Source organism: Arabidopsis lyrata, assembly GCF_000004255.2.
Source record: "Arabidopsis lyrata subsp. lyrata unplaced genomic scaffold ARALYscaffold_4, whole genome shotgun sequence".
Classification (NCBI taxonomy): domain Eukaryota; kingdom Viridiplantae; phylum Streptophyta; class Magnoliopsida; order Brassicales; family Brassicaceae; genus Arabidopsis; species Arabidopsis lyrata.
Genome location: NW_003302552.1, coordinates 12,334,508 through 12,475,051, shown reverse-complemented (window position 1 = coordinate 12,475,051; position 140,544 = coordinate 12,334,508). Strand labels below are relative to the sequence as shown.

Below are 140,544 nucleotides of genomic sequence, written 5' to 3'. Positions count from 1 at the left end.
TTCATAGAGGCACTCGAGCTTCAACATCGGAGGCTTATGTTGGAAAAGAGGAGACTTCGGAAGAGGATAACCGGATGCAACGCAGGCTTACTACGGTGTCAAGAAATCTTCATATCCTTGAATCTCACCCCGGAGAGTGGATTGAGCTTGGAATCTCTGACTTTGCTCGAATTCCAGACTGCATGATGCCAATCCTCGGTCTTGCTGGTCAAGGAGTTGAAGTGTTCTGCTCGTCAACAAGATTTTCATAGTCCGAAGTGTACGGTGAGGGACATTCCGTCTTTTGAATAAACGTTGTATTCCCAATTTCTTGTATGTTCGCTTAGCCGAACCTTCTATTTGCTTCACTTGTTCGCACAGTCGAACCTTTTTCCTTTAATAAAGAAATAAAACAAAAATTTTTATTAATAGCTGAACTCGTTTCCGAGCTGCCTACGTACCCATCTCGGGATCAAGCCACACCGTAGTTCATGTACAAAAACAATGCATATAACTTTAAACATAAAACTTCATTAAGTTGATCACATTCCAAGGTCGCTTGACTGGATTGTCTTCTAAGTCTTTCAGCCTATAAACACCGTTCCGAACCACTTCGGTAATAATGTAAGGTCCTTCCCAATTAATACCAAGTTTACCGGCACCTTCTTCTTTTTTGTTGTCAAAAACGCGCCTTAATACATAATCTCCCACGAAGAACGGCCTACTTTTAACCTTGGAATTGTAATACCGGGCTGCTGCTTGCTGGTAATTCTGGATCCGAATTAGAGCTTGATCACGCCTTTCATTTATGGTATCTAGTGAATCATTAAGCATTGCTGAATTTTCTTCCTCATTTAACGGTGCTTCTGTTCGGCGAAGTCCGGGCACATTGAGTTCAGCTGGTACTACCGCCTCCATGCCATAAACCAAAGAGAATGGAGTTTCTCCTGTAGGTCGCCTAGGGGTTGTACGATAGGCCCACATGACGGGTTGGAGTTCTTCATACCATCCTCCATTTAGATGACTTAAGCGTTTCTTGAGATTGCTTAATATTGTCTTGTTCGCGGCTTCAGCTTGACCGTTTCCTTGCGGATATCATGGAGTAGAATAGCTAACTTTGATTCCCCAGTCCGCACAAAAGGCATCAAACTCATGTGAAGTGAATTGTGGTCCATTATCAGTGACTATTTCGTATGGAACTCCATGTCGACATATAATGTTTTTCCAAATAAAGGTTTTCACCGCCGAATCCTTGATACCAACATATGCCTCAGCTTCAATCCATTTTGAAAAGTAGTCCGTAAGGACTAAAAGGTACTGTACACCTCGAATTGATTTGTGCAATGGTCCAATGATGTCCATTGACCACCTCATAAACGGGTATGGGGTGAAAATGGAGGAGAATAATTCCGACGGTTGATGGATCAATGGTGCATGGAGTTGACAGCGCTTGCATCTTTGGGCGAACTTAACACAATCTGTGATCACAGTGGGCCAAAAATACCCCATTCTTTTAACTTTAAATGCCATAGCTCTTCCTGATGAATGACTCCCACATAATCCTTCATGCACCTCGCTCATGACGATTTCGACTTCGGGCCCAAAAATGCATAATAGGTAATGTACACCTCGAGTTGATTTGTGCAATGGTCCAATGATGTCCATTGACCACCTCATAAACGGGTATGGGGCGGAAATGGAGGAGAATAATTCCGACGGTTGATGGATCAATGGTGCATGGAGTTGACAGCGCTTGCATCTTTAGGCGAACTTAACACAATCTGTGATCATAGTGGGCCAAAAATACCCCATTCTTTTAACTTTAAATGCCATAGCTCTTCCTGATGAATGACTCCCACATAATCCTTCATGCACCTCGCTCATGACGATTTTGACTTCGGGCCCAAAAATGCATAATAGGTAAGGGTCACTGACACCTCGTCTATATAACGCATCCTTTGACAGACAAAATTTCGCGCTAACGACTTTCATTTTCCTGGCCTGCCATTTATTCTTTGGGAGCTCACCTGTCATGATGTAGTGTTTTATTGGCTCCCTCCAGTCAGCCCCCCAGTCTTTAGCCGGAATTTGGTCAACCTTGTGAAATACTCGTGGCTCTGGCTCGGGATGTTCGTTTGGTTCAAGAACATCCTCCTCAATTAACGGTTCGGCTTCTAATATTGTTTCTGGAATTACATCTTCAGCTGAGGCAACGGGTTCCTTGTTAGATGTATTTGATCCCCTTGACTTCCTCCGTTTGTTGGGTGGCGGTTCGATCTCTGGTTCGCCACGGTCGCGTGCCGCTGCTCGAGACCTTGTAACGACGAGGGTTTCTTTGCTGTCTTGAATGCTTCGCTCCGAAATGCATTCCACTGGAATAACTCTTTTCAACTCAGGATCTGATGTTGATGCCAATGCTGCAAGTGCGTCCGCAGTTGTATTCTCTCCCCGAGGTACGCGGATTAGTTCAAATTTCAAGAAATTTTTAGATAAATCCTTCACCACTTCGAGGTATGCTTCCATTCTTGAGTCTTTGGCTTCATAGTCTCCATTAAATTGGTTAACTACTAATTGCGAATCGCAATAAGCCAATATTTCCTTAGCTCCAACTCCTTGTGCTAATCGAAGTCCGGCAATCAGGGCTTCGTATTCTGCCTCGTTGTTGGAGGCATTGAATAACAACCGGAATGATTGTTCTAGAATTTCTGACGTCGGAGACTCCAACTTGATTCCCACTCCGGATCCTTATTTTGTTGAAGACCCATCTACGTGTAACTTTCAAGTTTGGTTCTCCGGTTGTTCTATCGTTCCAGGTATTGGTAGTTCGGTCAGGAAATCTGCTAAGACCTGAGCCTTCATACTGATCCGGCTTTTGAACTCTATGTCGTACTCGCTTAATTCCACCGCCCATTTCGCCAATCGTCCGGACTGGCTTGGAATATGAAGTATTGTTCGGAGTGGTTGGTTGGTTAATACCTCAACCAGATGGGATTGAAAGTACGGGCGTAGCTTTCGAGCCGATATCACCACTGCGAGTGCGAGTTTTTCCATCATTGTGTATCTGGTTTCTGGATCCGTCATTGACTTGCTCACGTAGTAAATTGGTTTCTGCTCCCCACGGTCTTCCCGAACCAAGACTCCACTAACTGCGTGGTTTGAGACCGACACGTACAAATAAAGTTTTTCATCCACTTCTGGTTTGGACAATATAGGCGGAGTGGTTAAGTATGCTTTAAGCTGTCCAAAAGCTTCTTCACATTTCTCGTCCCAAAGGAATCCTTTGTTCCCTTTTAGAATTTGGTAGAAAGGCAACGACTTATCTGTTGATCTTGAGATAAAATGATTCAGAGCCGCAATCCGCCCAGTCAACCGTTGTACTTCTTTGAAGTTTCTTGGAGAGGGCATGTTCAGAAAGGCGTTGATTTGATTTGGATTGGCTTCGATTCCTCTTTCTGTCACGATATAACCAAGAAATTCTCCGGATGGGACTCCAAATGTGCACTTCGCCGGATTCAGCTTCATTTGATATTTATTGAGAATATCAAAACATTCCTCTAAATGCTTAACGTGATCCTCTTTCTTTAACGACTTAACTAACATATCATCTATGTAGACTTCCATTGTTTTCCCGAGATGATTATAGAACATCTTGTTAACCAACCGTTGGTAAGTTGCTCCTGCATTTTTTTAACCAAAAGGCATTACCTTGTCACAATAGATACCCCTATCAGTAATGAATGACGTCTTTTCTTGATCTTCGGGGTTCATCATTATTTGATTATAACCCGAGAAGGCGTCCATGAATGTTAACAACTCGTTCCCAGCGGTGGACTCTACAAGTCGATCTATATGTGGGAGCGGGAAACTATCTTTGGGACATGCTTTATTTAGGTCTGTGAAATCGATGCAAACCCTATCTTTCCCGTTTTTCTTTTTGACAACGACAGTGTTTGCTATCCATTCTGGGTATTGCACTTCTCTTATGGATCCTATCTTCAAAAGTTTATCTACTTCGTCATTTACTATCTTGGCTCGCTCCACTCCGAGCTTTCTTCTTTTCTATTTCACCGGCTTGAAGCTCGGATCTACGTTTAGCTCGTGACAAATTATACTTGGATCTATACCAGGCATGTCTGCTGCTGACAATGCAAACGATGTTTTGTTTCTCTTTAAAAGTTCGATCAAAGCTTCTTTTATTTGGCCAGTCAGAGTTGCTCCAATTCGAATTTTTCGGTCCGGCTTGTTTTCTTCCAACACCACTTCGATTACTACATCATCTTTCTTCTGCCCGCTAGGAAATTTTGTTCTTAGTCCCTCTTTTACGGGCTTCGTTAGTTGCTATTGAATCTTCATACGGTGGCTAGCTAGGTAACATGTCCGTGAAGCTTCTTGATCTCCCCGAATTGTTTCCACCCCATTTGATGTTGGAAATTTGATACATTGATGGTATGTAGAGGGGACTGCTTTCATTCGATAAATCCAGGGAGTCCCAAGGATGATGTTGTAAGCTGCGGGTTTATCGAAGACAACAAAGTCCACGATCTTCGATACCTTCTTGGCAAGGACCGGTAGCTTGATTATTCCGAGAGACATGGCTGACTCGCTTATGAACGCAACTAACGGAGATGGGGGTCCTACTATGTCTCCTCGGCTGATTCCCATTCTTTCTAGAGTACTTAAGAAGATCAAATCGACCAAACTGCCTGTATCTATAAGGATCCTTGATACTTCGAAGTTAGCCACGTCAAGGGTAATGACTAGAGCATCATCATGTGGCCTTTCGAGGTACCGCGTTTCTTCTTCATTAAATGATATTGATGTACCTTGAAAATCTACTTCCTCGCTTAAGCTTGCTTTGAGTAGGATGTTTCGTCTATGTTTCTTGATGGAACTTATCGAATCTCCGCAAAACTTAGAACCTCCTAGAATCACGTTGATCTTGCCCTTCGACTCCTTGGTTCTTCCTCGTTGGATAACCTTGGTCTTTTGGAATCTTGATCTTTGGAGTTTTCCTTCGCTTCGTGGTATTCCTTCACAATTGAATTTGGAAAGATCTCCACTGGCCCAAAGCTCTGCGAGGTGCTTTTCAAGAATGCTGCAATCCTTGGTTAAATGCCCGGTTACTTTATGAATATCGCAATATAGACTTTCATCACGGACCCAAGTGTTTGATCTTCCTTTCCCTTGGAATTGCTTTCCGACGGTACTGTTGAAGGGTTGCGACCCAAATTTCCTTGGTCCTTTGCTCTCCCTAGACTCGAACTTCTTGGTAGGGACGGTGATTGCCGGCTTTTCTTGTTTATTCCTTTTGGCAAAACTTTCTTTTTCGTCCTCTACCTCCATCCAGTTATTCGCGCGGAAGAGTGCATCCTGAATTGTGTCTGGTTTATGAAGTATCAAGTCTTCTTTAAACCTTGAATCATGTCGCAATCCTTTTCGTAGGGCAGATAAAGCTGATTGCTGCGAGATTCTTGGGAGCTTTGAAAGCACTCCTTTGAATTTGGTGATAAAAACTCGAAGTGACTCATTAGATCCTTGCGATAAGTTCCAAAGATCGGCATCCGAAACGCTTTTATCCATAAGGATGGAGTATTGCTTTAAGAATACGGCTGATAGTTCGTCGAAATTGCTGATCGAACCCGGCTCTAATTGGGTAAACCACATTAAAGCTTGGCCACATAGATTCTCCGAAAAAAGCTTGCAGTAGCCTGCGTCCTCATCAGCTTCATCCAACTCGACTCTTCCAGCAGCGATCAGAAAAGCTGCGAGATAGCTTTTTGGATCCTCCAATCCGCTGTAAGGGTCCAACTTGAGTTTCCGGGAATCTTTGATCCTCAAACTTGCAATTCGCGAGATGAATGGTGTTCGCCTAGCCTCTTCAATGACTCGATTGATGTCTGGCTCCGAACTTGTAGCTTGATGAAATTTTGATTTCATTTCTTTTAATTCCTGGCTAACCTTCCTCATGGTCTCAAACTGGTCGAGGTTCTCCTGCTCGTATTGAGCTGCAAGTTGTTCTTCATCTCCGAGCTGTGTCTCTTCTTCCAACGTCCGAGCCACGTTATTAGTAGCACCAGGAGTTGTTTGTCCGCTGGTTTCATTTCGTGCAGCGGAACTTGGCGAGTTGAATATCCCTCTTCGGATTCCCACAAGGTTTCCTGCACTTAAAGAGCGAACACGAGTTTGTATAGTATTGACGTTTTGACTAAGAGATACCTGGGATGTTTGCAACGTGTCGACGGCTTTTTCCACATCCGAGAACTTTTGTGATATGTCCGACATGGTTTGCTGCATAGCTTTGAGGGTTTCGGCCAATGATGTCTCAACGGTGTCTCCTCCGGACATTGTTGCTTATCTCGGAAGTGTGATAAAGGAAAAATCTGACCACTCAAGAATCCTAATCTTCCCCACAGATGGCACCAAAATGTGGATGTCGGATTCACACACTCAAGTATTTTGTTAAGTAGAAAAGATTATTCTCGAGGGACAAAAATGAATATGTAAAAGTTTCTAAATTGCTACGAAAATTGCTATAGTATTTCTTTCTTGAGAGGAAGATCCCCCGTTACATGGCCATTGGCCTTTATATTTATACTTAGAGAAATGACATTAAAATGAGTAATTAAGTACAATTATTCCTTCTTAAATGTGTCTGTTTTGATTCCTTGATTTTAATGCTCAACGTTTGAATTTGAGTTGACTCTGATCTTCGTGGGCCTCGCCTTTTCGGCCCAAGTGTCTTCGAACCATCTTACCCATGCCTTCTACATCGAACTCATATCACAATGCAATCACTTCGGATTCTCGAAGTGGTGACAACCACTTCGACCTTTCCTTCGGCTCATGGGTCCGATGGGCTTCATTCTTTATGGGCCGTTATCTTGACTACGTGGCAATCTTTGGTTGGTTTCGTACTTCTGGTGCGGGATCCGACACCAACAGAGACTCCAACTTGATTCCCACTCCGGATCCTTGTTTTGTTGAAGACCCATCTACGTGTAATTTCCAAGTTTGGTTCTCCGGTTGTTCTATCGTTCCAGGTATTGGTAGTTCGGTTAGGAAATCTGCTAAGACCTGAGCCTTCATACTGATCCGGCTTTTGAACTCTATGTCGTATTCGCTTAATTCTACAGCCCATTTTGCCAAACGTCCGGACTGATTTGGACTATGAAGTATTGTTCGGAGTGGTTAAATATACCTTAAGCTGCCCAAGAGCTTCTTCACACTTCTCATCCCAAAGGAATCCTTTGTTCCCTTTTAGAATTTGGTAGAAGGGCAACGACTTATCTGTTGATCTTGAGATAAAACTATTCAGAGCTGCAATCCGCCCAGTCAACCGTTGTATTTCTTTGAAATTTCTTGGAGAGGGCATGTTTAGAAAGGCGTTAATTTGATTTGGATTGGCTTCAATCCCTCTTTCTGTTACGATATAACCAAGAAATTCTCCGGACGGGACTCCAAATGTGCACTTCGCCGGGTTCAGCTTCATTTGATATTTGTTGAGAATATCAAAACATTCCTCTAAATGCTTAACGTGATCCTCTTTTTTTAATGACTTAACTAACATATCATCTATGTAGACTTCCATTGTTTTCCCGAGATGATTATGGAACATCTTGTTAACCAACCGTTGATAAGTTGCTCCTGCATTTTTCAAACCAAAAGGCATCACCTTATAACAATAGATACCTCTATCTGTGATAAATGACGTCTTTTCTTGATCTTCGGGGTTCATCATTATTTGATTATAACCCGAGAAGGCGTCCATGAATGTTAACAGCTCGTTCCCAGCGGTGGACTCTACAAGTCGATCTATATGTGGGAGCGGGAAACTATCTTTGGGATATGCTTTATTTAGGTCTGTGAAATCGATGCAAACCCTATCTTTCCCATTCTTCTTTTTGACAACGACAATGTTTGCTATCCATTCCGGGTATTGCACTTCTCTTACGGACCTTATCTTCAAAAGTTTATCTACTTCGTCATTTACTATTTTGGCTCGCTCCACTCCGAGCTTTCTTCTTTTCTGTTTCACCGGCTTGAAGCTCGGATCTACGTTTAGCTCGTGACAAATTATACTTGGATCTATACCAGGCATGTCTGCTGCTGACCATGCGAACGATGTTTTGTTTCTCTTTAAAAGTTCGATCAAAGCTTCTTTTATTTGGCCAGTCAGAGTTGCTCCAATTCGAATTTTCCGGTCCGGCTTGTCTTCTTCCAACACCACTTCGATTACTACATCATCTTTCTTCTGCCCGCTAGGAAATTTTGTTCTTAGTCCCTCTTTTACGGGCTTCGTTAGTTGCTATTGAATCTTCATACGGTGGCTAGCTAGGTAACACGTCCGTGAAGCTTCTTGATCTCCCCGAATTGTTTCCACCCCATTTGATGTTGGAAATTTGATACATTGATGGTATGTAGAGGGGACTGCTTTCATTCGATAAATCCAGGGAGTCCCGAGGATAATGTTGTAAGCTGCGGGCTTATCGAAGACAACGAAGTCCACGATCTTCGATACCTTCTTCGCAAGGACCGGTAGCTTGATTGTTCCGAGAGACATGGCTGACTCACTTGTGAACGCAACTAACGTAGATGGGGGTCCTACTATGTCTGTTCGGCTGATTCCCATTCTTTCTAGAGTACTTAAAAAGATCAAATCGACCGAACTGCCTGTATCTATAAGGATCCTTGATACTTCGAAGTTGGCAACGTCAAGGGTAATGACTAGAGCATCGTCATGCGGCCTTTCGAGGTACCGCGTTTCTTCTTCATTAAATGATATTGATGTACCTTGAAAATCGACTTCCTCGCTTAAGCTTGCTTTGAGTAGGATATTTTGTCTATGTTTCTTGATGGAACTTATCGAATCTCCGCAAAACTTGGAACCTCCTAGAATCACATTGATCTTACTCTTCGAACTCCTTGGTTCTTCCTCGTTGGATAACCTTGGTCTTTTTGAATCTTGATCTTTGGAGTTTTCCTTTGCTTCGTGGTATTCCTTCACAAAATCCTTTATATTGAATTTGGAAAGATCTCCAGTGGCCCAAAGCTCTGCGAGGTGCCTTTTAAGAACGCTGCAATCCTTGGTCAAATGTCCGGTTACTTTATGAATATCGCAATATAGACTTTCATCACGGACCCAAGTGTTCGATCTTCCTTTTCCTTGGAATTGCTTTCCGACGGTACTGTTGAAGGGTTGCGACCCAAATTTCCTTGGTCCTTTGCTCTCCCTAGATTCAAACTTCTTGGTAGGGACAGTGATTGCCGGCTTTTCTTGTTTATTCCTTTTGGCAAAACTTTCTTTTTCGTCCTCTACCTCCATCTAGTTATTCGCGCGGAAGAGTGCATCCTGAATTGTGTCTGGTTTATGAAGTATTAAGTCTTCTTTAAACCTTGAATCATGTCGCAATCCTTTTCGTAGGGCAGATAAAGCTGATTGCTGCGAGATTCTTGGGAGCTTTGACAGCACTCCTTTGAATTTGGTGATAAAAACTCGAAGCGACTCATTAGATCCTTGCGATAAGTTCCAAAGATCGGCATCCGAAATGCTTTTATCCATAAGGATAGAGTATTGCTTTAAGAATACGGCTGATAGTTCGTCGAAATTGCTGATCGAACCCGGCTCTAATTGGGTGAACCACATTAGAGCTTGGCCACATAGATTCTCCGAAAAAAGCTTGCAGTAACCTGCGTCCTCATCAGCTTCATCCAACTCGACTCTTCCAGCAGCGATCAGAAAAGCTGCGAGATAGCTTTTTGGATCCTCCAATCCGCTGTAAGGGTCCAACTTGAGTTTCCGGGAATCTTTGATCCTCAAACTTGCAATTCACGAGATGAAAGGTGTTCGCCTAGCCTCTTCAATGACTCGATTGATGTCTGGCTCCGAACTTGTAGCTTGATGAAATTTTGATTTCATTTCTTTTAATTCCTGGCTAACCTTCCTCATGGTCTCAAACTGGTCGAGGTTCTCCTGCTCGTATTGAGCTGCAAGTTGTTCTTCATCTCCGAGCTGTGTCTCTTCTTCCAACGTCTGAGCCACGTTATTAGTAGCACCAGGAGTTGTTTGTCCGCTGGTTTCATTTCGTGCAGCGGAACTTGGCGAGTTGAATATCCCTCTTCGGATTCCCACAAGGTTTCCTGCACTTAAAGAGCGAACACGAGTTTGTATAGTATTGACGTTTTGACTAAGAGATACCTGGGATGTTTGCAACGTATCGACGGCTTTTTCCACATCCGAGAACTTTTGTGATATGTCCGACATGGTTTGCTGCATAGCTTTGAGGGTTTCAGCCAATGATGTCTCAACGGTGTCTCCTCCGGACATTGTTGCTTATCTCGGAAGTGTGATAAAGGAAAAATCTGACCACTCAAGAATCCTAATCTTCCCCACAGACGGCGCCAAAATGTGGATGTCGGATTCACACACTCAAGTATTTTATTAAGTAGGAAAGATTATTCTTGAGGGACAAAAATGAATATGTAAAAAGCTTATGAATTGCTACGAAAATTGCTATATTATTTCTTTCTTGAGAGGAAGATCCCCTTTTTACATGGCCATTGGCCTTTATATTTATACATAGAGAAACGACATTTAAAGTGGCTAATTAAGTATAATTATTCTATCTTAAATGTGGCCGTTTTGATCTTCGGCTTTAATGCCTTAACGTTTGAATTTGAATTGACTCTGATATTCATGGGCTTCGCCTTTTGGCCCAAGTATCCTTGAACCGACTTACCCGTGTCTTCTACACCGAACTCATGTCGAAGAGCAGTCACTTCGAACTCTCGAAGTGGTGATAACCACTTCGACCGTTCCTTCGGCTCACAGATCCAATGGGTTTTGTCCTTTATGGACCATTATCTTGACTACGTGGCAATCTTTGGTTGGTCTCGGACTTCTGGTGCGGGATCCGACACCAACATTCGTTTGCTTAAATTCTTTTGTTGCTTGATTTGTTTGTTCTCGATACATTTTACATAAAGCAAACAAATCTATGCTAACAATGAGTTGATTTGATTGTCTTTCATCTCCCATGTTTTGTGATCTGTTTGACTTGTCTGGTTTATTTTACAGAACATTTTTTAATGAATCTCAAAACATCTAAAGATAAAAATTTAAGCGAAATGATATGTTTCTACAAAGAGAAAATGATGCATAAAAATGACAGATTTTTAACCAACAAAAACAAATAATCATAACATTGAAAGTGAGCAATTTACCTTTGCGATAATTCCATAAATTATCTATCTCTTATTCTCCTCCTTCATGTCTTCTAGTTACATTTTTTTTCTAAATAATAACAATCATTATATTTTTTTTTGATTTAAAACATAGTACTTTAAAATAGGAAAATTCTCAAAAATACTACTAAAATATTTTTGTTCCGAAAAGACCACAAAACTAAAACTAAACTTTAATAAATATAATTTTTTTAAATATAATTTTATGTAAATTTATACATTGGGTTTAAATAATTGTGTAGACTCCAATCAAAATATACAAAAACATTGGGATATATATAAAAAAAAGAACCTAAGAGAAAAAAAGAGGCAAAAAATAAAAATAAAAGGAAATAAGGTAAAATATCACAAAATAAAAAGGAAATGAAAGTATTTTTTAAAAAAGGAATAAAACTTCAACTCAAACTTAATCTTTTACCCTTAAAAATTATTTTTAATGTTTGTGGTATTTTTGGAGTAAAAAGTTTGTAGTTGTAGTTTTGAAAGAAAGAAAAACTAGTAATGGTAATTTTGGAATAAAAATTTATTTCAGGTGTTATTTTAGGATATTTATGTTTTTAATATTTATATTTATATCAGAAATAATTTGATTGCTAGTTGTTTTTTATATGTAATTAATTTATCAATTTAAACATAGAAAAAACGTTTAATCTAAAACTCTCATCTCCGAAATTGATTTGGGCCTCAAAGGCCCAGAAGCCACAGTTGTTATCCAGTTTTCTTATTCCTCCGCAGAAGCCATAGAGAGAGTGACACAAGGCCATGCCGATGTCCGTACATTCCGTCATCGCCACGAACCTAGCGACTACAGTATCATCCAATTGGTTAAACCGGCGTGTTTCTCGCCGTCGAATCTGCTCCAGCTCCGTGAAATGCTCGACGGAGACGACGGAAGCTGACCGGTGGGTGAAGCTGAAGAACGGGAACGATTCACTGGAGATATGCAGAGTTCTTAACGGAATGTGGCAAACGAGTGGAGGATGGGGGAAGATTGACCGAAACGACGCCGTAGATGCTATGCTCCGATACGCCGATGCTGGTCTCTCTACCTTCGATATGGCTGACATTTGTAAGTAGCTTGCCGTTCAATTTTTCTGTGAGGAAATTGCTCTGAGTAAGTAGCTTTTCATGTAGTTACTAAAATTAGCTTAGAACTTAAGAAATTGAAAAATAGACTACAGAGTTTTGATGAAATTAGCTTAGAAAATCAAGAAAGTGACCTCTAATGGAGATTAGTAAGATAATTGTGCTTAGTTTGTTTATCTGATGTTCAGATGGTCCTTCTGAAGATCTTTACGGCATTTTTGTCAATAGAGTTCGTCGAGAGCGTCCACCGGAGTACTTGGAGAAGATTAAAGGGTCAGTTATAATTCCGGTAACGGAGGTTTTTTCAATAATGTAGAGTTCAAATCTCTGTTCCAAGCCAATGGACTTTTGTATAAGAGATGGTAGGGTGGCTAAATGATTTGGCTATTTTTATGATGCAGTTTGACGAAATGGGTACCTCCTCCAGTGAAAATGACTCGTAGCTATGTTCGTGAGAACATCGAAAAATCGCGGAAGAGAATGGATGTGGCTTCTCTTGATATGCTTCAGTTTCACTGGTATTTCTCTCTTTACATAATTGATTTAAATTAAACTGAAAGGTTTAAGCAGTTTCCAAAGCTTCTGTTTTGACCATTTTCAATCTGCGTACTGTGTTATTTGCTGTAATCTGGAATAGGTGGGATTATGCAAATGACGGTTATCTTGATGCACTGAAACATCTCACTGACCTAAAAGAAGAAGGTAAGCGAGGGGCTATATATTTTATTCTCCTTTCTTGTGATTGTGTTTTTATTTATCGATTTGGTTGCTTAATCTGTAGTGTTGATTTGCTTGCAGGTAAAATCAAGACCGTTGCATTGACAAATTTTGATACAGAGAGACTTCAGAAAATCTTAGAGAATGGAATCCCTGTCGTTAGCAATCAGGTGAATGTTAGCCCGATGTCCGAATATCTTATACCTTTATCCATACTTACTTTTGTAAATCTCTTTCCAGGTGCAACACTCTATTGTAGACATGCGTCCTCAACAAAGAATGGCTCAGCTTTGTGAGCTTTCAGGCGTTAAACTTATAACGTAACATGTCTTCATATACTCTTTGGAAGATCTTGTTTTACATCTGACTTTAATGATATAATCACATTGTTGGTCTTTGGGTGTAGATACGGGACTGTAATGGGTGGTCTCCTGTCAGAGAAGTTTCTTGATGCTAATCTAACAATCCCTTTTGCTGGCCCTCGCTTGAATACTCCTTCTCTCCAAAAGTACAAAAGGGTAATTGTTCAAATCATTGACAGATTAATCCTCTCAATGGCAGTTCTCATTCTATAAGGCTATGGTTCATCATTATTGTATTACTGTTTTTAAGATTTTTGAGATTTACATTACAGATGGTTGATGCATGGGGAGGGTGGAATCTATTCCAAGGTTTACTTCGAACGATGAAGAGTATAGCCACAAAACATGGAGTCTCGATTCCAACAGTGGCTGTGAGATATGTACTAGATCAGGTATTTGTTCCTCCTAACATCACATGGAAAACGTATCTGACTCTTAAGACTAATCTATTTTGTTGATTTGTTTAAAAATTGTAATCTCATCTCAGCCTGGGGTTGCTGGATCAATGATTGGGGTGAGACTCGGGTTAGCGGAACACATACAAGACGCAAACGCTATATTCTCATTGGTATTGGATGAAGAAGATGTGAATAGCATACAAGAGGTTACCAAGAAAGGAAAAGATCTTCTCCAAGTGATTGGTGATTGTGGAGACGAATACCGAAGTATATGATGTGGTAGTATGTATACTCTATACTGTATACAGTATCAACTCATGTAATTCCACTTTTGTGAGTAGAAAATCATATTACATTAATAAGACTTCTCTGGTTTTATTTTTCCTGTCAACATGTTAATGCAGGTTTGATGAGACAGACAATTCTTGTATATTCCACAAAGTTACATGTAAGCTATATATGTCTTAGTCTACAACTTTTCTGGCTTTTGAAAACTAAAGTCATAATATTGAAACTTATTAGTGAACACTAAAAATCCATTTTAGAATCTAGAACTTATTCATTCATGATGTTTACTAGATCTTAACTCATTATGTTTAGCAATTTTCCTTAGAAAACTTACTATAAGACGTTTTTTGGATAAATTTTGTCAAATATGTTTCCTATGAGACTGATACGATAATGGAATGGTCGATGGAAAAAAAAAAAACAGTATATACTTTATATTCGAAGAAGCTCTTTAGTCTTTTTTAGTCTCATTCATGTCCATATTTCATTTGGGTTACTTGTGTTTTTTGTCTTTGCATTTGTTATGACAACTCTAAGAATCAAATCAGACCCGTGTCTTTGTTACTTGTGTTCCACTGCAAGTAGGCACCACATATTCGATGCTTGATATAGCAGTAGAACTTGAAGGATGATTAATTTTCTAGGCAGGTGTACAACTTTTAAGAGCTCTGCAAAGTATATACATGTTGTGTTGATAAAAAGGTAAACTTGGCAGAATACCACTTCTTATTGAAATACTAGCTTATTATTATTCAAAGGACATGATGACCAAGATAACTACGAAAACAAAAATTAAGAAAAGAAAGGTTTACATGTATCGTAATTCGTAACTATTCTTGTTGTTCTTAAGGTGAATCAAAAGTTCTGGACCGAAACCTATACGTCTTCCAAGTCGAAGAAATGGATACCCCTCCGAGAAAAGGTTGGAACGGGCGCCTAGCTCCCAGCACATCTTGTTTTGGAGGTTTCACCACCAGACTACTGGATTTGAGTCAAACTTGGAACATAATCAAACAAATTTGCCATAGATGATGTGATTCCAGAATACACCTTTTCAACTTTATTTTCCTCTCCAACAATGTATACCTCTTGTTTGATGGGGACTCCACTTTTCAAATTCAAATGACCAAACACGAGAAATTTCTTTTCCTCATCGACCAAGAACCTTACGAGACCGCAAATATCAAGCTCAGGTTTCAAATCCACTGTTAAGACCTTGCTCCACTTAACAACCTTGGTCTCATCAATCTTATTCGTCACCCATATCTCTGTTCTTGATGTATCTGCATGCTGTAATAACACAGAAAGTTTCTCTTCTCCAACAACAGATAGAGACAAGGTTTTGTAATAAATAGATTTACATGGAAGAAGCAGACGTTCAAATCTTTCTGTTGTGTAATCAAAACTGACTAAGAACATTCCAAGCTGTTCCTCATTTTCATCAGAAGCAAACCAGTAAGTCTTTCCCTTCAAAGACATACCACATTCATCATATTCCAATTCGCAGTCCAAAGTGACATCAAGAGTCCTCCAAGAACTAGAGTTTATCTCATAGATTTCGAATTCGTTGTTCTTGCCATCACACCAACACAAAATTTTGTAGCTATTATCGCCATATTTGTTGGCTTGGTAGGATCCAAGAGCATATGAACCTATCTTTCTTGGTTCGATCCACTTGGTTTGACCGGTACAGGGGTTCCAAACCACTATTCTATTGTATTCTCCGTTGTTGCATAACAATAAACCGTTGCAGTGAGAGACTGTAAAAATATCGAAATGATCTAAACTAGCTTGAGGGTCAACTAGACTAAGTTCAACTTTGAACTCTATAGATGGAATTCCATAAAGATTGACTCTCATCAAACAAACCATATAATGCTTCGAGATAAGAACTAGAAACTGCTTTGCGGCTTTGTCCAAATGCTTTCTTGTGAATCTCCTCTCGCTGAATAAACTGTTCCATCGTTTGCATGTATATTGTAATTGCTTTAGAGATATGTGATGCAGAGAAACTACTATTCAATCGAAAACTTGAAAATCAAACACAAATTGAATCAACGTTCATGAAACGCGGATCCAAATCTCATCTGCTGAGTTCATAAGAAACTCTAGCCAACAATGAGTCCACCATTGTCACACAATACAAGAAATTCTAAGAAAAAGATGCCAAAACAATTCTCTGATTTTAGCATAATGAAAACAGAGCACAAATGCGTGACTATAAAGAAGAAAAGATTCCTCTGCGTAACAAACTTCACACGAGCGTCACACGAGTCTTCAACCAGCTGCTACCACGTGTTATCACAAGTTGCACAACCTTCTCTCAATAATCTGCTTCCACGTGGCTTCCTTGATTTCCTATAACAAATCTCCCCTGTTTGAAAGACCTTGACCTCAAGGTCTAAAGCTCGGGAAACCTTACATAAAATCAAAGAAGAACTCCCATGTAGCTTCATCCACAAGATTATTAGTCACATAGACAAGCACCATTGTAGCAGCTCGAAGCATGTATGGTTTGAAGCAACTGTTGTAACAGGGAGATTTTGACAGCTTCCTCACCACTTGTTGTTCTTATCACCACACAGTTTCCATTTCTTATCCATCTCAGTTTTGTACTTAAAACATCAATCTCTCAATACTCCTTTCCTAACGAATGTAGAAACTTCCCATGTCTTGTGACTCGAGTTCGATCCCGGGTCAAAGGTTTGGCCCTGTATGACTTCAAGCTTTCGCTCTTCTTTGGCAAATTTCAGTTTAACAAGCTGATACACACTCAGATACATCTCAGCAAAAGTCTTGGCCTTACCTTTAAGCTTGTAAATAACCAATTTCCAAAACCAGCTTTCAAAACCAGATTGTAAACCCCTTGATGCTACTCTATGTTTGAACTTGGAAGACTTGATCTTTTTGTTTCTCATCACTTCATGGATGACCAAACTGTTATGTGACAACTGCTCCTTCACCATTATAATCCGGTCATACACATATTTTTCTCCATGACCTGTATCACCCATTGTTCTCCCACACTTTAACCCGAGCATACATCTCACACTAACAGTCATAGACACTTTGAGCATCTCATCATGTTCTCCTATCTCATATCTTTTGTTAATAGCACTCCTTTGTAGAAAAGCCAATAGAACATGCTGGACATCGTCTAGCATAACATCAAGTTATTTGAACTTGAACCACCAAGTCTTTGAAAGCCTTTGCTTTCTCAAATTTTGCAACAGTTTTGTTCTTAGTGGCATTGAATGAAACTCTTGGAGTACCATACTAGCAGCACATTCAAACTCAAATTGTGATCTCATAATTGCAGATAAATCTTCATGAACATCCAAAGATCCAATGGGAGTCCTATGGCTAAATTCCAAATGAGAGATTGATACCTGCTGTTTGAGAAGCAAACACCTATGTGGAACCAAGCTAGGTTGCAGAAGTGAGTCCGTAGAATGATTATTCGCTTGTTCATGAATCCAGCCTTTCACTTCCCCTTCCTTCTTTGTACACAACTCGCTACCATTTTGACTTGACGAATCTGTTTTACCGACTTCTGATTCGGATCTAAGTGCAAGTTGTGGTCGACTATCCTTTCCCTTCAATGGCAACAGCTCACAAGATGTCATAGCCTCACTTTTTACCCATTCTTTATCCTCCTCTGCTTTCATTTCACTTTCTCTCTTAAGTGGATGTGCTTGCTCATACAATCTTCCAACCAAAAAACATTGGTTCACTGTTTGTGGCTGAAATATTTGAACATTCTCTCTAGTATCAGTTCTCAACCCTGCCAAGTAAACACTAACCAAGTAATCTTCATCGATGTCCACTGTAGTGTTAATCAACCCAAAACGAGCATGATACTCCTCAATTCCTTCAGTCTCCTGCAATTGTTTCAGTTGTGCAATTGAATCATCCACATGTTTACTATATTTTCCCAGCAATAGCAGCTTGTAAGTCTCCCAATCGTGCATAATATGCTTCCACAGACCTGATTGAGCAATTGATTGGTGCCAAGCAGCAGCAATATCATCAAAATGGATAGATACTAAACCAATTTTCAACTCATCCGGTGTCTGATCTATCTCAAAGAATTGCTCGACTAGGATTAACCACTCCTGAACCTTATCACTGCTAAACCTAGGGAAATCTAACTTCTCAAGCCTTGTAACCCCAACATAAGTATCAAGAATACCTGATTGCTTCCCAACTTTCAGATCCAAAGAGGAAGTAGCCGATGCTTGTGAAGATCGGAATTGATTACAAACATCAGCGTGATTCGATGGACCAGACCTTGATAACATATGAATAGATTCAAATATCTCAGCGAAATGCTTCTCCATCTTCGAATTTTGTTTTGCAACTGAGATTTCCAACGCTTGAGTGCGAGAAATCAATTGATCCAACCTGGATCCAAGTGATTCTTCAGCATCGCTACGATCGTCATGTGTTTCTCCCAGATCAGGTTCGTTTTGAGAAGCTCGAACTCTTGTCGCCACCGCCATTGATTCCGAGGAAGAATGGCTCTGATACCAGTGATGCTGAGAAACTACTATTCAATCGAAAACTTGAAAATCAAACACAAATTGAATCAACGTTCATGAACCTCAATCTTTTTTTTTTAATATTTACTTACAAATAAATAGATTGAGAAGTCAATATTTTTTTTTAAATATGGATATATATATATATATATATATATATAACCCATAAAAATTGTATATGTAGTTTTTTGGTAAAAAATTAAATATTGTAGTAAATTAATATTTTAATGACTTAATTTTATAGGCAATTGACAAAAATAAACCAAAAAAATATTTTTCTACAATTTGCACAATATTTCTAAAATTTCCCAAATAACATCGTAAACTTTAACGAAACATTAAATTAACTAAAACAGAAAATAGAAAATAGCACACACTAACCTCATCTTCTTCGACGAAACCCAACCAACCCGATTCTCATTCTCGTTCTCGTCTCGCCGGAATCTCGTACTCGGCTGGCTGAAATCTCGTTCACACCATTCTCGTGACGGTTTCACATTTTTATCTCCTCGCTGTAATTACACTTTTATGTGTAGAGAATTATGTTTACATTAATAAAATGTTTCACATACTTATACATTTAAGAAACAATTTTAGCTTAAAGAGTTTTAGCCCCCAAGAAGAAACAAGAATTTGAGTTTAAAGAGTGATGATCTTGAGGAACAACTTTTTGATGATCTTGATATGCAGGTTTGTCTATCTTCTTATCATCGTAGCCTCGTAGGATTTTCTTGGATAATGAAAATTTGGATTAATATAAGCTCTGTTTGGTTCAATTATCCATTCTAGTTGTGTTGTTTTGAATCCTTGAAAATCTTCAGTGATCAAGTTATTGAGTTTATGTTTTTTTTTTGGCAGAAATAGTTTTCTAATGGTGGAGGCAAGCCCATTAGTACATGTGGCCGCTCAAATCAATACGTTAATAATGAAAATCAATACACTTTTATGTGTAGATGTCTCCCAAATTCTCTACTTTTTTTCTCTGTTCTAACGTGTTTCTCTATATCTCTCTCTCCGATCTTGTTTGAAGTGAATTTTCCTACTTTGGTTTTTTTTTTCGTTTTTGATGTGTGGTTCTGTGAGATTATTATATTAATACGGAGTTGATGACGGCTACTACGACGTAGGATGGAGGATTAAGCTTCACGGTGGCTTCGGTAATGGAGGATGTGTTGCAGCAACATGGAAATGGGCTGAGAAATCATGATCTAGACTAGAGTCTCGTCGAGCTGAAGAAGCTGGTATCCATTTTCTTTGTGCATTCTTCTTTTCTTGAATTGTGTAATGCTGATTGTTGAGCATCGATGATTTACCACATAATTTTTGATATGGTTACAATTGTTGTTCTGGGTTTGAAAATTTATGGTAAAAATTGAATAGCTTTCTTCTTCCTTAGTGTGACTACTAGCTTTAGCTTTTGACAGTTTGTTAAATTGTAGAGAAAGAGCTTATGGTTGTTTTTATTAATTTGAGTATCCACTATCTTTACATTAATGTGTTAATTATATAGTTCATGGCGGTTGTTGAGCATGATTGTGATCTTCTTCAAATGTATCGTGGAGCTGGTGGGATCGTGGCTGGATCGAATCATGAATAACGTGGTGGTAGTGCGAGTGAGTAAGCTAAAGTGAAAGAAGACTGTGTTTGAGATAAAACTGCAGTCTTTTGATGATTAAGCTAAGGAGTTGAGGAGTTTTACTGATTTGGGTTTGAAAGAAGTTAAAGCATTGGTGGAGAAGACTCATGCGATTTTGAAAGCTAGATTGTCTAAAGAAGAAGATGAGAAAATCGTTGAGAAGTTGAAAGCTCTTGGTGTTAAAGTTATTTTTGAATGAAATCATCAATTTGTTTGATTGATTATTGTGATATATACAAGTGATGTGTGATGCTTGTAGGGATGACTATTAGTTGTGACATGTTGTAATATGATGCTTGGTACATTATCTTGTTTGCGAATTTAACTTTTAGTATTGCAAAGTCTTTTTCTGTTTCTTTTGCTGATGGATTTTTTTTATTGCTTGTTCATAGTCTGGCCTTGGAAGGCAATATGGAGCGCAAGAAGATCCAAAAGTCTATCAACAGTTTACGAATGATTCAAAAGGAATCTTGTTTACATCGTTGGGTTTCCCCTGGAAATGATGAACATCATTAAGATTTGGTCATATTTTAAGATTGTAATCTATTTTTTTAAAATAATTTCATGTGTTAATAAAGTAGTCAAAATACTCCAAATATAAAATTATAGTCTAAATACTACTTATTTTGACATATTTTTAAAATTTTATTCTATTGATGCATAAATTGATTTTTGTTTTTCCTTTCAAATAGGGTTTTATGATGGTTTTGCAATATTCTTGTTTGTGACTGGTCGAGTGCAGTGACCGCACTTAAACTACAGCCAAAAATGGGTTTGAAATTTCTAATCACAGGACTTAGGGGATACCTTATGTGTCTGCATTTCTTACGATGAGTTTAAACTTTGCAGTCTCCATATTTGTTGATATCTTCCAGTGGATAGTGATGATGATGATGGTGGTGTATATGGAAGTAATACAGAGTAGAGAACTATGATCAATCGATAATATAACTAAGGAAGCAAAGTGTTGGCTCCATGAAGATGGTGGACAGAAGATATGCATTGAGAAATTAGAAATAGATGTAAAGAATTAAAGAATCATTTTCTAATGAAATAGATGTATTCGAAAATTATATAATAAAATAAAATCATTTTCTAATAAAAGATTGACATAGAGAAAGCTTGCAATACATGAGATAAGCTGTCACGTATTTATTGAGGTGAAAAATTATAATTAACTACATATCTGGAACCCATAACATAAAAAAGCATTGATAACTTTCTCTAAAATTACATTGATAACATTCTCTAAAATTATTATAAAAAAAAAAACAGAGACAATAGAATTTCACCCCTTTTTGAAATGCTTATGTTGGAATAATAATATACAACAGTTTTTTTAATTATTCTACAAATTTTATAGAAAGATCTTTAAGAATTTCCGATGCACATGAAAAAAAAGAAGATATTAAACTACAAAATTTTGATATTAAAATTATATTTCATTCTCTTTCATAAACAAAATTAATTTTAAAAAGTATCCCGCGGCATAGCGCGAGTTTTTTTTCCTAGTATCTCCTAAATTTTCTCCAAATCTAATTTTCATCAAATCTTCTAAAACTATTGATTAATCCAGTACACCCTAATTGTTATACTGAAACAATTTTACCATAAATGAATGTTACAAAAAATATATATATTGAGGTTTAATTCAAACCCAAACATTAAAGAGAAATACCCCATAATGCGCTAAAACAACATTAAATAAAATTTATAGTTGGTCAGTTAAAAATCAACATAAAATTGCAAGAATACTTACTAAATTTTCTTTAAAAGAATTATATATTCATCGATTGGTTTAGGAGGGATAGATTTGCAAATCACTGAAATCACCAAAACATTATACATATAAATTATCGATGAACAAATTGATGTACCAAAAATATTAAACTGCAATTTCGATATATGTATGATTGTTGAATTTGATATTTTTTTTTTCAAAAAAGGGTGCTTGCGCGTGGCCATCAGATGCTATCTCTTTTTCTCTCCCAAAAAATCACCGCAACAACTTCGAGTTTCTCTTGTGAGAGTCTAAGTCCCAAACTTATGAACACTTGATGATCAAGAGATCTCCAAGCTTGTCATGCAGAAGGTGGAATTCACGAGCTGGATCTGAAGCACTCTTTCATGAATCAAGGGGTGACTCAATGGATAGTGGGGGTGATTGACTCGCTCAATCAGTGGGATAATCGACTCACTCGATTAATGAACGAATGAAGGATGTTGAATCACTCAATAAACTTAATCCGCAGGTTTCTAAAGTAAGTAATTTACTCACAAAGAACTAAAAAACAAAATGATAAAGACGTACTCAAACTTTGACAAGAAGAAACGTTTCTATTACAAATCGTAAACATTTATGAAAATATGGTCATTGGACAATAATTGTAGAATCTATCCAAATAAGGCAAGTGAGGTGTCTCTTGTATCTTGTCAACTTGAGGAGAAATTTGTGACGTCTTCTTGGAAGCTTCTAGAGGGTCTCAAGAGTCTCACATGTACAAGCGCACAAACAAAGAAGGAAAGAGCGGTTGAGAGTTAATATCCTTCGGCTCCATATATGGCAAGTAGTAACTCTGTGGGTTCTTGTGTGGTAAGGTGTACCAAAGTTCGTGTGGTACATGTATTGTGTGGTCTAGATGTTCTCCTGGTTTCCATATGTAGCTTAGAGGTGCGGCCAAGTGTAGAATAAAGAAGATTTCACTGTTTGGCTTCATCTGGTCTAGTACATGAGCAGGTAGTTCAGCAAGTAGTTCCACGAGTAGTACATCGGGTAGATCAGCGAGTAGTTAAGCTTCTCTATCAGCAAGTACATCAGCTGATGTACTTGTAACATCTTCAAATCAATTTCTTAGTAAATGAATTCCTTGATGACTTGATGTTGCTTCATTAAAACCTTTCTAGGTAAATCCATTGGTACAAACCCTAGATAAGGGAAAAAGAGTGCAACGAACAATTTCCACAATATGTTGATTCGGCTCGTTGGTCTTTGATTCCTCATGAACCATCATTAGCCTTCTTAGTGTTAATTTGCTGGTGAATAATTAACTCTAGGCTTTGTGCTTGATTAGGACTCCATTTGACTAAGAATTCTCCCAAATGCTCTATATTAATCGGTTTGATATATTTACCGGCTGATTTGGTATGCTTCTGGTTTGGTTTGATTTGGATGTCTGTATCATCTGAGAAAGTTTTTAAAACAAGCTAGTCAATAGAAGAAAAATTAATATTATAATTTTATTTTTAGAAAACAAGAAATGTAATAAAATATGAAAATGTCATTAACTACAACAGATACGATGTCGTATTGATGTGTACCCATTTAGGTTAATTGTAGTTGTATATATAAGGTTCATGAACTGTAATTCGCCGTATCTCCTAAAAAAATATTTTAAGATTTGAGATCTGACATCCTTCAAAAAATAAGATATTGAACGTCAATAGTCTGGATCTTGCTAATGAAGTCATGAATCCGTTCAAGCTCAATCCATATCCATGTCTCTCAATTTTAAGGTATGATTATCCGCATCTAGATATGTTTTTTTTATATTGTTAGTCTTTTTGTGATTAGATCCATAAGAATTTTAATAATAAAAAAAAAGTTAATTGGATTTGGGTAAACTATATGGTAAAAAGGCGGTCAACAGCATGGATCTTGCTGATGAAGTCATGAATCCGTTCAAGCTTAATCCATATTTTATGTCTCTCGATTTTAAGGTATGATTATCCGCATCTAGATATGTTTTCTTATATTGTTATTCTTTTTGTGATTAGATCCATCAGAATTTTAATAATAATAATAATAAGTTAATTGGATTTGCGTAAACTATATGGTCAAATTGTTCATGACTTGAGATTTTGCGTGTTCGAAAAATAAGATATTGAAGGTGGTCAACGGTCTGGATCTACTTGATGAAATCATGAATCTGTTCAAAATCAATCCATATCTATGTTTCTCGATTTTAAGGTATGATTATCCGCATCTTGACATGTTTTCTTATTTGGTTCGACATTTGTAATTAGATCAATAAGGATTTAAATTTTTTTAAAAAAGAAGAAGAAAAAGAGCTAATCGTATTTTAGCAAACCAAATATGGTCAAATTGTTAAGGATTTGAGATATGAAGATTTAAGATATTGAAGGTGAACGGTCAAGATATAGCTAATCATATCATGATTCTGTCCAAACTAAATCGATATCTATGTTTGTCAATTTAAAAGTATGATCATCCGCATCTAGATATTTTTTTTTTTATTGATTAGTTATTTGTGATTAAATCAATGAAGATTTGAAAGAAAAAATAGTTAAACGGATTTGAGATAAACTAAATATGGTCATTTTATTCAGGATTTGGGATATTACATTCGAAAAATAAGATTTTGAAAGCCAAGATCCTGGATCTAGTTGATGTAATCATGAATCCATCCAAACTCCATCCACATCCATGTCTTTTAATTTTAAGGTATAATTATATGTGATAAATTTGTTATCAAATATTTATGAAAATTAATTTAAATTTCTATACTTCAAAAAATATTAATTTTAATTTAATTCTCGTTTTAAGTATGATTTTACGAATATAGGTTCGTAGAAAAATATTATTTGTATGAATATATATGTATATATAATATAAGGTGATTATATAAAAATTATTAGATAAGTTAAATATCATTTTGTTTGAAGTTAGTAAATAGTTTCTCTGGTAGCAGAGAACAAAAGAAGTAGATAGACCCTTTTATCCTTTTTGTTGGTGACTAATAAGGCTTTGTTAGTATATTTTAATACTACTAAAATTTTATAAATATATCATAGAGTGGAAGTTAAAGCCTAAGTATATAATTTTATATTTTTTTCAATTATATAGTGCATATATTTTTGAGTTCTTTCTTTTTTTTTAAAAAATAAATATTTATGTTTTGGAATATGAAATTATTATGCAACTACGAAAAATATTTTTATACATAATTATCAATAAATATGCGGGTACGGGTAAAAGGTCAGATATATAGCGGGTAAGGGTAAAATGTCAGATATATAGCGGGTCAGCGATTTTTACCGGGTACCCGTTATTAGATGATCGAGTAAGAGTAAATTTCTTTTACTACTTGTAAGGATCATGTCGAGTAAAGGATATCTCAAAATTTAAGGATACCCGTCCCGTGTCCAACCCTGGTGACTAATTAGTAACTACTTACGGCCTTACAAGTGACAATTGAGTAAGGTTGTGTTGGACCCTCCACTTGCTTTACAGTTTCCACCACACTCATATATCTTGAGAATCCGATGACGATTCCAAGATCCAAGCACTTGATCAACCATCAATGAACAAAATCGTCAAAGCAATCATCCATTCCCGAGCCATCAAATATTACAATATCACTTCTTTTAACACAAAATTTTGAGACTTAACTTCAAGTAAAACGATAACTTTGAGAGAAAGTAAAAACACAAACTTGAGATTAGGCAAGTATACGTCACCGAGATAAGGATACCAAGCTCTCACACTTATAAAGTGTTGGAGGTATCACCACTTCATCCAGCCCCCAAATTTTGTCCAAGTTATGAAAATATTGAACTTTCCGTTTAACAATAGTGTTGATCCACTGAGTGAAATGAGCATTATCAAACACATCATCTCATACCAGTTAACCGTTAAGTTAAACGTTTTTAAGTACGACTCACTGTTACAACTTAGAAATAAAAACCCAAATCGAATTGGAATCCGATAAATCATAAGACTCACTTGCCATGAAATCAACACATTTCAAGTCCAACCAGGTAAATATCTTCACCGGGATAATTGTTGGAGTATATTAGTTTTCTAATCAAGAAAAGTTGAAATTCAAGAAATGAAGATAATAAGCTTATTCCAACTGAGAATTTTCTTTTCTTGAGAATTTCCATTTTCTTGATTAGAAAAGAAATCTATTCCAACAATTATCCCGCCGACGGAGATATATGCCTGGGTTGGACTTAAATATGGTGATTTCATGGCGAGTGAGTATTATCCTCAGGTTCCAATTCTTTGTTAGGTTTTGTTTATAGGTTTTTAGGTTTTAACAATGAGTCGTGCTTACAAGAGTTTAAGTTAACGGTAGCTAGTATTCGTGTGTTGTGACTGATACTGCTCATTTCAGTCAGTGTGTTAACACTGTTGTTGAGAGGAAAGTTCAACATTTCCATGTCCTGGAAAAAACTTGAGGCATGGATGAAGTCGTGAGACCCCCAACAGTTTACATGTGTGAGAGTTAGTATCCATAAATCTCCATGACGTATTCTTGTCTAATCCCGATTTTGTGTCTTTACTATCTCTCAAAGTTTTTGTTCTAATGATCCTTTTGTTTCATTCATAGCCTGGATACCTTTAAACTTTTATAGATTATTTCTCTTGTCGGCCTTTTGATCCACCTCATGTACACTGAGCTTTGAATCAAAGTCTCACTTAAATCATATGCACACACCCTTGGATCACATATGCTTAATTTTTTCGAATATTAGTGGTAAATATGTTTTTAATCAAAGATTGTACTTATAGTGATTTGTTTGAACTTTGAACATCACTTTGCACCGCTTTTGTTATGAAGAGAACATGTTGCCTAACTTATTTTGAAATAAATTTATTTGCACAAATTAAACTTGATCAAACCCTTTTAAATCAGCAAAACGTTCACACTAACAAATTTGAAATACTTTAAGCTCTTTTGAACTTGTCTCACATCCACTATCATGTGATATTCCTGAGACTATGAAATGTACTCTCTCTTCTTTTATACCACTCAACAATACTTCTTGTTTGTAGTCTTATCTTGGCGCATACATCTTACACTGATAGGTTTTATATAGTAAAACTATGAACTACATTGTACAAGTATGAACGATGTACAACAAAAATAGTAAAACATCAACCACAACTTAGAGACATAATTCTCCAAAGCTTCTCGCTCTAAAATTTATCTCCCCTCATAATTTTGTAATGACTAATCTACACACATCATTAATTAAACATATCCTTCTCATACTTGTCACTACACATTTATAGGTGATTTTAATTGATCTTCGTTTGCACACTTTTCTCTGCTTCATTTGAATTCTTATATATTCTCCTGAAAAACACTCTATGCAACTTAACTTATCATAAACCCTTAGAGATCAATATGAATATTCCCCTTATATACTCATGACTCATGAGCTTCCTTTAGATGTACCTTCTTCTTATGATGCAAATAGGTGAGTCAGAACTTTACTAGTTCTTGTTTGTTAATGTAGTTTGTTCCCTCTGCGTTCGTCATTTCCCGGATGTTTTTTCAGTTGTTAATACTAAATCAACATGCTTTATGCTTAGCAGTTTACCCGTCTAGAAGTGAAGAAACTTGAGACAGTTCTTGCAAGACTTTGCACTCGTCTCTTACAATTCCTCCTTTTAAATATCGATTAAAAAGACTTCAATATATATACTTTCATCTTGAGCTTATACTTCAGCCTCCATGATCTTCTTAATCGTGCAACTGATATCCAAATTTCCTCAACACCGTCAAGCATTCAATAAACCTGAATTTTTTAACAAGAGTTGCCTGCTTTTCTTCAGCATTAATCTATTTGAAGTTTGATGAAATGCGTCTTGGATTGTTACGGGTCGGTTGACGGTCGGTTCCTCGCAGAAACATGACTCGTGCCAAAGCCCATTTTTTAGGGCAGACAATGTCGCTGAGTTTGATAGTTCTGGAATCTGGAACATGATTTTCTTTGAATGAAACGATGTACTTCCAAAGCGGCTCATTCGCAGCCTGAGAAGGATTCTATAGGTGGGCATTAGTGACTGTGTGCAGAATGAACATAGAGTACTACTTAATAAATATCGTTGATAACTAGATAAAGTTATCAATAGATCCCTCTTCTAGGTAAGTGAACTAGAGGAGAGCTGGTCTGGAAAGATTTTTGACAAACAATTTGCAGCACCCTGCATCTTCCTCGTGTAGTTTCATGCGTACGCGTCTCTCATCAATTTAGAATGGGACTTCGGATCCCCTTTCCCATCATAGCTCCGAAGCTTTATTCTCAAGTATCGCAAATTCGCAACATAGAAATGTGAGGTGTAAAAGAGATTCTCCTTGTATCCTCAATTACTATGTTCACTTCAATAGCAGAGCTGGTGGTCTGGTAAACTCTAGAGTTAATTGACTTGATCTCGTTCTGAATACTTTGAAGTTTTGGGCTGATCGGTGGAAAATTGCTTTGTAGTCTGGAGGATGGGTACGAGGGTCAGGCTCCTGATCCAAGGAGACTAGGAGTCCTTAGGAATCCTCCTAGTGTGGAAGCATTCACACCTCCAGAAAGAAAAGGTACGTGAAACACGAGCGAAGGTGTAGAGCTTCTACCAGTTTTACCCCTCAGTTGGGAGCTAATAGGAGTGTAAGACGGTGCTAGCATCTCTGAATTAGGAATGGTTTGAGATACTTGAGGATTCGGACGAATGGGGTCTAAGAAATTCAAGTGTCCCCTTGATTCCGAGGTTCTCAAGGCTCTTGTAGAAAGAGTGTCAACCCGATTGGCGTAGGCGTTGTGAGCTTTCCTGAGTTCGGAGAAACCTGTAGTGAGGACAACTAGTTGTGGATTGCACTGCTCCTCAACCGAGACAAACTTCTTTGAGAGATTGGTACTAGCGCTGTTGCTAGTCTGATTTGTCGGCCAAATCCTTCAACAATTTCTTGATCTCATCGAGCGTGGAGGCTTGATCTCCGTCAATTGCCATAGTGATTCAATAGGTACTCTAGGGTATTTAGACTGAAAGTTCCCAAAATGTGGATGTCGAAATTCGCACTTAAATATTCGTGAAAGGTTTGGGGTTCTCAACCTTGTGAGATAAGTAATATTGAATCGTAAAGCTAACAAAAAGCATAAAATGAGAATTGTATCGATCGTGTTTATCATTTATGTTACAAAAATCTTTCGTCATGTGGTAATATAATACCTATCCTTTTTATACTACCAGGGCTCGAATCTTCTGCCTTTACTCCCTACTTGATTAGCATTGACTACATATTAGCCGTTACTTTCGTGATCCTCCCGAGGTAACGGTTAAACCCACAATCAGCGCTTTTTCTTTTAGTTCGGAAGATTCGAACGTTACCCCGAATCTAACAGCTATCGTCTCGATTTGGGATTTGATGGGCCGTCCTTCTTGATTTCGACATAATGTAAAAAGCCCATCTTCAAACATCTGGTCCCGAGTTAATCAATCCGAATTCGTGGCCCTACGCAAGTTAGGCCCTAAGCAAGTTAGGTCCGAGATCCGACACCAGCAATCACTTATCAAAAAATGTAATTATTGAAGACTTTTTTTTGCGCATTAAAATTTTCTAGAAACACTTTTTGAAAACATATACTCACAATGACCTTAAGTTTCTAGAGAGGGCTTTTACACTAATACCGATACTATCTCGACATTTGCACCTTCCGAAAGACATTTACACTTATACTGATAACCACAATCTCATATTAGACCATTTATCCTTTCTTCATTTATGTTTTACGACATTTTTCAACATAAATTTTGATTCTCTCGTTAATCATGCATGCGGCCGCATTCTAAAGATACACTAACAATCTTATTATTCTACAAACCTTACCTTGCCAGAATTTGAAAAAAAAAAAACAAATTCGGTTCAAAGCTTTTAGTTGATGTCAACTTTTTTGGATCCTAATAAGAAACATATGATTATTGCCACTATAAGATCATCCGAAGATTAAATATAAATTCCTATAAATATCGATGGTGTTCCATATTTTAGCAAGAAATTTTTGTTTGACTCCAAAGAACATTCGAAGCTCTTTGAAAAATCTAGTATTCAAACTATATATGTATGCATAAACTGATCAAATAAATGATACATTATATCAGCGCATAAGATTTTAACTCCCATTTCGTCAGCAAGTTCACGAGCCTCTGTAGTCACTTTCACGTCTAAAGCCAAAATTGTAGCAAATTCCTTTTTCCTCTCGAGCATTACTCCCGCCTTCATTATATCCTTCTTTTGCACAGGCCCTATGCCAATACCACCAACAGGTAACTTCACAGCTGGGGACTTCAAGAATTCAAGCAATGCTTCCAAAGACCCTAATGTAGACGCTTGTACATAAACTCCTTCACCACTTGTGTCAATCCTGCTCAAAATTGACTCTATATCTTCCATAACCAACTCCTTAATTGCTTCGATGTCATCATCAGGTCCAACCACATGCAAGGTGGTACCAACAATTGCGTGTTCAAGGCCCTTTTAAACATAACCCAAAAATGGGAAATGATATTCAGAATGTGATCATTTAAAACTAAAGGTTATACTAAGATTATTGTAGCGTCAGTCTAGTCACCTGGGCAATAATATTGATACACTGTGCAGCTGTAATTACTTCGTGATGCACATGATTACCCTGAAATATCAGACCAAGAATAATTCTCATTGTGTATAGAAAAAGTACGTAAGATGGTATTTGCATGAACTATATAATATATTTAAGGAATAACAGTAATAAGTACATTCACATGTAACTCCTTGATTGGATGAGGAGTCAGTAATGCTCTAATCGTTGTGACAATAGGTCCCTGAAATATAAGAAAGAAATAAGATCACTTTTCTAAGTTCTATGTAACTTGTTTGAGTTTGGATATATCATAAGTTTTTACTTGCCTGTAGACCACAAACGACGATTTGATCACCTTCATGGAGTTCACCGTTTACCAACACAACATCAATCGTTGTACCATATCCTTCCATGACTTTGACCTCAAGGACAATACACTGTTCAACAGTTTCAAGAAAAGGATCAGAATCAAACATGCTGAAGTAATGCAGAAACAAGTGTTACCTAAAAGAGAAAGGAGAGAGACCTGCACTTTGTCAACATATGTAAGTTTTCCAACCACTGTTTTCTGAGACAATTGAACCAATAACAACAAGAGATCTGAGATGCCTTCTCCACTGAAATATCAAGAACCAAAGTTACGCAACTATTTAGGATAAATTACAAACAATAAACAAAGAGAGACTCATATACCTAATAGCACTAGTAGGAACAATACTAAAAGTTTCTCTCATTTCTTTATTCTTGTAATAAAGCTCAGTGTTGATTCCTTGATCCTTAAACTGGTCTATAATCTGGAACACCAATGAAACAACATAATTATTTGAAGAATTATGTACCAAAGTGATAGCTCAAAGTATAACCGAACCGAACCAAATTACCCAAATTAAACTAAAAAATGAATTTAGCCTTGGTAAACTTAAAACAAATTACAGAATCAAACCGAACCGAATTTATTTTCGCATGATTTTGACATCTCTCTCCAAAATAAATTGTTAACCGATAACCGAACTGAACCGACCCGAAGAACCGAAATCTTATGGCTACCTCTAACCATAGATAAGAAACTATATACGAATAACTTACCTCATTCAGCCTCATGTTAAATTCATTTCTAACATCGTTAGTTTGTTGCTTCATTGCCTTCATGATAGGAGCATTCTCACAAGTTTTCCATCCATATAGCCTATCCACCTATAAGTAGGTTGAAATTTTTATTTACCCTAAAAGTATTAATTTACACCACAGAACAAAAAATCACAAGCAGTACTTTTACCTTAGTCAATGCAATAATGAACTCTATATTCCTCTTTTTCAAAAGATTTAGACATTCTATAGTTTGTGGTTCAAACCCATGCATTATATCAACCACCAAAATTGCAAAGTCACACAAACTTAAACCTCTTGAACGAAGATTCATGAAGAACTCATAACCAGGTGTATCGATAAACAATAGACCTGGCACGTTGAGTTTTGCATCGGATTTCAGTTCCATGGTCTTCTCTAGGATGTTTCTCGCTGAGAGATATGTTGCACCAATCTTTTGAGTGGTACCTCCAGCCTCGCCTTCTTGTACATTTCTTCCTATGATGTAATCCAACATCTTTGTTTTACCAGTATCGATATGACCCATGATGCAACAAATGGGAGAGCGGACATTTTCTTCACCTCGAGCACTCGGCTTCTTCAGATCCATTGGTAAATTTGAGGGTCTTCTAACAATCGAAGAAACTTTAACTTATCTAGGAGATGACTTGATCGACAAGGTTGAGATGGAAAGTAGAAAACGAGAAGTAGCGAAGCTTTTTCTTTGTGAAACTTCCTACGGTGGAGCAAATACGTTGTGTAAGATAATATGTTCTAAGTCTGTAACGATGCTGCTTAAATAGTTTCTCGACCATGGTAGCATTAATTGTTTTTTTCTCTAATTAAGATTGAATAACATAAATAATTTAAAATGGAATGAAATCTACTATTTATGAAAAGGTAAGTATTTTTAATAAAAAATCTTAAGTTTATTATTATTCATATCCAATGCCATTAATTTTTATTTTAATGATTTTTATTACTTACTTAAAGAGTTAAAGTTAAAGGGTAAAAGATAAAGTTACAAATAAACATAAATTTTAATTATTGCATATCTTTAAAAATATTTTCACAAAAAGAATTTTTTAATTTTTTATTTATAAATTTAATTGGTTTCACTTTTATTGAGTGATAAATTTCTTTTTAAAATATACTTTATTAAATTCTGAAATACATTAGATAAACATTTATATTATCTATTCATCAATCAATACAATAAAAACACTAAGGTTTCTCTCCAGTGCTAACACATCAGCTTTTTGGAGTGTTTTGGGCATAACAAATCATTAAAATCATCATCTAGTGAAAACATTTGGATTAATACACAACAGATTTTTTTGGCCAATAATCATTCTTCTTGTTTTTTTTTATTGTTATCCAATTTGTTCTTGGGCTCTAACATATGGGCTTAATGTTTTAGAATATGGTTGTTGGACTTCAATTTACTTGTAAAGTTTACTCTTTGGATAAAACTGGATACAAATCGAATTAAATAAGAACTATTGCAATAAAATATTATCATATTTATTCAACGTTATCATGGATCTTAATGAATGACTAAAAATCATTTGAGTAACGTTCTACACTCCTATAATAAAACAAAATTTCAATTTTCAAATTCTAAAAAACAAACAAACAAAGATCTTAGCATTTTACGCCTCTTCAACACATGAATCAAGTATGCATATGGAACATTAAAATCAAAGATAATCATTCCATATAACATATTCTCAAGTATCTAAGTCATGAGTTCTATACAGTTATGGCATGTCCATATACATATAAGTCCAATCGAACCAAATATCATAACTTTTGTCAAAAAATGAAAGCTCAACGATTGCATCGACGATATATTCAAATCGGAGAAAACAAAACGGAAACTTGAGTAAAAAAAAAAAGAGATTTACTTGTGGGCACTGAATTCAAATTCCAATTCCATCAATCGCTGAGAAGAAGACGTAGGAGATTTAGAGTTCGATTGCGGAACACCGCCATAGCTCCGCCGCACTCCGGCGATAGAAACTCATTTAGACACACAGTGAAGCAGTCGTCTCTTATTGACTGTCATTAGTGAAGGTCTTTTAGATATGAAAGCAAAGGTCTTTTTTTTCCTCCGTTTAACTGTTTATCTAGTCCATCTCTCTCTTTTGTTCATCTGTTTATCCAGAAAAAATGATCGATTTCTGATTTTTTCGGGATACAAATTTTATCATAATAGTAAACTGATTTATGGTTTGGTCTCGGTTTAACATTCCAATTTGATTTGGTTCCTTTTTTGCCTTCAAATTATTTTAAATATTAAATATTTACTTAAAATCATTTCTCAAATTCTAAATATCTTCAATATTTGAAAAAAATCATTTAAAATATCTCGCGGCGGAGCGCGGGTTTCGACCTAGTATTCTTAATAATACTCCTTCCGTTTCAAAATGTATGACGTTTTGAGGTATTATTTTTGTTTCAAAATGTAGGACGTTTTCAAGTTTCTATGCAAATTATATATTAATTTAATATTTTATGATTATTTATTTTATGCAGTCTCATTCATGATTGGTTGAATTTTTAAAAGTGGATATTTCTTAATCTGCATGTTCTTTAGTAAAACGTCTTATATTTTGAAACAGATGAAGTATTGATTATTTCCACAGATAGGGCGGTGTGTTAATTGTTATCATCTAGTTATAATATTATTGCAAATGTGGTGTTTTTTTTTTTTGGTAGGCTATTATTTTTTTTTGGTAGGCGCAAATGTGGTGTTGATTCTAAGCCTTTTTCATTTATTAACCATTGGATTTTTGTAAACTTGAAAAATCTGGTCAGATTAGGCCATGAGATGAGACAACTTATATACAGTTAAACCTCTATAAATTAATAAATGTGGAAGTCGAAACTAACACAATCGAGATTTGTCTAGGGTTTTATTTTAGGGATACGATAATCGTGAATTCTCAAAGAACAACAGAAACGATTATAACCAAAGATGGTGTTCTTGATATTATTAATGAAAAGATGATTTTGATCGTACAAGAGTTTGATCGTAAAAGAAAAGATGTTTGTGCTGTGAGAGCTTTGCGTAGTGTAAATTCTAGAGCGATATTGCCTCCCCTTTGCTTGAGCCTTGAGTCTCTTTATATAGGGGTGATAAACCGCCTCTCCAGCGATATTCTCGGAAGATTTCCATTTATCTTGAAGTCGGCCAGAATATCGCGGATTAGGATAATTTCCTTATTCATCGGAGTCTTCCGGAAGATTTCTTGATTTGAGTTGATCCTTCGCGATTCTTCCTTACCATTTCCGAGTTTATCGGAAATGATCCTTCTTTTTCGGAAATGATAACTTGCTTGGAAATGATACCTTTAGAGAAGAATATTTACTAAGTCTTTGCCTCGGGGAGCTCGTGCAACCGGCTCGGGTACACGAGAAGGACTGGCTCGGGCATTCAAGGATGGCTTCTTCGGGTGTCCCCGAGGTGATGGGCTCAGAAACTCCCGAGGCGACCAGGCTCGGGTACTCCCGAGGCAAATGGGCTCGGGTGCTTTCGATGTCTTGTTCAGGATATCCCCGAGGCGACCAGGCTCGGGTACTCCCGACGCAATTGGGCTCGGGTGCTTTCGATGTCTTGTTCAGGATATCCCCGAGGCGATGGGCTCGGGTACCCCCGAGGCAATTGGGCTCGGGTGCTTTCGATGTCTTGTTCAGGATATCCCCGAGGCGATGGGCTCGGGTACCCCCGAGGCAATTGGGCTCGGGTATACTAAATCGATCAGACAGATATCCCGAGGTGAATGATGCGATGCCCCGAGATGATCTCTGAAAGACTCCTGAAGTGTTCTAAGTCTGGCTCGGCGCCAAGGGGTGGAACCCGACCCCAACAGTTAGCCCCCCAGCTCGTTAGTTTGGATAACCAAGCGTGATGAGCTTTATGACATCTAGGCCGAGCCGTTTACTCTGAACAGTTCGGTCCCTTTAAAGTTTTTGGCGATTCGAATTCTTCTGTTGTTTCATCTTCTCTTGGCGTGTGACGGTTGGGATTCCTTCTCGAGAAGTGGAAAGGTCCCTTCGCTGATTCCCGAGACTCGTGCGGATGCGAAGTATCCTACTTACTTCGTTTGTGCCCGACGCGCCTCAGACGCGGATTCGATGTGTTTTATTTGGCTCGTCCGTACCCGACGCGCCCTAAATCTCTATAAATGCTAAGCTTTCGACTCGTTTTTTCATTTCGCAATCGCAAAGGAAATTTTTCAAGGTTCGTTTTCTTCTCTCTGATCTTGATTTCTTGCATTTTCTACTTTTTCCGTTAATACTTCCGTCGTAGCGCCACCGTCATTAGGTCTAGGTTGATTTCTCCGATCTATCAAATTTCATTCCTCCGATCAACTTCTTCAATCTCCCGAGCCAGAAAATGTCCCTCTCTGATTCCAGTGACTCGCCCCGAGGTGACACTCTTCTCCCCGTCTACAAGAGAAAGATGGTCTGGAGTTCCTCGAGCGACCCCGAGGTGGATACCGCGGATAATCAGATCGTGTTGTACCGTGGTAGTGACGCAGAGTCGGCTTCTCGGGAAGAAGACCCGAGCTGTTTTGTCGTTCGGGAAGACGCGATTGCGAATGTGGCTCGGGATCAGGATTTGCCTGATGATCCCGAGGCGACTTTGAGTAGGAGGAGGATCCATCCTCCAGCAGCTGGCGAGGCTGGAGTATCGTGCTGGCGAAGTGCCCCCGAGGCACCTCTACTTCCTGTTAAGGCCGAGGAAGTTCACTACGATTCTGACGAGGCGGCTAGGTTGCTTCAAGCTAAAGTCCAAGCAGCCAAGGGTCAACAGAAGAGAAAACGAGCCAAGAAGGCCAGGAAACCTGATCCCCCGGGTTCTACTTTATGCACGGAGGATTCCCTTCGGGATCTCAAGGCTCGGTTTGGTTTTAGTGAGGGGGTTGAGCTGAGACTTCCGACTCCAAATGAGCAAGCCGATGATCCACCCGAGGGGTTTTTTACCCTTTACGAGGGGTTCTTCTATCATTGCTACCTTTGGCTTCCAATCCCGAGGCCGATTTTGGCGTTTCTGTGGTCGTACAAGATTGCTTTATCCCAGATAACGACCCGAGGCTTGCGGCATCTAGTGGGGATTTTAGTCCGAAGTATCGAGACGGTCAATCTGGTTGACCTAAGCCACTTGAGGAATCTCCTAGAGATCCGGCGCATACCGGGCCCTGTCGAGAGGTTTTACATATCTCCGAGGCCAAATAGGAGGGTTATCGGCGGTTTCCCGAGCAAGGATGAAAAATATACCGACCACTTCTTCTTCGTAGCCTTAACTGAGTATAGTGTCCACGAGGACTACTTAGGGAAAGTCGTTGGAAAGTGGAGACAAATCGGTACTACGCCCGAAGCCGTATTTGTTGTCTTGTTTCGCTTCAAACTTTTTACTAACCGTTTTTCCTGTTCATGCAGATCGGAACCCGTCGTTTCTCGAAGACATTCTCGAAGGTTTTCTAGATCTCCACGACGAACTAATTGCTCGGAAGTGCGACTGGACGAAGCACTTCTCCCAGGAGAGAATCGAGAGAGCCTTGCGTCTGTTGCACGGAGCTCCCTGCCAGTCTTCTTCAGAATCATCCGACCACCGTCTCGATCACCTTATTGAAATGCAAGGAGCTGCGCAATCTTTGAGGGCGAAGAAAGCTGCCGAAAGAAAGGCGGCCGAGGAGAAAAGGGTTTGCGAGGCGACTTTCGGTCCGTCAACTATGCCTGAAGTTAACATTGATCCGCAGGCTGCCGATGGTGCCGAGGCAACTGAGGAGATTCGGGTCACTGCAGACTTGTCCAGGCCCGAGGCCTCTGGTGATGTTCGGCCGGATGTGGAAGTTCCCGCCGCAGCAGGGGCTTCGGCGATTGTAGCTTTGGGTGCCGAGGCGAAGGCTAAGGCAAAAGGGAAAAGGCCCCGAGGCGATAGCTCGGGAGGACGCAGAAAAGAAAAGAGGAGCCGCGGTGAAGTTCCCATCTATAAGGATAAGATAGCTTCGGCTAATCTTATCGCTTCTTGTTCGGGTCCGCCGCTTCCTGCTCCCGAGGCCTTGCTGGAGGCACAAAACTATCGTGAGACTGCTGCTGGATTTCTGAAGGTATAGATTCGTTCCTTGCGTGTTTTTCTATTGTTTCCGTATGTGTTTGCTGACGATTCTCGTTCTATTGCAGGCCTTCAACTTGATGAATTCCATGGTCCGAGCCTACGATTCTGGAGCTCGGAAATCCGAGCTTGCTCGTGAAAAATCTGAGATCTCCCGGGCCGAAGTAGAGGCTAAGGTTTCCGAGGCGATGGCGGCTAAACAAGAGGCCGAGGCATCGGCCAAGGCCGAGAAGGTGGAGCGGTTGAAGGCTTCGGAGGATAGCCTGCAAACTCGGAGAAAGCTCGAGGCCGAGATTGCACGCCTTCATCGGTTATTTACCGAAGAGAAGGCTCTCCGGGAGAAGGAGGTTATCAGAGAGTGGAAGGCGGCCAAAAGGGAGTTTGCCGAGAAGATCAAGGCTATCGAGGCAAAGATGGACCAGTACGGGAAGGTGTCCACGCGCTATATGTACTTGGTGCAAACGCGGGCCAATGCTGAGCTGATAGCCGAGCTGGAGGAAGGGAAAAAGGTGGAGGATGAGAAAGCCGAGGTCCTTCAATGGACGACTGAGTATGGGGATGCTGAGGATGAGTACGTCCGTCTCGGGACCGAGCTGCGAGAAGACTTGAAGCTTCCTCCGGTTTCCCCGGATTCTGTCGACGAAAGCTTCGGAAATCGTTCGATAGAGGGTGCCGCGGCTGCGATAGGTGTTGCCGACCAGTCGGGTTCGAACCGAGGTACCGAGGTAGCTCAAGTTTCGCCGGTTAACCAAGATTCGATCTGATCTCGAGATGTCTTTTTATTCTCTTTTTGTAAGACACGCCTGGATGGCTTTATCCCTTGAATATTATGTCCAAGTATTTTTCTTAAAACATTTTTCCGAATCGAATCATGCACCGGTGTTAAGTTAACCGAATTTGAGAATTGGTCGTCAAGAAGTTAAATCCAAACGTCTTATCTTTCGAGCCGAACGCGAAATGAATCGTGCACCAGTGTTAGGATAACTGGGTTTTGATTAAGTAGGACTAATCTTTATCGGTTGCGACCCGAGCTGATATAGTCGAAGCCAGTGCTAAGAAGCGGACTGGGGTACCAGTGTTGAAGTCGACTGGGTTTTCTGAAGACTATTTCTCTATGGTAGGATATCTCCGACCGAATCGTCTCGACCGTTTATATAGCGCGCTGTAACCGAGGCGGTGAAAAGAGCTTTTTCTATCCGAGGACGTGGCCATCGTCCGAACGAACTTTTAGCTTTATAGATCGATAAGATGACCGTTAAAATCTCCGAGGTGGATAAGATTGATAATCCGAAGGGTAAAAACTTAGGGAATTTGAAAAAAAATTTAGTGGGAGTATATAAGTATACGGACCCACTCCCCCCTTTTTTAATTAGGGGGGGTAGCTGAACTCGTCCGAGGACGAGCTGCCTACGTACCCTTTTCAGGGATCAAGCCACCCCGTAGTTCGAGTACATGCGTACCTTAGGTTTTTAGTGGTAATATTTCCTTAGATGCATTGCGTTCCAGGATCTAGGTACCGCTTTACCGTTCATGTTGATGAGTTCGTAGACGCCGGGACGGATTACCTTTGCGATCGTGTAAGGTCCCTCCCAATTCGCGCCGAGTTTGCCTGCGTTCTGCTCGGCGGTAATCTGGAAAACTTTGCGCAGTACGAGATCTCCTTCGTGGAAACGGCGATGTTTAACGTGAGAGTTGTAATACCGAGCCGTTGCATTCTGATAGTTCTGCATTCGGACCAAAACCGAATCTCTTCTTTCGTCAATTAAGTCCAGCTCGTCTAGCATCATCTGAGTGTTAGAATTTTCCTGCTCGGGGAGAAAACGTCTTCTTAGTCCCGGGATCTCGGCTTCGGTGGGAATCACACACTCCGTGCCATAGACAAGGGCGAATGGTGTTTCTCCCGTGGCCCGCCGGGGCGTGGTTCTGTGTGACCAGAGTACTCCTTCTAATTCGTCGGCCCAGCGGCCTTTCTTTGCGTCGAGGCGCTTTTTTATTCCGTCGAGAATCGTCTTGTTTGCCGCTTCGGCCTATCCGTTCCCCTGGGGATACCGAGGCATAGATTTGCTGAGGCGAATTCCCCATTTCTCGCAGAATCCTTCGAACCGAGCCGAAATAAACTGCGATCCGTTGTCTGTAACGATCTCATAAGGTATCCCGTGGCGGCATATGATGTTCTTCCAGACGAAGTTTTCGACCTGCGCGTCTTTGATGCTGGCGTAGGAGTCTGCCTCGATCCATTTGGAGAAGTAGTCTGTTAGTACGAGGACGAGTTTCTTCTGTTTGGAGTTGTGTAGAGGTCCGATGATGTCCATGGACCATCGCATGAACGGATAAGGCGAAGTGATGGAAGAGAGGAGCTCGGCGGGTTGATGAATGGTTGGTGCGTGCCTCTGGCATTTATCACACCGTTGAGAAAATTTCTCGCAGTTTTTGACCATCGTCGGCCAGAAATATCCGTGGCGTTTGATCTTTATAGCAAGAGCTCTTCCGCCAGAATGGTTTCCACAAGATCCACCGTGAACTTCTTCCATGACTCTGCGAGCTTCGTTTCCTTCGACACAGATAAGGAGAGGACCAGAAAATCGCCATTTAAAGAGCTCTCCGTCGATCAGAGTATACCGAGCCGCTTTGGCCTTAAGCTTCCGAGCTGCCCACTTTTCAGTAGGAACTTCTCCATCGGCAATGTAGCTTCGGATGCCTCCGATCCATTTGGCGTCGCTCCCGTATTCGGGCTCGGTTGCGTCCGTAGTTTGCTGGTCTAGTTGTTCGATGTCCATTTCTTCTAGTTCCTCTGTCTCCCGAGCTGTTAGAACTTGATCCTTGCTATTATCTTCAATGCTCGGCTTTTCGATGAACTCAACCGGTATGATCCTCTTCAGATTTGGGTCGGAGGTTGAAGCTAGAGCTGCTAAGGCATCGGCCAATGTGTTCTCACCTCGTGGGATTCTGGTCAGCTCAAACTCTCCGAACTGTTTCGCCAAGTCTTGCGTGAGAGCAAGATACGCTTCCATTCGTTCGTCGCGAGCCGCGTATTCTCCATTGAGTTGATTAGCCACGAGTTGGGAGTCGCCAAAGGCTCGCAGCTTATTGATCTTAAGTCCCCGCGCCAGCTTAAGTCCTGCTATCAGCGCTTCATACTCAGCCACGTTGTTAGTCGCGTCGAAATTTAGCCGAAAGGATTGTTCAAGGATTTCACCCTCTGGTGATGCGAGGCGGATTCCGACGCCAGAACCTTGTTTTGAGGATGAGCCGTCGACGTGGAGGATCCAAACAGCGTTGGGTGACTCTTCTCGGACGTTCTCTGTTGGCAGCTCGATGATGAAATCGGCCAGGACTTGAGATTTCGCGCATGTTTTGTTTCTGTATTCGATGTCATACTCGCTGAGTTCTACTGCCCACTTGGCTAAGCGTCCCGATTGGCTTGGACTGTGCAAGATGGTTCGGAGCGATACGGGCGCCATGACGACAATCGAGTGAGACTGGAAATATGGCCGTAGCTTCCGCGCTGACATTACTACGGCGAGGGCGAGCTTTTCAGTTTGCGGATAGCGTGTTTCCGCGTCGGTGAAAGTTTGCGAGACGTAAAAAATCGGCTTCTGCTCCCCTCTGTCTTCCCTGACTATGACTCCGCTTATAGCCGTGTCAGAGACTGCGATGTATAGGAATAACGGCTCGCCCGGGACTGGTTTCGCTAACACCGGTGGATTAGCCAAATATTTCTTCAGTTCCTGGAAAGCTTCTTCGCAGCGATCGGTCCATTCGAATTTCTTGTTCCCGCGCAGAGTATCGTAGAAAGCTAGGCATTTGTCAGTGGATCGCGAGATGAATCGGTTCAAGGCTGCGACTCTCCCGGTGAGACGTTGGACTTCGCGCTTGTTCTGCGGTGAGGGAATGTTTAGTAGAGCATCGATCTGCTTCGGGTTTGCCTCGATGCCTCGGTGAGTTACGAGATATCCCAAAAATTCTCCAGACTTTACCGCGAAACGACATTTTGCCGGGTTAAGCTTCATGTTGTGTTTGTTGAGCTGACGGAAACAGTCGCGTAGATGGGCTATGTGATCGCTTTCCTCAAGGGATTTGACTAACATGTCGTCGATATAAACTTCCATCGTCTTCCCGAGCTGTTCGGAGAACATCCTGTTGATGAGTCGCTGATACGTCGCGCCGGCGTTCTTGAGTCCGAAGGGCATGACTTTGTAACAGTAGATACCTCGGTCTGTGATGAATGCTGTCTTCTCGCGATCGTCGGGGTGCATGAGAATCTGATTGTATCCTGCGAAAGCATCCATGAATGATAGCAACTTATTTCCCGCGGTTGCTTCCACTAAACGATCGATATGTGGGAGCGGAAAACTGTCTTTAGGGCAAGCTTTGTTCAGGTCGGTGAAATCGACGCAGACTCTCCACTTGCCGTTCTTCTTTTTAACCACGACAGGATTTGCTAACCAATCCGGATACCTTGCTTCAGAGATCGAGCCGATCTTCAGGAGCTTTTCAACTTCGGCGTTCACGGCATCTGCGCGATCCCGGCCCAATTTTCTTCGCTTCTGTTTGATGGGCTTGAAAGATGGATCAACATTCAGCTCGTGGCAGATTATGTCGATGCTCACTCCAGGTAGATCTTCAGCTGACCAGGCGAAGGTGTTGATGTTCTCTTTGAGGAATGAGATGAGCTCGGTCTTGATTTCCTCGCTCAAGTCGCTGCCAATTTCTACGCATCGTTCGGGCCGTTCATCGTCGAGGCTAATGGAGATTACAGGATCCGAGGTAGGCTTCTTCTCCTCGCGCGCCTCCTCGATCTGTAATTGCTATAACTGTTTAGATATAGCCTTCTCTTCACTCCGGCCAAGTTTTGATTTCTTGTGATTGGTTTCAGCCTTCGCTTCGGTGACGGGGTTTCGGAGTTTGTGTGCTGCCATGAAACACATCCGAGAATTTTTCTGACTGCCCCATATTGTTTTCACGCCATTAGGGGTCGGGAATTTGACACACAGATGATATGTTGACGCGACAGCTCGCATTAGATTTAACCACGGAGTCCCCATTATGACGTTGTAGATGGTAGGTCGGTCGGTGACTGAGAAGTTGACTATCTTTGTTACCCCGCCGACTCGGACTGGTAGTTGGATGGTTCCAAGCGTCATCAAAGTTTCTCCTGAAAATCAGAGGATAGGTCTCGGGGTCGGAACCACCTGTGACATGTCGATGTTCATTCGTTGGAGCGTTTCGCGAAAGATCACGTCAATGGTGCTGCCGGTGTCAATCAACACTCGATAAATATCGTGGTCTCCTATCGCTAATGTGACGACGATTGGATCGTTATGAGGCATGTCGAGCCCGTTTGTCTGGCTTTCTTCGAATGTGATCACGTCGTTAGGTCGATCGAAGCGTCTTGTCCAGTTGCTAGGCGTCTCGGCTCGGCGTTGATAAGCTTTGATTGCCGCTACGGTGTCAGGACAGTAAGGTGATCCACCCATTATGGTAAGAACCTTCTGCCGCGTACCATCTCGGTCTTCGTCTTCCGACCCCCGGGTTCTTTTCTGAGACTCCTGGTTCCTTGGTTCGGGGTCTCTCCCTGGATTGGTCTGCTCGGGCTCCGGTTCTGGCTCGAGGTCCTTGAGAGTAACGTTTGTCCCGAGCTCTCCAGCTAGGAATTTGGTTGCTAACTTGGCTCCGAGGCTTCGGCATCTCGAGGTATGATGGCCGAAAATTTTGTGGTGTTCGCAATATTCCTGATCATTGTTCGGTGGCTGATCCCTTGTCCAGGTGAAGGACTCTCTTCCTCGCCCACGGCCTCGGCCTCTGCCACGGCCACGGCCTCGGGGTGTGTCGATTTGGTAGCTATGGTATCCTGAGAAATTACGCCCTTCGTGATGCGTATACGTACTGCTCTCACGCGTCTTCTTCTGGACTGGAGGTGCCGCTTGGGCTTTCTCAGTTTTCTCGGCTCGGGACGACTGTTTCGTCGGCTCGTGCCTCTTTGCTAGTAGCGCCATTTCTTCTTCGTGGGCGACGAAATCCGAGGCTCGATGCAGCGCGTCACGAATTGTTGTCGGTTTAGACAGGTTCAACTCTTTCCTGAATTCTGACTTGTACTAGAGAGCTTTCTTCAAAGCTGAGAGAGCTGCTACGTCGGTAATTCCTTCGACCTTGGCTAGCGTCGATTTGAAGGTCTTGAGGAAATCTCTTAACGGCTCGGTGGGTTGTTGAGATAAAGACCACAGATCCGCGTCGGAAGTTCCGGGGTCGATGAGCACGGAGTATTGTTTAAGAAACAATGTCGACAGCTCGTCGAAACTATCGATCGAGTTTCGTTCCAATCTTGAAAACCACTCTAATGGAGGTCCTTTGAGGTGTTCCACGAACAGTAAGCATAGACCTGCATCCTTTTCGCCGGGCTTGAACCTGGCTCGGGCCACAGATATCACGAACGATTTAATGTGGCATTTCGGGTCGGTTGATCCGTTGTAAGAATCGATTTTGAACTTCCCCAGATTGGACATCGTCGTTTCGGAAATTCTTTTGGTGAAAGGCGTATTCCGGGATTCTTCCAAAATTCGGTCGATGTTCGGTGCGGAGGACGAGACGCTATGTATCTGGGTTTTGACGAGCTTCATATCGGCTTCCGCCTTGGCTAGGGAGGCTCGGATCTTGCTTAGCTCGTCTTCTCTTTCGGATTCTTCGGCCCACCTTATGTTTTCCTCAGTTTCTTCATCATCAGTGAGATCTGTTCGCTCGGCGGAGTTAGCTCCGGCTCGCGTACGTTCGTCTTGCAGATCATCTGGCTCGTCCGTCAAGTCCACTGCGTCCGGCTTGGTGGGATCATCCTGGTTCTCGCGCCTGACAGGGTCGGCTCGGGTTGCGACTCTGGTGTTGCCGGTCGGTGTCGCGAACGTGAGTCTCGTTGGGTTGATGCCAGGCAAGTCCCTCCGAGCTCGTGGTGGCCGAGTTTGGAAACGTGTGGTTTTTTGTTGCCCGCGTGTTGCGATTTCGTCGACTCGCTGCGCCAAGGTTTGGTTGGCTTTCTCTTGGTCGTCAACTTTCTTCTAGAATTTAACCATCAGATCTTTCAGTTCGGCTAGAGTCGCTAGGATCGTTGGATCGGCTTGAGGATTTTGAGGGTTCGGGATTCCTCCTCCAGCTGGTGGCGTCTGACGACCGTCTTCGTTCATCGTCCTTTTCAGTAATCGAGTTCTGCGTCTTAGGGTAAGACAATTCTAAAGTATCCCCACAGACGGCGCCAAACTGTGGAAGTCGAAACTAACACAATCGAGATTTGTCTAGGGTTTTATTTTAGGGATACGATAATCGTGAATTCTCAAAGAACAACAGAAACGATTATAACCAAAGATGGTGTTCTTGATATTATTAATGAAAAGATGATTTTGATCGTACAAGAGTTTTATCGTAAAAGAAAAGATGTTTGTGCTGTGAGAGCTTTGCGTAGTGTAAATTCTAGAGCGATATTGCCTCCCCTTTGCTTGAGCCTTGAGTCTCTTTATATAGGGGTGATAAACCGCCTCTCCAGCGATATTCTCGGAAGATTTCTATTTATCTTGAAGTCGGCCAGAATATCGCGGATTAGGATAATTTCCTTATTCATCGGAGTCTTCCGGAAGATTTCCTGATTTGAGTTGATCCTTCGCGATTCTTCCTTACCATTTCCGAGTTTATCGGAAATGATCCTTCTTTTTCGGAAATGATAACTTGCTTGGAAATGATACCTTTAGAGAAGAATATTTACTAAGTCTTTGCCTCGGGGAGCTCGTGCAACCGGCTCGGGTACACGAGAAGGACTGGCTCGGGCATTCAAGGATGGCTTCTTCGGGTGTCCCCGAGGTGATGGGCTCAGAAACTCCCGAGGCGACCAGGCTCGGGTACTCCCGAGGCAAATGGGCTCGGGTGCTTTCGATGTCTTGTTCAGGATATCCCCGAGGCGATGGGCTCGGGTACCCCCAAGGCAATTGGGCTCGGGTGCTTTCGATGTCTTGTTCAGGATATCCCCGAGGCGATGGGCTCGGGTACCCCCGAGGCAATTGGGCTCGGGTATACTAAAGCGATCAGACAGATATCCCGAGGTGAATGATGCGATGCCCCGAGATGATCTCTGAAAGACTCCTGAAGTGTTCTAAGTCTGGCTCGGCGCCAAGGGGTGGAACCCGACCCCAACAATAAATATGATAAAATAATAAATTTTGCCGGTCCCAAGTCGGGCTAGTGTAATTCACTATAAGAAAACATAGCATTTTCTTACAAAATTTCCTATCAAATTCCTACGCATTTGTTACGAAACGTATTTTTCGTAGGAAATTCGAAAGATATTTCCTACGCCGAAATCCGTGAGATTTTCGTAGGAAAATTCCTACGAAATTCATACGGGAAACCATTTCTTAGGAATATCGAATGAAACGGGAAGGAAAATATTGGTAGGAAATTCGAGGGAATATTTCCGACCCGTCTCTTACGAACAGACCTTCGTAGGAAAAATCGTAGGAAATGCGAAGAACATAATGGGAAAATAATTGGTAGGAAATTCAAAGGGACAGCGTAGAGTTTTTTATTAACATGTTTGTAGTTCAATAGGTGGTGTGTGTTGTAGGTAGGTGGTGTGTGTGAAATAACGTGTTGATTATTAAATTAATAAGATAATATTTTTTTGAATTCCTATGTAAAAATTTTGTATTAACAATATCATAAATTAATAATCATGTAAATTTACATATATATATATATATATATATATATATAAAGATAATACATTTTTAATAGTTTTTAAAATGAATTTCTATTCATAAAAAAGCTAAAATTTTCTGTAAGTTTTCAAAATTTAAATAAGTATAATTTTTATTTGAATAATCGTATAGGACATTCAAATACAATAGTTGATGTCATTATGTTACATAATTTTTTGTATATGTGAATTCATCTATAATCTTTGTTATTAGTGTTAAAAAATTGTTTTTCTAAATATTAAATGTTCAAGTATAAAATTTCCGAAGTTATAGCATCCAAAGTAATTCTTTTATTTAGATCAAATTATTTTCACTCATATGTTTTGAAGAATTTCTTAAAATTAAAACAAAACACTCTATAAATTAATAAATATTAATTTACACTATTAACTAATAATTATTAATTATAGATAAATTAATATCAAGTTGACAAAAAATAAATAAATTAATATCACTATAAATTAATAAATTATCATGGTCCCAACATTATTAATTTATAGAGGTTTTACTGTTAAAAGAAAGAAATAAACGTTTTTTTATGTTCTAACTGAAAAAATTAAATCTAATATTTCAAAACGTAAACACGTGAAAAAATTATATATCATTCAAGCTGGAAAAATTGTTAAAATTAACCCAAACATTTTGTAGAATACCCTTAGATAACTAAAGAATGATACCATGCATAACATTTTATAATATCTATTTAAACAGTAAATCTCTTTAGGCTCTGGTCTTTTGGTGCAATTCTGGTATAATTCTAAAAACAATAATCATTATTTCATTTTAATTTTTCAATATTAATAATTATTTGTGTTTCACTATAAAATTTATTTGTTTAATATTTGAATAATTATTTAGTAATTATTTATGGTTTTTGTTATTAATCATGTTTATGTTATAAATCATATGGATGGACTCCATAACCGGCCCAAGGCCCATTAGGTTTTATCTCCTTCTTGTGTTTCCGTGTAAACTCATATATATACTTTCTTATGTGTTAATAAGATTACACAGTTTTACAACACGTTATCAGTACGATAGCTTCTCACCCTAAAAGCTAAAAATCCCGAAACCCTAAATTTCTCTCACAAAAAACCAAAACCCTAGCCGTCTTTGTTCCTCAACGATATCGCTTATCTCTCCGTCTCGTTTCCTACCGAGCTAAGTGTTATTACTCATCATAATACTTAGACCTCATTAATACATTCATGCTTTAGTGCCAGGCCCGGCGGAGAGGGCAAGCCAGTGAAGCCACCGATTAGGGTCTCAAAATTTTGAGGGCCTTTTTACCTAAAAATTTGTTAAGTTTTCTTATATACAATAATTTTTGTAGGGCCTTTTAAAAATATTGTGGGTTTTTAGAGACAACTACAATATTTTTTTAAGGGTAAAAATCTAATTTTAAAAAAAAAAATTTATAGGCTTTAATTTTGCTTAAGGCACCCAAATTGATCGGGCCGGCACTGTTTAGTGCTTAGTCGTTTAATTATTAAGATCTATATAACTATATTATTCTATGATCGACACATGCTTTAGTGCTCTATTGTTTAATTATTGAGATCGATACTTTATTGTTTGTTTATCTCATGCATCGATTATTGCTCGTGTATTTAGTATCTGTTTGTATACTTTATTGATACATGGTTTTATATATCCATGACACAAACTTATTATGTATTCGTCATGCACATATAATAATCGTTTAGTTAATTCACAGAAACACATGTTTTATTATAGATTTTATTCATGAATCAACCGATTCATGTAGTCACGTTTGTCATGATGGTCAGTTTAATAAATCGATGGTGAGGTCCCAACCAGCTAAGAGACATAACTGTTTCCAATCTCTGTATCAGATCTCGGGTCTCTGTTTTAGTTCTCCAATTAAGGTTCCAATTGGTGACCACCTTTTAGGAAAGGAATGGGTAGGAACAACATGTTCCTTATTGTTCCTTTTTTTTTTTACCATTTAACAGTAATTTTTTGTCTAAGTTGTAACATGTGGACCCCACACTATTCCTAATCATTTCTTATTTTTTGAGGAACCGTAGAAGAAAATTATTCCTTCCCAAATTTCATAAGAAACAAACAGGAAAACAAATTAAACATTTATTAATTAAAAATTAAATTTATGGAAAATTAGGAAAAAAAACGTACGTGATAACGTGGCTATGAAGTTGTTTGAGTTCATGATAACAAGATGAAGTAGTCAAATCAGATTCAAACTTATCTTCGTCTATCTCATAATTATCTCAATATATAGTTGTTTAAATAAATAAATCTTCTCAAATACTATTATAAATAGTCTTTCTACCTTATTTTTTTTTCTAGAGAACATCAGAGAGAATCAGATATAATAAAGTTGCTTGCTAGTCTCTATTCGATAGTGTGGTTATCATTTACAGTAACATTTGAGATCAAATTGCCGAGCAAATGTGGTCTGCAAAGAGACGTGGTTGTCAACGTCTATAGCTGCTTATCTTTTATAATTACCATATTAGTTTCACGTAGTTGTAGTAGTTTCTTGATATTTTTTCTCAACGTCCATGTTCGTTTAATATTTAATTTAGAAAATAATTTATTTATTTTTTAATTTTTGTTACTATTTGTTCTATATTTTTGGTTATCATTTACAGTAACATTTGTTCTATTTTTCCTCTACATACATTCCTCTTCATTCCTATTTTATCATTTTTTCTTTTCCTGTTTGTTCTTTTTTAGTCATGTTTCTCTTCATTCCTTGTATTCCTTAATAGGTCACCAATCGGACCCTAAGATAAGTACTATTTATTTATTATGCTTTATATACATGATCCAATTAAAGTTTGATAAGATAAAAATTGGCACATGTGATTTGATTTATGATTTTTGTTTGATAGATTGAATGTTTTAATATAAACCCTAGGTTAAACCGAAAGTAAACCAAAACCCTAAATCCTAGGTTAAACCGGTTTAATAAACCCTAAGTCACGGTTTAAGATCAAGTTTCCCATAAATAGAAAGTTCCATACAAGAAAAGTTTCCAGAAATAAAAAGTTTCGTAAAATAGCAAGTTTCCCAAAATAAAAGGTTCCCTAAAATAGCAAGTTTCCCAAAATGGAAAGTTACCAAAATAGGAAACCCCTTCATAAGGAAATATTCCAAAACCCTAAAGTACACGTTTGTTTAGGATTTCTTTCTAGATGAGAAATAGGAAGTTTCCATAAATGGAAAGTTCCATATAAGGAAAGTTTCCATAAATAGAAAGTTCCATACATAAAACCGAAATCCTAGCAAAAACCCTAGTACTATAAATCGCGGATGCTAATACCCTAAAATTTAACCGCGAAATCCTAATATCCTAATCTAGTATGATCCGATTGTTTGGTTGTTTTTTTTGTTGCATACTAGATCAATCTTCTAGGGTTGATTTCATCCATATATATATATATATATATATATATATATATATATATATATATATATAACATGATTGTTTAGAAAACATTTGCTGAAGACAAGCATGACTCGGTCTTAAATACCGCATGACTTGGTCTAACCGATTACATGAGTTCTCATTTAACTCTATATATTGTAGATGTCAGAAATCAACTATTATGAATACACGACACTCAATGCCTCTGGTGACAATTATTTACAATGGACTTTGGACACTGATATTGTCCTAAAGGAAAAAGGGCTTGGTGAATCTATTGTGGAAGGAAACAATGTCACCAGAAGAGAAAGATATAAGGCGATTACTAACATACGCCATCACCTCAATGAGAGTCTCAAAATCAGTACCTCACTATTAAGAATCCTCTTGACCTTAGGGCAGAGTTGAAAAAAAAATCAATATAACCACCAAAGAACGGTGCTATTACCCAAAAGCCCGATTCAATCGAAAGGGTTTACTGAGAAATTCACTAATGGCATGACCGGCTTGGCCAGCCTGGTTCTAACATGATGCGTAAAGCTGATATTAAAATCAAAAGGGCACACCCCTTAAGGACCTCACGTGTGTAGCATGTACACAAGGGAAACTCATACTAAGGCCATCACCAGTCAAAGCAACTAGAAACTTGGTGTTTGCTAGATTGCTAGCCCAGACCATAAGTCTGTGAGCCCACATACTTAAGACTATATGTCTAGATAATGCTGATTAATTATGTCCCAAGCGTTTTATGGCTACAGCATGTCCATGAGGGAGAGAGTAGTATACCCCGTGGCACATGTCCATACTTGAACTCACAGTAGCTGCTTGGGAACCCGCAATATTACATGCAACAAGAGCTTATACACATAGTGAGCATAGATATTCACCATCCCAACTACTCACAGGTCAGGAGCCAGATATGTCCCATCTAAAGACATTTGGGTGTGTCACCTATTTACCCATAGCACCACCACAGAGAGCAAATGATGGGACCTCAAAAGGGGATGGGAATATACGTTAAAAATGATTCTCCCACCATCATTAAGTATCTCGAGCCAAAGGCCAGATACAAGGATTGTCATCTCAATGAATCCGTTTTCCCAACACTGGGTGGAGAGACTAACAAACTGGTCAAAGAACTTACATGGAATCAAACATCCTTCACATGGTAAGATCTTCGGACTCCATCAGAGATCTAAAAGACTATATATCTACATAAGCTAGCTAAAACAGTTGCCAAGATTCCTATATTGACCCAAATAGAGTAACAAAATCGTACATACCAGCTTGTAATGCACCAGTACGTATTGATGTTCACAAGGAACACAATCAAGTTGCTACAGAGGCTATAACACGTAAGAAACGTGGTAGACCCAAAAGGTTCCAAAGACAAGAACCCTCGGAAATCAAAGAAAGGTGCAAGGGAAACCGAGAAGATTCAAGAAACCATAGACATGGCCGGCTAATAGACATAACCCTAAGGTACCAATCAATGAGGTTTGGGACGCCAAACCTCAAGGTCCTGAAGGTGTAAAGAGATCTCTATAAACTATATCATGTCTAGAATACAATAAAACCGAAAAGATGTTGACATCAATGATAATATATTTGGGCACAAGGTAGCAACTGAAATGAATGAGGATCAGGAGCCCACGTCTATACTAGAGTGCACTCAAAGACCTGATTGATTAAAATGGTACAAGACCATAAAACGTGGAGCTAAGAATCATTAAGAAGAAGAATGTGTTTGGTCCAATACAAAGGACACCATTCAACGTAAAGCCAGTGGGATAAATGAGTCTTTGTGATTGTGTGAAATAAACATAGTGATATATCAGACACGGCTTATCGCACAAAGATTCACACAAAGACCAGAAATATAGGAGATATACTCTCCTGTGGTGGATGCTAAGACATTTAAATTTTTGCTAAGTCTGGCTATATAAAAGAGAAAGACTTGATTTGAGGCTAATGGATGTAATGCCTGCATATTTATATAAGTCCACTGGATAATATATGAGATTACCAGAGGGTATTGAGCTCAAAGATAAGAAAGATTCTCGAGAACAGCACTGCATAAGGCTGGACAAATCCTTTCATGGACATAGACTAAGTGGGCGTATGGAAGGTTATAAATGATCCCATCAGTCCATATATTTTCATAAAGAGGTTTGCAAACAAAGGATTTGTAATCATAGCAGTGTATATGAATGATTTAAACCTCTGGGTAATCGACCAAATAGTTGAGTATATCTAAAGAAAGAATCTGAAATGAAAGACCTAGGCAATAATTAAGTTCTGTTTGGGATTACAACTTGAGTACGTGAATAATGGAATCCTTGTGCATCAAGTGGCATACACTGAAAGAGTACTCAAGGAGATTTAATAAGGACCAGGCCCGCCCATTGACCAGACCCAATGGTGGTGAGAAGCCTCAGATTGGATAGTGATCCATTATGTCCGGAAATGGCATACCTTAGTGCCATAGGAGTTCTAATGAATTTGGCTAGACACACTAGACCAAACATTTGTTTTGCCGTGAGTCTCCTGTCTAAATTTAGTTCATGATCAACCCAAAGGCACTGAAAAGGTTTAAAGGAAGATTTTAAAGTCTATTCTTCCTCGTTGTTTACTTGGGTTTTATTCTATACTTATCTAACCAAAGAAGGTCCAGTTTGCTTTGGTTTAGTTTGATTTGCTGATGCAGGTTATTCATAAGATCAGATTATGGCATGGTCAATGAATATGAACTACGTGTGGCTTGATCCCTTCCAAGGGTACGTAGGCAGCCTTCCTTAAGGCGCAGCTACTACTACATCAAAGACCATCATATTTGAAGACAACGCAGCCTGTATTGCTCAACTCAAGGACGGCTACACTAAGAGAGACTGGACGAAGCACATTTTGCCAAAGCTCTTCTTCACACACGAGTTACAGAAAGCCGGTGAAGTACAAGTTCAACAGGTCCGGTCCAGCAACAACTCAGCCGATCTATTCACCAAGTCTTTGCCAACATCAACACTTAAGAAACTCATACATCATATTGGGATGCGAAGACTTAAGGAGCTTCAGTGATGTACAAATCAGGGGGAGTAATGTGTGTTGTACTCTTTTTCCTTCACCACGGTTTTGTCCCACTGGGTTTTCCTGGTAAGGTTTTAATGAGGCAGCATTCCCAAGCACATTACGAAGATCTCTGAACATCTACATGGTTATGTCATCCAAGGGAGAGTGTTATAAATCATATGGATGGACTCCATAACCGGCCCAAGGCCCATTAGGTTTTATCTCGTTCTTGTGTTCCCGTGTAAACTCATATATATACTCTCTTATGTGTTAATAAGATTACACAGTTTTACAACAGTTTAAAAGTTTTATACTTTTTCTTAAATATAGTTTTTGGTGTTTTTATACTTTTCTCAATTATATATTACATTAATCTTGGTAAATTTTGGTTTAACTGCTATTGAAACTGCTAATCAACTGTTGTAAATCTCCCGCAAACACATCTGTTTTTAACCACTAAACCAATCGATCAAAACGCTAATTAACGCTTGAAGCCGCAACCGACCGCTTCCGTAAACTCCCACAACTGCAACCGCTGCATAGGTTTTCACTCTTTTTACCTTCTTCGTAGGTTTTCTCTTTCGTAAGTCTTCCTTTTGTGATTTTAGTTTCCTAGGATTTTAATGTTTTCGCCGGCTTTATTTTTAGCATTTTTGTACACTTGTGATGTAATACATTTAATCTAATATAATCCAGATGAAAAAGAAATTTTTTTTTGACATAGGTATTATTCGTTTGTCAGTATTTGCGACTGCTACTGAAAATTGTTCGTTTGACAATCTTAAGATTTTGCGACTAATCGAGTGATCAGTCGCTGTGACTAGCAACTAAGTTTTTTGATTGCATGAAAATTAGCGATGCGATTTTTTTAAATGAGGATTAGTCGCAATGACTAGTCACAAAATTGCTAAACGAACAATATCCCGCGATTTCAAAATCGCAGTTACGAAACAAACATGGCCTTCACAATAGGCATGACCAAAAGCTAACCGTAACCGGACCATAACCGTATAAAACGGTTAATAACCGTAACCGTTAACCGTAAAAATAGATTAGTTACGGTTAAAAATATATTAACCATCACCGTTAATGTATCAAAACCGTTAGTTAACCATATGGTTAACCGCATAATTAACCGTATAGTTAAAACCTTAAATACATAATTATTTCACTAAACAAAGTCTTAGATGGTTCAATGCACCCACTACTAAATCTAATCCACTCCACTAGTCCACTACTCATTTTCCATAAATCAAATCATAAATAGTTTAGATAGTTATTACTTATTATTTATACTCTTGTAATCGTTTCTTAATTCTCACCACATCCTTTCTATAGTATTGTTTGGAATATGTGTTGTCAATATGACAATAACTCAATCATTATAATTATGACCATTGATTTAGTTATTCGTTGGTTTACTTAACTTAACAAAATAGCTAATTAACTACATATATTTGAAACACATAATCACATATATTAGATACTAGGATCGGACCCGCGGTCCATCACGGGAGAATATTGGTTTACATACGTTGCGTTTAATATTGTGTGTTTTTTAGTAGAACGAATCGTGTAGTATACTTATAAATATTCATAATAACGAATTGTAGAGAAAATGTAAAATTGTTTATAAATATACCCATCGTATTAATTATGATTTACAAAATAGAATTTTGTGTTTTAAAATTCTAAAATTAGACGATTCATGGGAATTAGAGCAGTCAAAATAGGTCAAAAACCGCGGGTCGAGCCCACATTATCTCACTATGGGGCAGATTTGGGAAAATATATTAAACCCGCAAATAAGCGGGCCACATGGATTAATTCGGAGTGGGTCATAGGTTTAATCGGTTTTCATCCGCGGGTTGGCGGATCAGCCCGCATATTAGTATTTATTGATAAAATTATAATTTATTCAACATGTGGTAATTTAAACAAACTTTTAATAGTATTTTGATTTATTAATTTATTTTAGTAGTATTTTAAATTTTGGTTACTTTAAAATTATTTAAACAAAATCCATGGACAATTCCGCAAATCCGCATACAGTCGCGGGACGGGTTTGTATTTCATATATGCTACCCGCGGGTCGTGCGGACCGACTAACTACAAGTCAAAGTATTTTTTGTCTATCGCAAAACGGACTTAACGGGACGAATCAACTCGCTTTGACAGTTCTAATGGGAATCCCTATTATTTAGTCATACAACAAAATGAAGTTTGGACATAGTAATAATAGAATATGTATCTTATTTGTTAGATGAGAGATTGAAAGATGAAGTATAATGATTAAAAATTAATTATTATTTTTCATGATTCACAAAATTTAATAAATACTTATCATCTTGTTGAATAATTCTAAAATCATATTCAAAAAATCTTTATAAATTGAAAATTAAACTTATTTGGTAAGCTATATGTATGAAAATATCATAATTTCGATTTAATCTAATTAAATTAAAATTAGTTACATGGATTTCATATCTATTTAATTTACACGACCAAAATAAAAATATCTATTTAATTTACACAACCAAAATAAAAATATCAATTTAATTTATAAAACAGATGGGTTATTTGTGATAAATTTTCTAGAAATCTTTAGAAGCAAGTAAAATATCTTTCAATTAATGATAATTGGCTAAAATGAGTGAAATTAATGACAAAAAACGTTGATTGTTATGGAATTAGTCCCAAAATATATATGAACAAATTTATTATACGTAATTAATGTATAATATTGTTTGGAATATGCTTTTATTATTAGTTACAATAAGTACAATCAGATTTTATTTGATTTCTATAAATATTTGATTTTATTTCGATTTTTCATTATTAATTCGAATTTATATTCTAAAAAAATTTCAAAGATCCGATTTCAAAATTTCGGGTCAATTTTCTGATTTTAACCGGACCCATTTTCATTTGTACTTCTCTTTTAATAGTATAGAGATTATAAAATAAATATTATTTGATATATCATTATTAATTTTTTTATACTAAAGGTTAAAAAATCTAAATTTTTGTCTTTAATATTAACCGTATTGTAATCATCAAATAACCGTAACCGTATTTGACCGTAACCGTAACCATATTTAACCGTAACCGTTTTAACCGTATATATAGTGGTTAAGGTTACGGTTAGAGAAAATTTATAACCGTAACCGGTGGTTAATAAATCGTAACCGCAATAACCGTAACCGTGGTCATGCCTACTTCACAATAATTTTAACAAATAAATTTTTATGATTTCACTTATGAATGTGTTAACAGTTATAAAGTTTGCGAAATAATTAAAATTTTATTGACTTGATTGGTGAAGAATTAAGCAATTTTCTCATCACCTTGATAATATTGGGCCTAGCGATGAACCGGGCCAACGCCCATTAAATTTATCCGGTTTAATTTAAAACCGGAGACTCTTTGGTAGAGAAAACCCTAATTGTATATAAACCGAAATACTTTCCTTATTTCTTCACTTCTTCATAGCCGTCTGCAAAAATCCTACGAGATCCATCAATTTCCACCGTAAACGACGATTCTTAACCATTTCAATTTCTCCATCTTCTTCTCCGATCGAAGTCTCCATTTATTTATCTGTTTATCATTTTTTCAGAAAATGAAGGTTGTTGCCGCGTTCTTGCTCGCTGTTTTGAGCGGAAAAGCTTCCCCAACCAGTGCCGATATCAAGACTATTCTCGGATCAGGTTCGTTTTGTAGAATCACAATCGATTTTACTACGTTATGTCTTAGATTCGTTGTTTGAGTCAATAATTTGAATCCTTATTAGATTGTTGAGAACTTGCTTAAGCTGAAACAATCTGTTTTCGTAGTCTCTGTATCAGCTTAAGCAGTGTTAATGATAGTGGAGATGCGTAAGTTGTGTAAGAGAAATGATTTAGTGAATAATGGGATCCACTGATTATTTATTGTGTGGATTTAATGAGTTATGCAATTAGTTTGGGACGAGGAAAAAATAATGCAATTAGTTTGGGATGATTGTTAATTGGGATGTGGCATTGTTATTTTGTTTGATATTGCAGTTGGTGCTGAGTCAGAGGATGCTCAGATTGAGCTGTTGTTGAAGTGAAAGGGAAAGATTTGGCGGAGGTTATTGCTTCTGGAAGGGAGAAGTTAGCTTCAGTGCCGTCTGGTGGTGGTGGTGTTGCGGTTGCTTCTCCTCCATCTGGTGGAGGAGGTGGTGGTGCTCCTGCTGCTGAGCCCAAGAAAGAAGAGAAGAAGGAAGAGAAGGAAGAATCCGATGATGTAAGTTTACTTTCTTTCTTACAAAAGTCTTGATTTTATGGATTGTTTGAAATTAAACCGAAAAATAGTGGCTTACTTATGTGTGTTTTTGTGTGAATTTGCAGGACATGGGTTTCAGTCTATTCGAGTAAGCTGGTAGCATATGAATTCTGGTTTTTGTTGTCATCTTTTTATATTGTAACCTTTTGAAATCTATATGTTGTTGTTGTTGTTGTTGTTTAGTTTGTATTCGATCATCTTTTTAGACATTGCTGAAATTTTCAAGAGATTTTGACCCAAACAACCTTTGCACTTTTTGTTGGCTTTTCTCTCGAGCTTATTTTGTTGCATCATTTCATCTGACTTCATTTTATGTACAACTAACAACAACAAAAGCCATGGTCCTAGACTCCTAGTCATGGTATGATGATGAGATTCCACCTCTAGACTTGGCTTTCGCTAGATGATTCCTTGTTCATTTGTAGCCTAGCTTCAGTTCGACAGTCGTTTGATTTCAAGGATAGATCAAAATGTTTTTCTTAAAAGTTCAAAAATTGAGAGCTCCCCAATTTGAAACCTTTTTTTTTTTTTTTGGACAAAACCCCAATTTGAAACCTTAACTTTGATATTTGGTAACAAAAGGGCAAAAATTCTCATCTCGTGTTGTATTGTAGCCCCTTCAATTCCGCGCCATATCATTAGTAACTCTTGCATAGTCATATCGCTCGTTAACTATATACCGGAAAATGCCATATGAAGGCGTTGTTTCGGACAACAGCGGTAGAGTAGAAGCTACTATTGATGTCATCGAGCAAGAAGGTGCTATAGCAGACGAGTTAGAGGTGAAATCACATCCATTAAACAAAATAACACGAGAGAAATATATCGTCGTTCCCTTAACATCAAAATACCCGTCAATCGAAATCTGGTGCCCATATAAATGTGGGCCTGAAAAACAATTGGGCCTAATTTAAAATCTTAGAGATAAAAAACCCTAAGTGTATGTATATAAATCAAATAATTTCCATTACTCCGTACTTCTTCTCCATCGCCGTCTAAAAACCCTAATCTCACTCCGCCTCCTGCGAGATCCATCAACACTCCGCAGTAATGGCCTCCATTTCCATTTCTCTCTCCTTATTCTCCTACGTAGTCGGAGTCTGTTTGATTTTTAATCTGTTTTTGATTTTTCCAGAAAATGAAGGTTGTCGCTGCGTTTTTGCTCGCCGTCTTGAGCGGGAAAGCTTCCCCAAGTAGTGGCGATATCAAAACTATTCTTGGATCAGGTTCGTTTCTTTAGAATTACTTTGAATTGAGCTTTCGATTTTTTTTTAACATTGTAAGAGTTAATGGAGACTATTCTAGTTAGTGAGAATTGGTTTTAACTTGAAATGTTATTTTGGAAATTGATTATTGGAACTAGCAATTGTAATTGTTTGTTGAACAGTGTGATCCAATAAGAGGCAATTGTAATTGTTTTGTAGAATCACAATCGATTTTACTACGTTATGTCTTAGATTCGTTGTTAGAGTCAATAATTTGAATCCTTATTAGATTGTTGAGAACTTGCTTAAGCTGAAATGTGATGTATATCATGGATTGTTAATGATAGTGGAGATGCGTAAGTTATGTAAAAGCAATGGTTTAGTGAACAATGGGATTCAATAATGAGTGTCTATTGTGTGGATTTATTAGTTTGTGATGATTGTTGTAATTGGGATGGAGGAATTGATGGAATGTGGCATTGTTGTTTTTGTTTGGTGTTGTAGTTGGTGCTGAGTCAGAGGATGCTCAGATTGAGCTGTTGTTGAAGGAAGTGAAAGGGAAAGATTTGGCGGAGGTTATTGCATCTGGAAGGGAGAAGTTAGCTTCAGTGCCGTCTGGTGGTGGTGGTGGTGTTGCGGTTGCTTCTGCTCCATCTGGTGGAGGTGGTGGTGGTGCTCCTGGTGCTGAGTCCAAGAAAGAAGAGAAGAAAGAAGAGAAGGAAGAATCCGATGATGTAAGTTTACTTTCTTTCTAACAAAATTCTTTGATTTCTTAAGCATTGTTTGAATTGAGATGATGGCTCACTTGTGTGCTTTTGTGTTAATTTGCAGGACATGGGTTTCAGTCTATTCGAGTAAGGTGGTAGCATATGAGTTCTGGTTTTGTTGTCATCGTTTTATATTGTGACCTTTTGAAATCTATATGTTGTTGTTGTTGTTGTTTAGTTTGTATTCGATCATCTTTTTAGACATTGCTGAAATTTTCAAGAGATTTTGACCCAAACATCCTTTGTACTTTTTGTTGGCTTTTGGCTTATCGCCTTTGAGACATTGCAATTGGTGTAACATTGTTGTCACTCTCGAGCTTATTTTGTTGCACCATTTCGTCTGACTATATTTCATTTACCTCTCACAACATCAAAAGCTATTGTCTCAGACTAGAGTCCTAGTCATGGTCTTGACTCGCACTATGATGATATTCCACCTCCAGCCTTGACTGATTACTTCTTGTTCTTTTTGGTGCATAGCTTCAGTTCGGCAGTCGTAAATTGAGAGCTCCCCAATTTTGAAACTTTTAACTTTGATATTTGGTAACAAAAGAGTAAAAATTCTCTTCTCGTCTTGTATTGTTTCCCCTTTAATGCCGTTCCATATTATTAGTAATTCTTGCATAGTCATATCGCTCTTTAATTACATACCGGAGAATGCCATATGAAGGCGGACAACAGCGGTAGAATAGAAGCTACTATTGATGTCCTTGAGCAAGAAGGTGCTATAGCAGACGAGTTAGAGGTGAAATCACATCCTTGACAGTTGAAACAAAATAACACTAGAGAAATATATATCGTCGTTCCGTTCTCAACATCAAAATACCCGTCAATCGAAATCTAGAGCCCATATAAAATTGGGCTTAAAAGTAACTGGGCCTAATAAATTTTAAAATCGGAGGAGAGGACATTGATAAAATAAAAACCCTAAGTGTATATAAATCATATAGTTTCCATTTTTCCGTACTTCTTCTCCATCGCCGTCTAAAAACCCTAATCTCTCACTCCGCCTCCTGCGAGATTCATCAACACTTCCGCAGTAAGCGCACCGTCTTATCCATTTATATTTCTGATTCTTCGTCTTTGTATTCGTAGTCTTCTTGATTTTGACTCTGTTGGTGTTCTTTTTTATTCCAGAAAATGAAGGTTGTCGCTGCGTTTTTGCTCGCCGTCTTGAGCGGGAAAGCTTCCCCAACTAGTGGCGATATCAAGACTATTCTTGGATCAGGTTCGTTTCTTTAGAATTACTTTGAATTGAGCTTTCGATTTTTTTTAACATTGTAAGTGTTAATGGAGACTATTCTAGTTAGTGAGAATTGGTTTAACTTGAAATGTTATTTTGGAAATTGATTATTGGAACTAGCAACATGATCCAATAAGAGGCATTTATTTTGTTGGTATTGGACTGTTGTGAGGTTTAGTGAGTTCATGTATGTGTTCAAGGGAACAAAGCATTTTAGTTAGGGATGATTGGGATGGAGGTATTGATGGAATGTGGCATTTGTTGTTGTGTTTGATTTTGCAGTTGGTGCTGAGACTGAGGATTCTCAGATTGAGCTTTTGTTGAAGGAAATGAAAGGGAAAGACTTGGCTGAGGTAATTGCTTCTGGAAGGGAGAAGTTAGCTTCAGTGCCGTCTGGTGGTGGTGGTGGTGTTGCGGTTGCTTCTGCTCCATCTGGTGGTGGTGGTGCTCCTGCTGCTGAGTCCAAGAAAGAAGAGAAGAAGGAAGAGAAGGAAGAGTCCGACGATGTAAGTTTACTTTCTTTCTAGCATAAGTCTTTTTTCTTGAATATTTCTTGAAATGAAATGATGGCTTACTTTTTTTTGTGAATTTGCAGGACATGGGTTTCAGTCTTTTCGAGTAATGCGGTATACTTGGCTTCCTGTTTTGCTGTACCCTTTTGAAATCTATATGTTGTTTTTTAGTTTGTTTCGATTATCTTTTTCGACTTTGCTGAAATTTTCAAGAGATTTGACTCAAACATCAGTCCACTTGTTACATCGTCAATGACATTTACTTACCAATAACCAGAGCTACTTAATGATGGATTGCATAATACGATCTAAGTATAGATTTGGTTCAGTATAAAACAGATTTTTTTCCTCTCAGTATGGTCCTTATTCTAATAATATAAGATATGTGAATCCAATAGTATCCAAGTTGTATGTTCTGATCTAAATATATTTGTTCTAACAATTTCAGTCTGGTTTGTGTCGGATTGGTTTGTCGGGATTAACATTTACCTAATTCTGATCAAGATTCAAAAGAGAGCGAAAAAAGTCTATGGAGTTAAGATTCCAAAACTAAATGTCAACAAACCGTAAAAGAAAACTGTTTCAAGATTTGGGTAACCGAAACCAAAAGTTTCTTGCAAGAGAGGAATTGGTAAGGCACTCCCTGTTTATTCATTCAATTGTGTCCATCAATCAATCACCTCCTTTACTCTTGGACCTCTGGCTGCTTCTTTCCACCTGCTTTCAGGTACCAACCAATCGAACCGAAAATAGCCACCACGCCTGCCACAACCGCATAGTTTCTGTTCTTGTCTTCTGACACCTTTGGGCCTGACTCGGCTGATGCAGATGCTGTTGCACCAGCAGCCTTGGCTTCGCTTGCTGTCCCTGCTGCTTGTTCTCCAGGACCCTAGTAAGTTCATAAGAAGTTTCAGAGCTCGAGTATTGGCCACACAAGACAAGACTCTAAATTTTCTCTTTTTTTTTCTTGATAGAACAAAGCTTCATCTAAACAAGCTATTCATAGGCTTTGAATGGGTAGTAGTTTTTAGCATGGTTTTTGGTTTTTGATTTCTAAAAACCAATAAATCATCCATTCAAGATTATGAGAAAAATGGTTTTCCTAAAAAATAGGAAATCTAGATTTTGATAGTTTTTACAATTTTCTTCACAAATCCCAAAAACCCATTTTTGTTAGTTTTTAAAATGTTTGCCGTGGATTCAAACTTTTTTTGTTTTCCATTTATTTATTTTTCTATTTTTTTCTCTTTTGCAAAATCCAAAAACCAAAAATCTAAATCTAAAATCTATAAACCAAAATCAATAATCTAAAAACCACTCAAAAACCCCAAAACATTCATGGCCATAGTTTCAATCAACAACTTGAGTTAAAAGAATCATTTACCTGTCGGGCTATCTTCTCAAGCTTCTCCTTCTCCATTTTCTGCAATGTAGAAAACACATAAGCAAGATATATAGAAGAACTGAAGATGAATGTATTATCTACCATGTTTCTAGTTCAAGCTGGATGTTACAAGGTTTATATAACAATACATTTAGCTTCTATAATCAGACACAATGTAAGTAAAAACAAAATATTATCTGTTCACAGCTCACAACAGAGACAGATAGAATCAAGCAAGAGCTTAATAATAAGTTTTCGTCACCATATAAGGAAAGTAAATATACTTTTAGCTTTGAGTATTCTTAGTCTACAATTACTGCTCGAAACTACGTATGATTGTATTCGATCCTCTTTTGTTACTCTATTAGCAGTTAAGGAAGCTCCTCTGTTAGCACTTCTTTCTTCTTTGAGTAATCTCCAACAGGGTTAATCAATGAAGATTTTTAGCTTTGAGTATTCTTAGTCTACAATTACTGTTCACATCGATAAGGAAAGCTTCTGATCTTTTACCTTAATGAAAACGTTCTCAGCAGCTTTCTCCTCTTCGCTAAAAATTTTGCCACTGGAGAACCTACGAGACACAATTCTCAAAGCATTTCTGGTTGCCATAGTAACGAAGAAGTATCCTGTACATAAAACATAAAACTCATTTTAACCAAGGCAAATAGTGACTGAAAGAGGTTCTAGGAACTAGCAAAATCATTTACTTTGAAAACCCTGAAATTGTTTCAGAACTCCATACAAACTGTAACAGAAGATCTATAAGGGAAAACACTGGTCTCTCACAATCCTTTTCGTCATCATCAATCATAAAATGGAGAAGCAAGCAACTATATGTTTGTATCTCTTAACAACAAAAAAGTATTTATATCAGCTACTATTTTAACCACTACATATTCCGCAGCACAATTAGTGATGATAGAAGTTCTTGGAGCTAACAAACTCGTTAACTTTGAAACACTAAAATTTTCTCAAGACTCCATACAAACAGTTACAGAAAATCTATGAAAGAGGAAACAACACTTGAGGATACTTTTCTCTCAAATCCTTTTCGTCATCATCATCATTCATACAGTAGCGAAGCAAGCAAAAAATTCTACTACTGTATCAAGTTTACTTTCAAATCAAAACAGACACTCATGGATCCTTGTGGTGGCTGTAAAATGTAAGTGTTTTTTACCACAGAGCACAGTGTAACAATCACAGTTTCTCATATAACAAACTGATCCAAACCTAGGTTTAAGAAAACGTATAGATGAAGCACAATAAGCTCAAAATCAATCCATTAGGTTACGTTAAATTCGAAAGCAACAAGAAGCGTAAACTAAAATAGATCATCCAGCGAAAATCCGATGATCGAAGACCGAAACAGGTCGCGAATAAACAACAAAGCACTGATTATAACAAATGTACGCGAAAAACGCGAAACCTAATCCTGATCCGAAAACCTAACTCCGACCTCGAAAATGTTGGTATCGCTAACGAAATATCGAGGTCAGGTGTTAGATCGACAGAGAAGAAAAGGTTAGGAAAATTTCTGAGAGAATCTAAAAACGACAAGGAAAGAAACGTAATCGGAGAAGATGATCGGAAGAAATGAGAACCTTGTACGAAGGTAGATCGTTAGAAAGTTTCGTCTGGCTGCTTGATGAAAACCGCTTAGAGAAGAAATGAATCAGTGAAGAAGAGGAAGGTGAGAGAGAGAGATATGGAAGGAGTTAAATGGGCTTAAAACTTAGCATTGGGCCCAAAATCATTGTTTAGCCCATCTATTGAATATTTGTAGTGAACATTAAAACTTTTTGTAATGGCCGCTTACATAGGAGTAGGACCCAAAAAAATGATTTTTGAAGTAGAAAACATTAAACTATTGATGATGAAATCTGATAAATCTTGATTTTTGAAAAAAAAAAAATCAGCATTACAAAGTTTTCGTTAATTGACGTTTTAAAAAATCGTTCCTTGATAATCATCGATTGAATAAGTTACAGTCTGATTTTTGGGATAAAAATTACATGAATTGGTGGAGAAAATGCGATATGAAAGTTTTGATAATGCATTTAAAATTGGAATAATATGTTATTGCTCTCGTATCTTCTTCAATATACATAAGACATATATTGATGTCAAATATATGTAGGACATATATGTATATTTTTAAGAATTCGTTCAATGATAAGTGCTAATTAATTTAAAAGAATTTGTATAAAAAATGACGATGATAATAGTCTTAAATAGTTAAATTAAATCTGACATATTCGTATATACGTAACCATGTTCTCTCAATATCTATGTGAGTATATATATAATCAAAAATTGCTTTTCCCGTAAGTTTCAGTCACAGTACAACTACAACCCCATATTTCACTGTCTCCTCCACATTACAAGAAGCCTTCAAATACAAGCACTCTTACATCTTTATTTGGCTTTTTCTTTTGTAAAGAAAAAGAATTATTTATCTATCTGTTATTCTCAGTTTTTGATCTTCATGAAAACTCAATTGAATATTGTATTTAACTTTTTTTTTTTTTTTTCTGTTTTGCCTTCAACTTCACACCTAACATTTTTTTCTAAATTTAATCCATACATTTGCCTACTTTATCTATACGTATCTTTGTCTTATTTATGGATTGAGAACCAAACAATGAGAATAACATTTAAGCTAACTATTTCAACTGATACCAACTCAAGAAAATTGTTATATTACCAATTCAATATAAACATGTTAACCTACTAGACCTTTTAGCCCCACTTGGTATTCTCTTTTTTTTACTATTTAGTTTTCCTCTCTATTAAGTATTAACCAACTAAATGTATTTCATACAAAACTAGTTTCAGATTTAAAATTTGACCTATTAAGTCTCTAAAATATATGTTTATATTCAGTGATTGTGTGTTCACTAAGAGGGCATTTTGGTCATTTGACATCGGTAACAAGTCTTGATAGGCTCTTAAGGCCAGTCTTGGGTTATATAACAAGTCATCTTCTGTCATTGAGGAAGAGAAAAAGGATCTGAGGAACAATGGCAACGACAAGACAGATCTTGGAACAGCCACAATCGCCATTTATTCAACGTATCAAGAGCTCAGGGAACATTAGCATTAACGGCAGTTCTATGATTGATGACAAAGAAGAGGAGCTTTCGCAGTCTGCTTTTGCTTTGTTTAAGGCAAAAGAAGATGAGATTGAGAGGAGGAAGATGGAGGTTAAAGATAGGGTCCAGACAAAGCTTGGACTCGCTGAGGAAGCTACTAGAAGATTAGCCGAGATTCGGGAAGTAAGTTTGGTTTGTAACATTTTCAAGAACTTGATGATCAAAGATGTTCATTTTGAGAGAGTTTGTGGTTTGTACATTTCCAGGAACTGGAAGCTCTTACTGATCCAATGAGAAAAGAGATATCCGCGATAAGGAAAAGAGTCGATGCTATTAACCGGGAACTTAAGCCTTTAGGACAGAGTTGTCAGAGAAAGGTAAGCTAATGTGTGTTTGGAAATGTTCATAACTCTTATCTTTAATTTCTTGTAGATTATTGAGACCATTGGTTGTTGTTGTTGTCACAGGAGAGAGAATTCAAAGAAGCGCTTGAAGCTTACAATGAAAAGAACAAAGAGAAAGCTATATTTGTTAGCAAGCTAGTTGAGGTGAAACATTCTGTTTCCATTTGTCATTTCTTTTCAAAATGATTGTTGTTTTCTGAAATCTTTTGGTATGAAAATGTGTTTTTCAGCTGGTTACCGAAAGCGAGAAACTGCGGATGACAAAGCTAGAGGAACTCAGCAAAAGCATTGAAATATCGCTACGCTAACACAAGATGAAGGCTATAAAAGCAGCCAACTTTAATTTCTTCTTTCTTCTTCGCTTTTTAATTGTTTGATTCGATATTTGCTTTTCTGTGTGATCAAATCTGTTTTCCTGATTCAGTAACCTTAGAAGAAATGTGTCAAAATATCACATTCTTATGTCTTCATTTCTGTGTGACAATGCTTCAGAAATATGCCTTTTACTTCTTGACCCTGCGAGTTTTGTAATCGGAAACTTTAACCTCTATCAAAATTTCTTACAAAAGCATTCCTAATTCAATGTATAGTGAAACAGAGAAACATACTCAAATATGTTACTATCACTAATATTCTCTGATCTCTTTTGCTGTTTCTCTACCCTAACCTTCTGTTGCACTTCAACTCTTTCCTTCCACTTCTCTGCATTCTTCTCGCGCCTATTCTTTTCCTTGCGAATTCTCTGCTTCAATCGCTTTGGATCATCACGAATCTTGATACCAGCAGCTCTGCTAATAGCCGCTTTCCACGAGTGCTTCTTTGCAACAAAATCTCCTTTCTTAGGATCTTTCTTCAAAGCCTCTAACTTCATCGCCATTTCAAGCTCTGTCGCCTTAGAAACTCTTTCCTTCTTTCTGTTTTTCCCGTATTCCTCGTCATCATCCCCAATCTTAACATAACCATAAGTAAGATCCTTCACAACCTCTTCAACAACATTCAAACCTGAGTCTCTATTCCTTTTATTCTTCTGAAGACGGCGTTCTCTCATCTTCTCAAATGTATCATCTTCTTGAAAACCAAGAAACATAGGCTTGATACCAAACTTTTCTTTTTCCTTTTCCAGCTTCTGTTTCTGCAAATCAAGAGTGGTCAAAACAGATTTTTCAGGGTCTAATCTATATCTCTTAGCCTTCTTTAAGTTTTCAATTGTTTCTCTCTTGGAATTAACTTTTTCTTCCTTTCTAAGACCTTGAAACCACTTCATTTCCTTATCATCGTCGGACAAGTAGATTCTCGCAGGGACGAGATTTATTAACTTGTCTGAGAAGTCAGCATGACGATGAATCTTATCGACAATGGTGTCCGATTCAAGATCAAGTTTCACCTTTTTATTTGTCATCTACAAATATAATGAAAAACAAATCACAATCAGAACAATGTCTTTTGCTTGTAGACAAGTGTAGAAGCTAAGAAGACACAGAGTTGCAGAAAAACCCTAAACCTAAAAGGCTAAAACAGAGGAAAGAGATTTATAGCGAATCACGCGTATTGGGCCCATAATTAATGGGCCTTCTAGTCAGAAAACCAAAACTAAATTGAATTGAAAACGGTTTAGGTAAACCGGATATATTTTTCTCGACAAATCGGAGCGGCGGAGAGTGAGAGAGAGAGAGAGACGAAGGAGATGATGTTGTTAAACCCTAGCAATGGCGGAATCGAGGAAGAGAAGAAGAAGAAGAAGAAGAAGGCGAAGGTGGTTGTGATAATGGGTCCAACAGGTTCTGGGAAATCAAAGCTTGCCGTCGATTTGTCGTCTCACTTTCCGGTGGAGATTATTAACGCCGACGCAATGCAGATTTACTCTGGTCTCGATGTTCTCACCAATAAAATCACCATCAATGAACAAAAAGGTTACTTTTTTTTATTTTGATTCGAAGTTCTGATTGTGAAAATTATCATAGTTAGAGATGACTTTGGTGTCAGTGTAGCTTTGTTTTGAAGTGATTTGTGAATTTGGGGGTTTGGTTTAGGAGTGCCTCATCATTTACTTGGGTCCGTGAGTCCAGATATGGAGTTCACAGCTAAGGATTTTCGAGACGTAACCATTCCTGTGAGTACAAATTTATACCTCCTTTGAATTTATGATATGATGTTGTTGTTGTATGTAAGAGTAGCAATTACATGTATACTCAATGATTTTTGTCCCCGGTCTTTCATGCTACTCTGTATCTGTATATCAGTGTCATCGTGGTTTTCGTATTAGAAACATCTAAGTGATGGTTTGATTGGTATGATATAGTTTTGATTACTTTGTTTCAGCTTATTGAGGAGATCGTTTCTCGCAATCACATTCCAGTTCTTGTTGGAGGAACACATTATTATATACAGGTAATAATCTTGTTGCTTAAGTCATGATGGTTTTGTGGCAAGATCACCGTATGATTTACCTTGTTTAATACTGTTATCTTATCTTAGTCATGTTCTTCATGTAGGCTGTTGTAAGTAAATTTCTTCTAGATGATTCCGCAGAAAATACTGAGGACTGCTGTTCAAATGTTGCTTCAGGTATCTAGGATCTCTATCAACATGACACCTTTTTGAAAAATCTTTTTAACAGGATAATGAGAAATTTTATGCGGACAGTGGTTAACGAAGACATGGATGTTGAGTCTGTCTCTGGGAGAGATGATTTGAGCCATGGCTATGACCTTCTTAAAGAGCTTGACCCTGTGGCGGCAAACAGAATTCACCCTAATAATCAAAGAAAGGTGAGATTTCTGATTCGCCATTTTCTTCTGTATAGATCCTGAATTTATGTGGCTTTCATGGTCTTTACACAGTTTCATGTGATTTCTGGTTTATTTACTATGGTTCAATGTTTTGTAGATTAATCTATACCTGAGCTTGCATGCTACTAGAGGAGTTCTTCCAAGCAAGCTATATCAGGGAAAGACTGCAGAGGTGGATTCCTTCTTCGTTACCCCGAGTTTAGTTTCATTTTTAAAATATGCAATCAGATGTGTCATGTGTGTATCTCTCTTACGTAAATCATTATCCCTTAAATTTAAAGAGTATTGATGACCCTTAAGCTTAACTGCTTTGAGAAGTTAATTAACTAATGTATTTCGGCAGGGCAGAACTGGGGCTGCATCGATGCATCTCGTTTTGATTACTGTTTGATATGCATGGACGCTGAAACCGCAGTACTGGACAGATATGTTGAACAAAGAGTTGATTCTATGGTAGATGCTGGACTACTTGATGAAGTATATGACATCTACAAACCAGGAGCCGACTATACTAGAGGCCTAAGGCAATCCATAGGTGTCAGAGAGTTTGAAGATTTCCTGAAATTAAATATCTTGGAGAGAGGTGGTGGTCAGTTAACAAGCTCAAGCAACAATGATAAGGTTATGAAGGAGAATCTGAGAAAGATTCTGAATTTTCCGAAAGATGATAAGTTGAAGATTATGTTAGAGGAAGCAATTGATAAGGTGAAGTTAAATACCAGAAGGCTTCTTCGTCGTCAAGTAAGTTCTCCTTGATGCACAACTCTCTAACTTTGGAGATTTATCTATCAGGTCTAAAACATTTCATTTGTTGTGTTTCAGAAAAGGAGAGTTAGTCGGCTAGAAACGGTCTTTCGCTGGAATATACATTACATTGATGCAACAGAGTACATATTAAGTATGCATCATGTGTTGCATCAATGTTTCAAGCAAATACCGTATAGCTACTTGGAGAACAAACTTTAAAAATTTCTCTTGTTGTTGTGTTTTTTGTTCTTAAAAGGCAAATCTGAAGAATCATGGGATGCGCAAGTGGTTAAACCCGCGTCAGAGATCCTCAAGCGTTTCCTGATGACAGAAACTGATACCGGTCATGATTTAACCTCCGGAAAGTCCATTGAAAGAGATTTATGGAGTCAATATGTTTGTGAGGTATGTCTCAGTTTCCCTTAAAACTCCAATGGAACCTCCCTAAATACTAAAACAATGTTTGTTGAAGCAGGCTTGTGGAAACAAGGTACTAAGAGGAAAACACGAATGGGAACAACACAAACAAGGCCGTACGCATCGTAAGAGAGCCAGTCGACTCAAAAAGGCCCAAACTTTTAAAAACAGAGAAGTGCAAGAAGCAGAACTAAAAGTGACTTAAATTATAAAAGTCTGTCGATTTTGCATTCGAATAGGTCATGAAAAGGTTAATGTCACAACAGTTTCTTGATTGAATCTAAAAGATCTAATTGTCCATTTGCTAATTATGTGTCAGAATCGACAAAATCATGAGTTTACCTTTGAAACAATTGAGAAATATATAGTTTGGTTGTTGCAAAAAGATAAAAGAGAGGAACAGTTGTCCAAAGAGATAGGGAGGAATGGTGCTGTAAAGTGAAAAAGAGGTCACGAGATAAATTAAAGGACAAGTAAATAAATAAGAGAGACTCATGAGTCTCTCTTAAATAAATAAATAAGGATCACTCCAAAAATGGTCCTTATTAATATATTTTATAATATACACGTGTCATTCGTTTACTTTTATTGTAACCATAAGGGCAAAATGTTCACCCTAATTATTGCAATTTTATTTGAAGTAAATCCACTTTTAAACTTTCATCTAATTCGTTTACTAAAAACTTTTCAACTTAAAATCTGTAATCTGTAAAAAGAAAAGTCATATCAATGTATTAGTTACTCTGTTTTTTTATTGAAAGCCCTTTAAAAACAAAAAAAATTGTGTAAACGAAATTAAATAATTAATCTTTCGTCTAAAAGTTGAGACTTTAAAAATACCGAGAAATTCAAAAAAAAAAAACTATTTAGCTTTGCTATAAGGGAATTTATACAAAGTAACCATGGATTCAAAAAGAATATACAAACTAACCATGAGCTACAGTAACTTGTTGGTAACATGTCGGAATGCATGTGTAATTACGTATATATCTTTTGTAACACGCTTTTTTTTTCGAATTACATGTGATAGCATAATATATCTCTTTTTATCATGTATTTTTTTCGTATTACACGTTATTTATAAACAACAAATGGTATTTCTTGGAAAAAACATTCTATTCAGTATAATACCTCTCTTAATCATGTTATTTTGTAATAATACACGTTTTTTTATTAAGATCACATGTGATTTCTTTTTAAAAAAGATGATTATTTTTTAGCAATACACAATTTTTATTAAGATTATATGTGATTTCCTTTTAAAAAAATTCTATTCATATTAAATTTTCTATAACAATGTTTTTTCTTAAAAAACACTACGTAACAATGTTTTTTCTTAAAAATTCACTATGTTTTTTTGAAAAATCATGTCTTTTAGTTAAATATAACATGTGAAATTTAAATGTTACATGCTATTTTGAAAAATCTCACGAAACTGTCTCGCATATCGTTGATCTTGCAACAAACAAAGGATAATTTTGGTATTTCACTTCATCTGACAACGTGAGTCCATAGCTATTTTGCTACAAAAAAACTTTTTCTCTACTATTTTTTTAATTTGAGTGTTTTATTTGGCTATCATATAATATTACCCTTGCTATAATCTCAAATCTCATAATTTGTATGTAATATTGGCGCGACTATACTACTTATGTATTCTCAAATGATTGACATTAAAAAATCATTATTGTAGATTTTATTTATTCTATAGCTAGTCATTTGAAAAATTCCTAAAAAATGACTCAAGTCATAAATAAACTTTGACAAAACGTACGGGAGCTCAATCATGTGCAACCAAATTACGTTAACACATTATTAGTATTAATATACTCTCGATATTTAAAGCTTTAAAATGACTCAACCATAAATAAATTTTACTCGAATTGACCATAAAATGATTATAATGTAAGAACACAACATCATGATTTTATACACTTCACTATGATCAATATATCTCGAGATATTTCGTATCCAAGTATCATATAGAATTATTTTGTCTCCAACCTGAGACCAGTCTCAAAATTGCAGTGTCTAGTCTATTGGTGACTATCAATGTGAGATATTATATAGGATTAAACAACTTCTTGTTTTCTGGTGGTTGAAGATTTATGATGTGGGTCTAGGTTAGACATTTTTCCATTATTGTGATTTAATTATGATTGATTACTGTTAGCCTTCAAATAGAAAAAAAAAAAAAAAAAAACTCGATTTTCCACAAATTTCATGGATTATTTTGGATAACGGTTTACATTTTTTTTGGTTATAAAGAAATCCATGAGATCGATGCATTAATATCTAGCATGAATAATATTTTCTTAAGACAGATTTAAATTTATATGTTCGTGTAATTTCAAATATTAGATTACTAGTTGTATTACTTTGCGTAAACTCGATATTTGGTTTATGACTTCAAGAGTTCTAGTAAAATTTGTGTTGGCCGACTGACTGAAAAATAAATGATGTCAAAGATTAATTTCAAAAGAGAACTGAGGGATATGTAGAGTAAATGTCACTTCTGAACAATAGTTACATTAATGTCACTTTGGCATTGTACCAATTAATATACTACTATTATAAATAATTGTATAGTCACATTAATGTTACTTTGGCATTGTACCAATTACTATAATTATAATTGTATATTTGTATTCGAGGAAAGTTCTCAATTCATTATAAAAAAAATTAAAAATTAAAGGATAAATATAAAAGACATGGTTGTGTGCCTATATATATGGGGTACATTAACATTTACAAAGGACACATGCAGGGCCATGTGAAGAGCCTAAGCAAATTTAATGCTACTCTTGTTCTGAGATACCGTTACTTATTCTTTCTTCATCTTTTTATCTTTTTCTATTTTTTTTATTTTTTTTCATATTAAAATTGTTAATAAACAATTTAATTTTAGTGGAAGTTGTTAATCTACGAGATTAAATTGTAAAATAATTACTTGGGTTATGACATGTCATTGTAAATGATATTGTCATTTTTGTAAGAGATCATTTGACTCATGAAGACAATTGAAGTTTGGAGTATATGGAGAAATAAATATTTGCAGAGCAAAAGAGTACTTGTTGGATGAGTATACAAGTACTAGTAGGGGAGAGGGCTGATAGATTTTGATTCGAAAATTAAATTGTAAGACAATAAGGGACCACTAATGAAGAGAGTGAAAGCAATACAGACACTGTGTGGCACATGTATCACCCTTCCCTTTTCAGTTTTTTTTTTTTTTTATTAGTTAAAATAAAGAAAGAAAATAGAATGTTTAATTAGGAAGATATTCTTAAGGAGATTATTAAGTGTGAGGTTTGGCTTTGTATGGAGAGACCTTTAGGTGAGAGGGAAGTTTTGGTTTCACAAAATGGAAGAGATAGCTAATGTTTTGGGTTGGAGGATTTGGATTCGATTAGAAGTAAATTCAGCTAAATACGAAAATATTAAAAATGAAATTATATAGCTCTAATCTCATTGTCTGAGGTTAGTTCAACAATTGTTATTATATAGCTTAAGCTCACGTTTTGAAAAATGAAATTAATACGGAAGTAACTTCTGATTTAAAAAGAAAAAAAATCAATGGTAATGTATAGCCTTAGTTTGAAGTCTTGAGATTTAAAGATGTTTTGGTGGAGCCAAATGAGTCTAAACTAAAAAAGATATCATATGGATCTAAGATTAAGCAAGAAGATGCAGCGGAGGTTTTGAATATGAATCTCTTAATACTCCGCCTTGGATATCTAAGTTCTAAAAAAGGTAATCGATTAACCAACTACTCTTGAAACTGGAAAACTTTTAAAAGTTCTACTTATCGAAATATTTACAGAATAAAATCTATTTTAAATAACATTTTTATAATTTTAAGAGGAATTGAGGAAAGTCAAATATATGAAAATTTGGATGTTTAGCTAAATAGTTACAAACTAAATGCATTTAATATTAAGATCTCTGAAGAAAGGACCAAGCCATTCACTTTCCAAACTCTCTACCAAAACAATATGATAAGATCAATGACACCTTAGAGTATGCTCGAGATGGCTTAACTTAAGTGACAATTGGAGTATACTCCAAAGTGGTTTAATTCACCAAAACAAATCTGGAAGAACAAGCTCTAGCAGCTTTTATGACAATATGAAGACTAGATAAGCAAGTTCAAAACATGATATCTTCTATACGAAAGCAAAGGGATAGAAGATACGAAGGTTGTATAGCGGTTTGTCTTGTATCAAGGTAAGAAAGAAGGTTGCTTCTAATTTTTTTTTTTTAAATTGTATGTTAAAAACGCTTAAACAAATGCTGCAATTGGCCAATTGTTGTTAAAAAGTTTTTTCCGAAGAAATTTTATATTTTGTTAAAAGAAAAAAAAATACCGCATTACAAAAAGAACTCATATGGTTCTCAAAGTAAAAATAATAACAAGGATAAAGACATCAAAACGAGTTTGTTGAATATGTCAATCCTTCGATCATTTTAAGATAGATTGTCCACATAACAAAACAAAATATCGAAATGATATAAATTCATGTTAAAAGAAGAACATGTTGGATTGGCAAGGGTTCAAGAATGAGAACCTAATAATTCCACAAGCTCAAGATTTTCGAAATAGAACTAGTATCACACTTAGATGTACACATCACATTGCTCCAATAAAGATTGGTTCATAAAGCTTGAATCATTCGAGGGTGTAAAAGCGATGATGAGTAAGAACATTTTCTCTTCAATCAAATGGATTTGTAAGGTGAAGTTTACTAATCACCACTGTTTGAAAATTATTGTCACAAATGTAAAGTATGTCCCTAATATAGGGAAAATCCAATATATGTGGAGATTTTGGAAATTCATGATGAATGAGTTTAAAAATTTTCATAATATCATTAAGAGTGTAAGAAACTACTAAATAGAATTGGCAGAATAATATATACATTCTTGAAGGAAATATAATATGAGACCTTGTAAATACTGTAAGTGTTACACATAAAGAAACAATGACGTGTCACAATAGATTAAAGCAAATGAGTAAGAAGAATGCAAGTATTATGATAAGGAATGTCACTCTAGATGACAAGCAAATCTCAAAATTTTCTTTATGTTGAATTGTGGTAAAAGAAATGAACATACAAGTACAACTTTTTAGAACTAGGAAATACAATTTAAAAAGGATAGTGTAATATGTTCATTATAATTTGGAACTTGTCTTTACTACTACTTAGGTGATACCTAAGTTATTAAAACTAGTCCTTACCTATTACTAATGAACACCATACATCCGCGTCCATCATCTGGACTCGGAGTTGGAACTTGGAACTTCAAACACAAGCCAAACACGTTCCATAGTGCACATATCACATTTTGTATGCTACATGATTTTTAAAAAAGTTTCGTTATGGTGTTGCGTGAAAATGTGCTATTGATATCTCTCTCTTGAGATTTGTTCATGGGCTTAATATAGTCAAATTTCTATTATATGTCAAAAATGGTAAATTTGTCAGGCACTGGAATTCTGAATTGGTTTTTAATGACTTCAAGCAGTATTTTAATTATATTGTAATGTTATGTTGACCGAATCGTTTATTTGTATACTATTGCATTAAAATATACTTATATTCTTAGAAATAATAAAATACAGAGTAACATAGACATAGTTAATCTTAATCATATAAGATTTACATGCAATAATCATTTTAATACTAAATTTCTGTAGTACTACATAATCAAATCTAATATATCAAAGCTCAAACTTATATGAAAACATAAGTTTGGACTGGCTATAATCAAAATCTAAAACTAAAGCTTGAACAATTTGCAGTCTACTCACCTAAAACTCTCCAAATCAACCAAACAAGAAAAAATCTTTGCTTGAATGGAATGTCACCACCTAAATCTCTCCTAACCGAAACAACTTAGCTAAAAATTAGCCATTACTTGACTTTTATTTTTACAACAATTTTAACAAAAAATGTAAAGAAATACTCTAATTTATAATGTGGTCATCTAAAACCAGAAGAAAATTGGTTGAATGAGATTTAATCACCTAATACTTTCCTAACCAAAATAACCTAACCAGAGTTGGAACTTGAAAACATAATAAACTATGCCTTTAACTTTCATATACTGATATTCTAAGTTTCTGAGCAAAGAAAACAAAAGCATTTTACTTCATTCATAAATTTTGTTAGATTAATAGGAAAAACAAATTAGCATGAGTAGATTCTAGACCTTTTAACTTTTGTACTTTAAAGAGGCTCCATGCATATCTTTATAGGCGTGCACATATGCCCCAATATTCTCATCTTATTTCACACTCTTCAATTCTTCTTCCTTAACCATAAATCATCAATTACTTCAACATTTATGAAAGAAAAAAACGTATAACTGTAGATGAGCCTACATAGTAATAAAGATCATAATGTTGCCAATAAAGAGAGTCATAGAGACAAATATTTTCCCAACAAATGACTTTCAATTTAAGATTCGACAATGTTCTTGAATCAATAAGAAAACTAAATTTAGAAACAACAACTCCTATGAAGAAATTCACATTTTTAGAATCTCTCAATACTAAATCACAACTCAAAAAAAAAGAAAAGAATGTAATAAGAAATCAAATCTATACTCCTCCCAAGAAGAAATTGTAAGTTCAAAAAAAATAAAAAAACACCCATAATTTTTTTTTTCTCAAATATTAAAAACAGAATCAATCAATCAATAACCTTTTCTTGTAAATCTCAAAACAAAAAAAAATTGAGTTTTTTCTTTTTTGTTTTTCAAGTCTTACAGGCGTAAATGAGGAGAGAGAAGTCAAGCTTGTCTTGTTGTTCATCTTTCTTAACCATCTTCTCTTCTAACCAAAGCCTGCTACTGTCTAAACCATTCCTTGTCCTAAACATGAACACAGCTCTTCCACAAGCTCCTTGATTACTAAAGAACCAATCATGAACATCCCACATTAGATCTACAAGCAATCCATCCAAGAAAATCGTCTGATTCCCTCTGAAATTCCATTGAAGCCTCTTCACTTTTATCACTGTCTTCTTATCAATACAAACAGAGAGAACAGGGTAATGAGTGCTCTGTTTTAAACCCTCTGTTTCTTTATTACATCTGATGACGATTTCATGTGAATCTCCTGTTTCAACGAATCTAGCTTTAGTTGAGTAAAAAGTGTTGTTCCCTGTGAAATGTTCTTGTCGAGAAACAAGAGAGAAATCGAAACCGATATCGCCGGAGAAACCCTTTTTACGGAGGGTTTCTTCAGATGAATCTCCTAGAAGAAGACCCAATTGAGCATCAACGAGAACGATAACGTAGAAGCCATTGATAGGTTCAGGACCAGACAAGTTTGAATCGTATTTAGCAGAAGAAAGATCCCAAAAAACCTCGATTTTACCGAGATCGGAGTCTACTGATTTGTTACCTTTCTTCTTACGGAAGAAACGAGAAGAAGTGTTGAGTTTGAGAGTTGTTGAAGGGTTTTGATCTGCGGAAGAAACAGAGATGCTTAAGCCATTGTTGTTGTGTGGATTGCACCATGTGACTTTGATGATGAGATGTTTCGATAAAGTGATTCTGTAGATGCTTGTAATGGAGGTTTGTGTTGATGGTAATAGAGATGGTGAGATACAAACATTGTTGGTACTGTATTTTGAACATGATGATGATGAAGATGATATTGATAATGGATGTGTCACGTTTATTGAGTTCTCGCTGAAACATGACACCAAATCTCTCATCTTTTTTGGGAAAATTGTAACAAAATAAAAAGAGAGATATTTTCTTGGGAAAGAAATGAGATTTTCCCAAGATGGGTTTTGTTTGTTTGATTCTTGAGACAACAAAGTGTGTTTTTTTTTTTTTAACTTTGAGAATCAAAAGATCAAATGTTGAGAAGAAGAAGAAGAATGAGAGAGTAACAAATCTGGGTTTTTGAAGGTTAAGGATTTAGGTTGCTTTCTTTTTATTTCTCCTCTTATTCTCTCTTTTTTTTTTTGCTTTATTGAGAGAGAGAGAGAGAGAGAGAGAGAGAGAGAGAGAGAGAGAGAGAGAGAGAGAGAGAGAGAGAGAGAGAGAGAGAGAGAGAGAGAGAGAGAGAGAGAGAGAGAGAGAGAGAGAGAGAAAAATGGATTAGAGTCTCTATGTGTGTGCTAAGAAGAGAGTGGAGGTGAAAAGGAGCCGAATTTAAGTAGTTTTGAGCTTTCATTGTCTAGGGGACACAAATTTGATTTTGATATATTTTTTTAATAGTAGTTGTATGCTAACTAATTTTAAAAGTTTTATGGTACAACTTATGAATTCTATGACTTTAATTTTTTAAAAAATACTAATATTTCAAAAAGGAATTGAAATTTGGTGTTAGTCAAATATGACTTTTAGATTAACTTTAATTGTTTAAAATAAATTTGTAAAGTTTCTATAGTTATAATGTAAGAGAATTATGACTGAAAAATGTTTGAATTTACAATTAGAGAAATTCTTTTATAATGATGGTCAAAACAACTCTCAGTTAATATAGACATAATATCGTCGTTATAATTATTGAGGATTTTTTATTGAACTATGCATAGCTTAAGAAACCGTCATAATTAAAAGGAAGGTTAAGTAAATGTTTGTATTACTAGTAATACGTTTTTATTTTATCTCTTCCAGGTCCAGATATCGGTCAAGGAGAGTTACAATTTATAACCGAAAAAAAAACTAAAAAGTTTCTGGCAGCTAAAATTACTACCAATAATCACTACAAGGTTTGTTGCGAACAATAAAAAATAAAGACTTATTACATATATGTAATTAAAAAATATCCTCGATATTTTAGGCGTCCAGAACCTACTAACAAAATTTTGGATCAGGATTACATATTTGATTTGTCAAGAATATTTAAAAAAAATTATAAGAAATTAGAGTTAATATCTTAGAAAACATAAGAACAAATTTAATTTTTTTATATTTATAATTTTTTGTTTTCTGTTTGATATTATATTATGAACAAGTTAATGTTTGTGATATGTTAAATCTGATCCAATTGACTCCAAAAAAATCAGATATCCAATCTATATGGAAGTACGTTTGAATTGGTTGGATCAAAGGTGCAATTATCTATATACGGTGCATTTTAAAAGCAAGATAATAGAGAAGTGACTGTGGTCTAGTGGCGTTCATAAGTCCATAAAAATACCGGCACCACTTCACCCGAGATTAAGTCTCTTCTCCTACAATAGAGTGCACTGGAATAATGGACCGACACGTTGTGCCCCAATAGATTTTAAAAAAGCAAAACAGTACTGAAAACAAAGCCGACAGATGTCAAGGAACTCGAGATATGGATCGATAGCTTTGACCGGTATGGATGAGCCACCATTGGTAGTAGTCTAGGAAGCTAAAAAAAAAGACTGATACTTTGGACTGGTACTGGCTTGCTGCGAGTGGTACCAATCTAAGAGAGGATGTGTGAGCCGGTTGTACAAGTGCTCTTAACCGCCAAATGTTGAAACTTCGTTTATTTTCTCGTGTTCGCCTAAATTTTCTCGAAGTTCCGATTTTCTTTTATTATCAATCCTTAAAATGATAAAGAAGAGTTTTCGCCTATATTTTCTCCAAGTTCAAGAAAAGTTTAATCCCCTACAAAAATATCACAATTTCCTAACTAGAGTCGACTCAATACACATCAAAACACAGAAAAAGACAAAAAGAAACACAAAAAATGTAACATTGGAAAAATAAAAGCTACAAGAACATATTAGGAATGTGGTCCAACTTATCCCAAAAGCTAGCTCAAGAGTTAAGGGTCGCCACATCTTTTATATATTACCCAAAGATCTTAATCACAAGCAATGTGAGACATTCTAATCGTACAAAACAAATGGTACATGAAATTGATCGATCAATCCAATCCTTTCCGAAGAGAGTCGCATTGATTTGATCTTCCATTCCCATCCCTAGCCATCAAAGTACCTAAAAACAAATAAACAAAGATAAAAATGTTAAATTCCCCACCATGAAATGCATGAGCATGAATCTCAAAGGTTGAGTTGCATGTATCTTCTAGTTATCAAGGTCAAACCCAAAATATTACTTTTCGTTTATCACCTACACATTAATAATAATAATAATAAGTAAAAAAAAAAAACTTTTTGATTGGTTACCAAATCTAGAGGGAACAAAATTTCAAAAGAAACACTAACAAATCTTAAATTAAAAACTAAACAGTATGCCTTAAAATTTGAAGGAACGAGAGATTAATGACAACAAAATTAACTTGGGGGCAAACCAAACTTAACAAAGTAAAAAAAAAAAAAAATCAAACCAATATATTTACCTTCTTAAGTTCTTGAAATACATTATGTCATCGAAAGTAAGCTCCATCTCTTCTAGTGATGTCCGAGATGAGATGATATTCAACTCGATTATAGTCATTAATTAGTGAAAATATTTAGAATCAAGTAGGGAGAATAGAGATGAACATGGTGAAGGTTAGAGAGAAAGATGATTTATTTTGATGAGATGAAAGTTACAAATGGTTTGCGGCAGCACATGGTTTATATAGGGAGCTCACTAGGTCTAGATGGGTATACACATAATCTTAAAAGCATCCTCATTTAGCCTAGTGAGTCACCGTGTGCTTTTGCCACTTTCCAGCTCATGACAACGGTCATAAGCTACACGACAAGGCCGTACACGCGCTTAGCACCATCCGGATAAGGATGGTCTCCTTCCCGCGTCCGTACAGTCCAAGATGACCGTTACCTCTCTTCCTCTTATTCAAAATAATTACTTGCGTAACAAGATACCCATTTCATTCTTAACTATCACTTAGTTAGAATAAAATGTCTTCTTGATCAATACTCCCCCTCAAGTTTATACTACAATAATCATTGTTATAAACTTGACACTTATGCGAGTGACCTCGTTAAAAACATAAGATTGGAAAACCACGTGGGACAAAACCAATCTTAGGGAAAAAGAGTATCACTGACATAAGTAGGGAAGTTCTCTCAAGGGTGTGTGAGGTCTACAAGTCCAAGTTTTCCATGAATAAATTTGCAAACTTGGGTACTTGCTGCCTTGGTAAAGATATCGGCCAATTGGTCCGAACTTTCAGTGTAGCAAGGTAAGATAGTACCATCTTCGATCTTCTCTCTAGTCTTGTGGCAGTCTATCTCCACATGCTTGGTTCTCTCGTGAAACACCGGGTTGTTGGCGATGTGAATAGCCGCTTGGTTATCGCAATGAAATGTGATGGGCGTCTTTTGCTCTATCCCAAAGTCTTTAAGAAGCGCCTTTAACCATGTCAACTCATTTGTAAGCTTCTTCATGGCTCTATATTCCGCTTCAGCACTTGAGCATGATACCACCTTTTGCTTCTTTGACTTCCAAGTCACTAGGTTTCCCCCAATGAAGGTGCAAAAGCCGGTTGTCGAGTGTCTATCATTACGATCTCCACCATAGTCCGCATCACAATACCCAACTATCTCCGTGCTTGAGTTCTTTCCCATCCAAATGCCTTGGCCGGGGCTCCCCTTGAGATACTTTAGAATCCTATCTACCATACTCCAATGGTACACCGTGGGCTCTTTCATGTGTTGACTCACTTGATTCACTGCAAAAGAGATATCAGGCCGAGTGTAAGTCAAATAGATTAGCTTACCCACAAGTCTTCTATATTGCTCCGGGCAATGATATCGTCTATCATCCTTCTCCCCCTTTCGATTGACCTTATATCCTGGCTCTAATGGTGTTGAAACCGGTTTGGCTCCAAGCTTTCCCGTAAGTTTTAGAAGATCGAGTGTGTATTTGCTTTGTGAGAGAAATAGACCCTCCGGTGATCTACACACTTCGATACCTAAAAAATATTTCAACACACCAAGATCTTTAATGTCAAAAGCATTGTGTAAAGAGGTTTTGATAGACTTGATACCTTCCTTGCTACTCCCCGAGATGATCAAGTCATCAACATAGATTAAGACAACTACAATGCCTTGATCATTTTGGAGAGTAAACAAGGTGTGATCGGATTCTGACTTCTTGAATCCATTAGCCTTTAACGTGGAGCTTAGCTTGTGGTACCAAGCTCTTGGGGATTGCTTTAGACCATATATAGCTTTGCGGAGTCTTAACACTTTTCCCGAAGCCACCAAGTTCTCTAAACCCGGAGGAGGAGTCATATAGACTTCTTCTTCTAACTCTCCTTGAAGAAATGCGTTCTTAACATCCATTTGCCATAATTCCCAATCCAAGTTGACCGCCAAAGAAAGAACCACTTTCACCGTATGTTGCTTGGCTACCGGAGCAAATGTCTCCCGATAATCATCACCATACGTTTGAGTAAACCCTCTTGCCACTAATCTTGCCTTGTATCTTTCTATATCTCCATTACTCTTGTACTTAATAGTAAACACCCATTTCGAACTCACACACTTCTTGCCTTGTGGTAGCTCTTCTTCGTCCCATGTATGATTCCTTAACATAGCTTGTACCTCATCATTAACCGCATTGTCCCATTCCTTGATTCCCTTAGCTTCCTCATATCTTTGTGGGACAAACTCCACATCTAGCTTGCTAATAAAGGCCTTATGTTCTTCGGGAAGAAGGTCAATCGAACATGTCGCTTGAATTGGATGAGCCACGGCTTGACAATTGTAGTACACTCTAGATTTATTCTCTCTCATGCTCCTTCTTGGATTCTCTCTAGTGTAGATAGGGTCTTGTGTTGCTTGTGGAGCTTGATATGTCTCATCATCACTTGAAGATTCAATAACCTCTCCTTCATTAGATGGATTCTCTTCTACCACTTCTTCACTAGACCTTTCTTCTCTATCAATCCCTTGTTGATTATCCGAAGCTACTTGTGATATGTTATTACCCTTTTCTTGAGCTATATCATTACCACTCTCTTGAGCTTCAATAGTACTATCATTTGGTATGGCTTCTCTTTCTTCTTGACGAGAGCATCCATTACTCAAATGTTCAAGAATATGCCTAAGACTTCTAGCTCTATCCGAAGTTGAATTTGGCAAGTCTTTCACACCTTCCCAACTCTTCTCTCCGAAATAGGCCTCATCTTCCATGAACTTTACATCCCTAGATACATAGTACCTATTCATGACCGGATCATAGCACTTATAGCCTCTTTGCGTTGTTGAGTATCCAATGAATACACACTTAGTGCTTATGGGCTCTAGCTTGTTCCTCAAGTCACCTGGGACAAAAACAAAACACACACTTCCGAATACCTTTAAGTGATCAATGTTAGGACTTTGGTTATTCAAAACTTGAAAAGGAGATTGATCATTAAGGATACGGGTTGGTATTCGGTTTATGAGATAACATGAAGTTAACACGGCATCTCCCCAAAACCGCTTTGGCATGTGTTTCTCAAACAACATAGCTCTTGCCACCTCCATTAGATGTCTATTCTTCCTTTCGGCAACACCATTTTGTTGAGGGTTGTATGGACAGCTTGTTTGGTGTAGAATTCCACATTTTTCCAAGTGTGTTTTGAGCTTAGTGCTTGTGTACTCTCCTCCATTGTCTGTTCTAAGGATCTTAATCTTGGCATCAAAGTGATTAGTCACATAATTTTGGAAGTTTATAAATGCATCATAAACTCTATCCTTAGATGGAAGCAAAGTTACCCAAGTATACTTTGATTTCTCATCTATAAAGGTGACAAAATATTTATGATTATCTCTAGATGCACAAGGTGAGGTCCAAACATCCGAATGAACAAGATCAAAGCATTTTTCATAAATAGTATTCGATTTAGGAAAAACTACTTTGCAATGTTTTCCTAAAATGCATGCTTCACATTTAGCACAATCATAAGAGAAACCCGGTAAAAGCAAATTCAAAGCTCTAGAATGAGGGTGACCAAGTCTATTGTGCCATAAAACAACTGAAGTTTTAACATTGTTCGCAATCATATAAGGAGCAACATTATTAGAGATAGGGTTAAGAGAAGTGTCTTCAAGCACGTAGAGATCATCTTTAGTACCCCCTTGACCGAACACATTACCACTCTTAATATCCTGCAATTTAACATCATTAGGACTGAAAATAGCAAGGCAATTTAAATCTCTAGTAGTCTTCTTAACTGAGAGTAAATTCGAAGTAAACTTAGGCATATAGAAAGCACTAGAACGTTTACTAAATAGGTTTATACTACCTATTCCTTCAATCGGCACATTATGTCCATTCGCAACTTTAACACTTCCTAAAGCCGGTTTAATGTTCTCTAACAACTTAGGATTACTTATCATATGGTGAGAAGCTCCTGAGTCTAATACTAATGACTTTGGATCATAAGAATTAGAAGTGAAGAGAGAGATACCGCCGGTACTGAATTTTGATGCGATTGAGTGAATGAGAGATTCGAGGTCCGCCTTGTTCATCACAATGGTTTCTTGATTTTGAGAAGATGATCCACAGCCCTTCTCTTGAATCGTGGCTTGCAACGCCTTCTCTTGTTGACCATACTGAACAATAGCCCTCTCTTCATTCTCTTGTCCACCGTCACTCGCATTGGCCACATTCGCCTTCGGCTTAAGATTCTTGAACTTCTCCGGCTTCAAATGGGGGTGTAGAATCCAGCAATCTTCTTTTGTATGACCCTTCTTGTTACAGTGATCACAAACCAAAGCCTTCTTGTCCTTATGTTTCACGAACCCCGCCTTGTTTGCCGTAGGTAGATTTTCGCCTTTAGCGCCGAATAACCCTTGTGACCCAAACTCCTTTTGTATCTTTGCACACACTTGCTCCAAGGTAGGAATCTTGTCATCCCTTAGAATGTGTTGAATCACATCTGTGTAAGTAGGGTTAAGCGTCATCAACAACCCGAAGACACGATCTTGCTCTCGGCGATCTTTAAGTGTTGTGGCTTCGGTGGTGAATGGCCTTAGCATCTCTAGTTCAGCAACTAGAGACCTATACTTCCCAAAATGAGTATTGAAATCATTGTCTTCTTGACTTAGACTTCCGAGAGTCTTCTTGAGCTCATATACCCTTGTCAAGTTTGACTCGTTGCCGAATACATTAGCAAGTGTATCCCATAGCTCTTTAGATGTCTCGCAATAAGAGTACCCTTCCAAGAGTGAAGCCTCAAGAGAGCAATGGAGAGCACTCAGAACCGTCAAGTCTTCTTGCGTCCAAGTCTCTTTGACCAAGCTTTCTTCCAAGGCTTTCGCTTCTTCATAGGTAGACTCAATGTATTTTGTGAGCCTTCTCCCACCCAATACATTCGTCGTTGTCCTCTTCCATAAGAGGTAGTTGTTTCCATTCAAAGCAACCGGAAATTTCAGATCTTTGTAAGCCTTGCTCACTTCTTGAACCACAAGAGCCATCTTGTAAGAGTAAAGATTCGATTTTGAACTGTTCAAAACTCAAATCCGAGATAAAGCTTCAACCTTTAGAGATAAAGCTTCAACCTTTAGAGATAAAGCTTCAACCTTTAGTTATGAACCCAACCCGAACTACTTAGAAAACCTTCGAACAGCTTCAAAGATACCCTAACTCTTGTCAATGGAATCCTCACCAAAGATTTTAAGAAACTCTACCCCAAGAAAACGCTAAGCAAAACCCGGATATAAGATGACACCCGATCTCGCACACCAAAGATTAGAACTTAAAGAAGAAAAATCGAAAAGCGAAGATTAAAAGAGAAAAGATTTAAGAACCGAATTCTCTGATACCATGAAAATATTTAGAATCAAGTAGGGAGAATAGAGATGAACATGGTGAAGGTTAGAGAGAAAGATGATTTATTTTGATGAGATGAAAGTTACAAATGGTTTGCGGCAGCACATGGTTTATATAGGGAGCTCACTAGGTCTAGATGGGTATACACATAACCTTAAAAGCATCCTCATTTAGCCTAGTGAGTCACCGTGTGCTTTTGCCACTTTCCAGCTCATGACAACGGTCATAAGCTACACGACAAGGCCGTACACGCGCTTAGCACCATCCGGATAAGGATGGTCTCCTTCCCGCGTACGTACAGTCCAAGATGACCGTTACCTCTCTTCCTCTTATTCAAAATAATTACTTGCGTAACAAGATACCCATTTCATTCTTAACTATCACTTAGTTAGAATAAAATGTCTTCTTGATCAATAATTAGGGCACTCATAGTGTCAACGTTAACTTAAAGATTGAAAAAAAAAAAAATATTAGCGTCTTCGAATATATTTAGTCTAAAATCCAAAAATGACGAGATTGATCCCCATAATTAGCACCAAAATTTGATATGATCTGGTTTTACACAATCTACAAAGCCGCAAGTGCATGATTATTGTGAATTTGTGACACGGTAGGATATGTGTGACCGAGTCCACAAAGACGAAGGTACACTTCATTTCTTCGAGAGTAGAAATAAGTTCAAAAGAATATGAAAATCTCATATTTCCCTTTCTTTCTATACATTTTGTGTGGTTCATTGCTACCTGAAGCCAAACTCCGGTAACCTTTTTGGAATTTGGTTTTGTTTCTCTTGACAATGTTATAACACTTAATTTATGATGTAGGTTGAAATATAGGATGTGAAAAGAGATAGGGTCTCAAATCCTCTTTATAATTTTGCCAATCTACCTAAAGGTTAATGCCGAGGAGTTGTGTGTTATAGATATGATGAGTTGTTAAAGAGACTTGAAGGTCTATATGATTATCTAAACAAAACGTAATAAGTGTGTGAATGTTTTTAATGAATGATGAACCTTTATTAATTATGTGATTAACATTTTTAACATGTCATATTTTTTTTGAGTGCCAGGGTGATGTAAAAACTCATTGAAAAAAGCTCACTGCTAGAAGTACAGCGGCCGCATGTATTTGCTATTTAGCTAGAGCTCGAGGAGGAACTTGAAGACATGTAGTACGTAGTTTATCATGTCCTCACAAATATATAGGTTTAGTTTTCAGTTGGATTGGAGCTAAACTAAAGTAGTTTTGGTACCATGTTTGAAAACTTATATTTTAGCCATTTTAATGGTACTTCACATAGTTTGGGCAACACTAATTAGGTTTGTGAGAGTATCCGAGTTCAAAATTACGATATTTTAGGAAGACTTTGGTTAGGGCTGAGCCGCTGAGGGCTGACGAATCTGTTTCTTAGTGTCTTGATTAGTAATATGCAAGCCTCCAGCAGAGCATATAGGGTTCTGTATCCGATCCGATTTTTGATAGCGTAGAAGTTTTAATATGGATCAGAAATACACCCTCCGTTCCGTTATAAATTATGTTTTAGGAGGATACAAATAGATTAAGAAATCATTTAATTTTTGTTTATTTCTAAACAAAAACGTCATTTATTATCTAATCAACCAATTGAAAACTAATATGCATAATATAAATCACCAAAACCAATAAAAAAAAACTAATTAATATTGCATTGAAAACTGAAAACATCATCTATTTAAGAACAAAATTTTAAGCCTAAAACATCATTTATAAAAGAACAGAGTGAGTTATATTTTATGTAATTTCTCCGTATCTACTTTCTCTTGTTCTCGCTTTCTCTTATTTCTCGTTTATGTAATGTTCAAGCCGACTGTTTAGCCTGTTCTTCTAGACTTTTATTTTCTGAAATTTCTTTTGTAAACTCTTATCCTCCTAATTGGGCAACCAATCAAGGAGTTATTTATTAATTAATGTGTGGTTGACAAAAAAAAATTGTAGTACATTAATTTTCTTTTAAATACAAATATTAAAAATTGGTCTCTCTAATTTGTGAAACTATTAAATACAAATATTAATCTAATTTAATATGTCCATTCGTCAAAATTGGCTTACCAAAGTCAATTTGGCTTCTCAATATAATAAAAGGATGAAATTCTTAATCGTAACCAATAAATAAATTATGCGAACACCAGCAAAATCCAACTCGTATTAACACGTTAGAACTATTTTATAATCATATATGATACCTATAAAAGAAACAAAGTAAGCCCATAAAAAATAGAAAGGAACACGGTTGCTTTGTTTGTCGTGACATTTGGGTGTGGACTGTGGACATTTTTAAATCCATCCAACCTAGAAAAATTATGTTATCACAAGATGTCTCTTGTCGAGCATAAATTACATTATAAAAAATTATAAAAGGTGCCTAATATGTTTATATAGCCTGATTTTTGGAATTACCAAGTTCGCAAAATATTTTGTATCCATTTAGAAAAATAGTTAAAACCACTTGATGAAACCGCGAAAATGTATTGCGAATTTTTTTACATTTATTCGTTCGATCAACATTTGCATGTTCTTTTTTTCTTTTTCTCTTTTAATACCGTATTGTTTACACTGATATCAACCTACTACCGTATAAACTTCCAAAATGATTATATGCATTCAGTTGGAATCAATTTTTGATCCCAAACATTATGATGAAACTAATCATTGACAACCATTTTGTGAATTTAGTAATTATATCCTGAACATTTTGATGGAAACATGAGGGTTCTTTAATAATTAAGAATGATGACCATTTCTATCAATTACTAATTTAATAAAACTAATCAAAACATTTTATATGTGTTATTATAAAATAATAAAGTAAAAGTTTATAAAGACAGCCTAACATATGGAGATTCCGATGATAGGTATCTTGCTTTTGGAGCTTTCTAAATCAAATGTTTCCAACTTATGTTCGATCTGAATTTTATAATAAACTAAGATTCTAATTTGGGCAATAATAAGGTATTTCTTTTTGTTTTGAAATTGGCCACATATAGGAAAAAGTTCTTGAGTGTAATCATATTGCTGACAGCAAACTATTAATATTCACATATAGTGATATATAAAGCAAATCAAGGCCAATTGACCTCGAAAATCTATGCAAAAAAATGATAGACTAATTAACATAAAATGTGTCAATTTAATTTCTTTTTCATCTCAATTCAGTCAAACATAACTACATAAGAAATTAGAATTGTAAACTTATTATTATATACTATTGTTTTGGTGGTATATATACAATTCACAACACATTTTTGGATTTAAAGTTTTTAAACTCATATTATTACAAAACAGCATCAGTATTAATGTATTATTACAAACTATAGGGATACAAGTCTCTGACAAATACATGTACTCTTGTCTTTTTATTTTTTATCAAAAAAGAAAACGTTTTCCCATACTTATTATTAAATCAATATGTCATCTCTTGTTCAAACGTCGTCGTGTTCGTAGGGACTTAGAGTAGTTCATTGCCGGGAAAGTTCTTAATTACGTGATTATGTGCCCAAGTCAAGTTATTCTACAAGCCGTTGACCTAGTTAAGAGAAGGATGATTTGGTATTTATATATTTGACATTATAAAATCATAATGAACTTAGTGAATATACATACAAAGTGTATTCAATTGGTATAGATGCAGTGAAGAGAAATTACATTAAATTGAGAGGTCAATGCTATTGGGTTCATAAAACTTGAGAAACAAAATAGAAATGTCATGTGGCTGCATGTGATAAGAAGGTACGTCGAAATCAATTCGATCCCATGAGTCTATTCTCCTACTTGCTTTTTTTGTTTTTGTAGCATTGGAGTGGTTTAAGACTTTTTTACAAACTTAAATATTATTAATTTAGACATATATATGGCCCCCATTTATAATTTAATAAGAAGAAGATAAAATTGGCCTGATTAAGAATTCGATAAACCGAAAAGGGAGAAGAAGCTTTGGGGTAAAAGGATGATGAACAAAGCTTGCCTTTGTAATGATAACAACAGCATTACATATGATTTCTTTTAACAATACCAAATGTCAGCATCAATTACCAATATCCAGTAAGATGAATGGGGGTATATTTTCACAAGTTGAAACAAAAAGTTTAGTGACTATATATGTAACCTAATAGTTTGTGTTAGTGTCGTTGTTGCGTCACTACTTATATTCAAACTCACATGTTGTTGATTAAAAAAAAAAGAAGGCAAATTGAAAATTGCATGGCGCTTGGGCTGGCTGAAAACAGATAAAAGGTTATGTTGATGATCTCAATCGACTTCGGTTTGTGATTTCGGTTTAGTCTAGGTGATTTGAATTTCTTAGAAAGTCGACATGAAAGAGTTAATATCTTGGGCAAATGGGTATGAACATTAAGGCTGCTAAAACAAGACTCAAATGGATAGGAACATTAAAGACAATTGTGAAATGAATTGGGAACATCGACAGCAAACCCTACAATGTACAAACATTTTTATTGAAAGGTCCCCTATCCACTTGTGAGGGTTTTGAGTAGTGTCCCACAAAGGAACCATCATTTAATTCAGAACTACACAAGCATTCTCATTCTATCACATTGCAACTCTTGAGTAAGTTACTAATTACATCATAAAATAGTTGTAGTCACAGATTAATTCATATTAGAAAAAGTAAGCACCTGTTATCGGGTAAGATTAGTAACTTAATTTTCGTTAGACACATATAAGCTCAATGTTCCTTATGTATAATTTTAAATGATATCTTAAAAGTAACTATGAGATCAAAACTCAAAACATCTAGAAAACAATTTCTACACGAACCTTTGAATTAAACAATTATTTTGAAGAGTAGATTTTCTTATGTATAATATTGAATACATGCATTCGCAGAATAAAATATATACTTTTATGAAAATATGTATAAAAATGGAAAATTAATTTGAGAAAGAAAAATATCAAAAAGAGAAGATCAAATATGAACACTCGTGCAAAGAGTTGTTATCAAAAATGTGTATGGTAGATTAGCTTGAAAAAGAAGTGTGTTTGATATGCATTATCGATCCGAATCGTTATTGCACTGGCGTGATTTAATAATTGCTTTGAACATACTTTGCAAAAAGTGAAGGAACTGAGAGAGGACTTCACTTTTCTATCTTAGAGCTAGAGTAAATCCAAAAAAAGTGAGGAAATTGGTAAAAACATTACATAACAACAAAGTCTACTAAATTTTTCATAGGTGAAAACAAAACATATGAGTTTGTATAACTTCAAAGCAATCAATGCCCAGAGAAGTGGAATCATAAAAGGGTTATTTATAAAACACTACAAAAACGAAAGCAAAACCGGTGTAAGAACTTACTAAGCTGAAGTTTTGCTTGGTAATAAACGAAAGAACTTCAACTTATTATCAAGCGGCTTATGAGATTATGAGAGGAATGATTTCAAGTGTTCGAAACTCTTGAAATCGTTAGAGTCATGGATAGCTGAAGTTTTGACTAAGTGTTAGATATTGAATTTGTTTACTAAATGTTAAACCGGCTTAACTGTTACTCGGATGAAATATTGATCCGTTAAGGCGGATTCAGAGAATGGTTTAGGCTCAGTCCATTCAAAGAAGGACGAAAACTGCTAGTCGGGATTCGAAAAATGAAAAGGGTTAGATGAAGAAGTGGAGAAGATCTAAGAGTGGATAATAGTTCGTGTGTGTGTGTGTTATATCATTGTGTATTGCATAGTAAAATGGTAACATAGTCAAATCTTAATTTTGATATGAAAAGTGTAATTTATCCCCCAAAAAAAGGATGCCTCGTAATCTTTTTTATATATTTTTCTATGTATCTTATGTCCGTATCATATTGAAATTTATATGTTCTTCATACTTTAAATCATTTCTACATGTGACAAAAACAAAAATCATTTCTACATAAAAAATATCAAATATATCTTCTTCACCTAACCATCTAGAGTATGATAAATTTGTAATATGATCATATAAATAAAAATACTAACAACTCAAATATTAAATTTATGGGTCGGTCTGTATGATTGCAAACTTAATTTAGTAGAATCATTTTTTTCTCTTTCAAAGTAAATATCCCAATCCATCATATATTGTATAAACGGTTTGGACACAATCCACAAACTTTAATACCCACAAATACTATACTAAAATGAATAAAACATTAAAGATCATTCAAGAGATCCGAATTCTAATTCTAGAATTTAAGTCAGAAAAAATACGACATAATTAAACTAAGTTGGGTCAGGTTATAAATCTTTTTTCTTATTTTCCAAAAAAACAAAGAGCTACTACGTGAAGGATCAGAGAACCATATGGCCTTGATCAACGGCGTCGTTTAGGGATAATGTCAAAAGCAAAACTTTGTTTAACATTACTTAAGCTGAATTTGAGGTACCAAAATATGAGGATTTTGATTTATTATAAGCTGCTTTGTTGTCATTAGTCTTATATGTACAACTACCTCTCAGATTCAGAGATTAGGAGCAATTAACAATAATAACCAGAATTTGCCTTTTTAATCACTACAAAAATGAAAAGCACTAGTGTCTTAGTATGATTTAAGAAAAATATTAAATTGATGATTTGTCATTTGTCAGACATGTGTACATATATATGAGAAAATAGATTTGTAGGGTTTGTTGAAAGTTTGTTAGCTAATCACTTTCTCATGAGACAAAGTTGACATTTCGAAAATTAATATTACAAAGTGATTTTGTCAAAATCTTTTTTATATATTTAGGTCGGAAACACGAAGTTTGGTGGGAGCACTTAACAGACACACCCACATGAAAATTACACTATTCAGATTTTGGTATTTTTCTACAAATTAAACAACTGTTTATTTCTCCATTACTTTATAAAGTTTATCATAATCTCTATTTTAATTTTCTAAATTGGTATAACCCAAAAAAATAACTTTCTCAATGATGTCTTGCACATTTTTATTCATATTACATCATCGAACGTAAAAAGTTACTAACATCAAAAAGAAAAACAATTTCTCGTTAATATCAACGGAAATAACAATATCTACAATTATAAAATCCATCATATGTTATTAAAGAACTGCAATGACTAAGAGTGTGATTGGTAGTTTTAGAGTTTTTGTACAGCTTTTACATAGTTAAAACATTACTTTTGTTACCATACAAGCTTAAGATTGGTCCACTCAAAATTCATAACCTCTACAATCATTTTTTTCTTTTTTTTTTGATAAACCTTATCGGCTGATCCGGTCAGCCCCAGTAGAAACTCTCTGAAGGACCACCACACTGTCTGTCCCGAATTTGGAATGGTTTCCGACTAATGTCAGGAGGTAGCCAGATCGCCTGTTACTGGACTGCCAAATAAACTGCTTGAACATTTTGGTCTACTATCAAATTTTCTTTGTTTGTTCATATTTCGTTTTCATTTTAAGTCTATAAATGTTGTAGGTTTTTTTACCATAGCAAACCAAATTTGAAGCTACGGATAAAATTCTACAGACTAATTTCTACATTTAGCATCCAAATCAATCAGAATCTAAATCTCCAACATATTAGAGCATCTAAGAAAAACAGAAAATAGAAAATCAGATTTGGTTTAGACGATTCTCTAAGTTTTTGGCCAAAGTGCAAAAATAGAAAAACAGAAGAAGAGAAGCTGTTTCTTTGGCTTAGTATGTAGAAAATGGCAAAAGAAAAGGAAAACGAACTGAAGTGCTTTATTCAATAATCATAACAAAGACTCTTCTTCTTGTTTTTGGTATCAAATTGGGTCCCCAAAGAAACTTCCATATTAATTTTGTGGAAGACTCATACCAAAACTAGAGCCTGCAAATATCATCATCATTGTGTATCTAGTTTTGTAACTTTCTGCAACAACCCATACGAATATACCTACTTTCACGTCTTAAAAACGTTTTGTGTGGTAATAAGTCTCTCTCAACAAATCATTTGGAAAATCTCTCTACTCATGCCTACTTGAAGAGAGATGAAGCCAATAACATATCAATGTCTTCTCATGGATGGACAGACCAAATAAACGATACACGCAAGGACAATATATACGCAATGACACGATAAACGCAATCACAAGAGTCATTAGAAAAAATAAACATAAGTTTTGTCAATATGGTGTTCCTTTAAGAAGTACCACTACTCACAGTTTCCTAACTATGTTCATGCCTTGGAAACTAACAGCAAAGTGGAGCTATTTTGAGAACAGAACTTATAAAGCCAAGCACACATATTTCCATGATATATGAATTCTACTAGGAGCCTTCTATAGATTGTTCTTTATTACGAATCTCTATGAAACTACTTAACATAGATGCGCAGAAGCTTTAACAATTCCATTATTTGAATCAAAAACAAGGTCAAGGAACATAATGAAATAGATAAGAAACGAAAAGGTCTCGTCCCGCGCAAACAATCTTATTCTCTAATTCAAAAGAGTAGATGAATCCGAGAGAACTTATCTTACATTCTGACAATAACTATGGTTGAATCATCATTTGATTAATAAGATACAAACCCAAGTAAAACTAAATGGAAGTAGTAACATCTGCCAAAAAATGTAATCTAAACTGAGTCTGAGAGATTGCAAATACGGTTGACAGATTGAACTTAAGAACCTGAATTTCCTTGAAAACATCAAACTTAGCGCAAAACAATCCCCGGGATGTTAAGTCACCCCATCTACTTCAAGTGCTGGTACTAGATGGGACTGAGATAGTTTGCAAATCTACCTGTTGTCAATGTCATCAAAGATAGAAAGTTGTTAGCATGAATCTAAAGGAGCAATGTGTAAAGCATGAATCTTTCCACAACCAAGGTTCAGGAGATGCTAAAATAAGGATATTGGGTATCTTTCAATGAACTAAACCACATCCTAAAGAAAATCAAAACACCCCACACATCCACATATGAATCTTTTGCAGGAACTCAATAACTAAAGAGTAGCTAACCCAAACCCAACGAACACAATAAACTAATCCAAAGCAAGTTTTGGCATTTACTTACCTTCATAAGAAGTGACATCAGAAGGAAGTTTCGAAACAAGGCAAGCTGCAGCAACGAGGCTGTGAAATGGTTGTTGTGTGCTTAATTCTCTCCGTAGAAACCTTTCAGATTCCAAATCAAAAATCAAAAATTTCAATCAAGGGCATCACAAACATCAAACAACTAACACAAATCAAGCAGATTTACATCGAAAGAGGATGAAGGAAGTTTTACCTGGGAACAGAGCCTTCGATGCGAGAAGAAGTGTTGAAGCGCGGGGAAGTGAAATTAGGGTTTGGGACGGAGGGTTTAGATCTGGATGAGATCAAATTTCGTGTAGCAGCGGTTCTATGGATGGATCTCATGAATGTAGTAGACCTAGAAGCGATCCCAATTGCAGCCATTTTCTCCGATTCTTTCTTCTACTGCTTTCTGCAATTCCACCAAAACCTCCGTAAACCCTCTCTATGAACTGGATATGCCGGTTCGAGTGAACCGTATAAATTAAACCGAATAAATTATTCGGTTTGGGTTCAATTGGGGACAAATTCGATAAATAGAGAAAGCTTATCTTTGGTTTGGACTAGGCCTGCCAGTTCGGTTTTTCGGTCCGGTTCGGTGCGGATTTTTTGGTTTTTCGGTTTGTTCTGTTATTGTAAATCTTGTCGAAACTAACCGAAATTAATTACAGTTCGGATCGGTTCGGTATTCGGTTTTTTCCGGTTTTGAAATCTTATCGTAACTAACCGATTAATTCGGTTATTTCCGATTAATTCTGGTTACTACATGTATTTTCTGAGTTTATATTAATCAAAATACACAAAAACATCATCTGATCAATTCAAATTAAGATTAACAAGAAGAGGTTAAACTCTGAATATCAAACAAAAGAGATGAAGTAATGTCCCTACTTAGGGGTTCTTCGTTTGCTCATTTGGGATATGCATCCAAATGATCTATCTGGCTAATCCATCTGAATAATGTGTGTTTCCATTTTTGGTGGTTCATCTGGATGATCCATCTAACTGCTTTTGGTTAAAACTTTGTTTGTTTGGTTGAGAACCAACATTATTACAAAACATAAACTCCAAAAATCATAATAACAATACACAATATCATGGATATAAGTTTTGTAAGAAATCAGTCTAAATTTACAGAAAAAAATTCATTAATCTATTTATATATTTTCTTAGCAGTATTAAAATTAATCTATTGTGGCTCCATCCGTACCAAGCAGCATACATATCCAAAAATAAACAAAACACAAGTAATTACAAGCTCTACTAAAAACAAACTAACCTAAGTTTATTGATTCATAAACAAAAATGATCCACACAAATTCTCAGTGTTATAAGTTTCAAGCAAACATCACTAGAATAAGATTTGAACAAAATACAAATGATTGAACACTATCACAAAATCTTAAGCAAAAGCAATTAACAAAACTAGTTTTTAGTCAGTCTTAAGCAAAAGCAATTCAAAACCATGTAAGTGGAAGAGTGAAAGAGATACTTGCGAAAAGCCAAAGAAAGAAATAGAGACAACTTTTCAAAACCATTCAAAAGCTGGAAAAACAAATCAATAACACAAAACTAATTCTACTTTATATTTGTTTTGTTAGTATTGTTTGTATTGTTTAGTATTTAAGATTGTATAATTGCAAATGATAATTATCTATAAGACAAGGGCACATTAGATAGTACATTTGGACTTCGGACTTCCAACGAATTTTTTTTTTAATTATTTTTTCGTTGGACTTCCAAGGAGTTTTGTTGTTCCCATGTTTCATGTCAACGAAACAAAATAGCTAACGCTCCTAATTGAGAAAGCATATCGGGCGGAACGGATCAAACGTATCAAGCAGAACAAAAGCGGATCAAATGGATCTAGCAGTACAAATGCGGATCAAGCGGTTCGAACGCTTTTAAATATATGTTGAATAGTAAAAGCAGATCAGACAGTGCGGATGAAATATTTATATTATAAAAACCGTTAATTTTAAGTAAAATATTTTTCATAAACTATACATACTAAAATTTTTATATTAAAACAAATATGCAAGAAATGTCATCACTTATTACAAGAAATGTCATCACTTATATCATGTATCCAAACAACTTTATCATTAATTCTCTACTATATATATAACCAAACAAAGTTAAAAGATTTTTAACATTAATTATAAAATAAAAAATATTCATATAATGTTTCACAATTAATAATATAGATATTTAGAATATTTGGTTAAAATTTAAAATTATAATTTCTCTATCATTTTTGTTTGATTTTTTTAAATTGTTTTGAATTATCATAAACAGACATAAAGTTTAGAAAAAAAATCTCAATTTTTTTTCCTATGTATAGTGATTCAAAATTTAAAAAACAGACATATATTATTCAATTAATGAAAAAGCATGTGTTCAACGTCCCACATCGGCTAAAATGTTTAGACAATGATTCAGAGTCATATTATAAATAACATTAAAATAAATCCAAATCGGAATGGGCATGAAGCTTAACTTAACAAGCATCCAAATTGAAAAGTTTGTAATACGGTATAATTTGGATTTTTTAGTTAAACTGTTTCATTTTACCGGATATAGTAAACTTTTAAACTTTAAATATTATAATTGATATATTGAAAATTAATAAAAATTTTATAGTATTATGAATATTTGAATATATATAAAAAATTAAATAACATGAGACAAATTATATTGCGAGACGGGGTTATATGGCGGGCATGGTATGAATCAACATTAATAAAAAAGCTTCAATACGGGTTAAATCCTCGTTTTATTATATTTTAACACCACCAATATTAGACCTATCAAATTGGTTTATATTTTCCTTCTCTCCGCCCATTTTTCTCTAGTGTTTCTAAGATAGATGCCATAACGTCAACCGTGGAGAATGCCAACCGCTTTTAATTGTAGACCGTGATCATTTTTCTGATGTTGTGGAGTACTACAAAGGTGCTATTAAAGCGCAAGTTGTTGGATCTTTTTATTCTCCTTTTACAAATAGTAGTCTTTGGGCTGAATTGTTGGTTTACAATACTAGGATTGTTGTATGCACGAGGTGAGTCATTGGATTTCTCTCTTGTCCTTATGTCTTTTAACTCATCCGCTACATTCTTTTAATTTCATTTGACTATGTTGTTTTGTTTATTTATTTTATCAACAATAATGGTGCTCAAGACATCTCTGAATAGGCAGTCAAACAAGTATATACTTAGATATGGATCATATATGAATCCATGCTAAAAAGAGTATAAATAAGATTACAGAAGAAAATATAAAGATTATAGAAGAAGAATCAATATATTTCGTATTCATCCAAACGCAGATCATGCATTATTCTTTACAAAGTGAAAGTGCAAATATGGAGTAAAGTAGACAATGAAAATGTGGTAAAAGAATCATCACATATCACTGAGCCTAGAGATTGATTCTATGTTTAGATCAACCAAGAAGAAACAAATCTTTTTCGATAAACAAATTACGAAAAATATATTAAGATTTAGCAAGACTTACAATAGACCAAATTGAAAAAAATGTACTACAAAAAACAGATGAAGACTTTGGTCCTAATCCTGATCAATGTTCAATTGAGAGGATTTCAATTCGATTTTACCTTGCGCGGTCCTTGTGAATATGATAAGAAACAAACAAGCAACAAGCTCTGAGAATCTCATGAAATCCGATTCCCAATAATATTTATACTATTTATGGAGAAAGAAGAAGCATCATAGATCAATGAACCTAAAGATTGATTATGTGTTCAAATCAATCGAAAAAAATAGATTGTGAATTTCTGAAAGCCGAATAATCGATCATGTTCAATTGACAGGAAAAAGCTGAACGTTGGAGCTCATTTAGAGTTTCAATATGAAATTAGGATAAGAAAAAAAAACATTTAGGGAAGTCTTCGATTTATACATCAATTCGATTTTGATTGAATTTCGGCCACGAAAATAAATAAAACCGTTGCTGTAATAAACTAATTGTGTTTCAATACCTTTCCTTTTTTCTTAAAAAATCTAAATTAAGATTTTGGTTTTATAAAAAATACATTAAATATATGTATTCTTTTAAAAACCTACATGCATTAAGATTTTCGTTTTTCTTACAAAAACTTTGATAAAAAAATATTAAAAATAGAAAGTATGTACTAGTCGCATGTTTTTGTTTTGAATATATTATATATATAAATGTTTGTGTTGTTTCGTTTCGTTGTTTCAATTATTGTTGGTGTGGTTACATTTGGTTTTAGTTAAACTATAGCTTTTTTCTTGGTAAAGTATTTTCTATTTGGTTTCACTAGGAGCTAATCCGGGCTAATTTAACGATGTATGGAAAAACTTCTCATGGCTTACGAATCAATCGATGAAGGTCCGTCTAGCCAACACAAAACACTTTTTTCTCTCTAAATCTATACCGTATAAAAGTCGAGGCTATTAGTGATAGTGATATTCTAAAAATTACAATTACATTAGATAGATCTAAATTTATTAACTACATAATAACTCACAAAAAATTAAACATAAATTATTAACAAAATTAATTAACATAAATTTTGTTATAACAATTTTCAAAACTAGAACCCATAAGCTTGTAAGATCCAAACAAAATTAGAAGAAGTTATTTTTATTAAGTCATAAGCATTGCATTAAGTCATAAGCATTGCATCTGCATAATCCTAAAGCATACAAAACCATATTGACCAAAAAAAGACTTGACGAATATGTAAAAAAAATGTCTCAATTCCAATAATAAGGAAGAGTCTTAAACTATACTACAATCCGGGAACTGAAATGGAACTTAACAAGAGAAAGGTCTGGCAACACCAAACGAACTAGACAAGAACAAATTAACTTACCTTTGACAGAACCATATGACTCTCTACATAATCGAAAAAGACTCTGATATGAGCAGCTTCTCCAATTCCTTCAATCACAAGTTTTCTAGCAGTCTTTTCCTTGTATAATCTCACCAGTACTTCTCTTTCTCTGTTCAGTCTCAATTTCTTGCTCCAGAAACAAATCAAACCGTACAAACCAAAATTGTACCGAACAATTTGTAATGATTTTGGTTTCAATTTGATATTTAGATATCTATATTTTTTTTTTTTTTTGGGTGCGAAAATTAGATTGAGTGATTTAGGTGAATAACCAAATCTGATAAAATAATTAAGATTATAGCACATTAAATTTGTTGCAATGGTTCAATTAAACGGTTACAATTTTATTTAAATACATTTTAGTAACTAAATTTCAAATAATAGTTTATAAAAAGTTACACCGAAAGACATGATTGTAGATAATTAATGGTTTATAAAATAAACCAAGAGTTGTATTTGTTTGTGCAATAAATTAAATGTTACAATGGTTCAACTAAACGGTTGCAACCGTTTACGAAAAGTTACGATAAAAAAATGCAACCGTAGAAAAGGGAAGTATGATGAAGCGACCAGAGTATTGGAGATGTTGCGAGAGAAACAGTTAATTTAAAAAATTAAATATTTTAATGATTTATAAAATGAATCAAAAATTAAAATTGTTCGTTAAATAAAGTAAATGTTGCAATGGTTCAACTAAACAATCGCAATTGTTTATGAGGTGTTACGATAAATAAATGCAACCGTAGAAAATATTTATTCCGATTGCAACTTTTTGAATAAAACAACCGTAAAATATATATTTTAGTTAAATAACCAAAATTTAAATATATACGTAACATTAAATGAATATATGCAATTATAAAGACACAACGATATACTGAAAAGATACGACTGTAGTTGAACAAATATAACTGTAAAAAAAACCGTAAATATGTTAACAAAGAGATGCGATAAAAAGACACAACCGTAAAAAAATAATCGTAAATGTTTAAACGGAAAGTTGCGAAAAAAGACGCAACCGTTCAGAGGTGCAAAAGGTTTTTATTGATATTGCTATTATATATAGATTTGTAAACCCATGCCCATCATTATAACATTTTTTATTAGTGTATAGATTGCGTTGCGTGTGCATGAAGTATGAACACAGATTATTTGAGGTACATAGGAAAGAGAAGCTACAACATTAAAACTCGCGTCTGAATTCTGGATATATACTCCAAATCCACAATAAAGATGATAAGTTTAAAAATCCTTAACCCTATTGCGAGGTTTATAATCTGAACTTCGTATATGTGAACGATTGTTTTGGAGACACTCATCATGATTGGTTCTCTACTTCTTTCTCTCTCGATCTCTCTCGTGTGTAACAAAACAAAGCAGAGAAAAGTAAAAGACACAAAGAGTTTTACGAGTTCAGGTTCCAATGTGGAACCCTACATCTCGCCGGGATGATGTAATTAACATCCCGGAAATCCACTAGTATACTTGCTCATCACTCAACAATACAATGCGTACAAATGACTAGACCGCACATATCTAATGAGATTTACGAAAGTTGTTAGCAAACGTCTTGGTAGATGACTCTTTACGTTCTTGTTCTCTGATTCTCTGTCTCCAAAGGTGAAGAAGGGCTGATGCAGCATGGCAAATCTTGCGGTCTTTATGTTTTGTAAGTCCCTCAAGCTTATCCATCATCCTCCTTGGTTCTTTTGGTTTTGGAGTAATATTGATTTCCATCAGTAACGAGAGAGCGTCAACGCAGCGAGACGCCTCTGCTTTACCTGAGAGAACGCCCTTAGCATTGGCCACATCAGCAGCTTTCTTTGCTGCTTCGAACAACTTCACCATCTCATCCACTTTCTTTTTCTTCAGCTCCTTTTCTGTTTTAGTCTTCTTTATACATGAACCAGAACTTAGTACATCTTCACGTGGCTTCTTGGTCGTAACATCCTCCAAAGCGACACGTCTTGTCTTCACGTTGAGCGGCTTTAGATTGGTCTTTGTCTCTTTCTTAACATATTTCTCGTCACAAGCCTTAGCTTTATGATCCTCTTTCTGCTTCAACGCCAAAAAGCTGTTCCTTGCTTGAATCTTCTCTGTTTCACGAGTTAATGATCTCTCATCTTCTTTCTTCATCTTCAACTCCGAACACCTTGTTAGAACATGCTTCTTCGTCTTCAAACGAGCCTTGGTAACATCGAAAGAGTTGTCGCTTCCGTGTGTGTAGAATGTCTTCAACCATGAATGAAACAAGGCTTGAGCTTCCTTACGGATCCTAGGGTTCCTATGGCTTCTCAAAGTCTCCAGCTTAACTATTGATTCAGACAATTCTATATCCTTCGCGGAAAGAGACAGAGACTTCAAGTGCTTCAACACATCGATGCATCTCTCGACTTCGCATGGGTTCCGTGTGTTGTAAGTAGCCTTAATTGCAGCAGCAGTCCAGTCGCATAAGTCAGATCTCTCCTTCGCAATCCTTACTCTCATCTTCTCTTCGTTCTTGATCATCATGTGGCTAGGGTTTCAGTGTATGTCGAAATCGAAATATGAAAGAGATAATGAGCAAGAGTATATATATATAGGGCTTGTAAGCGGTGCTTACCAAAAAAGAAACTTGAGTTGCGTATCGGAAACTCTATCTAATCACATGGATTTGGATTTGGATTTGGTTGTTTCATCAAATAAAAAATTAGGATCGTCCAATCCAATATATTTCTGTGAATGAATATCGCATTAATCCAACGGCCGTGATTAGGTGGATACGATATGAACAATTTTTTTTTTTAACGAAGAATTGTGTAACTAAAGCATACCAAAATCAGGTTCATATTTTCTTTAAAAGAAAAATCTTATAAATCAGATAAAATCTTACATGAAATCGTAACAAATCCACATGTAAACAAATTTTTTACTTTGTTTTTGGTAAGAAGCAAGTACTAATGTACATGGATTTTTTTTTTAAATCTTATTAATTAATTAGTTTCCTACAAGATTTTATTTTCCTACAAAATATGGGGCATTGCAATATCTTTTACATTAACTAGGTTATTAACCCCCGTTACGCGGGGGTGTATTTGATATATTATGGTGAAAATTATATATGAATGATGATATTTATTATTTTAGGAAAAAATCCTGAAAAAACCTCATATATTTTTTATTTAGATGTTTTATACCCAATAGTTTTTTGTTGGAAAAAATACTTCATTTAATTAAATTTAGTTTAAAATACCTTAACTTTAAATTGTTGGTAGATTTGAATCCGCGACTTAACGGGTGTTACAGAATTATTTTATACATTTTGGTGAAAATTATATTGAATTAATGATATTTATTGAAATATTATCTTTTCTATATTGTTGTTGATAATAATATAAATTTAATTAAAAGGAAAATTATAGTGTTTTAATCTCTAACAGTTTAAATTACAAAGAAATTTTTTTATTACAAAACTACAACATAAGTCTAAAATATAAATCGATTAGCAATTGTCAATAATTATGTGAATTTCTCTCTGTACTTGTCATCTTCTTCTCGACTACTCTCCTAAGCTAGTAAGCTTATTATCTTTCCTCTTATATCATCAATAAAAAAATATAGTTATGGTATAGTCAACATTTACTTATCACTTCATTAATATTTCGTTAGTCTATGATTCGTCTTACTACACTATGGCCAAAATCTCAGCCATCCAATAAATATCTTATCTTTCGCAATCTCCAGTTCTCGCAATTTTCTTTCTAAAATCTTCATCTGCAATCCCCCAATCAGATATCTACCTCACAATAGTTAGTTCACCTTTTCTTTAATATTGATTTTTGAACCTCAAACTCTTAATTCTGTTTCCGGGCTACTTTTAAAATCGTCGGTTGAACTATTTTAGATTTTAAGATCTCATGGAGATTATGAATTTTGCCTTGGATTTTTTGTGAGTATTGACTCTTTTTCGATTGTAATCTGTTGATGCGTCTCTTGTGAACCGTCATATCGCATGCACAAATTAATTATGGACAACTCTTGACCACATATGCATTTGATTTTTTAATTGTTAGATACTCGGTATCGATTCAAAAGTTTGATGAAATTAGCAAACATAAATAACTTAGTTAGGGAGTGTTCATACAGGTGAATTACCTTCTCTATCACAATCAAAATGTATTGTTGTAGCTCATATTTTGTTAGATGTAGTTTTTGAAACTTGAAAGTCGTCTTACAAATCTATCTTCACCAAGTGATTTCGAACAACGTTTCATAATTTAAGAGGACTGCTCACTTCAAATTATATCTGCAATAAGACAAATAGTTGTCCAAGTTGATAAGGTGTAACCCATTGTTTAGCTTCATCCATTACATCATGCCATTCAAAATTACAATCTAGTAAATCTCTAGCATATCATTAAGATTTGAAATCTACATATATTTTACCATTAACTGTTATAATTTTATCAAAACTTCTTGTCCTCTTAGCTTTTTGATTAATAACCTTAGATAGTATAAGTCCCTTGTTGTTGGATGGGTGATAACTAAAATTTTTTTTATTTGAATGTAAAATTTATTTAACCAAAAACTTTGTTATAAATAAATGCATCGGATTGTTTTGAATGTTTAGAAAAGAAAGAGAAATTGCAAAGAGATTAGAAAGAAATTTTTTGAAGCTAGTCAAAGGTGTGCTTGTTCATGGCGGTGGTCGAGTGGAGAACCATAGCGTTAGACAATCGTCGTACCGTTGGTCCCCCATGTTTCTGATCGAGTTAAATATGTTTCTACCGTTTGTGCTGAATCTTCTAAACCTGCCTCCGGAATTGAGGAGACTCCAACAACAAGTGTTGTTCCTGCAACAGATCCTTCAGTCTTAGTGCCTGTAACAACTCAAGAAGTGGTGGATTTTCAATCCCCACTAAGCCTTCTCCCTTATTCGTTTTGAGCTGGAACTGTCAAGGTTTGAGAGGCAACCTTACAGTTCGACGTCTAAAGGAATTACATCGATGTATGTAGACTAAAAACGATGATGAGACCACTTCCTCCTCTTTGAAAGACTTAGGTTTTACTAACCAATTTACTGTCCCGCCAATTGGCTTAAGTGGCGGGCTTGCGTTGCTCTGGAAGGATGGGATCACGCTAGAGTTGTTGGACTCTTCCACAAATTTTATTGACACAAAAGTTACTGTAAAACAGATTTGCTCTTTTGTCACTTTCATCTATGGACCTCCCCAAAAGGAAAATAGAGCTCTGTTTTGGTCACAAATGACTACCCTAGGAGTACTTAGGGATTCTGCTTGGTTGCTAACAGGTGATTTTAATGATATCCTTGAAAACTCTGAAAAGCTTGGTGGCCCTCCTTGCTGGGAAGGATCCTTCATCAACTTTCGCAGTTTTGTTTCTTAAAGTGGACTATGGGATGTGAAGCACTCAGGCAAGATGCTCTCTTGGAGAGGGAAGCGGTATACCCACTTCATAAAGTCAAGACTAGACAGGTCGCTGGCTAATTGTTCTTGGACTGAAGCTTTTCCCCATGGCCGATGCAAATACCTCCGTTTTGAGGGCTCATATCATCGTCTTCTGGTCACTTTCTTCAACAATGAAAACCGGAGAAAAAAAGGGTTGTTTAGATTCGATAGAAGACTAGCAACAAAACTAGAGATAAGAGAATTGATTACAAACTCCTGGAAAGGTCAAGAAGAAGATAACGAAGATGTTATTAGAAAGCTCAGTCGCTATAGAAGAGACCTAATTCAGTGGACCAAAGAGCAACATCAGAACAGTGGCCAACGCATCAGAGATGCTCAGCTTTCCCTCGATGATGCTCTTTCTAGTCATGTGCCTGATGAGGAACTGATCGCAATCTCCTCTGCTACACTCGAAAAGGCTTATAAGGATGAAAAATTGTTCTGGAGACAACACAGTCGAATCCAGTGGCTGCAATCGGGAGACAAGAACTTCGCTTTCTTCCACGCAATTACTCGTGCAAGAAGAACTGTTAACTCTTTCTCTGTTATTGAGGATGACAGTGGAACTGAATTTGTTGAAGAGGAACATATTACAGCTGTAATTGCTTCCTTCTACAGCAATTTATTTACCTCCAATGGAACTGAGGATTTTCTTGTGGTGGAAGAGACTCTCTCCTCTTCAGTATCGCAGGCTATGAATTAAGAGCTGACTGCCATTCCGGATAAAGAAGAAATCAAAGCAGCGGTGTTCTCAATTCATCCTGGAAAGGCGCCTGGACCAGATGGATTCTCCTCTAGCTTCTATCAAACGTACTAGAATATTATTGGAGATGATGTTTGCCGGGATATCCGGAGTTTTTTGAAACAAGCTACCTTCAGCCGCGACAAAATGAGACCCATGTTAGGTTAATACCTAAGATCTCAGCCCCAAGAAAGGTGGGAGACTACAGGCCAATAGCTTTGTGTAATACGCACTACAAAATAATCGCCAAGATCCTCACGAGAAGACTGCAGCCTCTCCTACCGCAACTTATCTCCCCCTTCTAGTCCGCCTTTGTTCCAAACCGGGCCATTTCAGACAATGTGTTAATCACTCGTGAGATTCTCCACTTTCTCAGAACGTCGGAAGCAAAGAAATATTGTTCTATGGCCGTTAAGACGGATATGAGCAAAGCGTATGACCGTATCGAGTGGGGATTTCTTAAACCGGTGCTAAGGAAGCTTGGGTTTAACGAGAAATGGATATCATGGATTCTCACTTGTGTAAGTTCAGTGTCATATTCATTCCTCATTAACGGGCTACCCCAAGGAAATGTAACTCCGTCCCGTGGTTTGAGACAAGGAGATCCTTTCTCACCGTACCTTTTCATCCTCTGTTCCGAGGTTCTCTCCGGGCTCTGTACCAAGGCTCAAGATCAAGGACTTCTCCCCGGGATAAAAGTGAGTAGAGGCAGCCCTCCAATCAATCACCTACTATTTGCGGACGACACGATGTTCTTTTGCAAATCAAGTGCCGTATGTTGCAAGGCTCTCCTACAAATCTTGAGTACCTATGAGAAAGCATCAGGACAGTGCATAAACCTCACTAAGTCAACAATTACCTTCTCTGCTAAGACCCCTATCGAAGCAAAAACCAGAGTAAAGACGTCCCTAAATATTACTCAAGATGGAGGTCTTGGTAACTATCTTGGCCTGCCTAAGAATTTTGGTCGAAAAAAACGAGACATCTTTGCAGCCTTGGTTGATAAAATTAGGTAAAGAGCTCACAGCTGGTCGTCTCGCTTCTTATCCGGTGCGGGGAAACATGTTCTTCTCAAAGCAATCCTTACAGCCTTACCAATATACCCAATGTCTTGCTTTAAGATTCCCGCATCCCTTTGTAAACAATTCCAGTCTGTGTTTACCCGGTTCTGGTGGGACAAAAAACCGGACAAAAAGAAGATGTGTTGGGTGGCTTGGGATACTCTTACTCAGCCCAGATTTGCCGGAAGGCTTGGATTTCGTGACGTCCAACAGTTCAATGACGCCTTACTAGGAAAAATTGGGTGGAGACTTCTCAGTCAACCGGACTCAATTCTGGCTAAGGTCCTGTTGGGGAAGTATTGCAACAATTCTAGCTTCCTGGAATGTTTTCTACTCCAAGAGTGGCGTCACATGGCTGGCGTAGCATCCTTGTGGGTAGAGAGCTGCTGCAGAAAGGTCTAGGATGGACTGTGGGTAATGGAGCTAACATCAATATCTGGAGCGATTCATGGTTGTCCTTATTGAGCCCTAAAGCACATATAGGTCCCCCAACTTTAGCTACTGTGGACTTAAAGGTACAAGACCTCCTATGCCCAGTCACAAATGACTGGAATGTCGATGCTATTCGTCAGGTGTTACCTCAGTATGAGGAAGAAATTCGCCATATTATTACCAGCTCTGTTCCTTCAACAGACTCTCTGGTTTGGTTACCTGAAAAGTCAGGATCTTACTCGACAACATCGGGATATGCTCTAGCAAAGCGATTTCCACAGAAAAATGATTGTAAGAATTTTGATTGGCATAAACATGTCTGGCAGCTAAAACTTCCTCCTAAGCTTAAAAACTTCCTCTGGAAATCGGTTTCGGGCGCCCTCTCTGTACGTAGGTTCCAACTTGGCAAAGAGAGGGATATCAGAAATTGATGGATGCAAAAGGTGTGGAGGCTATGAAGATGAACTGCACTTGTTTTTGCTCTGTAATTTTGCAGGTGATGTCTGGAGGTTAGCTCCCCTTATGGCTCAGCTTGTCCCTTCCCAGATAACCTCTATGCAACGTTTTCTCCAAGGCAGTGGCAAGTTAGTGTGTCTTCCCCCAACTGGAGTGACTGGGACGCCACTAGCTCCCTGGATACTTTGGAATCTTTGGACTGCAAGAAACAGACTGCTCTTTGAAGATCAGAGTTTCTCTGCTAAAGAGGTAATTCACAAGGCTATTTCTGATGCCCGTCAATGGCAAGATGCTCAGGTGGCCACTCCTACCCTGCCTCCTCTGCGACCTACGATTACACCTCTCTCGGAACCGGCAAATGTCCACAAATGCTTTGTTGACGCTGCTTGGTGTCCGACAACAGGCTTGAGTGGCGCAAGATGGATACTCAAAGACCCTAGCGGTCTGGTAGTCTCACAAGCGACCGCAACACGTCCTTTTGTGCCTTCTGCTTTAGTGGCAGAGGCTTTGGCGATCAGAAGTGCTCTGTTTCACATCACTTCTATTGCTCATCTTTTTCAAATCCGATCTCTTTTGATCTTATCGGACTCCCAAGTCCTTATCAAGTTACTTAAATCTTCTGGTAGCCTCAAGGAACTCAAAGGAATCCTGCACGACATCAGCAACTTAAAGGAATCCTTCTCCTCTATCTCTTTCGCTTTTATTCCTCGTTTGGACAATTCGGAAGCAGACTCTATTGCTAAGTTGGCCCTCTCTGTTTCGGGCTTTGTATCCTCCATGGCTGGAGTGTAACTCATCTTTTATATTTAATATGTGTTTGACCAAAAAAAAAAAAACTCGACAAATTGGGATCACCTACTTGCATTGCTCTGCAATCCAACCCTCTCTCGGCACAGTCTCTTTCTGTTCCGTTACATTTTCCAGGATTCTCTATCCCACATTTGGTGAGAGAGAAATGCGAGACGTCATGAGAAATTCAATCTCCTCACACCCGACTCATCAAGCTCATCGACGAAATGTGTGAAACAGATTTAACTCGATCAGAAACATGGGGGACCAACGGTACGACGATTGTCTAACGCTATGGTTCTCCACTCGACCACCGCCATGAACAAGCACACCTTTGACTAGCTTCAAAAAATTTCTTTCTAATCTCTTTGCAATTTCTCTTTCTTTTCTAAACATTCAAAACAATCCGATGCATTTATTTATAACAAAGTTTTTGGTTAAATAAATTTTACATTCAAATAAAAAAAATTTTAGTTATCACCCATCCAACAACAAGGGACTTATACTATCTAAGGTTATTAATCAAAAAGCTAAGAGGACAAGAAGTTTTGATAAAATTATAACAGTTAATGGTAAAATATATGTAGATTTCAAATCTTAATGATATGCTAGAGATTTACTAGATTGTAATTTTGAATGGCATGATGTAATGGATGAAGCTAAACAATGGGTTACACCTTATCAACTTGGACAACTATTTGTCTTATTGCAGATATAATTTGAAGTGAGCAGTCCTCTTAAATTATGAAACGTTGTTCGAAATCACTTGGTGAAGATAGATTTGTAAGACGACTTTCAAGTTTCAAAAACTACATCTAACAAAATATGAGCTACAACAATACATTTTGATTGTGATAGAGAAGGTAATTCACCTGTATGAACACTCCCTAACTAAGTTATTTATGTTTGCTAATTTCATCAAACTTTTGAATCGACACCGAGTATCTAACAATTAAAAAATCAAATGCATATGTGGTCAAGAGTTGTCCATAATTAATTTGTGCATGCGATATGACGGTTCACAAGAGACGCATCAACAGATTACAATCGAAAAAGAGTCAATACTCACAAAAAATCCAAGGCAAAATTCATAATCTCCATGAGATCTTAAAATCTAAAATAGTTCAACCGACGATTTTAAAAGTAGCCCGGAAACAGAATTAAGAGTTTGAGGTTCAAAAATCAATATTAAAGAAAAGGTGAACTAACTATTGTGAGGTAGATATCTGATTGGGGGATTGCAGATGAAGATTTTAGAAAGAAAATTGCGAGAACTGGAGATTGCGAAAGATAAGATATTTATTGGATGGCTGAGATTTTGGCCATAGTGTAGTAAGACGAATCATAGACTAACGAAATATTAATGAAGTGATAAGTAAATGTTGACTATACCATAACTATATTTTTTTATTGATGATATAAGAGGAAAGATAATAAGCTTACTAGCTTAGGAGAGTAGTCGAGAAGAAGATGACAAGTACAGAGAGAAATTCACATAATTATTGACAATTGCTAATCGATTTATATTTTAGACTTATGTTGTAGTTTTGTAATAAAAAAATTTCTTTGTAATTTAAACTGTTAGAGATTAAAACACTATAATTTTCCTTTTAATTAAATTTATATTATTATCAACAACAATATAGAAAAGATAATATTTCAATAAATATCATTAATTCAATATAATTTTCACCAAAACGTATAAAATAATTCTGTAACACCCGTTAAGTCGCGGATTCAAATCTACCAACAATTTAAAGTTAAGGTATTTTAAACTAAATTTAATTAAATGAAGTATTTTTTCCAACAAAAAACTATTGGGTATAAAACATCTAAATAAAAAATATATGAGGTTTTTTCAGGATTTTTTCCTAAAATAATAAATATCATCATTCATATATAATTTTCACCATAATATATCAAATACACCCCCGCGTAACGGGGGTTAATAACCTAGTTAATGTAAAAGATATTGCAATGCCCCATATTTTGTAGGAAAATAAAATCTTGTAGGAAACTAATTAATTAATAAGATTTAAAAAAAAAATCCATGTACATTAGTACTTGCTTCTTACCAAAAACAAAGTAAAAAATTTGTTTACATGTGGATTTGTTACGATTTCATGTAAGATTTTATCTGATTTATAAGATTTTTCTTTTAAAGAAAATATGAACCTGATTTTGGTATGCTTTAGTTACACAATTCTTCGTTAAAAAAAAAAATTGTTCATATCGTATCCACCTAATCACGGCCGTTGGATTAATGCGATATTCATTCACAGAAATATATTGGATTGGACGATCCTAATTTTTTATTTGATGAAACAACCAAATCCAAATCCAAATCCATGTGATTAGATAGAGTTTCCGATACGCAACTCAAGTTTCTTTTTTGGTAAGCACCGCTTACAAGCCCTATATATATATACTCTTGCTCATTATCTCTTTCATATTTCGATTTCGACATACACTGAAACCCTAGCCACATGATGATCAAGAACGAAGAGAAGATGAGAGTAAGGATTGCGAAGGAGAGATCTGACTTATGCGACTGGACTGCTGCTGCAATTAAGGCTACTTACAACACACGGAACCCATGCGAAGTCGAGAGATGCATCGATGTGTTGAAGCACTTGAAGTCTCTGTCTCTTTCCGCGAAGGATATAGAATTGTCTGAATCAATAGTTAAGCTGGAGACTTTGAGAAGCCATAGGAACCCTAGGATCCGTAAGGAAGCTCAAGCCTTGTTTCATTCATGGTTGAAGACATTCTACACACACGGAAGCGACAACTCTTTCGATGTTACCAAGGCTCGTTTGAAGACGAAGAAGCATGTTCTAACAAGGTGTTCGGAGTTGAAGATGAAGAAAGAAGATGAGAGATCATTAACTCGTGAAACAGAGAAGATTCAAGCAAGGAACAGCTTTTTGGCGTTGAAGCAGAAAGAGGATCATAAAGCTAAGGCTTGTGACGAGAAATATGTTAAGAAAGAGACAAAGACCAATCTAAAGCCGCTCAACGTGAAGACAAGACGTGTCGCTTTGGAGGATGTTACGACCAAGAAGCCACGTGAAGATGTACTAAGTTCTGGTTCATGTATAAAGAAGACTAAAACAGAAAAGGAGCTGAAGAAAAAGAAAGTGGATGAGATGGTGAAGTTGTTCGAAGCAGCAAAGAAAGCTGCTGATGTGGCCAATGCTAAGGGCGTTCTCTCAGGTAAAGCAGAGGCGTCTCGCTGCGTTGACGCTCTCTCGTTACTGATGGAAATCAATATTACTCCAAAACCAAAAGAACCAAGGAGGATGATGGATAAGCTTGAGGGACTTACAAAACATAAAGACCGCAAGATTTGCCATGCTGCATCAGCCCTTCTTCACCTTTGGAGACAGAGAATCAGAGAACAAGAACGTAAAGAGTCATCTACCAAGACGTTTGCTAACAACTTTCGTAAATCTCATTAGATATGTGCGGTCTAGTCATTTGTACGCATTGTATTGTTGAGTGATGAGCAAGTATACTAGTGGATTTCCGGGATGTTAATTACATCATCCCGGCGAGATGTAGGGTTCCACATTGGAACCTGAACTCGTAAAACTCTTTGTGTCTTTTACTTTTCTCTGCTTTGTTTTGTTACACACGAGAGAGATCGAGAGAGAAAGAAGTAGAGAACCAATCATGATGAGTGTCTCCAAAACAATCGTTCACATATACGAAGTTCAGATTATAAACCTCGCAATAGGGTTAAGGATTTTTAAACTTATCATCTTTATTGTGGATTTGGAGTATATATCCAGAATTCAGACGCGAGTTTTAAGCTTCTCTTTCGTCTTTCCTATGTACCTCAAATAATCTGTGTTCATACTTCATGCACACGCAACGCAATCTATACACTAATAAAAAATGTTATAATGATGGGCATGGGTTTACAAATCTATATATAATAGCAATATCAATAAAAACCTTTTGCACCTCTGAACGGTTGCGTCTTTTTTCGCAACTTTCCGTTTAAACATTTACGATTATTTTTTTACGGTTGTGTCTTTTTATCGCATCTCTTTGTTAACATATTTACGGTTTTTTTTACAGTTATATTTGTTCAACTACAGTCGTATCTTTTCAGTATATGGTCGTGTCTTTATAATTGCATCTATTCATTTAAAGTTACGTCTCATATTATATAGATTTAAATTTTGGTTATTTAACTAAAATATATATTTTACGGTTGTTCTATTCAAAAAGTTGCAATCGGAATAAATATTTTCTATGGTTGCATTTATTTATCGTAACACCTCATAAACAATTGCGATTGTTTAGTTGAACTATTGCAACATTTACTTTATTTAACGAACAATTTTAATTTTTGATTCATTTTATAAATCATTAAAATATTTAATTTCATTTTATAAATCATTAAAATATTTAATTTTTTAAATTAAAAATATATATTTTACGGTTGAATTTTTTTAGAAAGTTGCGATCCGAATAAATATCTTCTACGGTTGCATTTTTTTATCGTAACTTTTCGTAAACGGTTGCAACCGTTTACTTGAACCATTGTAAGTTGTAACATTTAATTTATTTCACAAACAAATACAACTCTTGGTTTATTTTCTAAACCATTATGATATTTAATTATCTACAATCATGTCTTTCGGTGTAATTTTTTATAAACTATTATTTGAAATTTAGTTACTAAAATGTATTTAAATAAAATTGTAACCGTTTAATTGAACTATTGCAACAAATTTAATGTGCTATAATCTTAATTATTTTATCAGATTTGGTTATTCACCTAAATCACTCAATCTAATTTTCGCACCCAAAACAAAAAATAGATATCTAAATATCAAATTGAAACCAAAATCATTATAAATTGTTCGGTACAATTTTGGTTTGTATGGTTTGATTTGTTTCTGGAGCAAGAAATTGAGACTGAACAGAGAAAGAGAAGTACTGGTTTCAGGTTGACTGTAACAAGTTTTCAAGATACGCACAAATTACATACAATATTCACAATTATATCTTGCAAGAACACTATTATGATCAAGTTGTAAACAAGATTTTCAATGAAAAACAGAAACAAAACAAAAGTGTGTTATATTCTTCTTCGGTTATCGACTCGGGTTCTCTTCAAGTCAGGTTGTGTTTGGCTGCTTGGTTGTAATCTCTTTTGGTTACCACTTTCTTCAATCTGTTTACAATGTGACAATGAGGAAATGTTTTCTTCAAGAGTCTAAAAATTTTGTGAGAGGTTCACTTGTAAAATGCAAACTCGGGAAGTTTTTTACCTTATTGAGTTTCTCCCGCACAGTTTTAACCGTTTGATTCATTGAAGACGACGCAAAATACTCCTACGCAATCCAGTTATTAACGAATTATTCAGGCCAAGATATTCCAAGAATGTAATGGAAAACAGATGACAAATATTTTAACGAGACAAATGTCAAGATCACAAAAAACACACACACCTGGTCAGATGAAACTCGAGTAACAGGAGCATTTCCTCTATGGAATTGGTACTCCATCTCTCTCCTACAGACAAAAAGAAGAAGCAATCTCTCATGCACTAACTCTATTTGTTTATTGATGATACAAAGAAAAGACCAAGTAGACCATATGTTACCGCTGTGGAGAAAAATTGTCCGTTTGGGTCAAAGCTGGTCCAGCCAATTTTGTAACTTGGGAGGTACTCTTTGCTTTCTGGGCTGTTCAAAAGATAAGAACCATATTAGACTTGTGAAGTTATACTGGATATCGTCTTAAAATTTTATATTATTCGCTTTGACATCAACCCTGTCAATGCTTTTCTAATACCCATTTGCTAATACAATGCTATAAACAAAATGTTAGCCTTTGCAACATATGAATGATGTCTGTTCCCTATGAAATAAGTACGTTAAGATAACGTGATAAATATATATCAAATATACTGCAATAAATTCAAGGTTGTGATTTTTTGGGTCCACTTTAGGTACAATGATAAATCTCACATGCCTCTGCAAAAGTATATCAATTACTAATAGACAGCATTTTTGGTTCATAATCTACTGAGGAGACACTATTTCTTTCCAATTTCTCCAATGATAATCTTTCTTGTTGTAGCAAAAAATTAGTTGAAGTGTACACAGAAAGCTTACGGTTCAGTCTTGCAAGCACTTCTTTCCTCCTAGTTTCTAACTTATCCTTTGTGTCACTGACGCTCTCGTATTCAGGAGCATATGAAATTTGGAGCCGATTTCCCAAAAAAGTTGATTCATCCAATTTCCTCTTTGCAAATCTATCAAACATAAACATATCTTAATCAAAACAAAAGTTTCCTCTTGGAACCAAAGTGAACAAAATATAGCAAGAAAACCAATAATGCAGATAAAAAAAAATCGATATTTTTAGCCTCAGGAATTAAAATCCAGATAATAGATATCATCACTCCAAGGAACCTAATTAGGCCTCTTTTTCTATGTACCAAACATAAACCAATCTCATCCAAAGAAATAGTTCATTTGCATATCACAAATAAAAAAAAACAGTAGATAAAAATATCGTACCAAGACAAATCACACAGCTCAATTCGACAGATTCAGCTGCAAGAACTTAAAATGCGGATATCATTACACTATGAAGTCACACAAAGGGTAGAAAAATATAAATCCTATGATCACTAAGATAACGATTATGAGTTTGGAATCAATAATAAGCAAAATAGGAATCTTAGCATCATCAGAGGGAAAGAAAAATCAAAACCTGGCGTTAGTGATGAGACGAAACTTGATCCAGTAGACATCTGTGAACTCCGCACAGTCTTCTGCATCCATAGGTTTACATCTACACAAATCAAACAAACAAGTAAACAATATCATAGTCCATAAGAACAATGCGAGAAACAAAAAGTGAGCAATAAGAGCACTACTCACTCTTCAACTTCTCCATAAGTCATGAATAATCTCATGAGATCATCACCACAACCCAAAGCTGGGACATTACGTACTATCAAGTATCTGAAAAACCAACAAAAGGTTCAATAAATTGAGCCCAGAAAGCAAGAAGAACAAAGTCAACTAGTCAATTGAGTACAATTCTAAATCAGACCTTGATTCATCGCAAACTGTATAAACCCTAACCGCTGGGGATTCATCTTTGTATCGACCCATCTTCTCCAATTCTGAGACGAACACGAAAAGAGAAAACTTTAACAGTGCTCACGTTTAGTTCCCCAGAAAATGAAATAACGATTCACTAAGCAGTTTCACAAAATCTGAAATATTTGAAATCCTAAGTAAACCCTACTTTCAGATATTCAAAGTAGTGAAACAAAAATCGAACAATCTAATCAGAGGTCAAAGAGGAAGAGACGATAACGCACCTTTCGCCAGAGTGTCGCCGGTTGAATCCGCCGGAGATTCAATAAGCAGAGACGACGAGATAAAGAATAAAAGAAGCGGCTCGGCTTCCAAACGACGACGTGTCAAGGACAGCTTAACCGATCGGTTTACAAGAAAAACCCTGACCAAAACGAAATTAAATTTCTGGTTTACCTGATCGGTTAAAATTAATGGCAACATTGACCACTAATAACACTAATTTCCATTACCATAAACCAAAAACAATTAAATAAATTCAACCAAAATTTCGACATTAAACAATTAAACAATTAAGAAACACCAATTTGTACGAAAAAAAAAAAGAGAGGAAGATACTAAAATTTACATTATTTAAAACTCACTAATTTTCCATTACCATAAACCAAAAACAATAAATAAATTCAACCAAAATTTCGACATTACAACAAACTAAGAAACACCAATATGTACATCTTCTACAAATCCTTGTGAAGAACATTCACAAGCTTCTCATAAGAATCTCTATCCACAAGCTGTTTCTCTCGCAACCTCTCCAATACTCTCGTCGCTTCATCATACTTCCCTTTCCTACAACTCTCATCAACAAGTGTTCTATACGTAATAAAATCAACCACACGACCATTCTCAATCATCTCCCACAAACATTTCACCGCATCATCGATTTCACCGGTAAGCGCAAAAGCATTCACCAGAGAGTTATAAGATTTCCCATTAGGAACAAAGCCTTTTCCTTTCATCTCATTAAGCAATTCTCTAGCATTAATGGTCCTACCTTGTGCACATAACCCATGTATTAGATAATCATAAGTAAACGAATTCGGCTGGCAATTGTAAACCACACTCATTTGATGAAATATCCTAAGAGCATCATTGACGTGAAGCGAGAGCACGTAACCTTTAACCAAACAGTTCAAAGCGAATACGTCTGGTTCAATCCCGCTATCCACCATTTGTCGAAACAAAGATCTTACCGTCTCCATATACATATGGCTTGTGTAAGAGTTGTTACCTCGACCCAACAAGGCTTTGAAGAGAATATGATATGTTCTAATCGTTGGTCTGCATTCCAAGTTCATACTAGTCACCATGTGTCTAAATATATTGACAGCACGTATCAACTTCCCGGCTTTCGTGAAATAGAAGATGATCGAATTGTATAGATTCTCGTTACCAATATGACGAACCGAGAGTACTTGGTTCACAATATCATCCATTTCTTTATACATTTTCGCAGCTCCGAGCTTCCTTATCGCGATATGGTAAGAGCAATTCACATGCTTAAACCTTGGCTGCTGCGACGCCCAGTTGAAGAGATGGAAACACAGAAACGGGTCTTCTTCAAGTGTTATAGCATCAGCTAGTTCTTCAGGGGTAAATCTTGGTGGAAGCTTTGTAATCGTTTCTTGAAACTTAAATTCATTAAGGACTGGTTTCGTACTCGATTTCTTTCTATTGCTGATTCTCCTTCTAAGTGAACGTGTTGGGACTGATGTTGAGTATTGTCTATCCATAGAAACAGATGCGAATCCACCTACACTTTGATTCAAGAGAAAAAGCTCCTAATTATATATGATTTTGCAGAGAGTTGATGAGTCATCAGAGATAAAGAGAAACATAAGTACCTTGACTAGTGGAAGCGATGAGACTATGAGATCGTCGATGGATGCTAAGGTCTTGCGGAAGAAAACTTCTGGATTCGAATCAAAATCGGAACTTTACATCAGAGTAAGATAAACCCACAAACAAAAACATTAAATTTATCAATGAAATCATTGCAAACGTAGTAGAATCCGGGAAGATGGAGAATTACCTCGAAATGGAACCTTCGATTGGAGACTGAGGCAGAGAAGAAGAAGTGTTGAAGCGCGAGGAAGTGAAATTAGGGTTTAGGAGAGAGAGTCTAGCTTTGGGTGAGATCAAAATTCGTGCTTTAGCGGTTCTGAAGATGGAGCCTAGAAATGTAGAGCTTGGAGCCATTTTTCTCCAATTTTTCTGCAAATCCCACAAAACCTCAAACTCTCAAAGGGACTGAAGAAGACGGTTCAATAAACTGTAGAAGCTAAACCGGGATTTGTTTGATTAACCGGAATCATGGAGGCGAGGACATGTTTGTATGGTTAACCGTAACGGAAAGTCCAAGCATAATGTGAAATCTGAGTCAGGTTTCATAAACCGAAACCAATTTGAAGAATTTTGGAAATTGGTTTTTGATTTAATCTTGGTTTATGCTGGTACGTTTTTAATAGGACTAAAATTTGCATATACAAAATTTGGGTTCAAATTGGTTAAAGAAAAATATTTGGGATCTACAGTACACCATGTAATAAGTATAATTTTGTACATCCTAACTAGATAATGTGTCACACTCAAAATTAACTTTAGATGGTGATATATATTAACATCCATAAGTTATGTGATCAACACCAAAACCATTACTTTATTTATTATTTCGATTTATTTTTCGGTTAGATTTTAATAAAACAAAAAAAAGTCCTCTCTCTTCTCTCTCTCGTACTTTTTAGAGAGGAACTGTTTTTTGCTTTTGCCGACCAGATTTTTTCCGGTGAACTGCCGTCCCGAGTGACTCGGGCTTTTGTCCGGCATCTTCTAGCTCCGTTAGCGGAGATGGCCGACCTTCGTCCGGCATCGTCTGACTTCCACTAGCAGCGTTGGCTGACTCTTCTTTTTCTCTTTGTCGTAGATCGGTTTCTCTTTTTATCTCTTTATGTTTTTATATTTCAATAATTGCATTTGATATGAGTTGGTGATAATCTAGTCATGATGGATTTCTCCGGCTTGTCTCTTTTGCGCTTGTGGTTGCAGGAATCGTTTCAATTTCTCTGAAATTGAAGAGATTTCAATCTAAAGCTTGATTTGCAAGAACTGTTTCAACAGTTTACATCTTGGGTTGAAGGATCGAAGAATACTCTGATGCATATTACAACTCCCTTTCTGTTGTTGCTTTCAGTTGGAGCTCCGCTTGGAAAATTTCGGTAACATAAAAGGAATCTTCGTGCGATTGTTTGTCGGCGATGTCTTTCTTACCGGAATCGGAGCTCGACAGCGGTGGTTGATGTCGGTACACTTCCGATGACTCATCAACACGTGTTGCGGTAGTAATTTCAGGTTGACGCGTGCCTTTGGATATAGTACAAACGTTGAAACTCCTTTTGCTTTCGTTGTAAAATTGGTGGGCTTTTGTTAAGCTTCACTCTCTTATTTTTGCAAAATCAGTGTGGGCTTTAAGGCCTTGTAAGTTGTAACCTTGGTTCAATAAAATACTTTTGAGAAAAAAAAAAAAAAGTTTTGCATATAACCTGTTACATGGTCAGTCCAAATTAAGATACAAATATCTTTATTAAAAGATACAAATATCTTCATTAAAAGATAAATTTGTATGGTGACAATGCATTAACAAACATAAGTTATGTGAATAATAACGTTGTTAATAATCTGATCAATGTTTTCAATGTACCTCTCAACGAAATTCGATTAGACCTAGAGTCACTCGACTGGACCCATCTAATAACTAAATTTGACTGGACATATATCAATTTAACATAATTTGAGGTTAACCAAAAAAAACCCCAATTATGATGGAAGTTGCATACTCGACTTGTAAGAATCAAAGGTTCCAACCATGTGTACCAACATGAAAGAAGACCAAATGGAAAATTGGATGTCGGTGGAGACAATCGTTCTCTTATATCTCTCTTTATTCTCTCTCCTGCGACACAAAAACTAGATCTAGAGTTTTTTTTTTACCTTTCGAGCTCCATCGTCGGCGATGTGCCAATACAGTGAAGCATGAGTGAGATCTTCCTCCTTTCCGGCAGTGACGTGGTGTGGATGAGCCGGTTCTCGATGCAATCCGGCGATAATTTACCGACTGTTTTGGGATGGGTTCCAGTCGATCCACGTTCTGGTCAAGGACGCCGGACGAAACGACGAGAATCGCGGATCAATCTCGTGGCTCAACTTGTCTGGTTCGATGTTGCAGTTACGGCGAAAGTTGAGAAGTGGCTTGGTGGGTGTTCACTGCTTGTTGTGGCGATTAACGGCATATCCTTCTGGATCTAGGATGGCTAAGTGATGCGGACATCCAAATCAAACCAAACCGGGAGTATATCAAACCAACCAGTACATGTATCAAACCGGTTGATATGGAGCATTTTGGAGGATCCTTACCCAAATGGAGTCCTAATCAAGCACAAGGCCTAGGGTTAATTATTCACCAGCAAATTAACCCTAAGAAGACTAACGATAGTTCAAGAGGAATCAAAGACCAGCGAGCCGAATCACCATGTTGTGAAAATTTGACCGTTGCACTCTTTTTTTTTTCTTATCTAGGGTTTGTCCCAATGGGTTTACCTAGAAAGGTTTTTAACGAGGCAACATCAAGTCATCAAGGAATCATTCACCAAGTAATTGATTCGAAGATGTTACAAGTACATATAGCTGATGTACTTGCTGACAAACTGGCTTCACTACTTGTTGAACTACTTTCTAAACTACTAGCTGGACTACTTTATGAAGTATTGCGCCAAATGAAGCCAAACAAAGAAATCTTCCTTATTCTACACTTGGACGCACTTCAAAGCTACATATAGAAACCAGGAGAACATATAGACCACACAAGACATGTACTACACGAACTTTGGTACACCTTACCACACAAGAACCCGCAAAGTTATTACTTGCCATATATGGAGCCGAAGGAGATCAACTTGAAACAGCTCTGTCCTTCTTTGTTTGTGCGCTTGTGTGAGAATCTTGAGACCCTCCAGAAGCTTCCAAGATGTCACAACTTCCTCTCCAAGTTTACAAGATACAAGGAACACCTCACTTGCCTTACTTGGACCGATTTTAGATTTAATGGCCCAACGACCATATTTTCTTTTAATGTTGCGATTTATTTCTTTGTTTAGCTTTTAGAACGTTTGTATTCAGCCTATATAAGTTGATCATTAGTCTCATTGTAAATCACCCTTGATCATTTTAAAGTAATAGAAATCGTTTCTTCTTGTCAAAGTTTAAGTCTTTATCATTTGTTCTATAGTTCTTTGTGAGTGAGTCACTTAGTACTTTAGAAACCTGCGGATTAAGTTTGTTGAGTGATTCAACAACCTTCATTCGTTCATTGATCGAGTGAGTCGATTATCCCACCGATTGAGCAAGTCAATCACCCCACTATCCATTGAATCACCCCTTGATTCACGAGAGAGTGCTTCAGAGCCAGCTCGTGAATTCCACCTTCCGCGTGACAAGCTTGGAAATCTCTTGATCATCAAGTGGTCCAAAGTTGGAGTGATTCCAATCTTGTATCACTAAGCACCGACTTCGGCTGGTGAGTGTTCGTATGAGCCAGCGGTCGTGATTGGTATCCGCCTGACCGATTTGAGGATGGTTAGATCTCAGGCAAGGTTCAAAGGTGAGTGTCATTTGGAAGGGAGGGTTAGTTTTCGCATTCTCTCTTTTTGCTAGGTTGAGGGGTTGAGGAAGGGGTCTCGGTTTTGGCGGATCTACCCTTTACGAGAGGATTGTTCTAGGTTTGACTTGTTTTCCGAGACCGGTCTGCGGCGGAACCGCTAACTCTGGTTAGGGTTTGGTGTCGGGAGCATGGTTGCAAAGGAGTGGTCCTTGTTAGTGTCGGATCTAATGGGTGGAGTTCGTTTTTCGGTGTACCGCTTGTTTTCAGATTTTCTTTCTGGTGGGCTTCGAGTTGGGCATTTTTTTTTTTTGACTGTGTAATTGTATTGGCGCATAAGCTAAAGCCCATTTTTTGGGATATTTAATATAAGCATATTTTTTTAAAAAAATGAAAAATTGGAAAAATTACTAAGTCATGGAAACATTTGCCAAGAACAATCAAAATCCCATTACGACCAGCTGGAATTGCGACTATATATGGGGATAATTTTCACGAAAGAAGGTAGAGGAAGACACAAGAACCTTTTCACGTTAATTTTCTACAATCAATCTAGTTTTTATTCCGTATCTCAATAGATTTTTAGGATTTATAATCACTTCAAAAAGATTTCGACATCTACATTTTCTGTCCTCCTTTTATTTATTCATGAAAATGTGGGTGAGTTATTGTTAAAGTGTTCAAAATGAGTTAAATTCCTAATAATTTTTTTTATTTTGATAATCAGGAGTAATCCAAACTTTTACCATCCAACTATTTTTTTTAGGCTAAGTGTAATCGTCGAGTAACCTATTCACCGAATTTTATAATAGGTCTAAACTCTAAAGCATAACAACATTTCAACGGGCCAAATAAAATAATTTAGTAAATTCTATTGTTAACAAAAATTGATGTTTGATCTAGACCTACAGAACCACTCTTTTTGGAATGTAATCGAGTAGATTACTACCACTTAATTTTTTCTTCACAGTAAAAAGCTTTATTATTTATAGATCGCAATGTTTTGGTTGTTAAATAAAGAGTGATAATCTTCATCTAAATGTTCTCAAGTTCACGCCAAATAAGTATTTGTTCCCTTAAAAGATTATCTATACCACATGCATGTCAAATTTTATTAGATCATAATAAACAAAAATTTCAGATATTCTATATTTGGTTTTATGACGACACAAAAAAGATAAGTTATTTTGTCTTTCAGTATACTCTACTTTCTAACCATATAATCCGCACTCGATTTATGACATCACACGATTATGTCAGACGTAAATTTATAACCAAAAAAATTTAAAAGTTGAAATGTTAATATCTTAAATCTTATGTTAGATCAGATTTATTGTCAAGATTAGTTTTTTTTTTTTTTTTCCTCTCACACACTCTCTCTCTCGTTTTCACATTCACTGTTACTTCTTCATAGAACTTCTCACTCTCTCTTCACACAACTGTACTCTCTCTGGAGATTTGAAGAAAACCCTAATTCCCAATTTTCTTTTGTCGTTTTCCTTCTCCGGCGAGGAGATTTTCTAGATCTAAAGAAAAAGTTTCCATCTTCACGAATGCAATAACTGAGAAAAAAAACTCACAAGGATAATGTCAAGCTCCGACCCGAAACCCGGACCTAAACCGGGTCCATGGCCTCCAGCTCCAGAATCCGCCGCAATGCCACCGTCTTCTTGGGCTAAAAAAACCGGATTTCGTCCCAAATTCTCCGGTGAGACTACCGCCACTGATTCCTCCGGTCAGCTCTCATTACCGGTTAGAGCTAGACAACCAGAAACCCAACCGGATCTTGAAGCTGGTCAAACCAGACTCCGTCCTCCTCCTGTCTCCTCCTCCGCCGTAGCTAACGGTGAGACGGATAAAGATAAGAAAGAGAAACCACCACCACAAACAACAACAACACCACCTCCACCTCCTGGTTCTGTTACTGTTCCGGTTAAGGATCAGCCGGTTAAGAGAAGGAGAGATTCTGATGGAGTTACTGGAAGATCAAATGGACCTGATGGAGCTAATGGGTCAGGTGACCCGGTTAGAAGACCGGGTCGTATTGAAGAGACAGTTGAGGTTTTGCCTCAGAGTATGGATGATGATTTAGTGGCTAGAAATTTGCATATGAAGTATGGTCTCAGAGATACTCCTGGACTTGGTGAGAGTGATTTTATTATTTGTTAATTTGTTATTGATTCTCTTGATTGTGACTTATATAATTATTGGTAATTAATATATATTGATAGATTCCATTTGTGGATTTGATGTCAGACAATGACTCAAGTTTGATGGATCTTTTAAAGTTTCTTACTTTAATTGTTATTTTTATATTTGGTGCTTGGTTAATGATTGTGTGTGTGTGTTTGTGTTTCAGTTCCAATTGGGTTCTATGGTTTGCAACATTACCTTTCAATGTTAGGATCATTGATTCTGGTTCCACTGGTTATTGTACCTGCAATGGGAGGTTCCCACGTAAGTGTGATTCTTTTGGAACTTTGATCAGTGAGGATTGCATTTAATTTCATCTTTTTTGACCACCTGATTTTTTGGATTATAGGAGGATATTGCAAATGTTGTATCGACTGTACTTTTTGTCTCTGGAATCACTACACTGTTGCATACTTCGTTTGGGTCGAGGCTTCCTTTGATTCAAGGACCTTCCTTTGTTTTTCTTGCTCCGGCTTTGGCTATAATAAACTCTCCGGAGTTTCAAGGTTTGAATGGAAATAATGTAAGTTAGAAAGCAAAACATCTTTTATGGTGGATTCCTTTGAAGATATGGTGGTGTTATTATCGAAATGTAACTGTTATTTAGATTGCAGCTTCATAAGTTTTTGTTGCTTAAGGTATCTGTTTTATAAATAATCCAAGTAGCCTGTTGGAGCTCTCTTTCTATTTTTTGGCAAAAGTTACTTAGCAAGAAATAACGAATCGTCATTAGGAAGACTTCTACACTAGGCATGAGTTGTTGGAAAACACCTTTTCCTACTCTTGGTATTTGTGATTATGCTTCTGCGTCTGTCTATAGCATTGATGTACACAATGCAAGTGAAATCAGTTTTTTCTATGGTTTGTTAATTGTTCCAGCTTGCCGTCTTTCTTTTTGTGTGAAATTATATAGATTGTTTTGCACAATTTGACATCTAGTTTTGTGTTTTGGTTAATACTATAGAACTTCAAGCATATCATGAGGGAGCTACAAGGTGCAATCATAATTGGTTCAGCTTTTCAAGCAGTGCTTGGATACAGTGGCCTAATGTCACTGATTTTGAGGTATACATCTTTGTCTTTGTCGAAAGCTGACACCTTCCATATATAATCAATCCTATTTGGTGTTTTTCTACATATGGTTGGTATGGCTTTGGGTGGTGCAGTATTTACTTGTATTCATAATTCTTTTGACCTTCTATATAGGTTGGTCAATCCAGTAGTTGTTGCTCCGACAATAGCTGCAGTTGGACTTTCTTTTTACAGCTATGGTTTCCCGCTTGTTGGTAAATGTCTTGAGATTGGTGTTGTGCAAATATTACTTGTGATCATCTTTGCTCTTGTAAGTTTTTTAACATTACTTTTAACCACCCTCTTGGCAAATGAAGTTTGTTTGGATCATTGGATGCTAGTTTCGAGTTTGGCTTTCTTCATTAAGTTATGTTAAACTTATCATATTACATCAGGTTCATGTTAACACTATATGATACTTCACAATCTTTGCTGCAGTACCTCCGGAAAATCTCAGTTTTAAGCCATCGTATTTTCCTGATTTATGCGGTAAGTAAATTCATGTCTGCTTTTCCTTATCTCCTTTGATAGATAGGAAAAGGAAGTACTCGAGATATATTTACCTCAATTGAATCAACTCAAATAATGTGGTAATCATCTGACATATTCCACTCGACATGTAACTTTGACTGACCTTCTTAACTTCTTACGGACAGGTTCCATTGAGTCTTGCAATCACTTGGGCTGCTGCATTCCTTCTAACCGAAGCAGGAGCTTTCACCTACAAAGGTTGTGACCCAAACGTTCCTGTCTCAAATGTTGTATCGAGCCACTGCAGAAAATACATGACCAGAATGAAGTACTGTCGGGTTGATACTTCTCATGCACTGAGTTCCGCCCCTTGGTTTAGGTTTCCTTACCCCTTGCAATGGGGTGTACCGATATTCAACTTGGAAATGGCTTTTGTTATGTGCGTAGTCTCCATAATTGCTTCAGTAGATTCGGTTAGTGCTCCTATCAACTTTAATTCAACCATCAAATTAATGTTTTGAATTCAAAATAATGCATGTTTACTAATCAGTTTATGATATGGTATAGGCATATATTGTAATTTTTTATTTTATGGGCAGGTTGGTTCGTACCATGCTTCTTCTCTATTAGTAGCATCAAGGCCTCCAACTCGTGGTGTTGTGAGTCGGGCTATCGGTCTTGAAGGTTTCACAAGTGTCTTAGCCGGTCTTTGGGGTATGGGTACTGGTTCAACCACTCTAACCGAAAACGTTCACACAATCGCTGTGACCAAAATGGGAAGCCGCAGAGTCGTTGAGTTAGGGGCATGTGTTTTGGTTATATTTTCCCTTCTTGGTAAGTAAGTCGCACTGCTTATTTATCTAATAAGTTTCAAGTTTTCTCCATTTTATAATTAACATGACCTCTTTAGTAAATACAAGTAACTTTACTATACATTAATAAATGGATTGGAAAATAAGCTCAACTGTACAACAGGACCCATTTTTTACTCTCTTTGACTAAAAGTGTTTTTGATATCCTCAGGCAAGGTTGGAGGGTTTCTCGCATCAATTCCGCAAGTCATGGTTGCCTCTCTTCTTTGCTTTATGTGGGCAATGTTTACGGCTTTAGGTCTTTCCAACTTACGTTATAGTGAAGCTGGAAGCTCACGGAATATCATAATTGTCGGGTTGTCGCTGTTCTTTTCTCTCTCTGTCCCAGCTTACTTCCAGCAATACGGCATTTCTCCAAACTCGAATCTCTCCGTTCCAAGTTATTACCAACCTTACATTGTTTCTTCTCATGGACCCTTCAAAAGCCAATATAAAGGGGTACGTTAGTACGTTACGCTTTGCCCTCACTTTCACGGGACCTTCAGTTTTCAAATCTTCTTGTGTATTTGCAGGTGAACTATGTGATGAACACGCTCTTATCGATGAACATGGTGATTGCGTTCATAATGGCTGTGATTTTGGACAACACTGTCCCGGGGAGCAAGCAAGAACGCGGAGTTTATGTTTGGTCTGATAGTGAGACTGCAACAAGAGAACCAGCACTTGCTAAAGACTATGAGCTGCCGTTTCGGGTGGGTCGGTTTTTCAGATGGGTCAAATGGGTGGGCATTTGAGAAAACAACACAATGGCAAAAAGTGGTAAATATGTCAGATGAGAGATCCCTCTTTTTCTTTTATTTTCATCTTCTCTGTTATTTTGATTAGTAGTCACGGTGAAGCTTTTTCTTGGGTCGCAAGTTTGTCTATTGGAGAGTTTTTGGTTAAAACAGAGAATATGGAAGTGATGTTGTTGTAAGATATATAGATTATGATCAAATGCTTTTGTAACTAGAGTTATTCATTTTTTTCACTATCTATATTTTTTCTTGTTTGGTAAATATATTGCGAATTTAATACATGGCTCTGGCTCGACAAGGAAAATCCGATAAAAGGAAGTTTACCCGATCAAATGAATGCACACAGACATTATTAACTGTTAAATATGGTCTTGGCAAGCCTGAGGTTGGTTAATCTCACGGCAGAAGGAAACATTCATTATTCATTTCCTCTCTGTTAGAAAAACATCACCCTCTAACTAACTAACGATTAATTGAAAGGTGCTTCTGGTTCAATTGTCATTTTATGGGCTTTATATCATTCAAAGTAGGCCTATTATATTATCTAAGAGGCCATTATCGTAAGCCCATATATTATCTAAGAGGCCACTGTGGTCTGTGGGGTGGTTTAAATAAATTCCATCTAGGGTTTTGTGCCTCTCGCGTCTCTCCCCTTTCTCAGGTTAGCTGCGTAATTATATCCGGCCGATCGCTGCATATAATTTGACTTTTACTCTCTTTTCTCTCTTGTTTCGTTTGCGATTGAGTTTGAATAGTTGTGTCGTTGTTACAGAGAATGGCAAAGTCGAAGAATCACACGGCGCACAATCAGTCTGCCAAGGCGCATAAGAACGGAATCAAGAAGCCAAGGAGGCACCGTCACACCCCAACCAGAGGAGTAAGTCTCTCTTTACAACAGTTCAAACCTAAATGATTTCAGATTCGGAGTTTGATTTTTGCATTTTTGTGAAATGATTGATGTTTCAGATGGATCCTAAGTTCCTGAGGAACCAGAGGTACGCAAGGAAGCACAACGTCAAGAGTGGCGAGAATGCTAGCGCTGAAGAATAAGTATTTTGATTATCTCTGTGAGACATTTTGATGTTTTTTTTTTTTTTTTTTTATGAGTTTGAGACTTTCTTAGACAAAGGAACCGATGTACTACTATCAATCCAGGGATTGTGTCGATTTCAGATTCTCTTATTTTGCAATTCTTTCACTATATGTTCATGTAGATCTAGAATCTGATAGCTGAACTGGATTTACATATTTAGGTTTGTCTAGCCTTACTTGAATCAATGCCTGTTACTTTTCTAGGTTCTGGTTTCATGAAAACTCCAAATTGCTTTAAGTTGATGGGTTCAAAAACTTTCATGTTTCCTTTCTTTGTTTGTTTGTTTATGTACACCAATCAAACCTTCTCTTTATACAGTTTGATACAGTTTTTTGTGAAGTCACTCACTCGTGCATCTTTAGTTGTTCATATATGCCCTCTGACCATTCTCATTCAGCCAGTCTTTCTCTCTCAAATATCTAAGAAATGGTTTGGGATCATCACTGAAGCCAAAAGCATTTGTTGTGCATTGTTCACCGTTGCAGAGCTTTGCTCCTCTAGATTCATGGTCTTCCATGTAGAGCTGAGGGTAAAACGTTGGGTTTTCAGAAGAGATCATCGGTTGTTCGTTTGGTGTCCCGTACCTAGCTAAAAGACTGACCTTGGAAGACCCATGAGCCATAAAGTTTCTCAAATCGTTTGTCCCCTGAGCTTGATACGAATAGGCTGGTCCAAGATTCTGACTTTCTCTGTACCGACGTAACCATTCAGAAGAAGAAATTTCAACAACTGGTAGGTTTGTGTATGGCTTCATGAAACCAGAGAGTTCCATATATCTTCTGTGGTCATAGAAGCTCTCTGCTTTGTTATTTCCAGCGTCATTATGAAACCAAGAAGCGTCTTCAGGCAGTAGTGGAGCAGACGGAGTTGGAGGTGAATATGAAGACGGCTCAGTGCTGTTACTGATGGAGAGACTATCAAAGGATGATACAAGACCTGTTTCATCAATAGGGCCCAACCCGTTTGGTTTACTTAAACCGAGTCGCCCATTCTCTTTGTTCTTGTCAACCACCCAAGCACTCAGTGATGGAGGTTTTCATGAGACAGTGCCCTCTTCTAGATGCAAATGTTGTGGAACCGTGTCCTCAAGACCTTGCGTAAAGCTGAAACTTTCAGACTCAGTATCCTGTGAGCTATGGTTCACAATGAGTGATAAGGTATGTCTTAGGCTTTCATCGGACGTAGTTGTTTGATTTCCTGAAGTTATGCTATCGGAGCTGAGTGGCTTTGTTGCAATGCCAGAAGAATAGATTGGAGCAGATTGAGACCTTACGAGCTGCTTGAGAAGAATGACTTCTTCCTCTTCCACAGGCACAGATCTTTCATTCTCACAAGGAATGATTTCAACCGGTCCTATAGTAACACATTTTCTGTTACTACCCTCTCCATTTCCATAAAAGAGCTCTTCTTTGCATTGCAATTCACCCAAAGTTGTGTAGAAATGAGACCGTTGCTTGTCAAAGAATAGCCACTTTTGAGAACCCTTCTTCGGCCTACTTGTGATCCCAATTGCGGAATTAATGATCCGTTGAAGACGAATTTCCTTCCCTCTATCAAAACTCTCTCTAAGATCCATATTACTTGAGAAATCCAAAAGTACATGTATGGGGGCCAGAGGAGCCAAGGACTTCAGTTCATGTTCTTCCCAGAGAGCTACCAACGTTTTAGCAGAGCAGTTTTTGCCTTTCACCTTTATCCGGTTCAAGAAATCAACGAGTTTGCCAAAGAAGTAAGATATTGCAGTCTCGTTTTTCTCATCAAACCTGCATTCCTCTTCTTCTACCTTGTCAAGCAGAAACGGTAAGTAGTCTAGAAATACAAGTAGAGCAGGCAAGAGAGGGCAAGAATCCAAGGGACTTGTCTTCAAACATCTCTCAACAACTCGCACCATGATGATGAACACCATAGTTAATGCTAAATTTGTTAGCTTAACTTCCTCTTTCACGTTGTCTGGTCCATTAACCTCGGCTAAATTATGGAAGATGAAGATGAAAAACGCAACAAGTTGAAGGATTTTATAAGGTCCCTTTCTCGACGTGTCCATAAATTGATAAGACTCCAACATGACTTCTAGATGTCTATCATCTGCTGCAAACGCTGCATCCACTTCTCTTATAGTTGATGCAAATGCACAACCAAACTCATCAAAACTGAAACACACCGGAAAGAGTTAAAGAACAGTTTTGGAGAAAGGGTCATCAAGAACTTGGGCTAAAAGAAGAGAAAATTTTGTATTTCACTCAGAATCCAAACCTGGATTTAAGGAAAAAGAAGCTGGTTGTCCGCACTTCCAGGGGCCATAAATCAACTTCAGCTATTAAATTGCGGGCCTCTCTGACATTTTTCACAGTAAAATTTCTCTCCAATGGGTTTGAGAAGTTAAACTGTGCGTCAGTAGACAGAGATTTCAAAGGAGAAGACCTGTTCTGCAGTAGTTAAAACAAGCATTTTGAGCTAAGGCAAACACAACTCCATTGCAGATAACAGAGTAGTATCAGTAAAATAATTACCTTCTCAAACAACAAAAGTAGATTGTTTGAAGCACCAGGAAAAGGCTCTTTCACAGCTAAGCTTCTTACACAGTGGTACAGAGCCAAGAACTCATCACCAACATATGTCGCCAATACAGCTAGCTACACAAATGTAAGAAAATCACTCAGAAATGGCAAATGACAAAAAAAGTAACGGAAGAATAATTAGTTACCTGATTATGAGGATTTCCACTATCAGGCCAAGATTTTGCAGCTTCAAGATAGTAAGTAGCTGCAGTTGACCAATTAGGATGCTCATGTGTTTTCAGATATTGTTCTTGATACCTTTGAAGATCTCCAAGGCAAATATAGAAACGATGGCATAAGAATCTGCTTTTTTGTTCTCCAGATTCCTCGGAGAGTCTGCGGTAATATCCTCTGACTTTGGAAATCAGACTCTGGTAAAACTCGGCGGCTTTTGACAGAAACAACTTAAATGCTTTCATATGGTTGACATGATCATCTGTTTTAAGGCCTTTACGAAACTCATCGATGTGCTTATAGTGGAGTTTCCAGAGACAGAACTCTACTTCTTGAAGCTCTTCATGTTGGAGATTGCTTTTAAAGATTTTCTCATATGTCGAACCTGCTTTCGCGTATAGTTCAGAAACATCGGGATGCAATATACCCTTTGAATGGATTAATGTCCATAGCTGTTTCTCAATGTTGTTAACTTGAGAATAGAAACATCATCCAATTGTGTGTTCATATACAAAAACAGTGAGATTCTTTAAGCAAAAGCAACAAGCTTTACCTCAACAAGAAAGTTAGTTTTTTTTTTTTAATGAATTTCACTTTCTTAGACAAAAGAACCAATGTACTACTATCAGTGATTTTGTCTTTTTCAGATTCTCTTATTTTGCAAGTTACTTGATTTGATGCAATTCTTTCACTATATGTTCATGTATATCTAGAATCTGAAAGCTGAACTGGATTTACATATTTAGGTTTGTCTGGCCTTACTTGAATCAATCTGGTATTATTCATCAATGCCTGTTACTTTTCTAGGTTCTGGTTTCATGAAAACTCCAAATTGGTTTCTTTAGGTTCTGATTCCATGAAAATTTGTGTACTGCTTCTATTCTAATCATATGAAAATAACCATCTACGTTATTTTCCTTGCTTGAAGTCCTTTATTGGTCAACTATTAAATCTTAATTGATTAGACGCCAAAACCATGGTCTCAAATTGGTTTAAAATACTTGCAACACAAAATTTGGCAATTTGTAAAATTATATGATTATTTTGTGTGTGGTGATTATGAAAATAAAGTGAAAATAAATTGATAAAGCGGTTGATGACGAAAGAACTCTTGCTTATTCAGGGACATGAAAGAATAACAAGTCCAGGTGGAAAGTAAGAGAAAGACTAGGACCATATTCTTGTCAAGCTTAACGATGCACCCCGTTCCAACTATGGCAAAAAGTGGTAAATATGTCAGATGAGAGATCCCTCTTTTTCTTTTCTTTTCATCTTCTCTGTTATTTTGATTAGTAGTCACGGTGAAGCTTTTTCTTGGGTCGCAAGTTTGTCTATTGGAGAGTTTTTGGTTAAACAGAGAATATGGAAGTGATGTTGTTGTAAGTTATATAGATTATGATCAAATGCTTTTGTAACTAGAGTTATTCATTACTAGGTGATCACCCGCGCTACGCCGCGGGTTTTCTTTTTGGTTTTCTAGTTTTTTTTTTGTTTTAATTTATATTTTGATAAATTTAATTTTTAATTATCTAATCATTCACTCGTGCTAGGTCTAGGCACCAGGATCCGAAATATCCGATCCAAGCTCGAATCCAAACATTGAAAATATCCGAAAGAGTTTTAGATGCTTGAATTTCGAGTACCCAAAAACCTTGATTCGAACCAAACTTATACCCAAAAAAAACTCGAACCTAACTAACCCATCAACCACATTACCTATTTTTCTTGTATTTCATTAAAGTTTTAAGTATTTTAAATAGTTTGGGTAGTTCTATTACCGATACTTTTGGTTAATTTGGATACTTTTAAATAGTTTGAGTGTTTTTTAATACCAAAGTTTTCGAATAATATGGATAATTTTGAATAGTTTTAGATACATTCAGTAATTTTAACCGAACCTGAAATATAATTTAAATACAAAAATTTCAATTATTTTTATATCAAAATAACTAAAATACCCAAAAAAACTGTAATATCCAAAATATTTTTAATTATGTTTATCAACATTTAACAAAAAAAAAATCGAAATTGAGCCAATTTCTTAGATTTTTTCGATATTTTGGATTCTTGAACCCAAACCAAAATAACTCAAACCCCACCCGAACATATAAAGTAGTACTGGGTCGTTCTAGAGGTTTAAACCCGAAAATCCCAAACCCAACTCCAGCGAGTACCCGAACGCCCAGGCTTAACTCATACAATAATCAACTACCATTAATTTTAAAGTACTTTTTCTAGTAACATACTCAACAATGCATAACTCAAACAATTTATAAACAATCTTCGTCCTAAACCAATTTTATAGATAGTAATGTTGGGATTATAGAAGTTTCACGAATTTCATGATGGAGCTCTTTACGTACTTTTCATCTTATGTGATAATATATATAACAATGTAAGAGAATAACCTACTCAAACCATTAACTAATACAGTATACTATTAGTTACTCATATTTTGAGTTAAAATTATAAAAATTAGCGAAAAAAAACCCAAGTATGAGAAAACTAATAAAATAATTCTTTGAAAATTTTACATATAATAATAAAATAAAGTTAGTATTAATACATATAAATATATAAAATTATATAATATGTACTTAAATAATAAATGTATCATTAACCTATGAAATAAAAAAAAAACTAAAGATTACATTAATTATTTAATGGACACATGGCAAATGCTAAAGTGATGATGTGTCACTCATATGGAGAAAGTTAGCAACTTTCATATATATGATTTTTCACTATCTATATTTTTCCTTGTTTGGTAAATATATTGCAAATTTAATAAAAGATTTGTTCAAAGGAAGCCTGAGAGATCGGCTAAGAATAATTTGGTGGGTGAGTTACGTATATGGATTGGTTTAGAATTTAGACTTTAGACTTCGGAGAGTTGGTTATAACATACAAATGGTATAGAAAAATACCATACAATTATTTGGAAGAGTTTTTTTTTTTTTGAAAAAGAATTATTTGGAAGAGTTTGGTACCTAAAATACTACAAAACAAAAGTAGATGGATGTGATCTAAGTATCTAACCTTTCCCTTACTATTTTTACATGTACCAATAAATATCTAAAATAAATAAATTGGATGATAAACAAATACAATTTGAGTTGAATAATGACGAGAGAGACTTTTATTCATCGTATATAATTTAATGAATTAAATGAATTTTTTTGTTTAATTTTATTTACGATTTTATATTTTATGTTTCTCATAGATATATTTGCATAGTTCTTTTTTTCTATAATAACTCTTCACAAATTTCGGGATTAATTTGGATTTTGGTTTGAGATTTTAAAAGGAAAATGAAAAAAAAAAAAAAAGTGAGATTATTCAAGAAAAAGCTCTTACATTGTTTGGGCTTATTCTGTTCGGCCCACATTCACCAAATGGTGGTAGGTAGGTGAAGAACGGTGAGAGGCACAAGAGCAATCCACGCTCTTCTCCTATAACACTCTCACTTCCTCTTCTTAAACAATTTATTATTTTCCATACTCAAAAAACAAAACAATGAGAACTCTCTTACCTTCCCATACTCCGGCGACGGTAACAACGGCGGCGAGAAGAAGACACGTCATACATTGCGCCGGTAAGAGATCTGACTCGTTCTCAATTGGTTCCAGTATCTCCGATTGGCAAAGCTCATGCGCTATTCTCTCTAGCAAAGTCGTTTCACAAGAACAATCCGATTCCCTAATCTCCGCTGTCAACAACAACGGCGCCGGAATCTCAGATTTGAATCTAGTTCCATTCAATAACAACAACAAATCGATTCAATCGAAGAAGCCTCTTAGTATTTCAGATCTATCTCCAGCTCCGATGCATGGATCTAACCTCCGTGTCGCCTATCAAGGTGTTCCCGGAGCTTACTCCGAAGCCGCCGCTGGTAAAGCTTATCCTAACTGTCAAGCGATTCCTTGCGATCAATTCGAAGTTGCGTTTCAAGCGGTTGAGCTTTGGATCGCCGATCGCGCTGTTTTACCTGTCGAAAACTCACTCGGCGGTTCGATTCATCGGAATTACGATCTTCTTCTCCGTCACCGTCTTCATATCGTCGGCGAAGTTCAACTTCCGGTACATCATTGTCTCATGGCTCTTCCCGGTGTACGGAAAGAGTTTCTCACTCGCGTTATCTCTCATCCTCAAGGACTAGCTCAATGCGAACACACGTTGACTAAACTCGGTCTCAACGTCGCTCGTGAAGCGGTTGATGATACCGCCGGAGCAGCGGAGTTTATCGCTGCCAATAATATCCGTGATACCGCCGCGATTGCGAGTGCACGCGCGGCGGAGATCTACGGATTGGAGATTTTGGAAGATGGGATTCAAGATGACGCGAGTAACGTCACGCGCTTTGTGATGTTGGCGCGTGAACCGATTATACCGAGAACTGATCGGCCGTTTAAGACGAGTATAGTGTTTGCTCACGAGAAAGGCACGTGCGTTTTGTTTAAGGTTCTCTCGGCTTTTGCGTTTAGGAACATTAGTTTGACTAAGATTGAGTCTAGGCCCAACCATAATGTTCCCATTAGGCTAGTCGATGAGGCCAATGTGGGAACGGCTAAGCATTTCGAGTACATGTTTTATATCGATTTCGAGGCTTCCATGGCCCAGCCGCGTGCTCAAAATGCGCTTGCTGAGGTTCAGGAGTTTACCTCGTTTTTACGGGTTTTGGGGAGTTATCCCATGGATATGACTTCTTGGTCTCCATCGTCTACATTTTCATTGTGACAATACTAAGATCAAAACCAAAGTGATAATTCAATTGGGAAAGTAAATTGGAGAAGAAAGTTGTAAACATAATTTTGATGAAAATAAATTCTTTATTTCTCCAAGATCAGTCTTTTGTATTTTCTGTTTACATTATACTTTGAGTTTCGTTTGATTGTATTATTTTGAAATTACAAGTTTTGAGCTGATTTATTGTTCTCTATTAGACCATAAAAGATTTTTACAATTTATCTTAACCAACAATGATTTGTAATCCGTTCTTAATATCTAAGTGTTTAAACACAACCATAAGAAATTTTAGTGTTTATTTTTTAAATTGTTATTTAGCTCCCTATAATCAACCTGATTCTTCTCAATCCAAATAACAAACACTAAAATAAAAACACTTGATAATTGCTATTACTAAGGGGGTGTTATTGGTTTGTGATTTAAATAGAGTTTTAATGACTTTAATTGTTGTGTAGAATCTGTTGTTATTCAATCAAGATTTTGTTAAACTCTCTTAAAGTTTGGTGTTATTAGTTTGTGATTTGTAAAAAGTCATTTAAAATCTTAATGAATATTGTGTTATTGGATTAAGAGTTTTATAAAGTCATTAAAAGTTTTGTGTTATTCAACTAAAACAAAACAATCTATGACAATCTATGATTGTTAATGAATTCAATTATTGTGTTATTGGTTTATGATTTTAAACACTTTTCTTTACAAAATAAAGTCATGAAAAGTATGCTGTAATATTGAGATTGTTTGGGAGACTCTACAAAATTATAGAAAAACTAATCAACAAGACTATAGAAAACTCTCTAACAATTCTTCTAAATCATTCACTTATTCACTTTCTATGATTTTATTAAAGTCATCAAAACTCTATTTAAATCACAAACCAATAACACCCCCTAAACCAAAAGTAAGAAGAGTGAACATGGATTTAAGAATATGGTCTTTGAGCCTCATAAATTAGAAGCCCATAAACTTGAAAAGCCCAGACAGGAGGAATGATTTATGCATTCCAAGTGGTAGCGTTCATGACTTATATATAAAAACTACCCAAATCTTTAGTAACATATGCTTTGATTATTTTTTTGTTAAAGAACATATGCTTTGATCATTAATTAACTGAACATAGTATTTAGACATTATATAAATTCATAATGAACATAGTATTTGGACACTCAGGCTCGAGCCGTTCATAAGGCAACTAAAGCATTTTGCTTCAGGTCACCAAATATAAAAAACTTTTACGGCTATCTGTTCATGAAGATTGCTTTAGTGTGTTGATTATGATCATCAATGTAGACTCACAGTTGTTCGAGTCAATCCTTTTACATTTTTTGTTTTTTGTTTCTCATTTTTTTTTCCTATTGACTACTACGTGTCTTTCCTTTTTCTTTTGTGGAAAGGGAGAAATTTGTTTTTAATTAATTTTTTATTTTTTGGTTTATTTTATATATATATATATATATATATATATATGTTTTAGACCACCAAAATCTAAAAAAGGTGCCTAAACACTATACAGTCTCATAAACATTTGCAATGAGCGTCATTACAAAAATCCTATTCAAATAGTATAGAATCAAAACAATTAAAAAAAAAAGAAATATGTAAAATAGAATAATTAAAAAAGTGTCAAAATTATTAATTTTGAGAACCAATTTACAAGAAAACTAAGAGAATAGAGAGAAAATGAAATATTTGACATGCGTCAAATCGAATTGGGTAACTGATATATGTCGTGATCTTGTTAATTAATTAATTAATATTTTTTTTAATTTTACTTACCATTCAACCCAGGCTAAGAACTCTTGAAACATGTCAGTCACAGATACACTGTTGGTGTCGGATCCCGCACCAGAAGTCCGAGACCAACCAAAGATTGCCACGTAGTCAAGATAATGGCCCATAAAGGATAAAGCCCATTGGACCCATGAGCCGAAGGAACGGTCGAAGTGGTTGTCACCACTTCGAGAATCCGAAGTGACTGCACTGTGACATGAGTTCGGTGTAGAAGACACGGGTAAGTCGGTTCAAGGACACTTGGGCCAAAAAGGCGAGGCCCATGAAGATCAGAGTCAACTCAAATTCAAACGTTGAGCATTAAAGTCAAAGAATCAAAACGGACACATTTAAGAAGGAATAATTGTACTTAATTACTCATTTTAATGTCGTTTCTCTATGTATAAATATAAAGGCCAATGGCCATATAAAAGGGATCTCTCTCTTAAGCAAGAAATACGATAGCAATTTTTGTAGCAATTCATAAGCCTTTTACGTTCTTATTTTTTGTCCCTCAAGAATAATCTTTCCTACTAATAAAAATACTTGAGTGTGTAAATCCGACATCCACATTTTGGCGCCGTCTGTGGGGAAAAAGGATTCTTGAGTGGTCAGATTTTTCTTTACTACATTCCCGAGATAAGCAGCAATGTCCGGAGGAGACGCCGTTGAGACATCATTGGCCGAAACCCTCAAAGCTATGCAGCAAATCATGTCGGACATATCACAAAAGTTCTCGGATGTGGAAAAGGTTGTTGATACGTTGCAAACATCCCATGTATCTCTTAGTCAAAACGTCAATACTATACAAACTCGTGTTCGCTCTTTAAGTGCAGGAAATCCTGTGGGAATCCGAAGGAGGATACTCAACTCGCCAAGTTCCGTTGCGCGAAATGAAACCAGCGGACAAACAACTCCTGGTACTACTAATAATGTAGTTCAGCCATTGGATGGAGAGGCACAGCTCGAAGATGAAGCTCAACTTGCAGATCAGTACGAGCAGGAAAACCTCGATCAGTTCGAGACTATGAGGAAGGTTAGCCAAGAACTAAAAGAAATGAAGTCAAAGTTCCATCAGGCTACAAGTTCGGAGCCGAATATCAATCGAGTCATTGAAGAAGCTAGGCGAACACCTTTCATCTCGCGAATCGCGAGTTTGAGAATCAAAGATTCCCGGAAGCTCAAGTTGGATCCTTACAGCGGATTGGAGGATCCAAAGAGCTATCTCGCAGCTTTTCTGATCGCTGCTGGAAGAGTCGAATTGGATGAAGCTGATGAGGATGCAGGTTACTGCAAGCTTTTTTCGGAAAACCTATGCGGCCAAGCTTTAATGTGGTTCACCCAATTAGAGCCGGGTTCGATCAGCAATTTCGACGAGCTATCAGCTGTATTCTTAAAGCAATATTCCACCCTTATGGATAAAAGCGTTTCGGATGCCGATCTTTGGAACTTATCACAAGGATAAAATGAATCACTTCGAGTTTTCATCACCAAGTTCAAAGGAGTGCTGTCAAAGCTCCCAAGAATCTCACAACAATCAGCTTTATCTGCCTTACGAAAAGGATTGCGACATGATTCAAGATTTAAAGAAGATTTAATACTTCATAAACCAGACACAATTCAGGATGCACTCTTCCGCGCAAACAACTGGATGGAGGTAGAGGACGAAAAAGAAAAGTTTGCCAAAAGAAATAAGCAAGAGAAGGCGGCAATCACCGTCCCTACCAAGAAGTTCGAACCCAGGGAAAACAAAGGACCAGAGAAATTTGGGTCGCAACCCTTCAACAGTACCGTCGGAAAGCAATTCCAAGGGAAAGGAAGATCAAACACTTGGGTCCGTGATGAAAGTTTATATTGCGACATTCATAAAGTAACCGGATATTTAACCAAGGATTGTAGCGTTCTTAAAAGGCACCTCGCAGAGCTTTGGGCCAGTGGAGATCTTTCCAAATTCGATATAAAAGATTTTGTGAAGGAATACCACGAAGCAAAGGAAAGTTCCAAAGATCAAAATTCCAAAAGACCAAGGTTAACCAACGAGGAAGAACCAAGGAATTCTAAGGGTAAGATCAATGTTATCCTAGGAGGTTCCAAATTTTGCGGAGATTCGATAAGTTCCATCAAGAAACATAGACGAAATGTCCTACTCAAAGCAAGCTTAAGCGAAGAAGTCGATTTTCAAGGTGCATCAATATCATTTAATGAAGAAGAAACGCGGTACCTCGAAAGACCTCATGATGATGCTCTAGTCATTACCCTTGACGTTGCCAACTTCGAAGTATCAAGGATCCTTATAGATACAGGCAGTTCGGTCGATTTGATCTTTTTAAGTACTTTAGAAAGAATGGGAATTAGTCGGGCGGACATAGTGGGGCCTCCGTCTCCATTAGTTGCATTCACAAGTGAGTCAGCCATGTCTCTCGGGACAATCAAGCTACCGGTCCTTGCCAAAAAGGTACCGAAGATCGTGGATTTCGTTGTCTTAGATAAGCCCGCAGCTTACAACATCATCCTCGGGACTCCCTGGATTTATCAAATGAAAGCAGTCCCCTCTACATATCATCAATGTATCAAATTTCCAACATCAAGAGGAGTGGAAACAATTCGGGGAGATCAAGAAGCTTCACGGACGTGTTATCTAGCTAGACACCGTATGAAGATTCAATAGCAATTAACGAAGCCCGCAAAAGAGGGACTAAGAACAAAATTTCCTAGCGGGCAGAAGAAAGACGATGTAGTAATCGAAGTGGTGTTGGAAGAAGACAAGCCGGACCGGAAAATTCGAATTGGGGCAACTTTGACTGGCCAAATAAAAGAAGCTTTGATCGAACTCTTAAGGAAAAACAAAACATCGTTTGCGTGGTCAGCAGCGGACATGCCTGGCATAAATCCAAGTATAATTTGTCATGAACTAAACGTGGATCCAAGCTTCAAACCGGTGAAACAAAAAAAGAAGAAAGCTTGGAGTGGAGCGAGCAAAAATAGTAAATGACGAAGTGGATAAACTTTTGAAGATAGGGTCCATAAGAGAAGTGCAATATCCGGAATGGGTAGCAAACACTGTCGTCGTCAAGAAGAAGAATGGGAAAGATAGGGTTTGCATCGACTTCACAGACCTCAATAAAGCATGTCCCAAAGACAGTTTCCCGCTCCCACATATAGATCGACTTGTAGAGTCCACCGCTGGGAACGAGCTGTTAACATTCATGGATGCCTTCTCGGGTTATAATCAAATAATGATGAACCCCGAAGACCAAGAAAAAACGTCATTTATCACTGATAGAGGTATCTATTGTTACAAGGTAATGCATTTTGGTTTGAAAAATGCAGGAGCAACTTATCAACGGTTGGTTAACAAAATGTTCCATAATCATCTCGGGAAAACAATGGAAGTTTACATAGATGATATGTTGGTTAAATCGTTAAAGAAAAAGGATCACGTTAAGCATTTAGAGGAATGTTTTGATATTCTCAATAAATATCAAATGAAGCTGAACCCGGCGGAGTGCACATTTTGGAGTCCCATCCCGGAGAATTTCTTTGGCTATATCGTGACCGAAAAGAGGGAATTGAAGCCAATCCAAATTCCAATTAACGGCCTTTCTAAACATGCCATCCTCCAAAAAACTTTAAAAAAATTACAACGGTTGGACTGGGCGGATTGCGGCTTT

The 140,544-nt window shown here is 36.6% G+C and overlaps 18 protein-coding genes, 1 long non-coding RNA gene and 1 pseudogene across 21 annotated transcripts; 11 read left to right on the top strand and 9 right to left on the bottom strand.

Annotated features, from left to right (window-relative positions):
- The first annotated feature begins 11,958 nt into the window (after positions 1-11,958).
- Positions 11,959-14,260, top strand: LOC9315210 (flagellar radial spoke protein 5). The gene is made up of 9 exons (XM_002880931.2): positions 11,959-12,289; positions 12,495-12,579; positions 12,708-12,824; positions 12,944-13,008; positions 13,105-13,193; positions 13,264-13,343; positions 13,430-13,541; positions 13,658-13,777; positions 13,873-14,260. The coding sequence occupies exons 1-9, from the start codon at positions 11,983-11,985 to the stop codon at positions 14,056-14,058; spliced, it is 1,161 nt and encodes a 386-aa protein (XP_002880977.1). The 5' UTR covers positions 11,959-11,982; the 3' UTR covers positions 14,059-14,260.
- Positions 14,261-15,007: 747 nt separating this feature from the next.
- Positions 15,008-23,037, bottom strand: LOC9317044 (annotated as a pseudogene).
- Positions 18,991-20,864, top strand: LOC110229534. Of its 2 annotated transcripts, XR_002332933.1 has the most exons (4): positions 18,991-19,302; positions 19,471-19,853; positions 20,123-20,225; positions 20,641-20,864. It is a non-coding gene; the product is annotated as an uncharacterized LOC110229534 (long non-coding RNA). The 2 variants fall into 2 exon arrangements; XR_002332932.1 differs by lacking the exon at positions 20,641-20,864 and having other exon boundaries at positions 20,123-20,582.
- A 6,870-nt stretch (positions 23,038-29,907) lies between the features above and the next one.
- On the bottom strand, positions 29,908-32,510 carry LOC9317043 (eukaryotic translation initiation factor 5B). Its single transcript, XM_002879095.2, has 8 exons — positions 31,884-32,510; positions 31,694-31,801; positions 31,301-31,401; positions 31,134-31,224; positions 30,934-31,044; positions 30,783-30,848; positions 30,617-30,676; positions 29,908-30,519 (listed from the first exon to the last, which is right to left on the bottom strand). The coding sequence occupies exons 1-8, from the start codon at positions 32,301-32,303 to the stop codon at positions 30,094-30,096; spliced, it is 1,383 nt and encodes a 460-aa protein (XP_002879141.1). The 5' UTR covers positions 32,304-32,510; the 3' UTR covers positions 29,908-30,093.
- A 17,184-nt stretch (positions 32,511-49,694) lies between these two features.
- Positions 49,695-61,364, top strand: LOC9315208 (60S acidic ribosomal protein P2-1). 2 transcript variants are annotated; one of them, XM_021028537.1, is made up of 5 exons: positions 49,695-49,702; positions 60,331-60,349; positions 60,448-60,538; positions 60,836-61,059; positions 61,149-61,364. In XM_021028537.1, the coding sequence occupies exons 3-5, from the start codon at positions 60,451-60,453 to the stop codon at positions 61,173-61,175; spliced, it is 339 nt and encodes a 112-aa protein (XP_020884196.1). In that variant the 5' UTR covers positions 49,695-49,702; positions 60,331-60,349; positions 60,448-60,450; the 3' UTR covers positions 61,176-61,364. The 2 variants fall into 2 exon arrangements, with proteins under 2 accessions (XP_020884196.1, XP_002880972.1); XM_002880926.2 differs by lacking the exon at positions 49,695-49,702 and having other exon boundaries at positions 60,256-60,349.
- Positions 56,653-57,430, top strand: LOC9317042 (60S acidic ribosomal protein P2-2). Its single transcript, XM_021029029.1, has 3 exons — positions 56,653-56,740; positions 57,121-57,299; positions 57,404-57,430. The coding sequence occupies exons 1-3, from the start codon at positions 56,653-56,655 to the stop codon at positions 57,428-57,430; spliced, it is 294 nt and encodes a 97-aa protein (XP_020884688.1).
- Positions 58,277-59,631, top strand: LOC9317040 (60S acidic ribosomal protein P2-1). Its single transcript, XM_002880927.2, has 4 exons — positions 58,277-58,385; positions 58,474-58,564; positions 59,048-59,277; positions 59,375-59,631. The coding sequence occupies exons 2-4, from the start codon at positions 58,477-58,479 to the stop codon at positions 59,399-59,401; spliced, it is 345 nt and encodes a 114-aa protein (XP_002880973.1). The 5' UTR covers positions 58,277-58,385; positions 58,474-58,476; the 3' UTR covers positions 59,402-59,631.
- A 185-nt stretch (positions 61,365-61,549) lies between the features above and the next one.
- LOC9317039 (uncharacterized protein At2g27730, mitochondrial) lies at positions 61,550-64,156 on the bottom strand. The gene is made up of 4 exons (XM_002879094.2): positions 64,054-64,156; positions 62,960-63,075; positions 62,450-62,488; positions 61,550-61,954 (listed from the first exon to the last, which is right to left on the bottom strand). Exons 2-4 carry the CDS (start codon positions 63,056-63,058, stop codon positions 61,751-61,753), a joined length of 342 nt encoding a protein of 113 aa, XP_002879140.1. The 5' UTR covers positions 63,059-63,075; positions 64,054-64,156; the 3' UTR covers positions 61,550-61,750.
- A 1,045-nt stretch (positions 64,157-65,201) lies between these two features.
- On the top strand, positions 65,202-66,462 carry LOC9315207. The gene is made up of 4 exons (XM_002880925.2): positions 65,202-65,727; positions 65,811-65,921; positions 66,012-66,092; positions 66,179-66,462. The coding sequence occupies exons 1-4, from the start codon at positions 65,473-65,475 to the stop codon at positions 66,254-66,256; spliced, it is 525 nt and encodes a 174-aa protein (XP_002880971.1). The 5' UTR covers positions 65,202-65,472; the 3' UTR covers positions 66,257-66,462.
- A 44-nt stretch (positions 66,463-66,506) lies between these two features.
- LOC9317038 (ribosomal RNA-processing protein 14-C) lies at positions 66,507-67,516 on the bottom strand. Its single transcript, XM_002879093.2, has one exon. The coding sequence runs from the start codon at positions 67,345-67,347 to the stop codon at positions 66,523-66,525; it is 825 nt and encodes a 274-aa protein (XP_002879139.1). The 5' UTR covers positions 67,348-67,516; the 3' UTR covers positions 66,507-66,522.
- Positions 67,517-67,574: 58 nt separating this feature from the next.
- LOC9315206 (tRNA dimethylallyltransferase 2) lies at positions 67,575-70,254 on the top strand. The gene is made up of 10 exons (XM_002880924.2): positions 67,575-67,858; positions 67,979-68,058; positions 68,268-68,336; positions 68,441-68,513; positions 68,592-68,716; positions 68,835-68,909; positions 69,086-69,478; positions 69,560-69,635; positions 69,741-69,889; positions 69,960-70,254. The coding sequence occupies exons 1-10, from the start codon at positions 67,633-67,635 to the stop codon at positions 70,104-70,106; spliced, it is 1,413 nt and encodes a 470-aa protein (XP_002880970.1). The 5' UTR covers positions 67,575-67,632; the 3' UTR covers positions 70,107-70,254.
- Positions 70,255-76,338: 6,084 nt separating this feature from the next.
- On the bottom strand, positions 76,339-77,908 carry LOC9315205. The gene has a single exon (XM_021029902.1). The coding sequence runs from the start codon at positions 77,626-77,628 to the stop codon at positions 76,663-76,665; it is 966 nt and encodes a 321-aa protein (XP_020885561.1). The 5' UTR covers positions 77,629-77,908; the 3' UTR covers positions 76,339-76,662.
- Positions 77,909-93,973: 16,065 nt separating this feature from the next.
- LOC9315204 (pentatricopeptide repeat-containing protein At2g27800, mitochondrial) lies at positions 93,974-95,157 on the bottom strand. Its single transcript, XM_021030140.1, has 3 exons — positions 94,811-95,157; positions 94,598-94,698; positions 93,974-94,323 (listed from the first exon to the last, which is right to left on the bottom strand). The coding sequence occupies exons 1-3, from the start codon at positions 94,978-94,980 to the stop codon at positions 94,292-94,294; spliced, it is 303 nt and encodes a 100-aa protein (XP_020885799.1). The 5' UTR covers positions 94,981-95,157; the 3' UTR covers positions 93,974-94,291.
- A 5,562-nt stretch (positions 95,158-100,719) lies between these two features.
- On the bottom strand, positions 100,720-102,257 carry LOC9317037. Its single transcript, XM_002879090.2, has one exon. The coding sequence runs from the start codon at positions 101,987-101,989 to the stop codon at positions 101,015-101,017; it is 975 nt and encodes a 324-aa protein (XP_002879136.1). The 5' UTR covers positions 101,990-102,257; the 3' UTR covers positions 100,720-101,014.
- Positions 102,258-110,644: 8,387 nt separating this feature from the next.
- LOC9315203 lies at positions 110,645-112,161 on the top strand. Its single transcript, XM_002880923.2, has one exon. It carries the CDS (start codon positions 110,892-110,894, stop codon positions 111,864-111,866), a length of 975 nt encoding a protein of 324 aa, XP_002880969.1. The 5' UTR covers positions 110,645-110,891; the 3' UTR covers positions 111,867-112,161.
- Positions 112,162-113,340: 1,179 nt separating this feature from the next.
- Positions 113,341-118,124, bottom strand: LOC9315202 (pentatricopeptide repeat-containing protein At2g27800, mitochondrial). The gene is given in 11 exon segments (XM_002879089.2): positions 113,341-113,596; positions 113,694-113,756; positions 113,874-113,937; positions 114,029-114,110; positions 114,543-114,682; positions 115,147-115,227; positions 115,317-115,400; positions 115,492-115,525; positions 116,182-117,294; positions 117,386-117,453; positions 117,574-118,124. Coding segments are annotated over 11 exon segments (1,992 nt in total). The 5' UTR covers positions 117,741-118,124; the 3' UTR covers positions 113,341-113,500.
- A 4,424-nt stretch (positions 118,125-122,548) lies between these two features.
- LOC9317035 (nucleobase-ascorbate transporter 12) lies at positions 122,549-126,796 on the top strand. Its single transcript, XM_021028126.1, has 10 exons — positions 122,549-123,334; positions 123,551-123,648; positions 123,734-123,907; positions 124,349-124,449; positions 124,591-124,726; positions 124,894-124,944; positions 125,112-125,399; positions 125,526-125,760; positions 125,950-126,236; positions 126,311-126,796. The coding sequence occupies exons 1-10, from the start codon at positions 122,779-122,781 to the stop codon at positions 126,530-126,532; spliced, it is 2,148 nt and encodes a 715-aa protein (XP_020883785.1). The 5' UTR covers positions 122,549-122,778; the 3' UTR covers positions 126,533-126,796.
- A 333-nt stretch (positions 126,797-127,129) lies between these two features.
- Positions 127,130-127,736, top strand: LOC9315201 (60S ribosomal protein L29-1). The gene is made up of 3 exons (XM_002880921.2): positions 127,130-127,196; positions 127,308-127,412; positions 127,502-127,736. Exons 2-3 carry the CDS (start codon positions 127,311-127,313, stop codon positions 127,583-127,585), a joined length of 186 nt encoding a protein of 61 aa, XP_002880967.1. The 5' UTR covers positions 127,130-127,196; positions 127,308-127,310; the 3' UTR covers positions 127,586-127,736.
- Positions 127,737-127,866: 130 nt separating this feature from the next.
- LOC9317034 (protein SMG7L) lies at positions 127,867-130,842 on the bottom strand (the record flags this gene model as incomplete). Its single annotated transcript, XM_021029028.1, is given in 4 exon segments — positions 127,867-129,778; positions 129,882-130,054; positions 130,139-130,261; positions 130,333-130,842. Coding segments are annotated over 4 exon segments (2,598 nt in total), but the record flags the coding sequence as incomplete, so codon positions are not given.
- Positions 130,843-133,684: 2,842 nt separating this feature from the next.
- LOC9317033 (arogenate dehydratase 3, chloroplastic) lies at positions 133,685-135,304 on the top strand. The gene has a single exon (XM_002880920.2). It carries the CDS (start codon positions 133,877-133,879, stop codon positions 135,095-135,097), a length of 1,221 nt encoding a protein of 406 aa, XP_002880966.1. The 5' UTR covers positions 133,685-133,876; the 3' UTR covers positions 135,098-135,304.
- The last annotated feature ends 5,240 nt before the right edge of the window (positions 135,305-140,544 follow it).

Bases quoted from the DNA above. Each gene is read 5' to 3' on its own strand.
- LOC9315208 (XM_021028537.1), top strand. From the start codon at position 60,451: ATGAAGGTTGTCGCTGCGTTTTTGCTCGCCGTCTTGAGCGGGAAAGCT. The intron at 60,539-60,835 runs GTTCGTTTCTTT...TTGATTTTGCAG, and splicing joins CAAGACTATTCTTGGATCAG to TTGGTGCTGAGACTGAGGAT. The intron at 61,060-61,148 runs GTAAGTTTACTT...GTGAATTTGCAG, and splicing joins AGAAGGAAGAGTCCGACGAT to GACATGGGTTTCAGTCTTTT.
- LOC9317038 (XM_002879093.2), bottom strand. From the start codon at position 67,347: ATGACAAATAAAAAGGTGAAACTTGATCTTGAATCGGACACCATTGTC.
- LOC9317040 (XM_002880927.2), top strand. From the start codon at position 58,477: ATGAAGGTTGTCGCTGCGTTTTTGCTCGCCGTCTTGAGCGGGAAAGCT. The intron at 58,565-59,047 runs GTTCGTTTCTTT...TTGGTGTTGTAG, and splicing joins CAAAACTATTCTTGGATCAG to TTGGTGCTGAGTCAGAGGAT. The intron at 59,278-59,374 runs GTAAGTTTACTT...GTTAATTTGCAG, and splicing joins AGAAGGAAGAATCCGATGAT to GACATGGGTTTCAGTCTATT.
- LOC9317035 (XM_021028126.1), top strand. From the start codon at position 122,779: ATGTCAAGCTCCGACCCGAAACCCGGACCTAAACCGGGTCCATGGCCT. The intron at 123,649-123,733 runs GTAAGTGTGATT...TTTGGATTATAG, and splicing joins CTGCAATGGGAGGTTCCCAC to GAGGATATTGCAAATGTTGT. The intron at 124,945-125,111 runs GTAAGTAAATTC...TCTTACGGACAG, and splicing joins GTATTTTCCTGATTTATGCG to GTTCCATTGAGTCTTGCAAT.
- LOC9317043 (XM_002879095.2), bottom strand. From the start codon at position 32,303: ATGGATCTGAAGAAGCCGAGTGCTCGAGGTGAAGAAAATGTCCGCTCT. The intron at 31,225-31,300 runs GTATATGAGTCT...TTGATATTTCAG, and splicing joins GTTCCTACTAGTGCTATTAG to TGGAGAAGGCATCTCAGATC. The intron at 31,045-31,133 runs GTCTCTCTCCTT...ACTGTTGAACAG, and splicing joins CATATGTTGACAAAGTGCAG to TGTATTGTCCTTGAGGTCAA.
- LOC9315205 (XM_021029902.1), bottom strand. From the start codon at position 77,628: ATGAGAGATTTGGTGTCATGTTTCAGCGAGAACTCAATAAACGTGACA.
- LOC9317033 (XM_002880920.2), top strand. From the start codon at position 133,877: ATGAGAACTCTCTTACCTTCCCATACTCCGGCGACGGTAACAACGGCG.
- LOC9315203 (XM_002880923.2), top strand. From the start codon at position 110,892: ATGATGATCAAGAACGAAGAGAAGATGAGAGTAAGGATTGCGAAGGAG.
- LOC9315206 (XM_002880924.2), top strand. From the start codon at position 67,633: ATGATGTTGTTAAACCCTAGCAATGGCGGAATCGAGGAAGAGAAGAAG. The intron at 67,859-67,978 runs GTTACTTTTTTT...GGTTTGGTTTAG, and splicing joins CACCATCAATGAACAAAAAG to GAGTGCCTCATCATTTACTT. The intron at 69,890-69,959 runs GTATGTCTCAGT...TTGTTGAAGCAG, and splicing joins GGAGTCAATATGTTTGTGAG to GCTTGTGGAAACAAGGTACT.
- LOC9315201 (XM_002880921.2), top strand. From the start codon at position 127,311: ATGGCAAAGTCGAAGAATCACACGGCGCACAATCAGTCTGCCAAGGCG. The intron at 127,413-127,501 runs GTAAGTCTCTCT...TTGATGTTTCAG, and splicing joins GTCACACCCCAACCAGAGGA to ATGGATCCTAAGTTCCTGAG.
- LOC9315204 (XM_021030140.1), bottom strand. From the start codon at position 94,980: ATGGCTGCAATTGGGATCGCTTCTAGGTCTACTACATTCATGAGATCC. The intron at 94,699-94,810 runs GTAAAACTTCCT...GGAATCTGAAAG, and splicing joins ATCGAAGGCTCTGTTCCCAG to GTTTCTACGGAGAGAATTAA. The intron at 94,324-94,597 runs GTAAGTAAATGC...CATTGACAACAG, and splicing joins TGATGTCACTTCTTATGAAG to GTAGATTTGCAAACTATCTC.
- LOC9317037 (XM_002879090.2), bottom strand. From the start codon at position 101,989: ATGATGATCAAGAACGAAGAGAAGATGAGAGTAAGGATTGCGAAGGAG.
- LOC9317042 (XM_021029029.1), top strand. From the start codon at position 56,653: ATGAAGGTTGTTGCCGCGTTCTTGCTCGCTGTTTTGAGCGGAAAAGCT. The intron at 56,741-57,120 runs GTTCGTTTTGTA...CTGTTGTTGAAG, and splicing joins CAAGACTATTCTCGGATCAG to TGAAAGGGAAAGATTTGGCG. The intron at 57,300-57,403 runs GTAAGTTTACTT...GTGAATTTGCAG, and splicing joins AGAAGGAAGAATCCGATGAT to GACATGGGTTTCAGTCTATT.
- LOC9317039 (XM_002879094.2), bottom strand. From the start codon at position 63,058: ATGGCAACCAGAAATGCTTTGAGAATTGTGTCTCGTAGGTTCTCCAGT. The intron at 62,489-62,959 runs GTAAAAGATCAG...TCTACATTGCAG, and splicing joins CTGAGAACGTTTTCATTAAG to AAAATGGAGAAGGAGAAGCT. The intron at 61,955-62,449 runs GTAAATGATTCT...TGAACTTACTAG, and splicing joins TTGAGAAGATAGCCCGACAG to GGTCCTGGAGAACAAGCAGC.
- LOC9315207 (XM_002880925.2), top strand. From the start codon at position 65,473: ATGGCAACGACAAGACAGATCTTGGAACAGCCACAATCGCCATTTATT. The intron at 65,922-66,011 runs GTAAGCTAATGT...TTGTTGTCACAG, and splicing joins GACAGAGTTGTCAGAGAAAG to GAGAGAGAATTCAAAGAAGC. The intron at 66,093-66,178 runs GTGAAACATTCT...TGTGTTTTTCAG, and splicing joins TTGTTAGCAAGCTAGTTGAG to CTGGTTACCGAAAGCGAGAA.
- LOC9315210 (XM_002880931.2), top strand. From the start codon at position 11,983: ATGCCGATGTCCGTACATTCCGTCATCGCCACGAACCTAGCGACTACA. The intron at 13,344-13,429 runs GTAACATGTCTT...CTTTGGGTGTAG, and splicing joins TCAGGCGTTAAACTTATAAC to ATACGGGACTGTAATGGGTG. The intron at 13,778-13,872 runs GTATTTGTTCCT...ATCTCATCTCAG, and splicing joins TGAGATATGTACTAGATCAG to CCTGGGGTTGCTGGATCAAT.